At 42.9% G+C, this 144179-nt stretch overlaps 1 protein-coding gene across 1 annotated transcript; it reads left to right on the top strand.

The window, feature by feature from the left end:
* The first annotated feature begins 28911 nt into the window (after nucleotides 1-28911).
* On the top strand, nucleotides 28912-132150 carry RAMP3 (receptor activity modifying protein 3). The gene is given in 5 exon segments (XM_074945265.1): nucleotides 28912-29088; nucleotides 29091-29231; nucleotides 60628-60657; nucleotides 69190-69322; nucleotides 128433-132150. Coding segments are annotated over 5 exon segments (612 nt in total). The 5' UTR covers nucleotides 28912-29036; the 3' UTR covers nucleotides 128689-132150.
* Nucleotides 132151-144179: the final 12029 nt, after the last annotated feature.

Genomic DNA, 144179 nt, shown 5'->3' with positions numbered 1-144179 from the left:
ATAGAAGTAAGAAATGGAAAAGACCCAGTCATTCATGTAGGTCATCTTCCATATCTGTGCAGGATTGTTCCCTAAACTATGTTCTTCAGTATTTTGTTCAGTCTATTTTTAAATGTCTGAACAGATGAGGGTCTCACCCATTTCCCTTTAGAAGATTATTCAACAGCTTTATAGATCCCACTGTTATGATTTCTTCCTGATACTCAACCTTTAATGTTCTTAATTTTATCTCATTAATGCTATTTATATGCCGTACTTCCAAAAATGTCCTTCTTTTCTAGTGAGCTTAAGTGTTGCCTCTTCAAACCTTAGCCTATATTCAAGATTTTAGTTTTCCTTTTAGTATTCATTTTCTTTTAATCTTGTATGTTTTCTCATCTAATATTTGTCTGTCTTTCAGCCTGTCTGTTTAGGGCACTGTCTCTGTTAATTATGATTGATTTGAACAATCGTTTTACCTCAGCAAACTTAATTGTTGTCTCTAATGCCTTTATCTTTATTGTACCAAAGACAAATGCAGCCTACTTAGCAATCCAGCTGGTCTCTTATCTGTATTAGTATTTGTAGTTGAAACTACTGTCTGTTCCTTCTATGTCAGCTAGGAAAATATTTGGAAAAAAATATTTCCCCTTTCCTAGTCAGTATCATTTAAGCATGTTGTAATTTTACATTCTCTCATAGGATGGACACACCATTCAAAAAAACCAAAACCCAGCACAATATGGTGGTGGTGGGGGGGGGAAGAATTGGAATAATTCTTTCCTAGATCTTTTTGCTGCAGCCTCTGAATCCCCCTGTGGTGGTATCGCTCACAAGCTATGCTGTGTTGGACAGGGTCAGTACTTGGACAAAGGAATGTAGGTTCAGAAGGATGTGGTGTTGATGATTCACTAGTAGGTGAAACTCTTACTTTTCAATCAGTAGTTGAGCCAGTACCCAGAGTGATGCCGAGGATCAGTGTGCTACTGGAAGGGGTCCTCTTTCAAAATGGGTTGCTGAATTTTTATTGAGATGTGAAACCGAGTTCCTGATTACTTGTGATCAGTGGAAATCCTGCCCAAATTCCAACATAGGTAATTATGTTATGCCCATATAACTTCCCCTTGCAGTTTCAGTTGTATTTGGTATTCTTCTTTACTTCCTTCTCCAAATTAGTGGTATTGTTTAGTGAGATTAAACAATTGCTGTATTCCACTATAGTGGAGGCTGGATTTCAGTGGCACAGAAAACAGATCCCCATATATTCTTAACCTACGTTGCAGGAATGTGGATGGAGCTTCATTAGTAAATATTCATATCATGCTTTGAGATCCTTGGATGAAAGGGGCTATGAAAGTGTAAAGTAGGTGGATTGCCTACCCCTGTGTGGGGAGAATAACCCTCCTCCCCAACCTAACAACAACACAGGAGGGAGAAAACTCTTTGATGTTCCCCTCTGTGTGGCATTTCCTCTACATTCTTCTGTTATAGGGTCAGGAGTTCAGTCCTCAGATTCCATGGATCCTGCAAGATCTAGCTTCCTGCTGACAGAGCTTCGTCTGCCAGCAGCTGACTCTGGATTCCCCAGCATAACAGGATTTTACTGTGTACAGGTGGCTCCACACCATAATTCATACATCTTTGGGCTTTGTGAACCCTTGAGGGTCCTCATGGGGTTAGTTATATAGCTTTCTCCACAAGCTGAGCCTTTCCACTCCTGAATAGAGCTTGTTGAAAAACATTTTAATTTTTTTTCATAAAAGCAAAACCCCAAATTTCGGAGAAGAGAGGCCTCTGTCATAGATTATGAACTCCACAGAGAATCCTCTGTAGGATCTGGAGAAGGGGAAAAGGCAGTGTTCTGGGGGCTGCTGACCCTCCCCTTCCACAGAGACCAGAAATACATCCATGTGCAATGGGTCCCCTTCCAGGTGCTGATCTGGAGGAACACCTGGGCCTATATTTTAGTACGATCTTTGCTGAAATCTGTATTTCTCTATAAGTCTGTCAAACTTTGTGGAACTGGCTGAAGCCTCTAAATTTCACATGAACTGGAGCTTCAAAGAGAAGGCAATGAATTCTAGGTTCTGTATATCCTGGGAGAGCACAACATTTAATGAGACTTAGATAGAACAGCTTGCTAGAGCCCAGAATATATTGCAAGATGTGAGAACATGCCCTCATCATGAAGGCATGTCATTAAGATAGAGTTGAGTGCCAGGGGTCATGTTGTTGAAGGTGAAGGAGAAAGCTGAGTGTAGTATAAATACCTAGAGATATATTGATTAGATTGAGCTGGGGAATCTGGTGAGCCTTTTTGGAAATAGAAACTCATCAACAGTTTGGCTAAGGGGCAAGGAGGTATAAGTTATTCATTGGCAAATGGGTGAGTCCAAGGGAACATATCCTTTGTTGGTAGCACACATGTTGATGGGACAGGAAATAGGCATAAGCCATACCAACTTAGACTCCCTCTATATCTTAGAATCATAGAATACCAGGGTTGGAAGGGACCTCAGGAGGTCATCTAGTCCAACCCCCTGCTCAAAGCAGGACCAATCCCCAATTTTTGCCCCAGATCCCAAATGGCCCCCTCAAGGATTGAACTCACAACCCTGGGTTTAGCAGGCCAGTGCACAAACCACTGAGAGTAGCTTCAGATACTTTCTGAGTCAGAATTTGTCTGAAAAGAATGTATGATCAGATCTGGTTGAGCCGGAATGATAGAAGGTGCAGACAAGTAGAAAGGGAGACCTTTCAGTGTTCGGATTGGCATTTGGATGTATTCAAAGCTTTTTTCATCATTCGTAGTTTCCCTGTTTTTTTTTTTTAAACATTTCCTGCATTTTAAACAACAGCAGGATCTGCCTGATTTTTCTCTGTTTCATGTTGTGTACAGCTGGTACATTTTAGTTTGATCACTTGTTTGATCTCCCTGACTCACCACCTTTCTCTCTGCATATGTCTACGCTGCAATAAAAAACCCTTAGCACTGACTCTCAAAGCTCAGGTCAGCTGACTCAGGTTCATTATGCTCTGGTTGCGGTGCTATAAAACTGCCATGGAGCCCAGCCTCTGAGACCTTCCCACCTTGTGGGAACTCAGAGCCCAGGCTCCAGTGGAGTCTGAATGTCTACACTGCTGTTTTATAGCCCTGCAGCCTGAGCCTCATGAGCCAGAGTCCGCTAACCCAGGCCAGCCTTGGCTATGCTGCGGGTCTTTTATTGCAGTGTAGACACAGGCTCAATGACAATCATCAGTATGGCTTTTCCCCCACCCCCTTCAAATAATAGAGAATAGAAGATGGCTTTCAGCCAACTCTAACTTCACACTCTTCACTCATCAGCTTTTCCACCTAGTGCATGCTCTCTGCATAGTCCTTGTACTCCTGTGAAGCTGTAATTTGAACACAGATTCTCTGGCTTTTCACTTCAGAAGCAATGATGTGCTGTTAACTAGCAGACAGTCTGTCACCTCTGAAGTGCTCATTTCACCCTGAGACCAGGAGCGGTGAAAGCTTCTTAAAAGTGGGGGGGACCACTGATGCCCAAACCGTGGTCCTGCCCTTGCACTGCCCCTTCTCCCTGAGGCCCCACTCCTGGCTGCCTCTTCCCCCTCCTCCCCCAGACCCTGCCCCCGCTTGCTCCTCTCTGCCCCTTCTCCCCCTTCGCTTGCCCTTAAGGCCAGTAAAAAGAAGGAGGGCATAGCCCTCCCACTTTTAAAAGTGGTGGGGCCATGGCCTCCTGGCCCCTGCATGAGACTATGCCCTTTCTGGAAACTGATTTCCTGCAAGAGAAAGTAAATCCAGCTTCCCCATCCCCATGCTTAATTTATTTGCCCCCCAGTACAGTGTTTGTTACTTTTGAAAGAAAAGTACATGAGATGCTCCTTTGTGGTCTGGGATACCACTGCAACACTACAAAAACAACCTGCTGCATCACCTGAGGGTTAGTGCCCTTGTGAATTTGTATTGCGAAAAAACTACAGATTATTCCACTCTGGAACCAATGTTATGATACTGTGTGCAGTAATATCGCAAGCATGAAGAGGAGTGCCATTGCCCTACCAGGACAGGGATGGGTTAAAGATGTGGATTGCATGAAACAGGAACCAGTCTCCATTTTTTTTTTTTTACCCCCAACTTAAACTTTTTTTTTTTTTTTAGAATTGAGATATTTTGGTTACTTCTAAAGTACAGTTTTGCTCCAAGAAATGATGGTGGAAATGGCCCTGTAGGGTTCTGCTTCAATGGTTTTTAGATTAAATGTAATCAAATGACGACTGATTTTTTTCTAATGGCTCTGCCAGTGACCTGCCGTGTGATCTTGTGCCAATCACTTCACATCTCTGTTCCCTGTTTGTTTTGACTGTTTAGGACTTTAAGCATTTCAGGGTAGGGATTGTTTCTTATTGTAGGAACTGAGATTCAAGCTGAGGTTTTATTTCTCATTGGTTATCCCCAATAAGATATTCTATAGGCCCAAGTATGCCCTTGATTTTTATATTTTGCCCTTACCAGAGCCTCTTACCCCTTACTGATGGGAACCTAGTTAACAATTTTAATGCCTAAAGAGGGGCTGCTCTCATATTTCAGACCTAAATGGAAGGTGCAAGCAACTGAAATCTCACAACAGCCTGTTTTTGTGAGAGTTCAGGCCCAGTTTTACAGGTTTGAATAGGCATCCTTACTTCTGAGTGTTCATTCTAGCTGAACCTCCAAACTATTCAAGGGTCACTCATTCTTGTTCAGTAATTGCATCTTGCTTTGGCCCAATTCATCTTTGATGGGTTGTATGACATTTTTCCACTATAGAGGAGATGAAGAGCTAACTTCATTTGCCCTTGACATAACGAACCCTCCAAATAAAATGAGATGCGTGCATCTGATGAAGTGGGTATTCACTCACGAAAGCTTATGCTCCAATACGTCTGTTAGTCTATAAGGTGCCACAGGACTCATTGCTGCTTTTACAGATCCAGACTAACACGGCTACCCCTCTGATACTTGACAAGATGATCATGTAGAGATTGTGTGTAATATCTGTTTAAATGCTGAAATACTTAGGATTTTGTTTCAATATTGTGACTACCTTTTGTATTCTTTTTCATGAACACATTTTAGTGAAGTTTAAACACATTCAATATCAGTTCTTGCACTTCACAATTCATTTTATGTTCCTGATGTGGTGGCTGAAAGAGATGGGAAAAATTTATTCTATCCCAGCTACTCCCAAAATTGATAGCTACTACCAGTGAAGCAGAGATGACTTGAAATGAGGTGTGTTTTATGCAAATAGGAGAAAGGAGAATAGTTTAATCTGCTCACCTAGGCAACAAATAGTGATTGATTTTTGTATATTTATAGTATAAAGTGCTGCTCATCCTGAAGGATACTGAAGTGTTTTACAAATACAAAGAGGTAGGTAGATTTTCTAGACAATTGATATCAAAACTGTGATTCACAGAACACTTGGAGGTGGTCTTTGGGGAGCTGGCTGGTCACTAGGCACTGACTTTCCTCCTTGTTTCCAGCTGCTAATTCACAAGATGTAGTATGAGGAAATTAACATTTTTATTTTTTCATATTAACTGCAACAGAGCTGTTATGTGGTCTTGATGGAGGGGATGGAGATGGTCTGCGCAAGCTGGAATATGTAAGACACTCAGATGTGGCCCATGCCATGAAAATCTTTGAGAAGCCCTGCATAGGATAATATATTTGATTTAATTGGTGCTTAGATCCTATATTAAGGGGGTGCCTTAGAAATTCCTGGAACAACAGAAATTTTGACGATTGTATCCTTTAAATAGTCCCTACGGGGCACAGGACCTATTTTATCAGTCTTCTCTTAGAGGCAGACAGGTCTGCTCTGGATTTCAGACGTCTCCAAGAGATGACTCCAAGCAAATAGAGATCTACATTATTAATGTCCTGGTAGAAGGCCGAATCACTTTCACCATTAATACAGTGGCTTTTATGAGTGCCTGCCATTCACATTTTTGATATGGATTTGACCTGAGGTAAGTAAAATGAATGGGGTGTAGGCAGGACCAGCTCCAGGCACCAGTGTTCCAAGCAGGGGCTTGGGGCGGCAGTTAGAAAGGGGCGGCAGTGTTTCCGTGGTGCCGGCAATTCGGCGGCAGCTCCTCTCTTCCGCCACCTGCAGCAGCAAATTGGCGGCAGCTTCTCCCTTTTGCCGTCTGCGGCGGCAGTTTTTTTTTCACTGCTTGGGGTGGCAAAAACTGTAGAGCTGGCCCTGGGTGTAGGCTCTAGTATCAGTGATGGAGGTCATCACAGTCTGAGTCTGACCAATGCTGGTATAGTTTTTCAGTCCTATGCCATTGCTCTTGTGCAGGCTTAAAAAAATAAATAACCTGAGAGCAGCTGAACTCTGCAGAGTGGGTAGACAGCCTGATGATTCTGGTCAGTGTTTGATCAAAACCCACTGATGATTACTCACTTTGGGGAGTGTCCCCTTCATTGATGTTGAGATCTGCAGAAGTCAAAGATTCTGTTTACTACCCAGCTATTTTGACTTCCTGCTGCTGCGTATCCAACTCCCTTAGGCGGCTGAAAAGGAGGCAGCTTCTCCTATGTCTCGTCTTCCCTACAGCACGTGTCCTAACCTGAACAGCCTCATACTTTAGGGAGTTTTAAATATAGAGCTGAATTTTGCAGTTTGGAGCCAGTAAAACCCTGGATCCAAACATGAACTTCAGCGAAAGTTTGTATCTGTATCTCACTTTGTAATTGAGTTCCATCTCTGCTGTATAAGGCATGTGACATTGTTTCTGGTCCAAGATCATGGCCCCCAACTCTGTGTACATAGTGGAGAGAGTGACATTGAACCAAGAAAAGGGAGGCCTAGGAAGCAGCTTGTGAGACTGTGTATGTGGAGGTGGGTGATAGACAATTCTGTGATATATTGTGGCTGAGTCACAGATTTTAGTAATCTGATTTTTTTTTTGCAAAATTTCCCATCACTAACTTCCCTGAATTAAAAAAGCAACATGAATCAAAATCATTGCACACCAAAAGGACTCACGTTCCAAATTTTTACAACCATTTCTAATAAAGTTTATTAAGCATCATTAGCTCATTTTAAAAAAAAACAAGTAAAACGTTTAGATGTTCAAGAGTGGGTTTGAAAGACAAATGAGAAGCCAGGGAATTGTATAGTCCTAGTGAGTAGCTGCTGTGTAACTAGTTCAAAGACCACTTCAACTTAATGAAATTTTACTCTGACTACCCTGCACTAACGTTTGATAAAAATGTACCAAATTACTTTGCAGCAAAATAAAATTAAAAGGACAAAAAAAAGTCAAAGCTCTGAGATCACTGAAAGAACACTCTCTATATACATGAAGCATATTGTACTAAGTGAGGGGAAGAATTTTTACTGTGGTTTCCATTAACCCCATAAATGTGTTTCCTAGATGAGAAATATATTAGCTCAAGTACTCAGGAATGCTCATTTCAGAGGAAAAGAAGCCACATCCACAATAACGAGAGCAAGAGCTTTTTTTTCTCCCTTGGACCATTTTGACATTACACCCCATAATGCTTTATGGGAATATGCTTATGAATGTATATATGACAAAACTGGAGTATGTCTTATGCTACATATACCATGTAACATATCTCTGTAAAGGTTATGATCTACTGAATATATTCATCCTATTTGTATGCATGTGTCATTTTTGTACTCGAAGTTATGAATATTGGCTGTGTACTTGCTTGATTTTAAGTAACCTTAGTAAAGCATTTGGTCAGCTTCTTGAGAAAGGGATGTGCAAGTTAAGTGCCCAATCAAGAAACACTTAATGGACAATGGATCTTGGAAGGCTCCAATCCACATAAGAAGTCTACTTGAGGACTTTCAAGATAGCATGTGAACTGTGGCTGCTACCGGTAAGTTCTGAGTCATGCATGGACATGTCTTGCCCGTGTGACTCCAAAATTCCATCTTGGAGCTGGAATTCTACACGGGAAGGGGTATCCACCCACAAGAGAGTCTATTTATAACCCCTGGGAGACCCCTCCATTTTGTCTTCAGCTGGCTCAAGAGATAGCCTCTCCACCCCCAAGGATACCTGAAAGAAACTGGAACAAAGGACAGTAACTATAGGGGGTATGAGTGATTGCTGGACCCAGACTAGAAGGAGACTAGTCTGTAAAAGAAGCTTACTGGAACATCTCTGAGTGTGATATTTTATCTTATTCAGTTTCTTCCTGTATTAGGCATAGACTTGCATGTTTTATTGTTTGGTAATTTACTTTGTTCTGTCTGTTACTACTTGGAACCACTTAAATCCTACTTTCTGTATTTAATAAAATAACTTTTTACTTATTATTTAATCCAGAGTATGTATTAATACTTTGGGGGGGGGGAACAGCTGTGCATCTCTCTCTGTTACAGAGGGCGAGCAATTTGCGTTTACCCTGTATAAGCTTTATACAGGGTAAAATGGATTTATTTGGGGTTTGGACCTCATTGGGAGTTGGACATCTGAGTGTTAAAGACAGGAACACTTCTTAAACTGCTTTCAATTAAGCCTGCAGTTTGTGGGATGTGGTTCAGACCTGGGTCTGGGTTTGCAGCAGGCTACGGTGTCTGGCTCAAACCAGGCAGGGCACTGAAGTCCCAAGCTGCCAGGGCAAGAAAGCAGGGGCAGAAGTAGTCTCAACACATCAGTTGGCAGTTCCCAAGGGGTTTTCTGTGATATAACCCATCACAACCATATCACATTAACAATGGGGAGAAAAATCAACCATCCCCCTACAGTTGAAGGAGTGACTCAGCTTCCCAAGTTGATTTTTTTGGGGGGGGAAGGGGGTGTCAAATATTTATACCACTGCTGGCATTTAGCTACATCTTAAAGGTTATACCATGACCTTTGCATATATGGTATTTAACTCAGATTTTCAAGTATTTTATGATTGAGCCAGATACTTTTCTGTCTGTATTAAAGATAATTTGCAAAGGAAAAATGAGCTTTGACTCCTTTTGTTACTTTATGATGCATAAAAAAGCCATAAAAATGTTGACTTTTTAAAAAGTGTGCATAATGTTTACCTTAAATACCTGTCTTGTCTACTCTGAAGATTTTATGGATGGTGACGAACTGGTAGGATTTCCTTTCTGGCTTTGAAGGAAGTTAAACATAATTGAGAGGACCACAGATTAGTGCTCAGAGCTCTTTAAAACTTTTTTGTTCACACTTATTTGACTAAAACACTTTGGAGGAAAGCTCTGTCTTTTTTTAAAGATTAAAAGCTCTCCTACCCCTGTAATCAGGACTGAGAAAGCTGCTAATCTGTATTACTGAGGCCTCTGTCCTCTTGAAACATCAGAGATGGCCAGACTTTGACAATAAATTAATCACGAAGTAGGAACATCTTTTCCCCCCTTCTATCCTCTAGGAAAAGAAAAAGCCCTTCTGAGTCATCTGTCCATCATAAAGAAACAAGAGGGACACAAACCTATTTTTTTTCCTCCTTATTTGAAAATCTGGTGCCACCCACTCGGCCACACTGTGCATTATGGACACCCCATTATGGACTCATCCCAAGAAGGGGAAGGCATTGGATGAGGTGGCAGTAGGTGGGTGGCAGTGATTCTCCATCTGGCAGGTGGGGGGAACATTCTCAGCTTTTCATGAGCTCCAGGGGATGATAGGTGGTAACCACACCTAAGTAGGGCAACAGTGCCTTTCCACTGGCTGCCATACTACAACCTCCTAAGCTCTGCCCCCCACACCTGTATAAGCCCCTGTGGACACTGGTATAGCAGTGGGGGGGTCCCCACCAGGTGAAAACATGGATCCATTTGGCTGTGTGAGCCACCCCACCAATATGGGCCATTAACTGACAGGTAGTTGTGCATCCTGTGCAAAGCGAGGTGGAATGCAGCAGTTGATGCTTCCCCTCCTGTGCCATTTCCCGTTCCGTCTGGGCATAGGTCCGTCTTGGTGTCACACGGCATCCCATATTCTTCAGAGTTGTATGATTATAACACTTATGCATCTGGTACCAGATGCATCTTGCGAAGTGTCATTGGAAAAGTTATGATTAGCTGAATATGATTATCCTATTTGTGTGCATGTATTTTTGTATCTAAATTTATGAATATTGATTATGTATCTGTATTTCAAATGTGGCGACACCCACTAGGCAAAATGCTTCCAGTCTAGACAGCTGGTTGAGAAGGGCCTATTCAAGTTAATGGGCCATTAGGGGAAACAAAAAGCCTTAACAGAAGCTTATTCCCCCACCTGGTGAGCCTTCCTGAGAATGCTCCAGACAGCCTATGGATAATGGCTGCTGTGACTTGGCAAGGCATGCAAGGGCATGTGACCAGACCACATGACACTGAACTTCATTTTGGTACCGTATTTTTCCACAAGCTGGTCTGGGAACTGAGTTTGGAACAAAGGGATCCCACCATATGGAAAAGCTATATAAGGCGGGGAGTGACATCACTTCTGGGCTCACTCCCCACACAACAGAACTCCTGGAAACACCTGAGGAACAAAGACTGAACCGGGGGAAGTGCTGGTCCCAGGCTAAGGGGATTTCTAGCCTGTGCATGGAAACTTGGTGGACTGCCTGTATCATCAGTCAGTGTGAGAAACTGCTAATTCAAACCCTATCAATCTAGTATGAAAGACTTAGTTTGCATTTTTGCTTATTTGCTAGGTAATCCGCTTTGATCTGTTTGCTGTCACTTATAATCACTTAAAATCTATCTTTTTGTTTTATGTTTTATCTAAACCAGTGTGCTCTTAAGTGAATTGTCTAGGGAAAATCTCAGCTTGGTTAACACAAGCTTGTTGTGCATATCTTTCCCACATCGATGAGAAAGTGAACTATATTAATGAGCCCACTTTGTACAGATCCCTGTGTAGGGTAAGATGGTATAATTCTGGGTTTATACTCCAGCAGGGGAGCTGGGAAATTGGCTGTATGTCCTTGAGTGGCTTAGGTAAAGCACTCAGGTAACTCAGTTGGGCATGTAGCGCCACCTGCTGTCATATTGGGTGATAACAGGGCCTGATGAGGCTGGCTGAATCTCCAACAAAGCAGTGTGAGAGCGGCCTGCCCAGGTAGGGGGTTAGAGCCCACAGTGGTTCCCACGGCTCCCTGACTGTACCCTGGGGTGACAACCCATCACACTTGCTCATGCTTCTGTGGAGGACATTACGTTGGTGGCCTTCCCTAGTGGACAACTTCCTCAGTGGATGCCACTACAAACACACAGCTATGGCAACAGTGATCATCCCCACCACCACCCAAAAGCTGTCACCCTATGACTGCACAATACCTCTGATTTTGGGTGTTATGGGGATAGATGAGGCAATATGGCATGCTTGCTGAAGTCTCTAAGAGCCCTGGAATGCTAATGATGGTCTTGATGACACACACTTCTTCACTGCTGGCAGCTGCAAAGTGGTCAAGGCCCACAGCTAGTCTGCAAGGCATCTCATGAAACTTGTCCCTGACCAGATCCTGCCACTTGTGCTTACACCTTGGTAGCATGGCTATCCACCCCAAAGATGACACATTGTTGGCACTATTTCTTCAGACCATTTGCCTTCTGGTGATCTCTTGTCTTCTGCCCTTGGATAACCTTGATGTTTATGATGACCATGCCAACCAACATATCTGCCTTTGCAGTGGACCAATTTATTGGCAGCCTGCTGTGGGCATTCCCCTTGCTATGTGGCTGCCCCTCACTATCTTTGTCACTCCCCTGGGGCATGTGGCTACTATGGCGTCTTTTCACTTGATGTCTCTCATTTGCAGCTACTTGTCTAGCATAACCTACTGCACCTGGTACAGTGTTTCAACTGATGTATGGGTGTGGCTTGTCCCAGCCCTCATGCTGTGTTTGGAGAGGGATGCCTGTCTTGTTGGTGTGATTCCGCATGCCTGTCATGCTGTCTGCAAACCCTCTCAATTGTTACCAGGGATTGCTGTGATTTGCTGGCTGGCCATATGGGCTTCGGTATGTCCTAGCTGTAGTGCTTTTCCATTAGTGCTTGTGGTCAGTGCAGACTTGGCCTCTGCCGTACCTGCCACCGCTGGGGCATTGCTTGTGGGTACCTGTGTAGTGGGGACTGGCAACTGAGTAAGCCAACCTCGGGTAATAGCTATGGGTTCCTGCTGTGGTTCTCTCTATGATCCATAACTCTGTCAGCGCATGCATTTGAGGTCATGTTGGGGTGTGTGCGGGTCAGTGGGAATGACTCCAGGATCAAGACTGGTTTGCCCCTGTGGAACAAGATGCTACTGTATTTCTTCTGGAGCAAGCCATGGCCACTGTGGTGGCCTTTCCACCAGCCACAATCGGAATGTGATCCCTGACAGCTGTGAGCGTACTCACCAAGTTACCAAGTTACAGCTGTGAGTGTACTCACCAAGTTACAGAGGTTTGCTTTGTTGCTCAGTCTATACTGTATGTTGCATGTGCAGGTCCCTGATTTGACTCTCTGTGACAGCGTGTATAGTAGCTGTTGTGAGCAGTCTGATTTTTCTCCATCTCAGTGTGTGGACCTTGTGGCTGTGCAGAAAAGGTTGGGATTTTCATGGAGAAAGGGTATGTGTGCAGTTTGCTGAGAGGGTGGTGGGGAGCTGCACTGTGGGATTGCACAGGTGATGACATGGGTCTTAGTGACCACAAATCTGGTACTGTGCATCCACAGCTCTATTGAGGTGTACGCCGTGCTCTGGGGTTGCTTGACCAGCACCTGTGGTGAGCTAAATCTCATAAAGGGACCGAGGGGGCAAACCTGGAACTTGAGGGAGAGAGCCCAGGCATTGAGGGCTCATAGATTCGTAGAGTCCAAGGCCAGAAGGGACCATTGTGATCATCTAGTCTTACCTCCTATAGAACACAGGCCATAGAACTTTCCTAACATAATTCCTAGAGAATTTCTGTTTTAGAAAAACATCCAATCTTGATTTTAAAATTGTCAGTGATGGAGAATCCACCAAGACCCTTGGTAAATTGTTCCAATGGTTATTTACCATCACTGGTAAAAATTTACACCTTATTTCCAGTCTGAATTTGTCTAGCTTCAACTTCCAGCCATTCGATCGTTTTATACCTTTCTCTTCTGTTAGATTTAATAGACAATTATAACATATGGACTGTAATTATAACGTATGGACTGTAATCAAGTCACTCCTTAACCTTCTCTTTGTTAGGCTAAATAGATTGATTTATTTCAATCTATCAGTATAAGGCATGTTTTCTAATCCTTTAATCATTCTTGTGGCTCTTCTCTGAATCCTCTCCAATTTATCAACATCTTTCTTGAATTATGGACACCAAAAATGGACACAATTCCAGCAGCAGTCGCACCAGTGCCAAATACAAAGGTAATATAACCTCTCTACTCCTATTTGAGAGTCCCCTGTTTATGCATCCAAGGATCATATTAGCCCTTTGGGGCCACAACATTGCTCTGGGAGCTCACATTCAGCTGATTATCCACCAGGATCCTCAAATCTTTTTCAGAGTCACTGCTTCCCAGGATAGTGTCACCCATCCTGTAAGTGTGGCCTACATTCTTTGCTTCCAGATATATACATTCACATTTAGCCATATTAGAATGCATATTTTTTGCTTGGACCCAGCTTACCAAGTGATCCAGATCACTCTGTCTTAGTGACTTGTCCTCTTCATTATTTAATAATCCCCAATTTTCATATTTCTGCCAGCTTTATCAGACTTTGTTTTTTTCCACATCATTGATAAAAATGTTAAATAGTGTAAGGTTCAGAACCAATCCCTGTGAGACCCCACTAGAAACACAAGATTATGATTCCCCATTAACAATTACATTTTGATACCTATTAGTGAGTCAGTTTTTAATCCATTTAATGTGTGCCATGTTAATTTTATATCATTCCAGGTTTTTAGTCAAATGTCACGCTGTATTGAATCAAACACCTTACAGAACTCTATTACATCTACATTATTACCTTTAGCTATCAAACTTGTAATCTTATCAAAAAAGATATCAAGTTAGTTTGACAGGATCTGTTTTCCATAAAACCATGTTGACTGGCATGAATTATGTTGCCCTCCCTTAATTCTTTATGAATCGTATCCTGAGTCAGCTGCTCCATTATCTTTCCTGGGATTGATGTCAGACTGACAGGTCTATATTACCTCGGTCATTCCATTGGTCCTTTTTAAATATTGGCACCACCTAAGCTTTCTTTGAGTCTTCTGGAACTTCCACAGTGTTCCAAGAGCTACTGAAAATTAGCATTAATGGTCTTGGGGCTGTGGCATTTTTTTCTCTTCTGCGATGTATGCATCAGTTCTCTATTTGGGGGACGAGGGGCTCTCCCCTGTCACATGGGTGAATCATTATGCCTGGTTTCACACTGTCTGCAGGGCACTAGGGTAGCCCTGAGCCGTACTCTGTTGTACCGGTTGACGTGAACAGTACGAAGAGGAAAGTAGTAGGAGACATTTGGGCATTTGCTTATGCTGTCACGTGGACTTTGGTCTCCAAGTCTGTCAGGTCAATGACCTTCTGCATTCAGTTCACTCGTAAATTGTTTTAAAAATGAAACACAAAAACTCTATCTTTAAACTGTTTGCACAGCAGAGGGAGCTGAAAGTTAAAGAATGTATACATTCTGTGCTAGTCTGAAAAAGTTCAGGATGTGGGTGGAATAATGCATGAGGCTTTTTCATTCACGCTCTGGGAGATGATGGACATTTATTCCAAACTGTGAAGTGAGTCATAGGATGTAAAGCCTAAGGTGCTAATGCAGTGTAAGTTATAATATGTAAGACAGCAGTGTTGAGTCAACATAGTGCTTGATTGTATTACTTTCAACTAATATTAAAATACCTCTCATCCTTGTGTAATCATATTCACAAATATCACTTAAAAGGACAATTTAAATCAGAGGTTTTTGTATGTATTGAGTGACTTTTTCAATTAAATGTAAAAGTGTTTGTAAAACATCGTGTGAATGTTTCAAAACTCCTTTTTTTTGTGTTTTTTCCTGTGTTGGCTTTTTAAATCTTGGTCTAATACAGTCAACTGTTTGTGCATGTTTTACACATGCAGTTTAGAAGTGTTTTTGAAAATGGGGTAATTCTTGTCTTTTTGGCTACTCAAACAGAGTCTGAAATTCCAGAAACATAAGCGGTAGTTTAATTTGTAATTGCAATTAGACTTTCCCTGGATGAAGAGGAAGATGACATGATCTCTATAGAAATTCAGGTTGTACCTTGTACCCATTTAAAATTAATTGATTTAGTGTAGACCTGTAATCATCTGTCTGGCTTTCCATTTGGGCCTGATCTTGCAGGCTTCAAGATCGGGCCTAGTAGTTACACAATTAAGTTCTATGAAACATCTTCTCCCTACTAGTGTGGTGATCAACTTTCCAATTGTGACTTCATATTTTTAATTCATTTAATTTATTGGGCTTTATTTCATTTCAGACCATCCAGTTACTCTACCTAGTAGGCTGTAGTTTGCTACATTTGTAGCCATTGGACTACAACCAATTAATCAGCCAATATCTCTGAAGGAGACAGAGTCATCAGTACAACACCTGCTTGGCCTGTCTTACTCTTGTCTGTATTATTCATATCCTTGCTCTGTTTTAGAAATCTCAAGAGAATATGATAAAGATAGCTCTGGTGAGTTGGAATTTTTTTACATCTGAAGTTAAAATAGCTGCTTATCTCATCTAATTGAGCTATTCAAAGTTTCTGCTCATTTGTAGGTTATTCACTTCCTTTCCATGTAGAGTTGGATAGTTTTAATGGCTGTAAATTTAACTTGTCATGATCACCCTAGTGACTATAACACAACAAAAAAGATACTACTATATTATCTACTATTGTGGTGTGGATTCACACCCCTGATCAACAGAGTTATATCCATGTTCATTTATTATAGTGTAGACCTGGCCTCAGGAGTATGAAAAATCCACACTCCTGAACACCGTAACAGAAGTATAACCTAGGTAGCATTCATCACTATGTCTTTTTTACAGGTTCCCGTGTCCCATTTAGGGCTTATGTCCTGCCCTCTGTTCCCATTGGTGTCAAGGCTTGGTGCCGTCGGCCATTTTGAATTTTTTTTTAAAATTATTTTTATGTTTGACTAGGGGGAATGTTGTGTGCTTGTGTTTTGATACATTTGGTTGATTGTTTAGAGAAAAAGCTTGAAAGTATAGAGTGAGAGAGCTTAAAGATATATAAAAAAAAGAAAGCTTTGGTAAGGTTTAGAGGGGAAAAAAGGAAAGAGGTTATTAAAGAGAAGAAAGATTGTTTGGTTAGGTTTAGTAAGGAGAGATGATTTTAAAGGCCTAGTTTAGCATGTTATTAAAGAATAAAAAAATTGAAATAAATTTAAAACACTTTTAAAATATCAAGTTAGGTTAAATAAACACATGGCAAAAAAAGGGAATTTTATAAAGTGGAGACTGTTTAGTAAGCAGATGGTAAAAAGTATAAAGGAGGTTAATAGAAAAGCATTTAAAATATTAAATATAAGGGTAGATTAAAAGAGCATTTAAAAAGAGTTAAATAAAAGAGAAACATATAAAGATAGGTTAAAAGAGAACACGGCAAGAAAAGGGAAAAGAAAGCCCCTTTGCAAAGGGCAAAGATAGCACGTGGTTGAGTCAGAGAGAGAGAGATTACTTACCCTTGCGGCCCCTCCTGGGGAAAGAGGGTGCTTCCAAGGGTCAGAACCCCCTCAGACTAATTATCGCCGCCTTTGGATCGGACCAATCAGATGCTGTTCTACAGCTGCGTCATAGAATACATTTCCCTGAACCAATCCTACAGTCCCAAGATTTTTAAACAAGAGGCATCTCCCTCTTCTTCCCCTCCCTACCTCCTCCTTTAATTGCCTTATTCTTATCTAAAAAAACAGACCCCAAGCATCTTTCCCGCCACGTAGCACTTTTACATAGGTGCTTTAATAAAGATTAAAGATTAAAACCATCGCTTTGTGACTGCATGAAGCTCAGAGATAGATTATCTGAAGAGCACCCCCACTCCTAGACTTTCCCCCCATACTTTAGCACTTTCTAAACATGCCATGTTTCATTATATACAGGGTTTTTTTACATTTAACATGAAAATACAACATTGACTGAGATGTAACATAACATGACCTTTTTTAAGGATATTCTTGATGCAGTGAGGCCTATTTGAAGCATGATGTTTGTTTTTTTTTAAAAAGTTTAACATAAAAAGCAGTATTGACTGAGCTGTAACAAAACAAGGCCCTCTTAGGGATATTTTATAGAAGTTTAGTGAACTAAAAAGGCTTAAAATACTAGCCTATCCTTTAAAAAATAGTGTTTTTAAAGTACCAAAACAGCAGCTAGGTAAGAATATGAAAACTGGCATTTGAGGGGAGTTTACATATGTGTTTTAATGACCCCCCCTCCAAAAAAAAATTAACAAAAAAATAAACAAGATTGCTTTGTAAAGTTGGGTTTTATACCAAAAAAAACCCAAGAAAAAATTAGCTTAACCGTTTTTCTCCAGAGATAAGGAGTCTGCTCCCCCCCGAGACTTTTCAAACCCCCCTCCCCCCCCGGTCTAATGTTTTTAAAAATCTAAACCAAGGACAAACAAATTTTAAAAAAAGCCACAGCCACAGGAATCAGGCCATGGGGGTAAGAAAGTTGTCCTGAGTTTTAGGGGGAATGTTGATAACTCTTTTTAGTGAAACAGTTTTGTAGGCAGCCATTCTGTGTTAGTTGTTATGCTTTAGCAAGGGCAAGCGTTTGTCATTTGGAAGCACTTTCCCACTTTATGAGGTATTATCTCCCCCATCCTATGGCCTATCAGAAATATTAACAAAAACAAACTTAAAGGTACTTTGTGGCAGTGCCTGCAAAGCAACAATTACAATTTTGTTGATCATTATCTTGCCTAGAGAATATATTTTTGTTTTTATAAAACACTTTTTTATGGAAACTGTAACCCTAGATGCCGTACAGCATTAAATAATATGAAACAGTAGAGGAGAGACCTGAGACATTGTTGAAATCAGAGGGTTATGATTAAGTCCTAATGCAGAGGGCCTGGGGTGGAAAATGAAAAGGTACAGCCGAAGCGGAAGATGGTATGATTTTAAGAGGGGTTCTGGGGCTGCTTTGCAATGGTCCAGATGCCCCAACAGCCTATGTCCCTCATGCATAAGCACCAGGACTGGATGGGGTGGGTGGGCCTTTGTTAGAGGGACAGGCCGCTCATATACCTCTTCTTGTTGTTGACAAACTGTAACCTAACTGCACGCATACTATGGGGGCAACCTACTTCCTTTTTGACGAACCCCACACCCCTTGAACTCCATAAAAACACGCTTCACACAGTTATTTTCAACTATTTTATTTTATAACACGCCCTGTTTTGTTCCCAAAACATGTTCTAACTGTTAGTGTTTTTTCTTAGCAAGATTTTATAATTTGCTGAACGAAGAAGACGTTCAACATTTCACATTAAACATTTATCTGTCGGTTTGATTTCATTTAAAATGCTATTTGGGTCCTCGGCCTCTGTCACTTTGTCCACCAATTCTGCCCCTAGAGCTAACTGTTCCTGGGTTAAACAGAGGCACTGCAGCGCATCCCAATGTGGTGATGATGATATTTAACACACTCTTCATACACAAACTACTGCTAATTTCTTTAATTTTACAGTTCACATCATCTAAAGACCAGTACATACAGTCATGATGCCTCTGACTGGGGGCATCTATGGCACACCCAGGAAAATCCTCATTTTGTTTCTCTCTCAGGCAGCTCTTGATGATTCCATGCACAGCCTCTCGTACAATTGGATGTATCACGGTTTTACGGTTATGAACTTGCACAGGCTTAATACTGAATTTCTCCCTCAACTTTAGGTAGTACAGGCCTATAGAATAAGCATCCTCCTCTGTTTCAGCATTCCGTTGAACATCTGGTTTTGGGTCTGGGCAAAAACAGATTGGGCCCAATCCACTCGGCGTCGGTGTCCATAGAATCATAGAATATCAGGGTTGGAAGGGACCTCAGGAGGTCATCTAGTCCAACCCCCTGCTCAAAGCAGGACCAATCCCCAATTAAATCATCCCAGCCAGGGCTTTGTCAAGCCTGACCTTAAAAACTTCTAAGGAAGGGGATTCCACCACCTCCCTAGGTAACGCATTCCAGTGTTTCACCACCCTGCTAGTGAAAAAGTTTTTCCTAATATCCAACCTAAACCTCCCCCCCTGCAACTTGAGACCATTACTCCTTGTCCTGTCCTCTTCTACCACTGAGAATAGTCTAGAACCATCCTCTCTGGAACCACCTCTCAGGTAGTTGAAAGCAGCTATCAAATCCCCCCTCATTCTTCTCTTCTGCAGACTAAACAATCCCAGTTCCCTCAGCCTCTCCTCATAAGTCATGTGTTCCAGACCCCTAATCATTTTTGTTGCCCTTTGCTGGACTCTCTCCAATTTATCCACATCCTTCTTGTATTGTGGGGCCCAAAACTGGACACAGTACTCCAGATGAGGCCTCACCAATGTCGAATAGAGGGGGACGATCACGTCCCTCGATCTGCTCGCTATGCCCCTACTTATACATCCCAAAATGCCATTGGCCTTCTTGGCAACAAGGGCACACTGCTGACTCATATCCAGCTTCTCGTCCACTGTCACCCCTAGGTCCTTTTCCGCAGAACTCCTGCCTAGCCATTTGGTCCCTAGTCTGTAGCAGTGCATTGGATTCTTCCGTCCTAAGTGCAGGACCCTGCACTTATCCTTATTGAACCTCATCAGATTTCTTTTGGCCCAATCCTCCAATTTGTCTAGGTCCCTCTGTATCCTATCGCTGCCCTCCAGCGTATCTACCACTCCTCCTAGTTTAGTATCATCCGCAAATTTGCTGAGAGTGCAATCCACACCATCCTCTAGATCATTTATGAAGATATTGAACAAAACCGGCCCCAGGACCGACCCCTGGGGCACTCCACTTGACACCGGCTGCCAACTAGACATGGAGCCATTGATCATCACCCATTGAGCCCGACAATCTAGCCAACTTTCTACCCACCTTATAGTGCATTCATCCAGCCCATACTTCTTTAACTTGCTGACAAGAATACTGTGGGAGACCGTGTCAAAAGCTTTGCTAAAGTCAAGAAACATTACATCCACTGCTTTCCCTTCATCCACAGAACCAGTAATCTCATCATAGAAGGCGATTAGATTAGTCAGGCACGACCTTCCCTTGGTGAATCCATGCTGACTGTTCCTGATCACTTTCCTCTCATCTAAGTGCTTCAGGATTGATTCTTTGAGGACCTGCTCCATGATTTTTCTGGGGACTGAGGTGAGGCTGACTGACCTGTAGTTCCCAGGATCCTCCTTCTTCCCTTTTTTAAAGATTGGCACTACATTAGCCTTTTTCCAGTCATCTGGGACTTCCCCCGTTTGCCACGAGTTTTCAAAGATAATGGCCAAGGGCTTTGCAATCACATCCGCCAATTCCTTTAGCACTCTCGGATGCAACTCGTCCGGCCCCATGGTCCAGAAGCTCCAAGCCCTCTGAAGAACCATCGCTCAGCTGCTGAAAAAATGTACAGTAAGACATACGTGTAAGGCATCTTTGTACTTTTTCATAACATGATTTTAAAACCTTTTACACCATGTATCAAGAGACCCCTTCCATATGCAGCTTTTAAAAACAACAAACGCAATATGTCTCTGGGCAGGCTTGATCCAAAAGGCTCTAGCTAACTGAGCACCAGTGACCGGGTCCCTGCCAAGCCATCCCTTGAACGTTCTTACATAGAACATTCCTGTGCCTCGTCTTCATACAGCCCTTTGTTTGAATTGTTTAGGTTCTCCCACCCTGGGTCCGGAGTCTCAAACAAATCTTGGCCCAGTGGTCTGGCCTTTTGTTTCTCCACTGTGTCGTTCTTGTGGGTACAGACATCATTAGCTATCCCTGTTTCCCCACTCCCATGACCCATCTCAAACACTGTTTGCCACAACTGTGTGTTTGTTTCTTCAGGTCCCATAGCAGCAACCGTATAACGTCTCTTCATGAGAGGCTTGACTGCCGATGTTGGCCAGAGCCTTCTAGGTGCAGCCATCTTTAATCATCAGACCCATTTAAATAGAAGCTCCTCCTTACTTAGGGAGGGAAAGCAACGGCAGTCCTAAACTATTGGCTAAGAGTACCATGCAGACTCAAAATTTCAAAATGGCCGACGGTGCCAAACCTCGACACTAATGGAAACGGGAATGGAGGGCAGGATATAAGCCCTAAATGGGGCGTGGAAACCTGTCAAAAATACATGGTGATAAATGCTATGGAGGTTATGCTACTCACAGCTATGCTGACCAACTCCCAGTGTGGATGTAACTAGGTCAATACAAGAATGTTAATGTTTCTGTTACTGTTACCATTGCTCGGGGAGGTATACCTACACCAACAGAAGCTCCTCCTCCTAGCACACACAAGTTTTTCAAACAGGAAAAAGAAAAAAGGAATTTTATGTGTGATTTGTGTAGCAGTAATGCATAGTGTTGGGGACAGTCTCTTTAGATCATTGTCTGCAAATAAGCTGAAATATTTAGAACTTTGCACAATGTACTGTAAAGGGATTTTATTTTTGTTTAAATATGTCAGGGTAATCTTGTGGCAAATGCTGTGGGAATTGCGACTGTTTTCATCAGTTTGAGTAAAGAGGCGTAAATTGTGCACAAATTGTTGCTTTGGGGCGGTAAAGATTTAGTGATTAAAAAAGAGGATTATTTGTTACAACAGAGTCACAACTGTGTGAATGTAATAGCTAGTTGAAATCACTTTAATGCAGACATGCGTCTTTTTTTCTATTTCTTATTTTAAAAGGAGAAATTTTTTTATATAGATCTGAAACCATTTAAATACACTATGTTGCAGCCCACATTGTGTACCCGAATCACTTTATTTGCACTGGTAATGCCCTTATATTTGCATAGTACTACTTCTTTCTGACCTTTTTTTATGGAAGATTCTCATGAAAGTACTGAACCAGCTTTATCCTGCTTAGTTCACAGCCTAAGACTGTGTCTTTCATGTGTCTAAGAAGGCTAATTTGTCCATTTTCATACAAGTAAATACAGGAACTGATACAAGATCACAGCACAAGGTGGTTTAGTAAAATCTTAGAAGTAGAATGATTCAGAAGCAAGAATGGTTTTACTATCAGGCTGGAAGTCAGAACTCCTGAGTTCAAATTATATTTGGGTAGCCTTTATTTTCTATTCTAGGCTGCTGTGTAGTGTTTGTTTCACCGCAGAGCCAGCTGCATTACAGAAGTCAATAAAATGATCCTTTTATATCCCTTACTGATAGTGCCAAGATGGTGTAATTGAATTGTTAGTAGCTTTTATCCAAAAGTCCTTATATGTAATTACAGAGTATTTTTATTGTTAAAACATTTCCCATCCCACCTCTCCCATTTTCCTCATTGACTTACTTCCTTTTATTCTAACAGACTTCAATCACTCGTGGAACAGTCTGCAAATTTCTCACTGGCATTCCGAAAGGCACTCCAGCAGCCTATCATAACAGCTTTCAATGCATTTTCTGTGTAAAAAGCCCAATGGCTACAGCACATGTGACAGTGAATAAACTCTTTACTATCTTAAACAATTATGAATGAATTTTAGCTTTATTTGGTTGAAGATGAAATATAATTCTGTGTATTTCATTAGGCTATCACTTTGAAAATTAAAACATGATTTATTTTCTGTGCCTGAGCCAAGTTGTTTTTTTTTTTAAGTTAAAGCTTCTGCCTGATGTAGAAAGAGAAGAATAGTCATGTACAACGGGAGGAAAGGATCATGGTGCTTATGACACAAACAAGAGAACAATTTTAGGATGTTTCTTGCTGCAGGAGGAAAAAACAGTGGGAAAGAACTGCAAATCTTAACTGATATGGTCTAGATCTCAGGTGCGTTGTAAATATCCTCTTTATAGCACATAAATAACTCAGATCAGTTGAGTTAAGACTTGTAATAATTAGTATTTCCAGTACACTGTTCATCTGCAATTCTCAAAGCTCTTCACAGTGTTGGGTGGTGTTCCCATTATAGAGTTGAGAAAAGCAAGGCACAGGGAAGATAAGTGATTTGTCCAAAGCCGTACAGTGGTTCAGTAGCAGAGCTGGGGATAGAATCCTGTCTGACTCCCAGTCCCATCCTCTTCTAGACTGTGCTGCCACGTGCTTAGATGAGTACGTCTGGGAGAAATCAGAAGACATTTTCCATGGACGGCCCTTGACTCTGGAATTCACTCCCCCACCCAGTGAAACAAAGATTGCATGTGTTGACTTTCAGGAATGTTGTTTGACTTCTCTGTTTGCCTGGACTCTTCCTCTGAGGTGATTTGAAGAGGAGTAGATGAGGAAGGGGTCAGAGTAGCTGTTTTTAGAGTCTTTACTATCACTGGTGGTTGACCTTTTGTGTGAAAGGATTAATGCATTTGTTTGGTTTGAAAGATTCTTTTTTTCATGTGCCTAGAATGGGACCATTTTTATACACTGGAAAAATTAATATATGACAACTCCTTCCCTTCTTGTTATAGCAACCAAGCTAAGACCTGACCAGTCTCCCAAGTTATTTATTTGTTACAGGAACCTCCAATTGAGACATCCCCTCTCTTCCCCACACATCTGTTCTGTTTTCCTTTGCTGTCAGAACTAAGAAGTTACAGTTGTGAATCCATTTTTACTACCCACAGTTGCTGGCTTTATGATGCCGAGTATCTAAATGTCTCTAACGTTGTTTGCCTCAATCAGTGCTTAATTTGTAATGAAAGAGGTGCTGGGGCTCAAGCAATTTTTTTACATTCATAACTGATGCAGCAAGCCATCTTGGCTATGAACTGCCAAGCCTAGAGGTGCTGGGGCTCAGCCCTGGCAAAAATTAAGCACTGGTCTCAATACACTTCAAAATATCAAAAATAATAAAAATATTTGAGGGGTCGGGTGTGGGGTTTTTTTTGTTTGTTTTTGTTTTTTTTCCAATTTAAGGCCAACATTTTCTGCCTACAGTTAGGCAGCCAGATCATATTTTATCACCTTTGGTAAACTGGCCTATTTTTTCAGAGGTGCCAAGAGTTCACAATCTAACACCACTGAAAATCAAGTCACTTTTATATTTAGATACTTACATTTTGGATTTAGGTGTCAACTTTAGGCATCAAGAATCCACTGAAGTGAGTGAGGCTTTGCACAGGTACAGGGATCTTCTCATATGTTTCTTCTTTCAAGAAAGGAGTCCAAGTTGATTTGAGTGTTTGTGGGTGTTTTCCCAGTCTGTGTCTGTTTCCATCTGGGAATCAAGATATTTACATACAAATCTATCTTCATTTTCTCTCAGCTCAGACCAGATCATAGAGGAGAAAAGAATTTAAGACCGTAGAATTTGTTTTGCTTAAAATTCACATAATCTTTAAATGCATACAAAGTCTTTGAAGAATATCTCTCTTTGGTCATAGTAGTAGTCCATTCATCATTGTGTTTGATATTTTCTCTGGTGAAAAAGACTTGGATAAAACATTTGTATGAAATTATGCAAACAGAGTTCAGAGGAGAACACAGTTTTAATTACCTGTTTATGTCTCGTTTTTTTTAAACTTGTAGAACAAAAAAGGCATGCTTTCAGAAGCATGAAATGGGAACCGAAAGTTTAAAAAGTTCTGTGCAAATTGACCTATTTTAGCTAAAAATAGAGATGAGCTGAACTTAGGCCCAGTCGTCCAGCCCTCAATCCAATGAGTGGCCCAATTAAAATCTATCTTGAAAATGTTAATGTACCTTTGGATACAAAGAAAATCATTTATTGGCACTAGGGTATAGGGAAGTACCCTTCAGTACCAGATGAGACCATCAGTCCATCTAGACTAGAATACTGCTCTGTCAGAGGCGAATAGCAACCCAGCAGCTTCCACAACATGCTAGATATAATCAATTTCTCCCTGACATCCACAGTGGATCAGCTTAACCCTGGGCCCTGAAGCATGATATTTCATTACCTTACCTGGCATAAAAACGAGGAGTCCGGTGGCACCTTAAAGACTAACAGATTTATTTGGGCATAAGCTTTTGTGGGTAAAAAACTCACTTCTTCAGATGCTTATGCCCAAATAAATGTGTTAGTCTTTAAGGTGCCACCGGACTCCTCTTTGTTTTTGTGGATTCAGACTAACACAGCTACCCCTCTGATACTTGTTACCTGCCATAGGTCATGAAGTAAATAAATAAATCCTGCCATTTATTTGACTCGATCTTGTGTTATGTCACAATAGGTCCTTGGAAGTTTGGTACTGGAACTACTACCAAGCTGCTATGCTATTACCATTATTTTATTGAGAAGTAGGACTAAAAGTTAGACTTCCAGAAATGGGATTGGAGCATTTGAAAATGCTGGATGGCTCACACTATGGTGATGTTCTGTCAAGGCAGTACTTCAGGGAACTATAACAAATTGTACTTTTGGGAGTACTGCTATCACATATTGTAGGTGGAGGGGTATGGAGTTATACATGGATAATTGGTATTTGCAAGATCTCTCATATCCTAGTGTAATAGCTTTTTACTGTCATGTTGTTGTTACTGAACCGTAACTGCGCAATATAAACTTCAGTTTTCCTGAAGAGGTAAATTTCATAGAGCTGTTGATGGGCGTGAAACATTATTAGTGAGTGTCAAGGTTCCCTCCCCACTCTGAACTCTTGGGTACAGATGTGGGGACCCGCATGAAAGCCCCCCTAAGCTTATTTCTACCAGCTTAGGTTAAAAACTTCCCCAAGGCACAAATCCTTTGTCCTTGGAGGGTACGCTGCCATCACCAAGTGATTTAGACAAAGAATCAGGGAAAGGACCTGATTTGGAGTTCCTATTCCCCAAAATATCCCCCCAAACCCTTACGTCCGCTTTCCTGGGGAGGCTTGAGAATAATATCCTAACCAATTGGTTACAAAGTGAGCACAGATCAACCCCCCTGGGTTTTAGGACGCTGAAAAAATCAATCCGGTTCTTAAAAGAAGAATTTTATTTTAAAAAAAGGTAAAAGAATCACCTCTGTAAAATCAGGATGGAAGATAATTTTACAGGGTAACAAAAGATTCAAAAACACAGCAGAACTCCCTCTAGGCTTAGTTTCAAAGTTACAAAATACAGGAATAAACCTCCCTCTAGCAAGATAATCTAATGAGCCTTGCCTTACTTTCTTACTCTTTTTGCAATATTGAGACTCATTTTAGGATGGTTTATAGGAGGAGGAGTTGTCTGACCTGATGCGTCTCTGCTTCCCAAGAGAACACACAAACAAAGCCTTTCCTCCCCCCCTCGCCCCCCCCCAGATTTGAAAGTATCTTCTTTCCCGTTGGTCCTTTTGGTCAGGTGCTAACCAGGTTATTTGAGTTTCTTAACCCCTTACAGATAAGGAGGAATTCTAGGCTACGGAGCTGTATGGTTATGACAGTGAGTGTCAGGATGGTAACTGAAAGCCCGTCTATAACTAGTTACATCACATTGAAGGTGCTAATCCTAAAGCCTTTTTGCTCACAAGGTGTTCACAAATACATCTGCTTCTAAGAATTATTCATTTTTGTTCAGTTTGCTGAAAATGTCAGTTTAAGCAGTTAGCCGATGAATTTAAAATAGCTTCACTATCTCCAAGTTAGTGCACCTTCCTCTAAATTTCAGCTATTATTCTGCCATAGGGTTTTATTTGCATTATGGTATTTCAGAAGTAAGCTTAAAATGGGTGGGACCGGGGGAAAGATCTGCTGAATTTTACAAGTTGAAAACAATTACTTTCATAGAAGATATTTGCTATGTGTTTTGTGCAGTGACTTTTCCACTCTGAAGCAGATAAAGGGAATGAACATGTGACCAGAAACACTGGCCACATTATATAAAAACAAAACTTAATTCTTTATTTGAAATGTTTCTTATGCGTTGGCCACATCTCTGTATCCTGTGTCAAAAAATTTTGATAACCAGTATAGTAAGCAGAACATATCTTAAATGCTAGTGTAGATCATGTCCCCTCTAAGTCCCTGGACTGTTAAATATTATGATTTATAAGGGAAAATTAACATCTGCCAAAATCCTAATTTTTAAAAAAAGAAACAATCAATAAACATCATAGGGTAGCAAGCCTGTGCCTATATAGAATTTCATGGTTATCATTATGCATACAGTGGTCACTCAAAACTTCATGTGGATAGTGGGAATAGAACTCAGCTCCTCCTTTAGAAGCAGAAGTGCTAAACACTGCAGCTAAAGCATGATCTCCAATAGCTATTAGTTGTCTAGGGCCTTTGATATTTCACCAGATATGGTTCCATCCAGGAGAAAATAGTGGCATGCACACACTAGCAAGTTCAATACAATATCTTTACAGACTTAATTCCCATAGCTATATTATAGTACTGAAGACTTAAAACCTTTAATGTGATTTGTTTACATTTTCCATTTCTCTCAGCTGGGACAATAAAAATGGGGGAGTCAATTTCACTTTTATTTATAGTCAATTTCACCTTGCCTTACACCTGCAATAAATAGCACCATGCTGCAATGTTTGGACTCTCCAAACACTGCTTTGGCCTCTCCAAATTGTTTTGAAAGGCTGTTTCCCTGGCAGAGTTTCCAATCAATTGAAACATTACACACACATAGTATTCATAAAAATAAACGTATACACAGGCACACACATAACATGCACTATATTATAACATTCGGTTTTATAAAAGTTTATTTTTTAAAAATTCTAAATGGTGTGGTTAATCTGACCTTATCAGTGACAGCGACTTCATGTACTATTGAAATGTAGTTACCTAGCTGCAATCTTTCTGCTTATCTAGAAATACTTTCCTGCTGTGTATGAAACTGAACAGCATACATGGTTTTTAGTTGTCTTGCTAGGTTTCCAGGAAGGCTCTCCTTGTTGCTTTGCCTCCTGGCATTTTTAAATCAGGAAGCTAACTTCAAATTCTTATGGCTCGAGGAAAATAGGGTTTAAATATTGATGAAAATGAGCAATGTATGGTTCCCCCCCTGGACACGGTCATGCAGAGGTGAAATGGCAGCATTAAAACACATCCAGCACTTGCTTAAGGCTACTGGCTGTTCTGTCCTGGAATAGATATTTTGTAAAAGTGTAGCGGCTGCCGATCTATAGGTATTAAATTTTAAATAACACACTGGCATTTGAGATAACTCATGTTGTCCATGAGAAAAGGTATCGAGGAACATATCTCAGCAGAAGTTTAGCTCACGCCAACTATGCGCCGAACAAGATGGTACCTGCCCTAGTCAGCCTATGGGTTAGAGTTGCCAAAGAGAAGAGAGAAAATGCACAAACTTCCCACTTTAAAGGAGAGGTTTGCGACTACAATTTTACTGATCAATGGGCAACCGGGGCCCGCCCCTTTCTGTGTGGAAGGAGGGACTGACGAGAATACGATTACTGCAGGCAGACAGATGGACACACAAGCCGACGGAGAGAGACCCACAGACACAAAGGCACGCTGCAGATGATCACCCAAGGAGCCACACAAAGAGAGCGAGGGGCTCCAGAGGCTCAGATAACACGCGGAGAGACAAGCGCGCACCCCCAGCTCCCTGCTGGTCAGTTTCACTCTCGCCCCAGACAGCTGTGCAGGCAAACGCCTCCGTGGTGGGCCTCCCCCTTTCTCCTCCTTCTCAGAAACCTCCAGCTGCGCGAAACTTCCCATCGGCTGCCCTGGAGGATCCCAGAATAGCCACAACGACATCCTCCTCCTCCTTCCTCCCAGTCCAAAGGCGAGCCGGAGAAAGGGGGAGGACGGAACAAGGCGGGGGAGCGGGGGTGGGCAAAAATGGGAAATGGAAGTTGGAGTTGATTGGTGCTGCTGAGAGGCTGATGATCGCATCTCAGGGTAGGGAGAGGGAGGAGGAGCGGAGCTGGGGGAAAGCTTGCGGGCGCCCACCCACCCCCAGTTGCTGCTGCTGCTGCTTATGCTTTGATGCAAAGGAATGAAGAGGGGTTTCCTGACAGGAAAGCGTGTGGCTGATCCGAGGTGTGTGTGTGCTGGTGGCTGCAGACCTGCCGCCCTCTTTCCTCCCCATGCGGGCGCTTTCCCCCCGAGGCTCTGAGTCCTGGTCGCTCCTACTGCGGGATGGAGACGCATGCTTTCTGGCTAGTGCAACTTTTCCTTTTTGCGCTCTGCGGTAAGTAGCTGGCTTGCAAGCTGATGCTCAGACCATCTCGGGCAAATGATCAGTAAAAGCACCTGGAGAAGTTATTAGCACTCCTAACTTACTAGCATTTATGAGTCTTTGCTGTTCTAGGAAGGTGTTTTGTCTTAAATAACTTAAAGCATTTATTATATTACCCTAGCAACAAAAGTGTTTAACGTACTGGTTTGTGGGTTTCCCTTACAAGATAAAAGGAATCGATTTTTGCCAGGCATCTTTAGCTGAATGTAAATGTGGAAATGTAAACCCTTTCTACACGTCCTGATTCTGCTGGAGAAGCAGAGCCCTTCCAGAAAGGTGATTTCGATAAGGGTGTTTTCTCTCTGGCATGTAATAAAATCATACACAACCTCTCCCTCCCTAACTCCCACCTCGCTTAAATTATTCAGTAACAGTTTGAGTAAGGGAGCCTGAAAAGAAGCCCTTCCCTAAGGCATTAATGAGTTTGTGGCTGTCCTCAAGGAAGATGTGGAGGGTTGTATTTTGTAAGGTTAGTGGCTTTTTAGTGTCATAGGCATTTTTGTGAGACCATATTAGCTGAAGTCTATTTTTAATATACAGCTCCAGCAAATGAGGTGAAAATCAAAAACTAGGGAAAGGCGACTGGGTTATAAAAGAACAGATCGTCTGTTTGGGGAGAGGATTTTTCTAAGAGCAGAAGGAATCTCTTCCTGTGATATCAAGCACTGGGAACAGAACTCTGATAGTATCCCGGTGAGAAAGGAGAAGCTGTCTCCAGCCCTCTCCTTGTTTCCCCACACACACCTTATCAATTAGTTACAGCGTGAGAGATGTGTACATTTCGCCCAGGGTGTTGGTGATACCGTGACAGGCACGGAACCACCTCCTTCTCAGCCATGCCGCAGATGGCTGCTGTAAGAACTAGAGAACAAGAGTGAATAAATGTAAAAATAAGATACCAAATCCTGAAAAGTATTGAGAACTGAATTGGGGTTAGCTTCATTGTGCACCCAGGAACTGTATGGCTTTCTCCCCCTTTCTTCTTGCACTGATATTAACTAAGGGAGCACATTTTTCTGTAAAATAATCATCTTTGCCATGGTAGCTGGCTTCTTGTAGATTTGGCCAATTCCCAAAGTCCTCACTCAGGCACAGGGCTCATTTTCCTTGAATGAGAGCTGCAAGATTGGTAACTTAGGTGTTGACCACCAGCCCAGCATCCCGTAAGCCAATTTTGCCAGGAGATGAGTCAAGAAATACATTACTATATATGCTCACTTTCCAGGAAGAATTAATTAATTAACTTCTGAATTATATTCCTCCTTTTCACACTAGCTTCAGTGTGGGCTCCCTCTCCTCTCTTTGGGAAGCAGGGAATTTTCATGGTCCGGAGGCTGGATGATTCTATTTAGGATTTGCTCAAACAGCTACTTGTAATTGTGCAGATACCTTTCAGATTTTTCTCATTCTTTAACTTCAGTTTACACTATGTTGTTAATCACTGAGATTTCATTTTTTCCCCTTGCAGCTGTCTTTAGGAATTCAAGATTTAAAACCTTACAGTCAAATCCAAAGTTACTGACCGAGTCTTATTCTGATCTTATTTACACCAGTGTGACTCAGGTGATCACAGTGGAGTTACTCTTGATTTACACAGATGTAAGTGAGAGGAGAATCAGGCCCAGAGTATTTAAAAGGGTATTCCAAGTACTTTATAGGGGATAAAACCTTGCGAGACCAGAAGTTAGAGATCTTTACATGAAAAGGCCTCTAAATAAGAGGAACATCTGGTTCTGACAATTTTCAGAAATGACAGCCCTCTCATAACATTTTTTGCTTTTAAAAAAAGTAAAGTGTTCATTTTGGTGGCTTTTTCTCTCAACATTGTTTGAAACCTACCTTATGCAGTCAAATGTTTTGTACATTTCCATTTAAAATGCATTTCAGAATACACACTTTCCTGACACCTAATGGTTGATTTCTTCCCGGCTGAACACAGAAAAAGAATCAGTTATTTTTGAGTATGAGAAACTTCCAGCATTAGACTTTGCGATGACTCTCACAAGTGAAATATGTTTCTTAAGGATTTATTCCCAGACTGAGGACTACTCTTCCTGTACCTCCAACAATTACACACAGTTCTCACCAGAGACACTAATAGGTATAGTCCCAGACTAGAGTTTCTTGCCTAGGCCAGTTGCTCACCTAAACGAATGTCACTGAAGAACTGATTTTCATGGTGGTCTACAATGGATTGCTTTTGGTCAGAAGCGAAGGAATGGATTTTGCATGAACAACAAAGATCTAAATGGAACCAAACTAATTCCCTGATTTAAAACAAACTTTTTATGATTACTAAAAAATTCACAATGTGGAATCTGACTATTTAAAATATTACTCAATAATTGTTGTAAGTGTAAGCCAACTACAGTTTGCACTGATTCTTCTGACGGCAAGTAATACAAACATGGTTCCTAGAATCAGTGATTCCCTAGGGATATTGACTTTAATTGAACACTTTGAACCATGGTTGTTCCTCCTTGTTTTTAGTTCTATATGATCCAGTTTAAACACTGACTGACCCTTATGCCCTTTCTCTTTCAGTCAAATGTTGTTATGGTTGATCAGTCAATGCTCCCGTTGAATTACTCAAAGTGTATATTTTGAGAGCCTGTTCTGCACATCTATTTATCTTAGTTAATTTACATGGCACCCATTACCTTAGTATATGAATGCCTCACAGTCTTTAATGTATTTTCATCACAACATCCCTGTGAGGCAGGGAAATGCTATTATCTCCATTTTTTTTTACAGATGGGGAACAGAGAAGCTAAGTGACTTGCCCAATGTTACACATGGAGTCAGTGGTGGAGCAGGGATTTGAGTGAACAGCAATTTAACAGTCCAGTAGCATACTTTACAAGAGTAATTGTTCTGGCATCCTTTTCCAAACATTTCCCCCTCCATCCTGTAAAGATGGTTGCTTATTAGTAGTGCTGTGTCTATAGGTAAGGATGAAAGGTGCTATATAAGTGTAAGAAGTTATCATTTAAAGTGAAACTTCATATTTTTTTTAATTGTACAGGCATCTGTCTCAGCAAAACATGTTAAAGTAGAAACGTGATAACTATCATGATCTTTAGCACTTTAATGCCCAGATCTCTAAACATTCTACAAAGTTGTAAAGTATCATTACCACTATATTTTACAGCTGGGGAACTGTAGCACAGAGAAGCTAAGTATTTTACCAGAGTTGCCCAGCAAATCAGTGTCAGATCTGAAAACTGAATATGGCTCCCCGCTCCCACTCTTGTATCTCATGCTCTGGACTACAAATCCACACTGATAATTATCACTAGAGATTTATAAGAAGGACCCGATCCTGCAAGGTACTTACATGGAGTTGAACTTGAGGGGACTCTGTATTTACAAAAGGCACGCAAGATTGGATTCTAGTGAGAAAGAGAAACAGATAAATGATTTTTAAAAAAATTGATTAAATTTGAAAAAAAGTTCCATATCATCTTACTGATGAATCTGGTCCACAGTTTTGTGGCTGAAAGGGTTGGGATGAAGGAAGTGTAAATCAGCGTGGGAATGACATTGAATACAATAGATCAGGTGTCAGTCAGTTAGACATAAGTATGAGTCTGTGTGTACTCTTAAAATGGGAACATCTCATTTTGAAACAGACCAGACCAGCTTAGCAATACACTACTCTGCCAAAGCGCTGCTCTTGTTTGTTAGGCATCCTGCATGTTTTCAAACAGCAATCAACAGGAAATATAATTAACGGACGCTATTGCCATCACTTTTGAAGCAAAGCAGACAAATGCTGATGCAGCCTGTGCTTCCAAGTTGCTGTTAGATCCTGGCACAGCTCCACCATACTTCACCGTTTCCATCGTCCTTTCTCCCCCTCTTCCCCTCCCCCCATAACCTGAAGATTTCTGAGATCTACCCAGACCCCAGTGTACCAACTCGGACTCGGTACAGTTAAGGTTTCTGGAAAAAATGTACTGTGTTCATGAGAGAATGTACATGGATGTGCTGTGGGTGGCAGCAGAGAGCATCAAATATTCGATCAAAACCATGCTGGTCCCAGAAGTCAAGAAGAATGACACCTACAAGATTAGACGTACATTCCAGATTAAAGATAGGAAATAGAGGGACACACACAAATTGGCAGACTGATTCTGATCCCATTACACTGATGCAATTCCATTGAATTCAGTGGAGTTACTCCTGATTTACACCAGTTTAAGTAAGACCAGCACTTGGTCTTACTCTTTTTTTTTTTTTTACATGGGAATGAAACGGTCTCATAGTGTGTGATTTAAATATATATATATATATGTTGTGTATACACACACACACACAATTTTATAAGGATATTATTGTGGATGAGTTCCTGGTGTAGGATGGCATGTCCTCAGTAAAAAGTGCACTAGCTGTGGTGGTTCTGCTTTTTAAGCCATATTTCTTTCTTGTACCATCAAATTGTTATTTGTTTGAGATGCTGTTTCTTTCCACCACCTCAGTGCTGATTACACAGCTTATTCACTGTTTGCCCTAATTGCAAGTAAATCAAATTCCACCTACTTCCACCAAAAATAAGAAAGGAAAAAAAAAAAGAAACTGTGCAAAGGGGTCAGTGAAAAACTTCGCTTGCTAACTACCATTTGTGATCAATCTGTGGCTTTGTTTACTTCTCACATCTCTCTCTCTCGTAGCAGACTACCTTCCCCCATAGTGCTTGTCCACATGCACGTTTCCACTGTAATAATGACACAAGTCTTAATTCACACTTTTGGTGGAAGTCTGTGCGTGGACACTTTCTGATTTAAAAATAAGAGTCCTATTTCAATAAAAAACAAAATTGAAATAGGGTACTTATTCCAAAATACAATTTAATTTTGAAATAAGAGTGTCCATACAGACTGGCACTGAAATAAAAAGGTTGTTATTTTGGCGCAAATTTATATGTAGGCCAGCCCTAAGAAAGCTATATAACTAGCCCCAGAAAAGAGGTGGGAATGAGGGAGAGATCTTGATTTTAGCATGACTTTTGACATACTCCTCACATTCTCATAAACAAACTAGGAAAATGTGGTCTAGATGAAATTAATAAAAGGTGATTGCAAATCTGGTTGAAAAGCTATATTCAAAGTGTCGTTATCAATGGATCACTGTCAGACTGAGGGATGAGTCTAGTGGGGTCCTGTAGGGGTCTGTCCAGGGTCTGGTATCTTCAATGTTTTCATTAATGACTTGGATAATGGAATGGAGCGTATGCTTATAAAATTTGCAGACGACACCAAGCTGGGAGGAGTTGCAAGCACTTTGGAGGACGGGATTAGAATTCAAAATGACCTTGACAAGTTGGAGAATCGATCTGAAATCAACAAGATGCAATTCAATAAAGACAAGTGCAAAGTACCACACTTTGGAAGGAAAAATCAAATGCACAGCTACAAAATAGGGGATAACTGGGTAGTTGGTAGTACTGTTGGAAAGGCTCTGGGGTTACAGTGAACCACACACTGAGTATGAGTTAACAGTGTGATGCAGTTGTGAAAGGCTTATATCATTCTGGGGTGTATTAACAGGAATGTTGTTTGTAAGACACGGGAGGTAGTTGTCCCTCTCCACTCAGCACTGGTGAAGCCTCAGCTGGAGTACTGTGTCCAGTCTGAGCACCACAATTTAGGAAGGATGTAGACAAATTGGAGAGAGTCCAGGGGAGATCAACAAAAATGATAAAAGGTTCAGAAAACCTGATCTATGAGGAAAGGTTGAAAAACCTGGGCATGCTTAGTCTTGAGAAAAGAAGACTGAAGGTTTGTCTACGCTGCAATTAGACACCCATGGCTGGCCTATGCCAGCTGGCTCAGGTTGTGGGACTGTTTCATTGCAGTGTAGATTTCCAGGCTTGGCCTGCAGCCTGAGATCTGGGATCCTCCCACCTCACAGTGTCCTAGAGCCTGACTCTAGCCCAAGCCTACAAATCTACGCTGCAGTTAAAATGCCCCTCAGCCTGAGCCTCGTGAGCCCAAGTCAGCTGGCATGGGTCAACTGCGGGCTTTTAACCTAAGGGAAACCTGATAACAGTTTTCAAATATGTTAAGTGCTGTTACAAAGAGAATGGTGATCAGTTGTTCTCTATGTCCACTGAATGTAGGACAAGAAGTAATTGGCTTAATGTGCAGCAAGGGAGATTGAGGTTAGATATTAGGAAAAACTTTCTAACTACAAGGGTAGTTAAGCTCTGGAATAGGCTTCTAAGGGAAGCTGTGGAATCCCCATCACTGGAGGTTGTTAAGAGCAGGTTGGACAAACACCTCTCACAGATGGTCTAAATATACTTGGTCCTGCCTCAGCACAGGGGGCTGGACTAGATGACCTCTTGAGGTCCCTTCCAGCTCTACAGTTGTATGAGTCAATAGGAAAAGTTAATCTGAGCCAACAAAAGGTTTCCTAAAACTTTACAGGACTGCTCTAAGATAATATCTTGACTTAATGTCTTCCCTGAAACTAATCCAGAAAGTACCAGGGAGAAGTTTGTTCTTCCCTGAAGTGAATTTCAAATGTGTGAGAGCTGTTACAAATGGTTCAACGGCCAGAGAGGAAGACAGCCTCTGTCTTGAGAACAGCTTGACCTGATCTCATTGGTGTCCCTTAGTAATGGCCTTCATTTCTGATGGGAATTCAGAGCTATGTTTGCCAAATTCTCTGTGACATTTTTTTGCATCCTCTTGTCTGTTGAAGGCTACATGTTTAAGGATCTATCCTTTTATTTTCTGTATTTTCTCTACTTTATCTTAAAGTAAAGGGTATCATGTTCTCAGTGTGTTGCCCACCTGTTTTCAGTTCTGGAGAAGCGGTGACTGGGAAAAGGGGATTAATTGCCAAGTTGCTGGTCTGAGCATATTGAGAACTGCTGGATTAGTTGACAAGCAGTGATGCTGGAACAGTTTTTATAGGGGGAGTGCTGAAGGAGGAAACCATGGATTGTTGTTACTACTTCAAGCCACAGGGTGTGGCAGCAGCCCTAGTTCCAGCATCCATGCAGACAAGCCCTCCAGAAATTCTCCTGGCATGGTCTAAGGGCAAGCAAGGCACCAAAAGGACCATGGACAAAGTCCCTGATCCTTCAGCCTTTAAAATCTTTGGCTAAGTCTTTATGGGATTGGGCACAAGAGAGCAAGAACAGAGAAGCTGTTGACATGCATGCACATACACAGCCCCAATTCTGTCTTTTGCCGAGTGGCAGAGTTGTGCACTAGGGAGTTTTTTGAAGGCTGGGAGGAAGAAATTCCCCCGAGTGGGCAGTGCAGCAGTAGGAGTTTGCTGCTTCACAGCCAGTCCTACATTCTGAGGGCTGAAGTAGTATTTGCAGCTTCTGCCTGCCCTCCGCTGGGGCAGGGGGATGGCCTTTTGTTCTGTTCGTCTCTCAGCCCTATCACCAAATCTCTGCTGCTTGGCAGTGCACAGGGAGCTTCTGTGGAGCAGGTGTCTGGTTAGCACACAGGGAGAGCAACCCCAGCGTGGGCCCCTGCCCTGCTCCCTGAGCAGTAGAACCACTCCACTTTTGCTGCTAACAGAGCTCTTCATGTCACAGGAGAGATGTGGCCAGATGTTCCCTATATTGTATTATTAGATTACTGGATTTAATAGCATAAATGTGCACATTCATATAACTGCATCCTTAATATTAATGCAGTATTAGGCCTGCACAGTTATAAAAAACAAACTGGGAAATAGAAGTTAAAATTCTTACAGCAACATTAACTCTGTCACATGGCACATGCGTAACCTCACCTATTCCTGTTTTACTGTTAAATGAGCAGCCTAATATAGTGTTGTTAAATATATACCATAAAACAGGAATGCTCAAACTCCCATTTATGCCATAGACTTTGTGTGACCTTGGGCAAGTCACTTAGGCCCAGATCCACAAAGGTATTTAGGCTCCTAACTTTGACTGATTGCAATGGGAGTTAGGAGTCTAAACATTTTTCAGGATCTGGGTCTTAGTCTCTCTGTGTCTCAGTTTCCCATCTGTAAAATGGGAACAGTAGTACTTTATCTACCTCACAGGGTGGTGCGAGGATAAAGACATTAAAAACTGTGAAGAGCTTTGAGATCTACTGATGGAAAGTGGGGGATAAGAGTTAGGTATTATTATTGTTAAACTTAAGAAGTAGTGTACCACACTGAATATTCAAACCCACCTGGCATTCCAACTTCATTTTGATCAGCAGACCTAGAAGGGATTTTTATTCTGATAAATCAACCTGCATCCCATCTGACTGGCGTGCATCTCACCAATGCTACATGTTCCCACAGTGTGAAAACTGCTGCCACAGAATACACACTAATGAGCAATGGAGCAGAGTGAATCTTGCTGGAGGAACCTCGGGCCTGATTCTCTTTCACCCACGTCAGAGTAAATCAGAAATAGTTCTATCAAAGCCAATGCAGTTATACCCACATGTAAGTGATGTGAGAGGAGAATCAGGCCCCTTAAAACATTTGAATTTCCTGGCTTTCTTTATTTTAGTTCAGTGATTTGAATGTCATATGAATGTAGTTTTTTGTTGTTTGCATTTGATTTTAAGAGTGGAAGAACATTCCTGTGCTTAATCAATAACATTACCTTTTCAAGGCTGGGATTTCCAAAGTGGTCTAAGGGCATGCAGTGCCCTTATGGCTCTGATGCAGGACTGGGATGTTGTAAAAGAGTTTGGGTCTTCTGCTTAAGATCTTAGCTGTTGCCTACTGAGCAAGCTTAGATGTGGGATTGTTTTTCCACCCAACCGCTTTGTACTTTATCACCAAACCAATTTGTTTTAAAAACTTGTTTGTAGACATAGGCCCAGATTTGTAGGTGTGGCTCCACTCAGTCCTTCAGTGCATAACTGACTAAGGAAACTAGTGCCCAGAGTTTTAAAGCTATTTAAGTGTCTAGCTCCTGTTGAAATAAATGGGAGTTAGGTGCCTAAATACCTTTAAAGTTGGGCCCTAAGTCTCACTTTCAAAAGTGACTTAAGTACTGAGGAGTTCTTAAGTCTCATTGAAAGTCAATTAGATTTATGCTCCTAAGTGTTTAGGATGCCTTTGAAAAAAAGACTTAGGCTCCAAGTCAATTAGGCATTGCAATGCAGAGCACAGCAACACCTAAATACCTTTAAAACTCGGGGGCATGCTCCAGAATGGACACTTCCCCGGGGATGGGGTGGTTATTCCACCACTTGCAGTTTTTAAGTCAAGACTGGATGTTTTCCTAAAAGTTCTGCTCTAGCTCAGACAGCTGTAATGGCCTTGATGCAGGAATTACTGGGTGAAGTTCTATGGCAGAGGTGGGCAAACTACAGCCCGCGGGCCACATCTGGCCCGCGCGTCCGTCCTGTCCAGCCCCTGAGCTCCTGGCCCGGGAGGTTCACCCCCAGACTCTCCCCTGCTGTTCCCCCTCTCCCCCGCAGCCTCAGCTCACTGTGCTGCCGGCGCAATGCTCTGGGTGGTGGAGCAGCAAGCTCCAGGCAGCTGCAGAGCCGCGGCCTGACCCGGTGCTCTGTGCTGCGCAGCGCGGCTGCCTGTCCTGGTGCAAACGCGCCGCCAGCCACCGGTGCTCCAGGCAGTGCGGTAAGGAGGCAGGGAGCGGGTGTGTGTGTGGGGGTTTGCATAGAGGGCAGGGGAGTTCGGGGGGTTGGTCAGGGGCCGGGGGTGTGCATAGGGGTTTTGGCGGTCAGAGGGTGGGGAACAGGGGGGTTGAATGGGAGCAGAGGTCCCTGAGGGAGGCAGTCAGGAAGTGGGGGGGTTGGATGGGGCGGAGGGTCTGGGGGTGGTCAGGGGACAGAGAGCGGGGGGGAATAGATGGGGCTGGGGTCCCTGGGGGGCCGTCAGGGAACGGGGGGGGGTTGGATGGGGCACAAGTCCCAGGGTAGCCATCAGGGGGTGAGAAGTGTGGGGGGCAGGTCAGATAGGGGGTGGGGATCGGACCATGCCTGGCTGTTTGGGGAGGCACAGCCTCCCCTAACCATCCCGCCACACAATTTCAGAAACCTGTTGCGGCCCTTAGGCCAAAAAGTTTGCCTGCCCCTGTTCTATGGCCTGTGTTATCTAGGAGGTCAGACTAAACCATCATAATGGTCCTTTCTGGCCTTAAAATCTGAGACTCCATATGCTTTCAAAGCTCAGCCATTTTCAGTTCTGTATAGGAAAAATGGTTGATTCATTTTTGGGGAAGGATGGAGAAGTTCCCCTGCTTCTTATTCTCCAGCTTCATATAACTCAACAATGGCTAAAAGGGCTTCCTTCAAACTTTCACCAAAAAAATTGCCTTTTGTCTGAGATCAAGCATAGAAAATGTCAGTCCAAGAAGAACACTTTGGGGCAAGTGAAAGCACAGAGATTACAGATACTGATTTGCAGCCTTAATTATAGCATTTGTACCAAACATATCTTGCATTGTGAAGAGAGATGATAAACACCTGTCTCAGAGTGTGTCAACACTTCCGTTTTAAATCGTATTTGCCAAGCTGAAACTTCTTTGCATTCAATCAAGTGACCAGAGAGCTTACGGATTAATCCTTTTTCAAAGCAGTCAAGGCTAGAGTAAAGTGCATGCTATTAGTGCTGTCGATAAAGAATTATGAAAAGTCTCCTGCAAAAATGCAGGGAGTTTGGCTACCTTAAACTAAGCAGTCAGTTCCAACCCTGTTATCTGTGGCCCAGCTGTAAAATAGAAGTTCTAAGCCTAGGTGGGAATAACATAGGTATACAATTAGTTCTGATGCTTTTTTGAAAAACAAAACATACTTTTGCTTTTGATTTCTGACTTCTATACAAACATATATTGTTCTAGTACAACCAGACACAAAGCTTCTTTTAAAATCTGAGATTTCGTAGACATTTTAACTATTTAATCTACACTAGTGCCCTATGAGAGTTTGAGAAAAAATGTTTGAAGATGGTTTGGATATTGTATAAAATGAAGTTGCTGTGCAGTAATTATGGTGCTTGATGATACTGCTTTGGATCAAGGGATCACTACCTTTGAGCTCAAAGGAGAAGCCATCTCAAAGCCTGTCCTTGAGAGCAAACTCACTTCTGTTTTCCAGCCTGATCTTTAGGAGCTGGAATATAAGGCATTGGGGACTCTTGTACGCTTTCACTGAGTTTGGATTACTTCCAGGGATCCAGGGGAAGAACTGTGTTTCTTGTTTTCCCATATAGTGTTTTCTTTTTTTGTTTCCCATGCATGTTCATTGGCTTCCCCCCTAACACAGCCCTTGTTTCCCACAGTTTACAGTGTGGCTGCAGATCATCTTCAAATAGAACATCTTTTTGTGCTTGGCCTGGGTGGTGTTGTACATGTTACCTTCCTTCTGATTTTTTTCTTAATAACATGTTGAGATAAAATATAGCAGAAAGGTAAATTGACAAAAGCAAAGAAAGCCACAGTTTAAAGGTGAAACACAGACTGTCATCTTGTTCCTGTCGGTATAACTTAAGGGCTAGAAGATGTTTATGGAACACTTAACTGTGAATGGCCTTGGTTTTATTATTTTCAGTCATATCTGTAATAAATCTGCAGTGTAGTTCTTATGCATGAAGATAAGAAGGGGGTGTAGAGAAAAAAAGTGACAAGATTAACCCTCCATCTAATGTCTCTTTGTCCTGTAGTGTTGTCTTCACCACTGAAATTTTTAAAATGAACTGGTGGTATTTTGTGAAACAGGAAGATCAAAGAAAATATAGAGCTTTGAACCTTTGCCTCCTCTAAAAAGGACCATCACAACTTTCCCTTCGTGGGGAAACTCAATTCCATTAGCCCCAGTTCTGCCCTTAGTTGGACATATGTAAATTTCACTGAAGTTAATGAGTGACACCAGTGTAACGGAATTGGGCTCTGTCATTTGGGCTCAAGTCATTTCATATACATGGGTTCTCTTTTGTGCAAATGAGAATTGTTGCAAAAACACCCGCCCCCAATGTCACTTTAGTATGTTAGAGAGACAAGGTGAGTGAGATAATAGCTTTTATTGCACTAGCTTCTGTTGGTGAGAGAGACAAGCTTTTGAGCTTACACAGAGCTCTTCCCTTGGGGCAGGGACCTATTACTTTATTTATTTATGGAGTGCAATGCATACCTACCGTATGATGCTATATAAATAACAATATGTGCCAAGGTCTGGGATCTGGTTGCTACTTTGTAACTGCCATGGTGAAAGTACTGTTCTGTCATAAAAAGTCTTATGTGCTCATATGTGACCTGACAACCTGGAATTCAGGACAGAACGCTTGGGCAGTTTCAAGAACCTCAGGCACAATTATTCTCTTATGGTACATATGGACTTTACTGCGAAATTGACTTTGATGAAATCACATCAACATTAGGACATTTAACCGGTTACTGGTTAGCTGCATGAACAGGCTGCAAGAAGAGCACAAATAAACTGGGGGTGGGCGAGGTAATCAGGGTGGTAATCTTGTTGCAAGGGAAAAACAACATTTCCCTGATCTCCTGTGATATCAGGATCTTGATTTAAAGGTTCTGCTTCTCAAGGGAAAAAGAAGTTTTAAACATCTTTAAGTATCCCGTGCTATAAACACTTCCTCAGGAGGGAGTGTGCTGTGACCCTCATGTGTGAAACTTACGTGGGTCACTTCCCCTTCCCAAGGCTTAAAAAAATATAAGCTCATTTGGCTCTCCCATGCAGTTCCTGTGATTAAAGTCCTTATTTGCCTTGAGGGACTCATACTGTACTTGCCATTTACAGGTGAATAGATGTTGAATTAAGCCAGTATTGGGCTGACCTTTATATTTCCGTATTATAAGTACACTTTATGCCACATCACCTTTGCTTTAGTTTTTTCATGCTTCTTTGGCTAAAGACTACGTAGCATCACACATGCTAAAAATATTTGCTTCCTGTGGTGCATTGTAGATTGGTAGGCTAAGAGTCATATATTATCCTAGAGTCCCATGATCATCTTCCATTGCAATCTGTGGACTGAAGGCATAAGCTCCATAGGAATAATTTAGATAGCTGACATTTTTTGTACTCCACCTCAGCTGTTACCTTTTTTTTTTTTTTTTTTTGCATGCACCTTAACCATAATGTTGCACAGCCACACCTCACATACACCTTTTAGATAGAGATGTTCGTCGCTATAACACACTTCATTTGGACAGAAACTGTTTCTTTGAGACAGAGGGAGCTGTGATCTAGTGGTCCTGGCGCAGAACTGGGTGTTAGAAATGCTTTATCGCAAACCTGATACTGACTTCCCTCTGTGGTCTTGTGTAAATCACTGAACATACTCTGCTTTCGTTTCCCTGCTTGTAAAATGGGAACAACAAAAAAAAATACTTCACAAGGATGTGATGATGTATAAGTTCAAATGCTTGGAAAATAAAATATCCAAAACATTATGGTGTCTTTTCAAACCCTTGGCTTTTGCCCCTTTATTGGTATGGGCCGAGTATAACAATCATGCCCACTTAACCCTTTTGCTGCTGGCATCTACCATAGCAGGACATGGCAACCTGTAATGCCCTTGCTGTTAACAGCTCACTGAGGACTTTAGCAACTGGATATTACACAGATTGGTGTTCTATAAAGGCCCGTGAAAAGATTTACTATGTAGATATGGGAGCACATATGGCAAAATGCATCTCCATCTTAGGCAGCACTGAAATGGTTAAAGGAGTAGCACTTAAAATAATCAACTTTTAGTGCTCCAGTCACAAAAACAAAACAGAAAATTTAACTGGTAAAGGAAGGTTGTTAAGATTGCCAGAAAATGTAACTATCCAGTGACTTTTTGATGTTTTTGTCAAACTATATTTTATAAATTAGCAGAGCCATCCTAAAAATAAAGGTCTCTTAAAGAAATGAATCTCTTAAAGAACAGTTTTGGTGTAAAACTGGATGGACAGGAATGGTGTCCCTAGCCTCTGTTGCCAGAAGCTGGGAATGAGCGACAGGGGATGGATCACTTGATGATTACCTGTTCTGTTCATTCCCTCTGGGGCACCTGGCATTGGCCACTGTCGAAAGTCAAGATACTAGGCTAGGTGGATCTTTGGTCTGACCCAGCAAGCCGTTCTTATGTTATGTTCTAAAAATTAAACATCCAGGCATACTCTTGAAAAATTGTGCAGAATATACTAGGGATGAAATCATCAGAGCTCTATAGAAGCTACACTAAAAACCCATATAATGTAATAGAAAATAATCTCTTTCTACAGTTTTTTAAACTGTCCTTTAAAATTCTGTAGCTGAAATAGAATTTTGCATGGGATGGTCCAAAAAGCCTATAGGAATGTCCTCATTTTAATTAAATTCTATAGAACTTTTCCATAAGGTGCATGTGCACTCAAGAATTAGTGTTTGTAGTTCAGTGGCACTTAAAGATCCCAATCAGGACCAGGACTCTGTTGTTCAAGGCAACACATGAACATAGAGAGAAACACCTATATGGCCTTAAAGTTGAATTGAACAGCTTATGATGAGCCAAGTTAAGATTTAACGTTTCTCCCACAACACAACCACTTGCAGATTACAGCGCTCTGCAGACAGCTGCAGGGTATGCCAAGGTAACATCAGCGGGGATAGGATCAGGCCCATTATGTTGTAGGAGAAACATGGATCATTGGTCTGTGGTCTTGTGTGGTAAGCAAAGGAGGAAATAATCCCCCCCCCCATTTTATTTGAAATTATAATTATCTGTATTTTTAAAGTGCATACACATATTTTCTGCTAAGGAAAAATTCATCCCAGTGCAAAGAGCTTGTTTAAGGTTCTCCATACTATTTTGTACCCTTAATGGGTGATTCTTGTGTATCACACAAGGGGCCTGCATGCAGATGTGAATTCAACAATTAGCAATTTAGGAGTGAATCATAGAATATCAGGGTTGGAAGGGACCTCAGAAGGTCATCTAGTCCAACCACCTGCTCAAAGCAGGATCAATCCCCAATTTTTGCCCCAGATCCCTGAATGGCCCCCTCAAGGATTGAACTCACAACCCAAGCTTTAGCAGGCCAGTGCTCAAACCACTGAGCTATCCCTCCTCTCTGTGTTTGTAAGGCTTTTCTGTTTGCCTTTTAACAGGTTTACATTGGATCATCTTTTGACTAGCTTAATTCTCTGCAATTCTGCACTGCTAAACTTGGATTGATGCAGACCTCTTGGAGAGAGCACCATAGACTCCCTGCATGTGGTGCTGGGAGTCACCCAAAAGCAGTTCCAGATTCTACGAGCTCAGTTAGACTTTTGAAACAAAGGGATTTTTTTTCTTTATGGAACAGTGTTCCTCTGGGAAGAATTTGAGCTATGGTTCCCAGGAGGGTAAAAATCTACTTGAGAACTAATCTGTATAATTGTTTGTGTCATCCATTTAAGAATGTGAAGTGAGTTTACTTCATGCAAATGATACTGATATTAAATAATTAGTTTCTCTGCCAGCTACAGATTAGTTGTTGTGAAGACTGTCACTTTATATTTCTTTTAGATGAATTAATTCTTACAGAATTTGAATAAGACAAAAAAGTTATGATGGAATCATAATTTAACATCTCTGGTTAAGTTTTTGTTGCTGAGTAGGGGATTTAGATGCACAGCTCCCATGATAAAATAGAAATGTTGTGTCTATAACTTACTAGTCACCTTTGAAAGTCTCTGCTTGGAACAGTAACAGTGGGTAGAGCCCTGCATGGATACCAAATTTATATTCGCAGATGCAGATATCCGCGGCTATAAAGCGGATAGCCGAGGAGCTGCAGGGCTTTACCAGGAATGGCAACAGCGAAAGCAGCTGCACATCTGGTCACTGCTCGCAGAAGCCAGCACCCCACACAAGCAACTCCTCCAGCATTGCTGTACTGCCCCCAGCCCTGCCCAATGGGGTGGGCACCAGGCTCAGCGGCTTGCACGCTCCTGGACTAGCATGACCAGGGACAGCTGTTGCTGAGCCCAGGGTTGGATTAATCTTTTGTGGGCCCGGCGCCAAACTTATTTGTGGGCCCCCATGGAGGGAATGGAGCATGGCACATGGAGGTCAGTCCCCAGAGCGAGGGGCCAGCCAAGGGCAATGCGACATGGCATGGCAGGGGCAGCCCTGCTCCGCCCAGCCCAGTGCAAGGGCACTATTTACAAACCAGCAGTTGCCAGACACATAGTGGCCCACCCGTCCCTGTGCTGCCAGCGTGCCCCTTCCCCTCAGGGGGCAGGCCCATGCCGCGCCACACAGCCCCCCACCCAATATCCTCCCGACTCCCTATGGCCAGAGCCCCCCCCGCCCCACTATGCCCAGTGGCCCCCCCAGCTCCCTCCCACAAATACATAGCTCCGTGCACAATACCCACCCCTGCCTAGCACCCCCCTTCCCATAACCACACCACAACTTCCCAGCACCCCCCACACAACCCCCACTCCCTAATGCCCCAACATACACATCTTCCCTGCCCCCTCACAGCCCAGCACCCCCACTGCAAGAAACCCACTCCCCCATGCCCTCCCTCCCAGCCGCACTCACGTGCCCTGCTGGGAGGTAACTGTGTCTGCCAGGCTGAGCGGCAGTGCAACCAGAGCTGGTCCCGGGGCGGGGAATCGCTCTGGTCCCTCGGGAGTGGTGTGATCAGCCAGGCCAGGGCCTGCCCTGGCCAGGCTCCCTCAAGACGCACTTCCCTTGGAGGGACCCAGCCAAGCTCCCTGCACTGTCCCCTTCCCCCCGCCACACTCTGGCTGAGACTGGCCAGGCTTCTGCACCAGTCCCAGGCAGCTCAGCTCCGGGGAGACAGGTGGGGCCCTACAGGTGGTGGGAAGCAGAGACTGCCTGGAGCCAGAAGTGCGCTGGGGTTCGGTCAGGGGGCAGAGAGGAGTGGGGGGAGGGGGGGCGAGGAGGCAGCTGGCGGGCAGGCCAAGAGGAGCAAGTGGTGGACGGGAGGACCCAGAGGGGTCTCGGGGCACAGTGCAAGCGGAGCAGGCCAGGGCCCCTTCTGAGCATGGGCCCGGCTCCATGGAGCCACTGGAGCCATTGTAAACCTGGGACTGGCTGAGCCTGGCGCCCACCCCATTGGGTGGGGTTGGGGGCAGTACAGCCACACCAAAGGACCTGCCTGCGTGTGTGGGGTGCTGGCTCCTGCGAGTGGTAGCCGGACATGTGGCAGCTTTCACTGCTGCCATTCCTGGTGGAGCCCTGCAGCTCCTTGGATATCTGCTTTATATCTGTGGGTATCCGCATCCACGGATATAAATTTGGTATCCATGCAGTGGTCTAACAGTGGGGATGTCTACACTGTAGTAAAAAACCTGAGGCACTGAATATCAGAGTCTGGGGCTTGGGCTGCAGGGCTAAAAATTGCAGTGTTGATATTCAGGCTCAGACTGGAGCCTGGGCTTTGAAACCCACTTCCCTTGTGGGGTTTCAAAACCTGGGATCCAGCCTGAGCCTGAACATCTGTACTGTAATTTTTAGCCCTGCAGACAAAGCCCTGCGACCCCGAGTCAGCTGATCTGGCCTGCTGTGTCTGTGTCAAAGGTCTTTTATTCCAGGGTAGATGAAACTGTTTTACTTACTGGGTACAAGTTAAAAAGCAGAAAATCTATCTCAGAGACTTTTGGGAATACATAGTGGTTATTCAGAAATTGTCAAGTATTTATATATTGCCAGCAGCAAGTTAAGTGCTTTACAAATAAGTGGGAGGACAGTGTTTCTGGCACAGTTGAAGTAAGATTTCAAAATAATTGGCATGCTTCTTGGGAGTCTCAGAAAGGGTTGGGAAGTTCTGAACTGACAGGGAGACTTGAGCAACTAGTAACTGTAGCTCACGAAAGCTTATGCTCAAATAAATTGGTTAGTCTCTAAGGTGCCACGAGTACTCCTTTTCTTTTGAGTAACATTAGTAGTATTCCTTGTTGAGATGCACTGATGGATGGATAAGAGAAGTTTGAATTACTCCATCTTCTGCTTTACCGGCTCTGTGGAAGGAGAATGCCAGTGCCCAGGGTTGTTAACTTGCCTAAATTCCCTTACCAATTCAAAAACCAGACAATGATATTTCAGACTCTGACATAATATAGCACTGCATTGCACTGTTAGTTCCAAATATTAAAATACATCACTTAGTACTTGTTTTTCATACCACCTCTACAGGAACAAAAATTGATTGGGGGAAGTAAATAAAAGAGCCAGGTAGTAGGGCAAGGGTCAAAGCAAAATGGTTTTTCATTTAAACCTGGATCTCCACTAAATTCTTCGTAGGTTTGTTTGTCTTTCTGTCTTTCTTTCTTTCTTCCCAGATTTTGGCTTAGCCAAAATAGTAAATTGGTAACACCATCTCTGGCTGCATTCTTTGCATGTGGCCTACAAACAATTAATACTAACTCACTTCCCCGCTCTGTGCCTCAGTTTCCCTGTTTGTAAAATGGGGATAAATGATGGTGACCTTCTTTGTAAAACATTTTGAACTCTACCAATGAAAGGGCTACACAGAAGATAGGTATTATTATTATTTATTACTACTATTATTAAAAAAATACAAAGCAGATTGGGGATATAGCCGAGTTCCCTCCAAACTCCCACTTTTAGTGAGCACAAACCACTCACTGTGGGAAATATGTGATCCTTCTTTAAAGTGCTGACCCTAAGGAGAGTCTGCTTACATACGGCTGGGAGGTAATGAGAAGTGAGTGCTCCTCTGAGCAGCCTCTGAACCTGTGCTGGGAGTAACCCACCCAGAACCGAAGCCGCTGTCTAGCTTGGATGTAGTAGGGGCAGTATACAGCAGGAGTGAGGGGACCTCCTCTAGAGCACAAGTTCACTACACCTGTCCTTATAGATTTATTTAACCTTTTCCCTTTTGTCCCTGTTCACTCTCTGATGTAGGATTTCCCCTCCCCGCCACGAAACTATTTTAAATTGTGCCTGTGATATTTCTTTCATGCGCTATATTTATTACAGCTTCTGTTTGTTTCCGACTTCCTTCCTTTGTGTTGTGTTCCTTCCATTGCCCAGATTTCTGAGCTTCATTTGCCTCATTTCCTTTGCTGCTTTCACAGTACATTATGATTGTTCTCTCTCTGTCTTTTCTATTTCTCAGTAGTCTGCTCCTCTTTATAAAGGACAAACATATAATGGACAATTAGTACCAATGAGAACAAAAGATGACTTTCTGAACCATGCACAGGCACTTATAATTTGGGTTATTAAAATTATTGGAGGTGGGAGGCAACCTTTTTGTTCTCATAATGTCATTTTTCCTCCCAGTACTGTAACCTTCATACATGTCAAAAATAAGGACGTTTTATATTAATTTTCTCTTTGAGGGTAGGCTGCCTTATAACCGCCTCTCCTACTCCACACCCATGCACCAGATATATTTTCTTATCTTATTTAGCACACAGGGACTTAGTACAGGCTCCGTTTTTCAAAGTTGAGGTGGATGCAGTGGCACACGTTCACTTGTACCCACCTATTTTTCGGTGGAAATACCCAATGTATGCACAAATGTCAGGCATATAGACAGGTAAACGGCCCACTGGCTACCTTTGCCTCCCTCCCCCTTACCTCTGTTGCTTTCATCTTAATTTAGACTCGAATCCTTCAATGATATCCACACAGTAGACCCCCCAAGACTTCCAATGTTGCACCATGCATGCAATGGTTTCTGCCTCCTCAGAACAACTTCCCGGTCTGAGGCCTCAGAGTATAAGTTCTTCAGGGTGGTGACTTCGCACTCTTGTAAATAATTTGCAGGCTAGTGATGTATTGGGCCCAAAGTTGAAGCTACCATCAGGCCCTGTGACCTCATAAGATTTTGTAAAGTGCCATACTCCTCTATGGTGCTCCTTTTAGGTGCTGCTAATCATAACGATCAACTGAACCATGAGTGTCATTTCTAGTTGCTTCTGTGATGGAAAATTCAATCTTCAGTCAAATCTTTGACTCTTTGATTCTCAGCTCTAATTCTAAGACACCGCTCACTCTTCCACAGAGTTGTCCACTCTCCAAAGGCCTGTGAGGAAGTTGGTGCTGGTGTCAGACCACGGTGACATTTCAAACAGAAACATTTGATTGTAACTTTTATAAGAATCCCGTAACATGGCTTGTGTGACCCACTGCTGACCTGTTTGCCTAACACCCAAAACCCATGCTAGAACCTGCTCTGCTCACCAGTGCTATGTGCGGCCAACCTTTCAGCAGAGAAAGAGTGATGGAAATACAGCCCTGGCATTCCAACCAGTCATGTACAAAATGGACACTTAACACCATACTTAACTCCTCCCCCCATACTCATGCTGAATATTACTTCTGAGTGTTACACTGACTGTATGCCTGTGCCAACTACAGTCATCAATGATTGTACTGGAATATAATGTAAGAACACATCCAAGGGAAGTAAGCTCAGGCATTAGTGAAATTCTAGCCCTGCTACTAGGAATTACTGTAGTGCAAAGTTTTTGTAACAGAAACTGAAGCCAGGTGAAACTAGCTTGGCTTTGGGTTTTATTATGAACCTTCCAATTTGGGCCAGATTCCCAAGTTTTTCAGGAAAACTGGTTCACATTTCATGCAAAACAATTTAAAGTTTAGGCAGAAGTAAGAGAACTTAGTTAGACATTGTGGGCAATGCTCTTTGATATTGTTACACTGTAAACATGAATTCCCAGACCAAACGGTTTTAGTACCAACGCTGGGGTTTTCCAGTAAAGGAAATTCTGAATTCTTATGAAGACTTGAGAAGGTGGTGGTTTCTATTTAAGCTCCAGCAAGCTACCTGCATGTGGGCTTTCCCATGTTGCCTGGACTTTTAGGTGAGAGTTCTGATTGCAGGAAGGTTGAGTTTAATTCATTTTTAGTGAACTATGACTGGTTTCTCATTGCTTCAGCCCCTTCAGGTTGCATGTTGACTCTTGTGAGGTCATCCATTTTCTCTCCCTACTAAGCTAGAGTCACAATCTCCCTGATCAAGATTTTCCAGAGTGACTAGTGATTTTTGGGTGCCTGGGTTTTTGGGTGCCCCACTTCAGACAGTTTGGGACTGATTTTCAGAGGGTGTATGCTCAGCTTTTTCTGAAAATAAGGGCCCTTTAAAGAATTCTTAATTTGGACACCCTTAATCATGAGTGACTTTTGAACATCATGGCTGTTGTACTGAGCTGTCTCATGCTGAGCTTGATCTATGTTACAAAAAAGTTATTTTAAAAAGCACTTTATCCTCTAAGGTGAGCAAGAACTGGATTTTCAAATTAATCTACTTAAAGTAAAAAATTAAATGAATTCTATGACAATGACAGCTGTGAAAGCTGAAGTTCTTGGTATGGGCGCAGAACAGGTACAACGTAGGTGGCAGCAGGACAAGCTTGGCAGTGCTTCCCCACTCCTAACCTGGAGAGATCTACAGATGGGAACTTAGCCTTCATGGTCTGTTCTCTGCTGATGGTGCAGATGATGCCAGTTGCTAATGTTTCTGTGATGTGATTGCGAACACATGTGTAGTAGGAACAGCACCCACCCCACATAGGCTATCAAACAGCTGAGCAGTGATTGAATATTGGTTACTACTGACCTGACTAGAACCAGGCACCTGGACATGAGCAAACTGTTGAAATTCTCAGCTGTGAGTGAGTACATGAGGACACAATTGTTCGTAGCCTGGGAAAGATTTTTTTCCTCTAGCTGTTCCAAGCAAACCTTCTAGTACAGCTGAGATGCAAGCAGATGCTTTGAAGACCAGTCTAGCTGTTGCTGTGTAATGACATGTTTCGAAAAACTAGATCACATTGTACAACTTTTGAACTCCTCTGGGAAGGGGAAGAAAGGCTTTACTCTAGGATCAGCTGAGACACTCTGCTCAACACTAAGCCACAGTTCCCTTAAAATAAATGGGAAGCATTTTAGAGAGTGCCTGAAGCTAGATTGTTTTACTGTCGATTCCCCCACCCAGTATACCTTCCACTGCTTATTCCTCCTCCTCAGATGTTCTTTAACCAGCTGCTGGTGTAACCCAGGCCACAGCATGGGGTGGTGCGAAATAGGTCTGAAAGGGCATTCGCAGTGGTGCAAAGTGCCTGAAACCCAGGTGTACTGGAGGGAGGGCTGGCCTTAAGACATCCAGTGCAGCTCAGAAAGTGGGCTGCGGTGCCTGGGGAGAAGATGTTCCCGGAGCTCCCAGGAAATCCATTAATTCAGGCATCCACTGGGTAGCCACTGCCTGTGGGGTGTCTGTGGAGTCCAGTCACGATATAAAGCTTTGTTTTCCTTGGCAGAACTCTCACTGTGGGCAGAGGTATAACACTGCTGTCTCTCCTCCTAAGATGATTCTCTCTGGACACAGCCCCTGGCACAGAGGGCTGCAGGGTGAATTTTGTTCAATATCTGGGTGTTTGTATTTTCCCATCATATTTGATTCATTTATAAATTAAGCCAAGATGCACCAGGGCAAATCCTCAGCTGGTGAAAATGATCATAACTCAATTGAAGCCAATTGGACCATGACAATTTACATCAGCTGAGGATCTGCTGCATTCAAAAATCCCTTCTGAAAATTTTTGTATTGTTCTAATTTTTTAATCAAAATGTTGACCAGTACTCAATTCAAACATCTTACAGAAGTCTAAGAATATTACATCAGCACTATTATTATTATTATCAACCAAACTTGTAATCCAACATAAAAAGATATCAAGTTAGTTTGACAGGATCTATTTTCCATAAACCCATGTTGCTTGGCATTAATTATATTACCCCCCTTCAATTCTTTATTAATTTAGTCCCGTGTCAGCTGCACCATTATCTTTCTCAAGATCAATGTCAGACTAACAGACTTATAATTACCTGGATCATCCCATTTATCCCTTTTACCTATTGGCTCAAAATTAGCTTTCTTCCAGTCTCCTGGAACTTTACCAGTGTTCCAACACTTATTGAAAATCAACATCAGTGGGTCCTCAGCCAGGTCCTTTAAAACTCTTGGGTGCAAGTTATTCAGACCTGTTGATTTAAAAAATTCTAACTTTAGTAGTCGGTGTTTAATATCTTCTGGAGATACTAGTGGAATAAAAAGAGTGTTATATTATATGACTACATCATCTATATTTTCCCCAATACAGAACAAAAATATTTATTGAACACTTCTGCCTTTTCTGCATTATTATAGATAGTCACATATGTGGAAAAAGCTGTAGAGCATGAATTAGACTCTTCAGCCATCTTAAGTCTCATCAGTGACTTTCCCTCTGTTAGACATCATCCTTGTATTGAGGGATAGCTGATGATGATTGATAATTCTACCATTTCCAATTGGTAATGGAGCAATACCATTGCTAGGATTCTTTATCTGCTTAATATACTTTAAAAACTTGGTCTTATTGTCCTTAACTCTGCTAGCCTTAGATTTCTCCTTGTGTCCCTTTGCTTCCCTTATCAATTTTCTACAGCTTCTGATTTATATTTACTACTATTAACTTCTCCTTTCTTCCATTTGTTATTTATTGTTTTTAATTTTTTTATAGTTGCCTTCACTTCCCCTTTAAACCAGGTTGGTTAAAAAAACTAGAAGGATATACAGTTAATATTGTTGTTTGCAGTGTTGTAGCCAAGTGGGTCCCAGGACCACATCCTGAAAGAAATCTTTCCTCAACCCCCACTTCAACTCAAAGTGGCACTAGACCCTGCCAGAACAACAGATGCAAAACCTGCTGACATATCTCCATAACACACTATGATGATCAATACAACCCATAACACACCTTTCAAGATCCATGGCTCCTACACATGTGGTGTACTTTGTCCAGTTCACTAAGTGCCCCAATAACAACTATGTGGGCGAAACCAGACTATCACCATACTCTTGAATTAACTCACAGGCAAAATGACAAAAGACAGAAACACCCCATCATCCATGGGCAAACACTTTTCACAAAACCATCACTTCATATCTGACCTCTCAGTCCTTGTCCTCAAAGGAAACCTGCACAACACCTTCAAAAGACAAGCCTAGGAACTTAAATTTATAACTTTACTAGACACTAAAAATCATGGTCTTAATAAAGACAGTGGATTGATGGCTTATTACAATAACCTGTAACCCACTAACTCCTCTTTTCATGTCCTATGATTGGAAAGGTGTTAATAGGCCACTTCACCTTGAATGGTCTCTGAGAATATGCATTGACTACTTATGCTAAACAATCTGTTCCACGTTGTATTTAGTTGTGACACTCTGAGTACCTTTCCCAGACCTGAAGAAGGGTGCTGTGTAGCTCAAAAGCTTGTCTATTTCATCAACAGAAGTTGGTCCAATACAAGATATTACCTCGACCACTCGTCTCTATAAAATTAATATGGCACACATTAAATGGATTAAAAGCTGGCTAACTGATGGGTCTCATCATGTAACTGTAAATGCAGAATCATATCTAATGGGTGTGTTTCTAGAACCTTATGTTATTTAACATATTTATCAATGACCTGGAAGAAAAGAAAATCATCACTGATAAAGTTTGCAGACACAAAAATTAGCGGAGTGGTAAATAATGAAGAGGACAGGTCACTGGTACAGAGTGATCTGGATTGCTTGGTAAGCTGGACCCAAGCAAACAATATGCTTTTAAATATGACTAAATGTAAATGTATAATCTGGGAACAAAGAATGTAGGCCATATTTACAGGTTGGGTGATGCTTTCCTGGGAAGCAGTGGCTCTGAAAAAGATTTGTGGGTCCTGGTGGATAATCAGCTGAACATGAGCTCCTAGTGTGATGCTGTGACCCCAAAGGACTAATGTGATCCCTGGATGCATAAACAGGGGATTCTAAAGCTGAGTGAAGAGGTTATTTTACCTCTGTATTTGGCAGTGGTGTGACTGCTGCTGGAATACTGTGTCTAGCTCTGGGATCCACAATTCAAGAAGGATGTTGATAAATTGGAGAGGGTTCACAGAAGAGCCATGAGATTGATTAAAAGATTAGAAAACATGCCTTATAGCAGGGGTGGGGAAACTTTTTGGCCCGAGGTCCACATCTGGGAATATAAATTGTATGGCGGGCCATGAATGCTCACAAAATTGGGGTTGCAGTGAGGGAGGGGGTGAGGGCTCTGGTTGGGGGTGTGGGCTCCGGGATGGGGCCAGAAATGAGGCATTCAGGGTGTGGGAGGGGGCTCCGGGCTGGGGTGGGGGGGGTGGAGTGTGGGATGGGGGTGAGGGCTCTGGCTGGGGATGCGGGCTCTGGGGTGGGGTTGGGGATGAGAGGTTTGGGGTCCAGGAGGGTGCTCCAGGCTGGGATTGAGGGGTTTGGAGGGCAGGAGGGGAGGCTCAGGGGTGTAGGCTCCGGGCAGCGCTTACCTCAAGTGGCTCGCAGAAGTAGCAGCATCTCCCTTCTTCAGCTCCTATGCCAAGGCATGGCCAAGTGGTTCTGCGCGCTGCCCCATCTGCAGGCAATGCCCCTGCAGCTTTCACTAGCTGCAGTTCCCGGCCAATGGGAGCTGAGGGGGTGACCCCCGACCCTGCTCCCCGGATGGAGCACCGGAGGGGGCTCATGCCACTGCTTCCAGGAGCCGGGTGGAGCAGCTTCCGACCCTGCTCCCCAGCTGGAGCGAGGCAAGCCCCAGACCTGGCTCCCTAGTGGGAGCTCGAGGACCAGATTAAAATGGCTGTCGGGCCGGCCCGTGGGCCATAGTTTGCCCACCCCTGCCTTATAGTGATGGACTTAAGGAGCTCAATCTATTTAGCTTAACAGAGAGAAGGTTAAGGGATGACTTGATTACAGTCTATAAGTAGCTATATGGGGAACAAATATTTAATATGGGCTCTTCAGTCTAACAGAGAAAGGTATAAGCTGGTCCAATGGCTGGAAATTGAAGCTAGAAAAATTCATGAAATGAGGTGTAAATTTTTAAAGGTCAGAGTAATTAATTAGTGGAACAATTTACCAAGAGTTGTGGTGGATTCTCCATCACTGACCATTTTAAAATCCAGATTGGATGTTTTTCTAAAGGATACTGTTAAGGCATGTTCCCCACCCTGGCACTTTGAGTGCAGAAGGTGGAGACCTGCAAGGATTCTAAAAATTAATACTGGCCACTCCAGGCTTATATTAAACTCCCAAGGTTACAGCTTTCTCTGACCTTGGATGGGTAGATGTTGCCACCACCCAAGTACAAAACCCCTTTGAGAACTCAGGAAGGTGCACTTGGGAATTCCTTCCTGTGGGGTACCCTCAAGCCCTTTCACCTGCCCTCCAGGGAAGAGCTGAGAAAGAAAAACAAAGGAAATCAGCTGTTGCCACCAGCTAATTAAATAACACGTGCACAAACCTCTTAGGACACAAAATCCAATCCTGTTCTTAAAAAAGGTAAATTTTATTAAAAACAAAAAGAAAGAAAATACATTTGGAAACTCAGGCTATTGCTAGATTTAAAAAAAAACACTTAGAAGAATTAAGTATCAAGAATAACCTTCTTGAGGTCCAGCTTAAAGGTTACAAGCAAAACAAAAGCATTTGGGGTTAGCACAGGGGAGTCCACAAGCCATAAAAATATACACCTAATAGTGTCTTCCTAATCATAGAATCTCAGGGTTGGAAGGGACCTCAGGAGATCATCTAGTCCAACCCCCTGCTCAAAGCAGGACCAATCCCCAATTTTTGCCCCAGATCCCTAAATGGCCCCCTCAAGGATTGAACTCACAACCCTGGATTTAGCAGGCCAATGCTCAAACCACTGAGCATTGGCCCTTTTGGTCAGGTGCCCACTCCCTTCCTTTTACCTATGCATCTCAGGGAGACTTTTTAACCCTTTACAGGTAAAGCAAGTAGAGAACAGCTACTAAGAGGGATTTTATAGCTAACTGGCTGGTTGGTTGTCCATAAAAGGGAGCTACCTCCCCTTTTCATTTATCACAGATACGTTCTAAGAATCATTTTGGGGTAGAGTCCCATGGCCTGTGTTATACAGGAGGTCAGACTAGATGATCACAATGGTCCCTGCTGGCCTTGAAATCTAAGAACTGAATCTATGTACTTTTAAGTAAGAGGATAGATAACTAAATTTTATATATTGAATACTAAATGCTCAAGAGATAAATTTAATGTTTAATGACAAAAATTTAAATATACAGCATGCTGCATACCTACTTGTTTCTGTAAGGCCAGTCTTCTTAGCATTTAGCATTAAGATAATATGTGGGTAATGGTATATTACGTATATTGTAGAGGGGTACAGAATTTTGTAACACTGTATCATAGCTTATGTCTTACGAATCACAAATAGCTCTTGGCCTGTAACCATGTCACTTGAAACTGTAATCCTGCTTGCTTTTACAAACTACATGGTTCCAGGCCAGTACTTGGATAGGACAGCACCAGGGAAGCTATGGGTTCTTTGGGAATGGCAGATCGTGATTTAGTAGGTGTCATTTTCACCTGTAATGCAACATTGATCCAGCACCCCAGCATGCTCTTAAGGGGAAATCATTGGGGGTGGATTGCTGTCTTTAAAAAGAAAAAGAAAACAAAGGTCTTCATTAAACATCCATAGTCACTTTTTGTAAGAGTAGAGATATTAATCTCCCTATCCCGTCCAAATACCAATTTGGGTAATTATATTCTGTCTACCTGACGTCCATCTTTAGTTTCAACTGAGTAAAATATTCACCTCTAGTCTTATACTAGTTTTGTTGTGCAGTATTACACTGCTAGGTTTCAGTCCAGCTGTAGCTGCATTTCAGTAGTGAATAAAGGGATCTCGTTGGTTTCTAAAGTTCACTTGTGTGTAGAATATGTTTGTATCAGTGCTTGTCAAATGCTTTGGAATTTTTTGGGAATTAAAGTGGAATAAATATAAGAAGTTATGGCAATATATTAAAACTTCTGTGATAACAGAAGAATAGGGAAATAAAATTGCTTCTGTCCTTCAGTTAATGAGAAATGGGATTGAAGAGAAAGTGATTTTTTGGAGTGGCAAAGACAAATTTTGAAGACTAATGTAGATACACCACAGGACACACTATACAGGGTATTACAATGCTACCATTATTGAGGAAAGAACTGCATACACAAGCCAGATAAAACAAGAGGCACGTCACACATCCTTTGGGAAATATGTAATTCTCTAAAATCATTGAGTCTTGACAGAAATTGCAGCTTCCTGAAGAAATATTTAGGCAAGAGGGAAATATCAGAATAACATTCTCTCTTATGAACTTTCAAAAGGTATGAAGGTCATTACTGAAAAGTGTTTTGGGGCACCTTTAGTAGAGATTGACATTAGAGTGTCCAAATGCTATTTTAAATTTATATGGCAATTGAGGTACTATACAAATAATACTGTGGGGGAAAAAGCCAGTACATAATAAAACCATACTCCCATGAAGGAGTTCTAGTAATAGCATAAATTGTAAGAATGAACCATGAGCAATATGTCAATGTCACCAGGACCCAGCGATTATAGCCTCACTTTCATGATTATAGGGCAAAAATTCTCCTCTTGTGATCCACCCTGTTAATTTCTATATTGCCCTAGATCCCAGTGTAAAACTCATGTCGACATCAGTAGGAATTCTGTGTACAAGATCAGAGTGCAGTGTGTGCAATAAAAGTCCATGGTGCAGCTCTGAGAATAGGATTTCATTCTGGGGGTATGCCTTCCCTGCCAGAAAGATGTGTTTTTACCGTGGGATAACCAATGTGCATTAGCTGCCCTGCTGTAAAATCCTAGTAAAGATAAGGCATTCTAGTAGTTTTACTATGAGGTAAATAGGCAAGGTCAGCCATGGGGTGGGGAGGTAGGATCTAGTGTTGACCTCACCTACATCATTGTAAAAACTTCAGTGCTTTGTCTCCACTAGGATTTTACAGTAGGATGCACATCACTCATCCCACAGTAAAAACACACCTTTTTTTTTGGCAGTGAAAACAAAGCCTTGATGCATATGATTTTTAAATGTGTGGTAATAAAAGAACACTTGTTTCTTTATTGCTTATTACTTTCTCCTGTCTCCCCTGTCATTTTTCTTTTACAACACCTCAGCATCTCCAAACCTGCCTGTGATCAGATTTCCCACATCATTTGCTAGAGAAGGGGAAAAAATCCTCAATTAGATGTGTGCTATGCAACTGTGGGGTGATTGATTGATTACCTCCTGGCCAGAGGGGGTGGAACTAGGTGATAATCCATTAGATACCTGGGCCTTATAAGGAATCTAAGGGAGCTCAGTAGAGGGGGAGATTGTAGAGGAGTCAGGATTCTTCTTCAGGGAGCAAGAGAAGCTCTTGTAAGGAAAGTCCTGAGGGAGGACTGTGAAAGAAGTGAGGGGATCTTAACATAGCCCTACCGAGGGGCAGAAGGCCCTTTCTGTTGATGGCTGATTTGAGCTTGTGATGTTGGACTTTTGATATCTCAGGAGGGAATGAGACTGGAGAATTGTCTTGGCTAGAGGACTGGGCCACAGAGCACAGACAAAGGATGAGCCTATGCAGCACAGAGGAAATCGCTAAAGGGGGCACTGGAGCTGCAGATCAGTGCCAATACTGACTCCTGATGCAAAGAGATGCTATGACCATCAGTAGAGATGGTTATGCTGCCACTTCCCACTCCCTCTGTCCTGTTGCTTTAGCCCCATCATCAGTTCCAAACTAATTGACCCCTTAGCCTCCAACTTCTGTCCTGCTTACTGGTAACCACTGTAGCTTCTGTCTGCATATGTAGAAAATAAAACTTTAGTGGCATCTGTGATTAAACCAGCAGCCAGTTGGTGTGTTCAATCTTAACCTCTTTTTTTCAACGATCGGTTCAATTAAGAATGTTTATGAATGTATCTTCATGATCATTTACTAGTGAAATACTACAGGATCTTTCAACACTTTAACTACACTTTTCTTTAGTTATATGTATTATCTAAATTAATTTAATAGTCAATTAATTAGTAGGATTTTTTAAGGTGGAATACTGGACTCAGCCCTTCCTAAAAGAATGGCATGATGTTGAATCACAAGAAAATTGTCAATCATGTCTCTTATTTTGGTCTCCTGGTTAAATCTTTGTCCTGAGAGGCATACATGATGTTTCTAAGTCAATCAAGAGTGAACCTCAAGAGGTTTGGGGTTTTACATGAACATTTCTAGACCCTTTTTTGGTTGAGAATAGGCACAAAAACAATCTATCTTGTGAGACTTCCCATATTACTTTGTTTTGGTGAGGTCAAAAATGCTATTAAAGCTCCCTTTCATTTGACTGATGGTCTTGTGTTTAAAACATGAGACTGAGAGCCAGGAGCTATGTTCCATTGCTGGCTTTGCCACAGTCCTCCTGTATGACACCGGGAAAGTCACTTAACCTCTCTATGCTTGGGTTATCCCACATGTAAAATGTGGATAAATTCTTACCTCCTTTACCTATTCTTTCTTATGGTTAGCTAAGTTCTGACTTACCTTGCAATGGTAATGTGAGGAATACCTCACTCATGACTGCTAAATACTTGGAGATCTTTGATAGAAATTTATAAAGAAGTGTAATGTAAGATTTCCAGAGGAAATCAGGAATTGTAGGGGTGAACTTGTGGTTGTACATCAAAACTTTGGTTGCTTGGGAGTGGATAGTTTTATCCACCCCAGAAAATGTTTACTTAATCTCATAACACAGTTGCCTGCAATTGATAAAGCACATTTTAAAATGTAGATTTAAAAAAGTTGGTGGGGAATCCACTATGTTTACCATTACATTGCCTGACTTGAAAAATATGTACTGCTTTTACAAAATATATACAACTCTTAGGATGTGTACTGGAAGCTCACATCCTTATGCTATCAAAGCATCCTGATACTTGCATTCCTGTTCTGCAGAATTCTAGTAAATTCTTGTCCAGTAGAAGTTTGTACTTGATCATAAGAAAAGTTTATTCCATAGTAGGGCTGAATTCTTCTTAGATATAGGTGCACAACAATTCTTATTGAATGGACTGGAGGTTGGGCATGTATTAACAAAGGTAGAATTTGTATCTATGCAATTTGAGCTATATTCAGACCTCCCACACTGTGCAATCCATCTGACTTCTGTGGTGTTGCACAGGGAGGAAATGAGAGCAGAAAATAGCCACTTGCATGAAGTTACTCACTTAGTTTCCTAAAAAGCCTGTGTGATTTGTGTAGATTAAAAGACAGATAAAAGGGGATTCTTTTTAAATAAATGTTGAGCAAATGTTAATCTTCCCCTCCCACTTCTAATAAAAATAAACCCTTATGACAGTACTTAGGGCATGTAGTGACTTGGAATGTTCTGTTGAATCATTAACTGTGGTCAAGATTACTTATGTATTATATCTAATACTACACAAATTTTCATCATGCTGGAATAAAACCAAGAAATTCTAATCAATCTCTTCTTTTTTCCCCTTCTAGTTAATGGTCTAATGACACTTGGATTAACAGGTGAGCTTTTTAAAGTTCTAAAACTCAAACATATATTACTTTTTTGTTAATGAAAGCCCTTTAAAAAATGCACGCACAAAACCACAACGTAAGTAGGTTCAGCTAGTCAACTCTAGACATTTTTGTCCATTAGAAGTTTGCTTTTAATTTGGAATATATCTGCGGGTTTGTCAACATGTCCTAGTCTTTAACCAGTCTAGATAGTGATGGGAAAACTTTAAAATGCAATTTGGGTCTGATTTATCTAAGAAACTTACATATCAAAAACCTGTGGTCAAGGAATCAGATTGAAATAACTGTGTGATCAGATTCTTTCATGAGTTGTGTCCCTTTAGTTTTAGAAGATATGAGCTCATCAGGATCTATTCAATTTTTCTTCAAATCACACATGTAAAAAAAAAAAATCTCTGAACAAACCCAACCAAAAAATCCAAGTCTACAAAAAAGAAAAATTGAACTTGCTCACACAGCCCACTTAGGCATCTGAGTAAATAGATAGATTTTTTTATTGTGTCCTGAAAATCAACAAATTTAGGTTTTATCAGATCAAAAAATGAATTGCCTTTCAAGTTAGACTCCCCCGCAACTTAGAATACCCTGCCTGTAGCGCTCTGCCACCCACAGATTTAGTGAACACATCACTGCTGATCTCCGGTTGTCAGACACATATTGTCACATCACTTTTTGAATTTGCTCAGGGCTAGTGTTCATCAACATTAGCAAAATTCTGATGCACAATTTACCACCAGTGCTACTCCACAGATGGCTGGAAAAGTGGAAATACTAGTATAGACAGGGCTCAGGCATTTGTTACCACCATTTTGTCTAACCCTGATCAGAGCAGAATTATACGACAGAGTAAAAATCCTAAAATCAGCTTCACAGCTTCTACAATAACTACTACCAGTGATAAATTATGGGTTTGAATTTTTCTAATGCAGAAAAAGCCTTAGGTCTGGTCTACACTAGGAGTTGAGGTCGAATTTAGCAGCGTTAAATTGATTTAACCCTGCACCCGTCCACACGATGAAGCCCTTTTTTCTGACTTAAAGGGCTTTTAAAATCGATTTCTTTACTTCCCCCCGACAAGGGGATTAGTGCTGAAATCAGCCTTGCCGGGTCGAATTTGGGGTAGTGTGTCGCAATTAGTATTGGCCTCTGGGAGCTATCCCAGAGTGCTCCATTGTGACCGCTCTGGACAGCGCTCTCAACTCAGATGCACTGGTCAGGTACACAGGAAAAGGCCTGCGAACTTTTGAATCTCATTTCCTGTTTGGCCAGCGTGGCGAGCTGCAGGTGAGTGCAGAGCTCATCAGCAGAGGTGACCATGATGGAGTCCCAGATTCGCAAAAGAGCTCCAGCATGGACCGAACGGGAGGTACGGGATCTGATCGCTGTATGGGGAGAGGAATCCGTGCTCTCAGAACTCCATTCCAGTTTTTGAAATGCCAAAACATTTGTCAGAATCTCCCAGGGCATGAAGGACAGAGGACATAACAGGGACCCAAAGCAGTGCCGCATGAAACTTAAGGAGCTGAGGCAAGCCTACCAGAAAACCAGAGTGGCAAACGGCCGCTCCGGGTCAGAGCCCCAAACATGCTGCTTCTATGATGAGCTGCATGCCATTTTAGGAGGTTCAGCGACCACCACCTCAACCGCATGCTTTGAGTCCTTCAATGGAGAGGGAGGCAACACGGAAGCAGGTTTTGGGGATGAGGAAAATGATGATGAGGAGGCTGAAAATAGTTCACAGCAAGCAAGCAGAGAAACCGGTTTTCCCGACAGCCAGGAGCTGTTTCTCACCCTGAACCTGGAGCCAGTACCCCCCGAACCCACCCAAGGCTGCCTCCCAGACCCGCCAGGTGGAGAAGGGACCTCTGGTGAGTGTACCTTTTTAAATAGTATACATGGTTTAAAATCAAGCGTGTTTAATGATTAATTTGCCCTGGCATTCATGGCCAGTACAGCTACTGGAAAAGTCTGTTAACGTGTCTGGGGATGGAGCGGAAATCCTCCAGGGACATCTCCATAAAGCTCTCCTGGATGTATTCCCAAAGCCTTTGCAAAAGATTTGTGGGGAGGGCAGCCTTATTCCGTCCACCATGGTAGGACACTTTACCACGCCAGGCCAGTAGCATGTAGTGGGGAATCATTGCAGAACAAAGCATTGCAGCGTATGTTTGCTGGTGTTCAAACAACATCCGTTCTTTATCTCTCTGTGTTTTCCTCAGGAGAGTGATATCATTCATGGTCACCTGGTTGAAATAGGGTGCTTTTCTTAAGGGGACATTCAGAGGTGCCTGTTCCTGCTGGGCTGTTTGCCTGTGGCTGAACAGAAATGTACCCTGCTGTTAGCCACACAGTGGGGGAGAGAGGAGGGGTTAGCCACGCAGTAGGGAGAGGCAAAATGTGACCTTGTAACGAAAGCACATGTGCTATGTATGTAATGTTAACAGCAAGGTTTACCGTGAAAGAGTGTACCCATTGTTCTATAAAATGTGTCTTTTAAAATACCACTGTCCCCTTTTTTTTCTTCACCAGCTGCATGTGTTTCAAGGATCACAGGATCTTCTCCTTCCCAGAGGCTAGCGAAGATTAGAAGGCAGAAAAAAACACAGTTGCGATGAAATGTTCTCTGACCTCATGCTGTCCTCCCACACTGACAGAGCACAGACGAATGTGTGGAGGCAGACAATGTCAGAGTGCAGGAAAGCACAACATGAATGCAAGGAGAGGTGGAGGGCTGAAGAGAGTAAGTGGCGGGCTGAAGATGATAGGTGGCGGCAGCGTGATCACAGGAGGCAGGATTCAATGCTCAGGCTGCTGGAGGATCAAACTAATATGCTCCAGCATATGTTTGAGCTGCAGGAAAGGCAGCTGGAGCACAGACCGCTCCTACAGCCCCTGTGTAACCAACTGCCCTCCTCTCCAAGTTCCATAGCCTCCTCACCCAGACACACATGAATGCGGTGTAGGGGGGGGCCCTCTGGCCACCCAGCCACTCCACCCCGGAGTATTGCCCAAGCAACAGAAGGCTGGCATTCAATAAGTTTTAAATTTTTTAAGCTTTAAAGTGCAGTGTGGCCTTGTCCTTCCCTCCTCCCCCACCCCTCCCAGGCTACCTTGGCAGTTATCTCTCTATTTGTGTGCTGAATTAATAAAGAATGCATGAATGTGAAGCAACAATGACTTTATTGCCTCTGAAAGCGGTGATTGAAGGGTGGGAGGGGAGGGTGGTTAGCTTACAGGGAAGTAGAGTGAACCAAGGCGGGGGAGGGTTTCATCAAGGAGAAACAAACAGAACTTTCACACCGTAGCCTGGCCAGTCATGAAACTGGTTTTCAAAGCTTCTCTGATGTGCAGCGCGCCCTTCTGTGCTCTTCTAACCATCCTGGTGTCTGGCTGCATGTAACCAGCAGCCAGACGATTTGCCTCAACCTCCCACCCCGCCATAAATGTCTCCCCCTTACTCTCACAGATATTGTGGAGCTCACAGCAAGCAGTAATAACAATGGGAATATTGGTTTCTCTGAGGTCTAAGCGAGTCAGTAAACTGCGCCAGCACATTTTAAAATGTCCAAATGCACATTCTACCACCATTCTGCACTTGCTCAGCCTGTAGTTGAACAGCTCCTGACTACTGTCCAGGCTGCCTGTGTACGGCTTCATGAGCCATGGCATTAAGGGGTAGGCTGGGTCCCCAAGGATAACTATAGGCACTTCAACATCCCCAACGGTTATTTTCTGGTCTGGGAAGAAAGTCCCTTTCTGCAGCTTTTGAAACAGACCAGAGTTCCTGAAGATGTGAGCGTCATGCACCTTTCCCGGCCATCTCACGTTGATGTTGGTGAAATGTCCCTTGTGATCCACCAGTGCTTGCAGCACTATTGAAAAGTACCCCTTGCAGTTTATGTACTCGCTGGCTTGGTGCTCCGGTGCCAAGAGAGGGATATGGGTTCCATCTATGACCCCACCACAGTTAGGGAATCCCATTGCAGCAAAGCCATCCACTATGACCTGCACATTTCCCAGGGTCACTACTCTTGATATCAGCAGATCTTTGATTGCTTTGGCTACTTGCATCACAGCAAGCCCCACAGTAGATTTACCCACTCCAAATTGCTTCCCGACTGACTGGTAGCTGTCTGGCATTGCAAGCTTCCACAGGGCTATTACCATTCGCTTCTCAACTGTGAAGGCTGCTCTCATCTTGGTATTCTGGTGCTTCAGGGCAGGGGAAAGCAAGTCACAAAGTTCCATGAAAGTGCCCTTATGCATGCGAAAGTTTCGCAGCCACTGGGAATCGTCCCAGATCTGCAATGCTATGTGGTCCCACCAGTCTGTGCTTGTTTCCTGGACCCAGAATCGGCATTTCATGGCATGAACCTGCCCCATTAGCACCATGATGCCCACGTTGCCAGGGCCTGTGCTTTTGAGAGAAGTCTGTGTCCATGTCCTCATCACTCTCATCACCGTGCTGACATCGCCTACTCGCTTGGTTTCGCTTTGGCAGGTTCTGGTGCTGCATATACTGAATGATAATGTGCGTGGTGTTTAATGTGCTCATAATTGCCAAAGTGATCTGAGCGGGCTCCATGCTTGCCGTGGTATGGCGTCTGCATGGAAAAAAGGCGCGGAACGATTGTCTGCCATTGTTCTGACAGAGGGAGGGGCAACTGACAACATGGCTTACAGGGTTGGTTTACAGGGAATTAAAATCAACAAAGGGGATGGCTTTACATCAAGGAGAAACAAAAACAACTGTTACACAGAATGGCCCCCTCAAGGATTGAGCTCAAAACCATGGGTTTAGGAGGCCAATGCTCAAGCCATTGAGCTATCCCTCTCCCCGCTATTCCAGGCAGGACTGAATCTCCATTAAACTTTTCAAGGTGCTCCTGACAGACCTCACGGAAACGATTGTTGGCTGTTGATTTCACGGAGGGAGAGAGGGACGGGGGAGCAAATGAATACAAAACAAATCTGGTCTATTTCTTGTTTTGATCCACTCCATCTATCTTTTACATCTTCGGCTGGCAGCAGACAGTGCAGTAGGACTGCTAGCCATCCTCATCTCCTGGCTGCTCGGCAGAAGATGGTGCAATAGGACTACTAGCCATCCTCATCTCCTGGCTGCTCACCAGAAGGTGGTGCAATAGGACAGTTGGCAGGACTAAAGAGAATAACATGGTCAAATCACTCCTATTTATGTCCCTGTGCCCATGTCTGCTCAGGCGCTCCTGACCGACCTCACCGAGGCGGCCAAGAGCACCTAGGACATGATGACAATGGTTATCAGGCCTATTGCACCATCTGCTGCCAGAAGGCAATGAGCTGCTACTGTGTAGCAATGCAGTACCACGTCTGCCAGCACCCAGGAAACGTATGGTGACGGTGAGCAGAGCGGGCTCCATGCTTGCCGTGGTATGGTATCTGCACAGGTAACCCAGGAAAAAAAGGCGCAAAATGATTGTCTGCCGTTGCTTTCACAGAGGGAGAGAGGGATGGGGGGCCTGATGCCATGTACCCAGAACCACCCGCAACAATGTTTTTTGCCTCACTAGGCATTGGGATCTCAACCCAGAATTCCAATGGGCGGCGGAGACTGCGGGAACTGTAGGATAGCTATCCACAGTGCAACGCTGCGGAAGTCAACGCTAGCCTCGGTACTGTGAAAGCACTCCACCGAGTTAATGCACTGAGAGTATTTTGTGTGGGGACACACACAATCGACTATATAAAAACGATTTCTAAAAAGACTTCTATAAATTCGACCTAATTTCGTAGTGTAGACATACCCTTAGCCTCAGCAATCTTTCTTTGATAACTGAAGGTGGTGAAAGAAGTAGGATAGGAACTACAGTGCTTTTGCTGTTTTAAAGTGCTTGGAAAGCAATGCAGTGCTGTGAGAAAATGTAACGCTACCATCTTGGCTGAGACACTTGGGACTGAACAAGGAACCTCCAGAGCTAAAAAGATGAGCTGCTACAACCTGAGCTAAAGAACCAATATCTCTAGCTGTCACTGTAAGAAACACCTATCATCTATGCCGTGGTATGGCGTAACACACACCAGTGGGTTACACAAATGTACTTTGCATTCTCAGTGAAGATATTCCTTTTTGTAATTAAGTTCAGCCCCATCTTAGCTGAAATCAATCTGTTTACCTGACTCTAAGCTATATGCATTCTGTTACAGACGGATCCATGATCAAAGTCCCAACAACTGCAGACTCCAATACCCATGCCATTCTCATTTAGTAATGTTCCTATCTGACACAGCATCTAAGACTGTAATACAGGGTTGTTTTTTTTAATTGAAAAAGCACCTGGACTTGGTGGTAAAACATCCTTAGTGACAGGCCCAGATTGTTAACATTTGCTGTTGTTATAGCAAATGTTAACTGAAATAACTTGTAGGTGAAAGAGAGATGAAAAATCCAAACTAGTGGCAACTTTAAAGAAGCTCCTGGTTAAGTAGCAGTAAAGAGTTTTTCCACAGAGGAAAGCAGGACTGCAGGTTCTCTGAAATAATAGACAATGCATCTCTCTGGAGCAAGGTGGCAAGTTCTTCCTAGCACTGACAGGAGCCTATTCCTGAAATGTAACTCAATAATAAAGAGAAAGCAAAGGTTTCCTCCCTTTCCTGTGATGTAAACTGGGTCCAAATAATAGTTCTCCTTTTTCTGGCTGCAGAAGGAAAAAGGCACAAGTGTGAAAGTCTTCCACTTCCTGATCTACAGATCAGATCCAAATAGAAATCCTCTTTTCTGTGGTGTAAGTAGGACAACACAGTCTCTTCTCAGGACTGTGACTTCTGACTTTCCTCCAACAACTGGCCAGCCCTTTCCTTGGGCTTCTTTCATACAAATAAACTGGGTCTTGTTACACAAGTCCTACCTGCGTCCACTTGCCAGTCGCATAGGGCTCTCTCTGTCTGATTCCATGCTCCTGCAGAACTGTCGGCCTTGGCTCTTACTGGGTAGCCCCAGCCAACCTGCCTTCTAGGCCTCCTGGGACCTTGACAGCTAGTAAACCCCTGTCTTCAGTCAGAGACTTGTCTAATGCTCTGAAGGCCTTGGCATTTCGAACTCCTGAGATTCTACAGGGTGGAAGTGCTCTCATAGGTAATAGCCTATTTACAGATCACAGTCCTAAACAGTGCCAGCCCAAAGGTGTTTTAGAACTAGCCAAAAGTGTAAGCCCAGGTTAACTATTTTCTTTTCTGCATGGCTATGTGCTTATAACACCAGTGCCAACTACTGCTAGCCAATCCCTCTAAGCCAGTCCCATGAAGAGAAGAGTCTTCTACCCCACCCTAGATCTGCTTCTACCCAGTCTTTTATTGGTGACAATTGATTTTAAAGTCCTTTGTAGATGAGATGTGCAAACATTCCTGGTATTAAAAATATTATTTTATAGCTACAGCAAAACAGTTAGTTTAATGTGTTAAAGCTTGCCAAATGCTTTCCTAATCTATACTCTGACCCAAAACAAATCTGTGTGGTCAATCACTCCATTTTGTCTTCACTAATAAGGCTTAGAAATACTATACGATTGTAAATGCAACAGGATAGTTCCCTCGATGCTGGGCTCCTAAAAATGAGGCAATATATGGTAACGTGGTTCAGTTGGCTACCTCTAGCCCAGAAGGACATACATGAGTTCAAATCCCACACCAGGATTTAGGCTCACATTCAGTGATGTTACTGCACTTAGTTATTATTTATTACTTTTTGTATTTAATTATTCCAACGATTCTACACAAGTGGGTGGGGAAGGGAGTGTATTGCACTATTTAAAGTTGTTGTATTTCCAGATGTGGCTTTACTGTCCATCTCTAGCAGCAGCTGGAAACTGCAGCTCTCACTTTTCCAAGACACAAATCCAAGTGTCATAGACAAAATTCTTCCTCTCAGTAAAAAAAGTTTCTAATTCTTTGGGTTTTGTGAATTAACATGAGCATCGTCCCTGCTGTCTTTGTCTGCCAGTCACTGTAGTTCTAATCTATTCCTTAATAAAATAGTTTGACATATCTAGAGTTTTAAAGGCTTGACATATAAAAACATTTTCTATTTTAACTGTAATATCTATTGCATTATAAATAAACTAAGAAGGATTTTTTTTGGATACAGCATAGGACTTTTAGCCAGAACACCTGGATTCTATTCCTGGTTCTAGCACAGACTTTTTATGTGACCTGAGGCAATTCATAATGCTCTAAATTCAGTTGTAGTATAAGTGGTTCCCAATTCCCATCGACTTCAATGGGAACTACAACATCTTACACCAGATCTGAATTTGGTCCTAAATTTCTTTGTGCCCATTTTCCTCATTTACAAAATGGAATAAATAACTCAAAGTGGTGGTATGTGACGTTAAATTCATCAATGCCTGTAAAGTCCTCTGAGGTGCTTGAGTAGAAGGGGTGATACCTTGTAAGTGCAAAGAGCTGTGCAGAAAATAATTCCACATTCATGTTCCTACTATCTTCAGTGTCTTGGGATTTAAAATACTATCTGACTTGTTCTAGGTGCACGTCAAAAAGTGATCGTCTGCAATGAATCGCTCATGTTAGAAAAGTTGCCCAGATGCGGAAAATCCTTTGAAGAGATGATGAAGAAAGTGGACTCTAAAAAATGGTGCAACCTAACGGAATTTATCACGTAAGTTTCATGCTTTTGTCTTTATTATTTATCACTTAAGGGTGTCAACCTTTCAAAAAGTCAATTGCATCAAGGGTCAGGAACATCTCTATAACTACCAAGGATGTGGTGATTCCCCACTAGAATCAATTTGGACACCAGTTTGTTTATTTTGTTGGATTCAAACTCACAAATCTGGGGCCAAATCCTGCAAAATTTGATGGGAGTATGGAGGCAAAACTTGTACTGAAGTCAAAAGAAAATATTAATGACACTTTGAAGTTAATTGGAGTTCTGCCTGAGTAAAAACTGCTGGATTTGGCTCTTTTTTATTGCAGCAACAAAGAAGTATGAAGAGTGGCTACATAAACTGGCAGCTCCATTACCATTCTCATCTGCTTCAATCTACCTCACACCACTCCTTCTGGTTATCTGAGATTTATATTCAGCACTTAATGGATACATTATCTAGTACCTGCTGAAAGCAGATGTACCACATCTTTAATATTTATAAATTACTTATGTTCCAGATAAAGTTTCTAACACTGAAACCCATGTACTTGATTCTCTATTGCATAGGGCTAAACTTTGGCTACCCTGCCCCAGGAGCAGCCCAGGAAACTGACTGGACACAGATTTACAATCTACCTTATAGTTTCTCCCTGTTCATGGGGTGTGTGTGTGTGTATGGAAATGTAGCCCGCACCAGCTATGTGGTGAGGGTTGTGAGTGTGCGAAGATGGCTTAAAGCCACACAAAGGTAAAATGAGGCACAGTCTCTGACTTGAAGAGCACCTACTCTAAAATATATTAATAGAGGTTAATCAATAGGCTGCTTGTTGTTGATATTCATTTAACATACGTCAACTGTCTTACTGTATCTATAGTGAATCCAGAGTTCAACACATTTAAGGCAAATGTTCTCTAAATCCATAGTTTTCTCATTAAGTTACTAATGCAAGGTATATTTTCAAATACAGCTACTTCATTCTCTTTATTGACAGCAATATTTCATGCTGTCATTTGTTTGTGTAGCCCCTGCCCCAAGGTGGGGCTCAAGCCTTCTTCCTGGTGCCTGCTGCTGGGCGTGGCTTCTCCCCTGTTGGGTCCTGGGTTTGTTTTCCTATGCCTGGTGTCTCCACCCAGTGTGACCCATCACTGTGCCTGAGACACAGGGGGTGATGTCCTTTGGAAGGAGGTGTGTTCGTGTAATGTTGAACATGGTCCAGTTTTGGGCCCCACACTACAAGAAGGATGTGGAAAAATTGGAAAGAGTCCAGCGGAGGGCAACAAAAATTAATAGGGGTCTGGAACACATGACTTATGAGGAGAGGCTGAGGGAACTGGGATTGTTTAGTCTGCGGAAGAGAAGAATGAGGGGGGATTTGATAGCTGCTTTCAACTACCTGAAAGGGGGTTCCAAAGAGGATGGATCTAGACTGTTCTCAGTGGTAGCAGATGACATAACAAGGAGTGATGGTCTCAAGTTGCAGCTGGGGAGGTTTAGGCTGGATATTAGGAAAAACTTTTTCACTAGGAGGGTGGTGAAACACTGGAATGCATTACCTAGGGAGGTGGTTGAATCTCCTTCCTTAGAACTTTGTAAGGTCAGTCTTGACAAAGCCCTGGCTGGGATGATTTAGTTGGGGATTGGTCCTGCTTTGAGCAGGGGGTTGGACTAGATGACCTCCTGAGGTCCCTTCCAACCCTGATATTCTATGATTCTATGGTTTTCAGAAGGGCCAGCTATCCACAAAGCCAGTTGAAATGGATGGGAGCTGTCGGGGTTCAGCACCTCTGAAAATCAGATTCAGGTGAACTAGTTCCAGCAAAGTAAGAATTAAACAGGAATGAACATTTTCCCCCAGCTCTGAGACCAATTTAAATTTCCCCGTACTCTGGCTTTCTGGCCACTTATGGCAGCATATTCTTTTCTCAAATGGTCTCTGATTCACTCCCCCGCCCTATGACAAGTCATCTGTGGGGCTTGGAGAGACCAGCATGGTTCTTTCCCCTGCCTCTCTGGTCACCAGTAGATAAGCTATCTGATGAAATGCAGCTTGTCTTCTGTGCCCTACTGCAGCAGCTTGCCAAGTGACACTTTGGGGCTTCCCGGGCATTTGTATCCTGACCCACACTGAAACCTCAAAGCGAGTTAAAATGTCATGTGATCTGGCAGCCAGGGGCAGCTCTACCAATTTTGCCGCCTCAAGCAGTTGCCGCTGAATTGCCGTTGCGGGACATGGACTGCCGCCCCATTCCCAGTGCCGCCCTAAGCACCTGCTTGGAAAGCTGGTGCCTGGAGCCGGCCCTGCTGGCAGCATATTAATCACCTAGATACCATCTTCTGTTAGTCCTTGGCTTTGCACGCACAGGGTCATTCTAAAGATCACTTTTTAAAATACAGACATTCCTTCAACTCTTAGGGCATGGGTGAAATCACTGCGGGGGGGGGGGGAGGGGTAAGAGGGAACATGCTTCTCCCACTCAACTTCTTATGCTCTTGTTTATGTCCCAGAAGCGTGTAAAATTAATGCATTCCACTGCTGGCCCCAACCAGTTTTTTCTAATGTAGTTGCTCTCCTGTCCTAAGACCAAATCCATATAGTTGGACTAGGCACTGGGGACATGTGTGGGAAGTGGATGGAGCAGGAGGAGGAATCGACTTGCTCCAGGCTGTGGAATGACTGCAAAAGGGCTCCATGGAGCCTACTCCCATCTAGTACCTGGAGTAGCCTGCACAGCCCTATGTGATCCCTTTTCAGCAGCAAGAGGAATCAACAAAGAAGCAGAGTTTCTGGCGCCACTCCTCCCGTCTATGTATGTCCTACCCACACATTCTCCTAGGGCGAAGTAGGGCGTCACTCTAAACTGGGCTATATGGTATGCAAGGGGGATGCACACCCCCTGTACCATTCACTTAGTCCAGAGCCGCCTCCTCCTTTCCCCTCAGTGCAGCAGAATCTCTCACTGGTTTTGCTGTTGTGGGACCTTGGTAGCGATGGAGGCGAGGGCTGGGTTTCTCACTTAATGAAGAAACTTGTTTCTCTAACCCCAGAGGCCCATACGTGTTGTATTTGGAGGGCTGCATTTGATACATGTTAGCAGTGTGACCAGCATTGCCAACTGGATGTCCAATTATCCCTAAACTATGTTGACACTTGAAAATGATGGATCTGGATAGCTTTCTTCTCTAGGACTAGGCAGTAGACATGCTTGCATGGAGGAGCTGAGAGCCTGGTGAGTTCTGATGACTTGTTGTTTGACTTCCCTACGCTCTCTCCACCCCCTTCCAACTCTCAGCTTTTTATACTATGAGTATAAAACTAAATGCTGTGTGCCCAGACTAAAAATAAGCTTTCATTCTGTGACAACTGCACAGTTGGATGGCTGCACTATATTTTCTGCTCATCTGAAAGATTTAAAAATAGGAAAAAGGAAGAGAAAAATAAAGGAATAAGCATTCCACTGAGTTGGCATTTATTCTGAAAAATGTTGAGGATGTGAAACTCTTTAAGTGCTCTTTTGCCTGAGGAAGCCAAACCTGTGGAAGCTGTGAAATAGCAAGTCTTTTCAGTGGAGAGGCAGAGGGCAATAAGTTGCTTGTAAGGCAATAGAAGAAACTGTGATTTTAATTTAGTTGTCCTTCCCCCATTAAATAGGCAGGAAGAAAAGTATCTTAAATACACAGAGGAATCCTTGTCTCCTTCCAAGGCAAGTTTGGGAGAATGTACCTTTATGGTGTAACCTTGGGTATGTCCTTGAGATTCAGATTCTGTCATATGGACAAGTGTTGAAAAGATATGATACTGGGCAGTCTGACACATTGGAGATCTTGGTCTTTTCTTGTTCCCATCACTATAATGAGAAGTTAGCTTAGTTTGCCGCGATCACAGTATGGGTATCATTGTTACGGATTAGTGTGTTTTGCAACTTTGAGCATAAAACTTCAAGTTCTGGAGGTTAAGCATTGCCATTAATATAGCTAATGCACTTTTGCAAGGAAGTATCTGTTTTGATTTATATCTTAATTGCACAATTTCTAATTAAGGTCTCTTCTGAACTGAGATATTGCAGAGATGTTTAGCACTTTGCAGTAATACCCATTTTATCATAAGGGTATACTTGGCATACTACAAAAAGCAACAAATTAAGGGTGAATTCATGCACTTGATGGATCTATTTCCTTCTCTAACATTTTCCTCTCCGTACATGGGTAGCAATCTCATTGACACCCCCGTGGGAGAAATGTACGAATGCAAAAAACATAGTGTTGGAATCAAGATCCTGACATATTTTTGTAAAAAGGAATTTAAAATAAGCCGTGGAGCAATAATTTAACATTTTAACTCAGACAGGTCATTTTTTCATCTTTAAAGAGACACTGTCATTCTGCCCCTCCCCCCAAGGGTATGATCTGCATTATAACTATGTTATGGTCCGCTGGGGAAAATAAACTACTTTGAATCAGATTCTGATAACCTCATGTTGACTAATATCTTAAATTAATGGGACTACTTGCAGAACTAAATACTATTCAACATGAGTAAAGGGATCAGAATCTGGCACTGTTTATGCAGGATCAACAGGCGTCCTTTGCTGACTTTGCTAGAGCTGTTAAAATATTTCTGAGAGAGATTTTAGAAGGCACCAAGGAGACTCAGGCTTCCAATTCTCATTAACTTTCAGTAGGCAGTGGGTGTTTAATTGCCATAGAAAACCTCTTCTCCTATCACATCATAAATCTTTCCAATATCAGATCAATTATGTTTGTGTACAAAGATTAATTTTGTCTGACAAGCCATCCTTGCTGAACAGCTATATTCATTTTACCTGAATATACAACACAGTGGGAGAAAAGTATCAATCTTTTCCAATGTAAAATGATACAATATGCAGGGAGGAATTATACTGTAAAAAAACTTTCTAAGAAAGAATTTCAAATATGAGCAACAGAAAGACAAAGGGGAAAAACTCTTTAAAAACGTATTGGATGGATAAAATATTTATTGGCAATTTCTGGTGAAGACTGAATACTCTCCTTAAAGCAAATTCAGTGTCAGCTTTAGCAATTTAACCTGTAGTCAGAGGAATTACACGATGCTTTGACCTCACTTCATAGGGTATGAAAAAAACACCATTTTTTTCATACCCTCTGAAAAAATTGGGTAAGCTATAAATTAAATGTTGTCCCCTCTCTAGCTCATCAGACAGAAAAGCCTTGGATAATGAGAAAGTTATGATAGTCAATTTTTTATTTGGAGTGAAGATACATAGGATAAACGTGTGAAGAAATGTCATTTTTGGTGATGGTCTCTTTTAGCTCAAATGTTTTGCTGCTAAGCCTGCAATATATAGTGAAGCCTGATTTCAGATCTCCGCTCTAATGGTAAAAATGAGTCATGGCACAGCAATCAATGGAATGAAACTAATGTAAATCGAATGTCAGAGGAGACTCTTTTTTTGTAGGCATGTTGAAAAGAGTAGAGCAATTGCTGTATTGCACATTCCATAACAACAAACCTTTGCTGGTAAGAATGGCCCCGAGCTTGCAAAATTTGGATCCCTATCAAAAGTTTGAGGGTGTTTGTATCTGGGGTTCTGATTTTGGCCCACCTTTGTTGGCTTGTGAAGTAATTTTGTGTCTTCATGGTACATAGTTATGCACAGTGTTGTGACAAGGTGACATAGCAATTATTACATTTACTGTTTGTCCAAAATGTCACAAAGCAGATTAGAGTGGCTTTAATTTGCTTTATCTTAATTATGATCCTAAGTCTTCTGTTAACCTCTAATATTTGGCTGCTTCACTTACAGTAAGCTTTACTTTTAACCTCCAATCTGACTTTGTCTTAGAAAGAAAGAAAAACATTATTGTCAACTGGCTTTAAATATACAACTTGCTTGACAGATGCTTCGAAGACTGAGACAGATTTGACCAAAAATAGCAGAATGGTTTTATCATAAAAAACACACCTTGACAAGTTTAATAATCAGTTTGTTTTCCTATGTATCCTTGTAGATATGGTAACTGTCACTTATATAACCTTTTAACTCCTAGCAGATAACCAGCTAGTCTGAACTCTTCTGTTGATCTCCTTTGAAACTGAGCAATAACAACAACTGCATAGCATTGCAATACATAGAGTAACAGTTTAACACAAAGCTGGGGTTTGTAGCACCATCTACTGATTTGAAGTATTAGCCGTACTAATCATCACAACTTGCAGTGCTAGAAAGAATCTCTTCACTGATGGATTGTGTTATGGTGACCACAAGTCCCTTAGAACACTCAATGCTCAATGCTCCTAACCTAAAATAGAACTAGATATTCAATTTGTGGAGGGCATTGGACATATTATGAATATGATATTTATACTGTATTTTTCCTATTTAGATTTTGTACTAATTTATATTTGATGTACAAAATCAATTGTAAATGTACATGTGATGAGTCTGTAAATATGTATATGCATATACATCTGTGTATGTACACATAAATTTTTCTGGAGGTAGGAATGTATTCTACATATTCTAGAATACCCATTGGTATTTACAGGGTAATATTTGACTTAAAATATATTTGTATTTAGAGACATTTAGACTACATTAGATAATATAGGTGGGGGGAGGGCAAGATGGAACTGAAGCCATCAGGGATCTGAGCATGTCCACCTGGGCTTGTTTTAAGTCTGTTAATTATTTTTGTTTTCTGTTATAAATATACTTTGGAAGACACATGATATTTAACTATAGATATTTTTATATAGCTGACACTCTTAGAGTCTCAATTGAAGGCATAAATTCATTAAAAACTAACCAGTACCTAATATATATATATAGACCATATTCTAGAGATGTGGTTTTACAGTATCAACAGGGAAATATGTATCTTTAGTATAAGGTTATATATCTTAATATAACTTTTAAAACTTTGCCATGAATTATCAAAGCCCTGGTCTACACTACGAGTTTAGGGTCGAATTTAGCAGCATTAGGTCAATTTAACCTTGCACCCGTCCACACGATCAAGCCTGTTTTGTTGACTTAAAGGGCTCTTAAAATCGATTTCTGTACTCCCCAACGGCAAGGGGGTTAGTGCTAAATTCTACCTCGCTGGGTCGAATTTGGGGTAGTGTGGACGCAATTTGACGGGATTGGCCTCTGGGAGCTATCCCAGAGTGCTCCATTGTGACCGCTCTGGACAGCATTCTCAACTCAGATGCACTGGCCAGGTAGACAGGAAAAGCGCTGGGAACTTCTGAATTTCATTTCCTGTTTGGCCAGCGTGGCGAGCTGATCAGCATAGGTGACCATGGAGTCCCAGAATCGCAAAAGAGCTCCAGCATGGACTGAATGGGAGGTACTGGATCTGATTGCTGTATGGGGAGAAAAATCCATGCAGGCAGAACTCTATTCCAAAAGACGAAATGCCAATATATTTGCCAAAATCTCCAAGGGCATGATGGACAGAGGCTACAACAGGGACACACAGCAGTGCCGCGTGAAAGTTAAGGAGCTGAGGCAAGCCTACCAAAATACAAAGGATGCAAATGGTCGCTCTGGGTCGGAGCCCCAGACATGCCGCTTCTTTGATGAGCTGAATGCAATTCTAGGGGGGGCCCCTACCACTATCCCATCCCTGTCCGTGGACTCCTGCAAGCGGGGAGTCTCACTCAACAGGGATGAGGATTTTATGGATGAGGAAGATGATGAGGAGGAGGAGGTTAAGGATAGCGCATAGCAGGCAAGCGGAGAATCCCTTCTTCCTGACAGCCAGGAATTTTCATCACTCTGGAGCCAATACCCTCCCAACCCTCCCAAGGCGGGTCCCGGACCATGAAGCCGGAGAAGGCACCTTTGGTGAGTGTACCTTTGTAAATATAATACAGGGTTTAAAAGCAAGTGTGTTAAATGATTAATTTGCCCTGAAGACTTGGGAGGCATTTGCGGCCAGTATAGCTACTGGAAAAGACTGTTAACATGTCTGGGGATGGAGCGGAAATCCTCCAGGGACATCTCCATGAAGCTCTCCTGGAGGTACTCTAAAAGCCTTTGCCACGCGGTGCGGGGAGGCCCATTCATGCTGAGCTGTTCGCGTTTGGCTGAGGGGGATCTTCCCTGATACTAACCACGCGGTGGTGGTGGTGGTGGTGGTGGTGGTGGTGGTGGTGGTGTCGGGGGTGGGTGGGTGGGTGGGGGAAGCACATGTGCTATGTAATGTGAATCGCTTGATTCAGTGTGAAATAGTCTTCCCTTTGTTCTCTAAAATGTATCTTTTTAAATACTACTCTCCCTTTTTTCCTCCCGCAGCTGCAAACGTTTCTATGCTTCTCCTATCATCTTCGTCCCAGAGGCTAGCGCAGATTAGAAGGCAAAAAAAGGGCACTCACAATGACATGTTCTCAGAGCTCATGCAGTACTCCCGCACTGAAAGAGCTCAGCAGAATGCATGGAGGCAAAAAATGGCAGAGTCCAGGAAAGCGTTAAATGAACGCAATGAGAGGAGGAAGGAGCACGCTGAGAGGAGGCAGGATGCAATGCTGAGCCTAATGGGGGAGCAAACTGACATGCTCAGGTGTCTGGTGGAGCTGCAGGAAAGGCAGGAAGAGCACAGACTGCTGATGCAGCCCCTGTATAACCGCCTGCCTTCCTCCCCAAGTTCCATATCCTCCTCACCCAGACACCCAAGAATGCAGGGTTGGGAGGCTACAGGCACCCAGCCACTCCACCCCAGAGGGTTGCCCAAGCAACAGAAGGCTGGCATTCAATAAGTTTTGAAATGTAGTGTGGCCTTGTCCTTCCCTCCTCCCCTCATCCACCACCCCACCCAATGCTTCCCTCCTCACCCACCCCTCCTGGGCTACCTTGCGAGTTTCCCCCCTATTTGTGTGATGAATTAATAAAGAATGAATGATTTTGAAACAATAATGATTTTATTGCCTCTGAAAGCGGTGATCGAAGGTGGGAGGTCAGTTGGCTTACAGGGAAGTAGAATCAACCAAGGGGGCAGGTTTTCATCAAGGAGAAACAAACAGAACTTTCACACTGTAGCCTGGCCAGTCATGAAACTGGTTTTCAAAGCTTCTCTGATGCGCAGCGCCCCCTTCTGTGCTCTTCTAACCGCCCTGGTGTCTGGCTGCGTTTAACCAGCGGCCAGAAGATTTGCCTCAACCTCCCACCCCGCCATAAACGTCTCCCCCTTACTTTCACAGATATTGTGGAGCACACAGCAAGCAGTAATAACAATGGGAATATTGGTTTTGCTGAGGTCTAACCAAGTCAGTAAACTGTGCCAGTGAGCTTTTAAACATCTATATGCACATTCTACCACCATTCTGCACTTGCTCAGCCTATAGTTGAACTGCTCCTGACTACTGTCCAGGGTGCCTGTGTATGGCTTCATGAACCAGGGCATTAAGGGATAGGCTGGGTCCCCAAGGGTAACTATAGACATTTCAACATCCCCAATGGTAATTTTCTGGTCTGGGAAGTAAGTTCCCTCCTGCAGCTGTTCAAACAGACCAGAGTTCCTGAAGATGCGAGCGTCATGCACCTTTCCTGGCCATCCCACGTTGATGTCAGTGAAATGTCCCTTGTGATCCACTAGTGCTTGCAGCACCATTGAAAAGTACCCCTTGTGGTTTATGTACTGGCTGCCAAGGTGGTCTTGTCCCAAGATAGGGATATGTGTTCCGTCTATCACCCCACCGCAGTTAGGGAACCCCATTGCAGCAAAGCCATCCACTATGACCTGCACATTTCCCACAGTCGCTACTCTTGATAGTAGCAGCTCAGTGATTGTGTTGGCTACTTGGATCACAGCAGCCCCCACGGTAGATTTACCCACTCCAAATTAATTCCCGACTGACCGGCAGCTGTCTGGTGTTGCAAGCTTTCAGAGGGCTATTGCCAGTCGCTTCTCAACTGTGAGGACTCTTCTCATCTTGGTATTCTTGCACTTCAGGGCAGGGGAAAGCAAGTCAAAGTTCTATGATAGTGCTCTTACGCATGCGAAAGTTTCGCAGCCACTGGGAATTGTCCCAGACCTGCAACACTATGCGGTCCCACCAGTCTGTGCTTGTTTCCCGGACCCGGAATCGGCCTTCCACAGCATGAACCTACCCCATTAGCACCATGATGTCCAAATTGCCAGGGCCCATGCTTTGAGAGAAGTCTGTGTCCATGCCCTCATCACTATCATGATTGCGCTGTTGTCGCCTCCTCGCCTGCTTTTGCAGGTTCTGCACATACTGCAGGATAATGCGTGAGGTGTTTACAATGCTCACAACAGCAGCGGTGAGCTGAGTGGGCTCCATGTTTGCCGTGGTATAGTGTCTGCAGGAGAGCAGGAGAGGAGAGTTGCAGTGGAAATGGTGGATGACGACAGTTAGCTGTCAGCAGTTAGCTGACAGCAGTATGGCGTCTGCATGGAAAAAAGGCGCAAAACGATTGTCTGCCATTGCTTTCACAGAGGGAGGGGCGACTGATGACATGTACCCAAAACTACCCGTGACAATGTTTTTGTCCCATCAGGCATTGGGAGCTCAACCCAGAATTCCAATGGGCAGCGGGGACTGCGGGAACTGTGGGGTAGGTACCCACAGTGCAACGCTCCGGAAGTCGATGCTAGCCACGGTACTGTGGACGCACTCTGCCGACTTAATGCGCTTAGTGGGGACACACACAATCGACTGTATAAAGTCGCTTCCTAAAAATCGACTTCTATAAATTCGACCTAATGTCGTAGTGTAGACATACCCTAAGAGTATGCTCCTGGAATGTGAGGGGACTTAACCTTCCAAAAGAATTAAAATCCTGAGATACCTCAATTAAAAAAATTATCTAGTAGCTTTATTGCAGGAAACTGATCTAGGAGAAATAGATACCCACAGAATCAAGAAGAGGTGGATAGGTATTGAGTATCATTTATCATTAAATTCTAAGAGCAGAGGCATATCCATCTCAATTCATAAAATCATAACTTTTCAATGTATACAGTTTTGGTCTGAACCTGAAGGAAGCTATGTTCTTCTTGAAGACGGTTTCAACTTAAAAAAGTTAATTTGAGGAAGCATTAACAATCCAAGTGGAGGTAATACTAAATTTTTCAAAGACACTACAGACATTCTTTCTAACTAAAAAGACATTCCTGTAATAATGGGAGGCAACTGGAATACTACACTAGAAGACATCTGGACTATCCAATTACATGAGACCCACCTCTCAAAGCACAATAGGCCAATCATCACTATTAATGAATAAACTTGATTTAAAAAGTATCTGGAGACTGAGACACCCCAAGGAGCATGACTATACATATTTCTCTGCAGTACATTCATCTTAATCCAGAATTGACTTTTTTCTTGTGTCTTCAGAACTGATTCCAGCATGCCTAGAAGCAGCTATTGATAATATATTAATTTCAGATCATGCTCCAATTCTACTTAGCATCAATGCTGGTTACATATCATTAAAAAGTTCTCGGTGAAAGCTGTTACAAAATGATGCAAAGTTTTTTTCCATAGTTCATTTGGTCACCTCTAATTTCGTACAAGAAAATAAGCACTCAGTTACCTCAGATACCCTACTTTGGGAAACTCTGAAAGCTACTGTAAGGGGTGAATGCATAAAGTATACCTCCCAAAAAAAGAGACAGACTCAAGTTACTAGACTCTTAGGACAATGAAATAGATCAGTTGCAGAGAAAGCCTAAGACTGAACCAAATAATGAAAACCTACGTTCTGTAATCAATGCCAAATATAAATATAATGAATGCTTTTCCAGCCATGTGGAATTTGCACTCAATGGGGTCAAACAAAGATATTATGCATGGGGAGATAACGCAGGTAAACTACTTGCAGAAGACTTAAGATGGAATTAGCCAACAACAATATTTCTTCCTTAGTGAAAGAAGATGGGAGTACCATCCTTGAACCAACAAATATCAATTTAAATAATCAATTTAAGCATTTATATCAAACTTTATATAAATTAGACAATCAATTTGACTCTAATAAATTTGATCATTTCATTGAAGGCCTACTTTTTAATACCTTCACTTCAGAACAAGTGTTGTTTATGGACAAAGCTGTCACAACACGAGAGATTAAACAGGATATAAAAATATGAATTCCAGCTAGGCCCCTGAGATGGATGGCTTTCCGGCACATTTCTGCAACACATTTTGTAATCAGCTATCTTCTATTCTTTCAAAGGTCTTCACTGAAACATTCCAAAAAGGAACAATGTCTTGTAAGAGGAGAACTGATTTAATTACTTTAATATTAAAGAACAAAGATGGCTGCTACCGTAGCAACTTCCGCCCCATATCTCTGTTGAATACGGATTGCAAAATAAATGCAAAAATTTTAGCGAGACAACTGAACACCATGATTCCATCAATTATACACACAGATCAGTTTTGTTTCATTAAAGGAAAATTGGCTGCTAATAATATGAGAAAAATCACTCACTTGATCCGGCAAGCTCAGATGTCAGATATTCCTTCCACAGCCTTATCTCTAGATACACAGAAAGCCTTTGATAGGGTTGAATGACCCTAATGGCTGCCCTAAAAATTTGGCTTTGGACCAATATTCCTGAACTGGGTCAGTGTATTATACAACTCTCCCCTCGCTTCAGTATCAACTAATGGAATTATTTCTCCCACATTTCAACTAGAAACAGGGACACACCAGGGATGTCCCCTCCTGGCCCTCCTTTTTAAGGTTCCTCTTGAACCACTGGCAATGTACATACGTTGGCATGAATCCACTGAAGGTGAGACTCTAAACAGGAAAGAATACAAAATCAGTTTAGTAGCTGATGCCATTTTTGTACGATTGAAGAATCAATCCCATCTCCTTCTATCCTTACTGGGGAGACTAGAAATAGCCAGAATGAATATCTGCCCAATTGTGACTCATATCATTAGCCTGTTGCCTTTCAAGGTTTCTCTCTTGCTCTTTGGTCAAATAAATAGGCTTATCATGCCATTTATATGGGATAAAAAACAGCCTCTCTTGTCACACAAGACCCTTAAAAATCATGGGGTTGCCAGATTTGCATCTATATTATCTCGCATTCCAAATGCTTCCTATTGCAAGGTGGTTCCTTTCCAGTAGCTCTGTATACACATCAGCCTGGTTTGAGATTGAAAAAACTTAGTTATGCCAATTGGTTCCCTCTCTTCTTTTATATACCCACAACCTTAAGGAAAAATCCAATCTTTGCATCTACATGTGACATCCTGCAATGTGTTAAGATGATTACAGCAGCCAATCTTACTAATTCTCTTCTTGTACCACTAGGGGATAACCCCTACCTCAGGATCATGGCAAACTCCACACTTAAGATAGTTTGGATAGAAAAGGGATTAACAAAAAATAAAGATACAATACAAGACGACAGACTGGCCTCGTTCAATTTTATGTGCAACAAATATGAGCTACCGCAATCTCACAGTTCCTTCTTTCAGCAGCTATGCTCAAGGATTCATGCAAGGATAGTGGACAATTATTCTGTTTCAACTCTCTCACCTCCAGAAGAGCATGTTAAGAAACATGGAAACAAAAGTCATTTTGTAGGAATTACTTATAGGTGGCTTAATGCTTCGCATTACCCTCCCAATCTCAGTCTCAAAGAAAAATGGGAAAGAGGACTTAGCCTTACTATCACAACAGAAACCTGGGGCGATATCCTGCTTAATATGAAATATACTTCAAATTCCTTATCCTTGCGATTCTTCCAGAACAAGGTAATAAATAGGTATTACTGGACTCCAGAATATTTGTTGAAGGCTAGGTTGGGAACACATAGTGAATGCTGGAAATGCAAACAGCCCCATGCCAACCTTTCATACATCCTCTATACCTGTCAAAAATGCATGTGTTCCGGAACACCATATTCTCTCAACAACATTGTGTTGCTATTTTTTTTCTTCTCCAGCCTTATATATGTTATGGGTGCTGGATGTGTTGGTATTACCAGTTAAGAAATGGATTGCTGTAACTATTTTAGTGGCCAAAAGAGTTATTTTGAGAAAATGGAAATCTGCAATTCCTCCCTCATACACAGACTGGCTTAGTGAGCTCTCTACTACTGCGTTAGTGGAAACAATGACTCTGTGTAATAGAAATAGTTGGAAAAAATATGAAGACGTCTGGTCACACATGAAACTATTGCATGCTTTTGCAGTTTAGTAGATATTAGTCCCCAGCACTCATAAGTTATGTTCTCACTTATTTATCTATTTAGTCACTTCAACAATTGATGGACCTCTACAGGTTCAGAGTTTTGCTTGTTTGGTTGGTTTTTGCTTTTTGTTTTTTTCCAGGTTTTACAAATAGTGAACACTGAATTTTGTTATTTATATGGTATTTCCATCTTGTGCATGGATAACTATGTTTTGTTTCATTGTGTTTATATTTTATATAAAACAATACAAATAAAGTTTATAAAAGAAGAAAATGCTTTATGTATGCATGTCTTGTTGGCTGGCAGCTATGATAGGAGCAAAGATGCATTTGTGTACATGGCATGCCATTTGTAACAGTTTCAATAATAGCCATAAAAAAGGAATTTATAAAAGGCTTTGCTAAATTAGAAGTCTATATTTAGCAGCTGATATAATCAATATTGCTGTATTACTGTCAGCCTTGGCCACTGGTTCATCCTGGACTGCATACCTCTAAGAACAAAGATGTTTGGAAGTTTATGAATAAGCTGGTATTTTCCAAGCCTGTCTTACCTCAGCACAGGTGGCTGTGATCGTCTCTACTGCTGTCATTCCCAGAAGTACTCATGCTAAGGTGGAATTTTTGAGACTGATGTGGACCCTATCGACATGGAAGATATTTTAGTGACATCTGTCATTAGTCGGATATCACCACTGCAGACTGTGAGAGCCTAAAATGGAAAAGCCTGCTATCGGGTATTTTTTATAGTAATCTTAATATAGTTTATAGTACCTTCTTTCTCAGGGGTGCATCCAATAACGCCATGCAGTGACAACACTTCAGAAGAAAATCTTCTGAAATGAACATACATCACAGTGTGAGCTAAGTAGCTTCTCTAGTGCTGCATTGATATAATTGCTGGAAGAATCACTTATCAAAGGTGTCTATAGGATCAAAACCATTGTGGTGCTCACTGCAGTTCATAGGGAAGCTATGGTGGGAAATACCTTTATTGTCCACTGACCACAAAAACCCAGAGGTGTTTTTGTGGTCAGTGGACAGTAAAGGTATTTCCCACCATACTACTTAGCTCATGCTGTGATGTATGTTCATTTCCGAAGATGTTTTTCTACTCTCCTCTGCCTATTAAGGATTTCCATACATACTGATCACAGATCATATGAATACTGTAAGATGTCCAGTCAGCAGCTTTTCTTTCTCTTTCTCTTAATATACTTGGGTAACATTTTTATATGTCTTATCATGCCGATAAAATTATATAATTGAGTTCCCATATGTGTTTGTGTGGTTGGGGTTTGCCATTTGAAGAGTGCAGTCCAAGGCCAGGTTCTCATTGTATCAGATAGAATGGGAGCTTGCTTTCTAGCAGCAGTCACTAAATGCAGTAATTGGTAATAATAATTCAAGGGACAGAAAATAGTACTGAGGTGTAATTCCCAATGTTTCAGTCCAATAACCAGTTCTTCAGGGAAGATATCAGCTCTGCTAACTTTTTATTGCTATTGGATTGAAATATAGGAATGTAGGATTTGGTTGTGATCTTTTGTCTCTTGATTTAATCATGTATTATATATTTCAGTGCAAGGTATAATTCTCTATCAGTTATTTCTAGCCTGGGCTGCTATTGCAAAAGTCATCTTGCAAGCATAAGAGCACATACCAGTTACCCAAAGGAAATATCATTTTGGGTTATGTCAGCCAGTCAATTACAATAGATCTGAAGGCTGAGGGTAAAATTATATTTGTTGCAGACAGGGAAGCAGAAAGACACCATGCCAGAGTATGGTGAAATGCAGAGGCTGCAACTTTATTAAAATATTAGCCAATTATCCCCAAACTACCTGCCAGGGCCATTTCAGGGCAGAATTTAATTGGGTGCCACTGGCCCTGGGTGGTAGTTTAATGGGTATGAAACAATGTTCCCTCTACACCCCTAGACCTGCTTGGGGACCCTGCAAGAAGCTAGAGTCCCAACCCATTGTCCTCATGACACCAGAGAAATGAGATGAGCCCCACACTATGCAAGACATGGAGGCATACCCCCCTCACCATGCAGGCCCTGTGCCCAAGCAGCGCATTGGGTTACTTGGACCTCACATCAAACCATTTCTTAGTCCACCAGCTGCACTGGAACCCATCAAAATTGTGATAAATGTACTGTAAATCCCTAGACCAGACCTCTGGTGCTGGATGGAAGATGACAGTCATTTGTCAATTTGCCATATAGCAAAACCCATCCAGAACCCAGTTAAAATGTGGCAATCAGCCTAGCACTATGGCTTCTTAAGAGATCCAGTATGCCCAGTACAGGTGGGAGAGGGTGGAGCAGAAACAAAAGCCAAATTGCAGAGGGCAGAAACCACCTCTCCTTCCTCACTCTGCTGGTGTGAGCCAATCAGCTTGTCTGCCCTAATCCCAATAATTTAATAACAGCAGGAGCAGGTGGGGGAGGGGGAAAGAGAGAACTGGCTCAGAGTTTAAAAAGTTAGAGCCAAGCCACTTGCTCCTCCCTGCCCCTGAGGAGGAAGGAGGGACCAACAGAAGTTCCCCCAACCCATCACTCCTGGGCCCACCAATTATACACGCCAATTAATGAGTGAGCCTTGGTGTGTATTACACCAGCAATCTGGTGAAGGAGTATGTATATTGAAAAGAAATGGTTTTTCCATTTTAGAAAACATTTTTCTTTGGTGTGATCAAAATTCATCCTACGAAATCGGTTCCAAATAACGTCCTACAAATCTGGTGTCTGATCCAGAACAGCTGGCCACAGAAAGTTGTAAATTACACCTTACTAAACTCCCTATGCTCCAGAGTTTTTCTCCTTGACCAAGGGTAGGTTATGTTACTGCTACCCCATCCTCTGTAGTATCTGTCAGGTTGGGACAGCTTTACTTCACACTTGGTTTGTATAAGAATTCTTCCATTTGGAGCCACTGAGGGAGACACTTAATTAGTACGTTCCTTGTCCACCCTTGTCATTCCTCCTTTTTTGCCAGATCCCACTTATGGTGTGGCCTCTGGCACTTTTTAAGACTGCAGTGTATTGGGCTACTGCAATCTCATGTCCCATGAAAATTTAAGCTGGGGAGATAAGGAGTGAATGGTAACGGAGACTGTAGTATCATCAGTCCATGCGCTCACTTGTACATATCATGTCTCTGGATCTTCACTGGGACAGATGATGTAGAATCTTCATCTCTCTATAGAATTAAACTGCATTTAGGGCCCTTGCTACCTGCAGAATGGGCAGGATATTGCCTTTAGCCTGGTATTGTTATGAAGACAATATTCCTACAAGTGTATGTGTAAGACTGATTCACATCACAGTAATTGTAAAGCTAATGGGGTTATTTTTCACTATGATTTGGTCCAAGGTTTTGTGCTTACTCCAGTAAATCACCTTATTTTCTATGTAGTCTCAGTTTAAACTCCCCAGAGCACTTTACATCAAAATAAATTACACATGGAGAAACAAGTTAGGCTAAATAAAAGCAAAGATAAGTAAATTAAATTTGAAAACTGTGGAGGAAATCTGCCCTTATCCTGCACTGATCTAGAAAAATTCACAAAGCAGAGGATCCAGCAGGGGAAAGTAAAAGCTCCAAACAGTGTGGTCCAGACAAATGCTGTTTTCAGAAGTCTATGGGAAACAGAATAGAATAATCTTCCTGGGACACATGGGATCAGTGTTATTTAAACAGCCTGGGGAAGAGGGGAAAACTATGGGGTGAATCTTGAGCAGAGAGCAGCTATAGTGAAATACAAATACAGAGAGTTTCTCTGGGGGAAAAAAGGGAGCAGAGAGGAAAAAGACTGAATTAAATATATACTGTATATGGCATAACCCACTTTGTCTGCTTGGTTTCTGGTGGGATAGAGATGGTTCTTCTGTCACTGATTAGGGCTGTCAAGTGATTAATCACACTGTTAATAATAGAATACCATTTATTTAAATATTTTTGGATGTTTTCTACATTTTCAAATATATTGATTTCAATTACAATGCAGAATACAAAGTGTAGAGTGCTCACTTTATGTTTATTTTTTATTACAAATAATTTCACAGTAAAAAACAAAAGAAATAGTATTTTTCAATTCACCTAATACAAGCACTGTAGTGCAATCTCTTTATCATGAAAGTTGAACTTACAAATGTAAAATTATGTACAAAAACCCCCTGCATTCAGAAATAAAACAATGTAAAACTTTAGAGCCTACAAGTCCACTCAGTCCTACTTCAGCCAATTGCTCAGTCAAACAAATTTGTTTACATTTGCAGGAGATAATGCTGCCCACTTCTTGTTTACAATGTCACCAGAAAGTGAGAACAGGCGTTTGCATGGCACTCTTATAGCCGGTGTCGCAAGATATTTACATGCCACATGTGATAAAGATTCATATGTCCCTTTATGCTTCAATCACCATTCCAGAGGACATGTGTCCATGCTGATGATGGGTTCTGCTTGATAACGATCCAAAGCAAAGCTGACCGATGCATGTTCATCATATGAGTCAAATGCCACCAGCAGAAGGTTGATTTTCTTTTTTGGTGGTTTGGGGTCTGTAGTTTCCATATCTGAGTGTTGCTCTTTTAAGATTTCTGAAAGCATGCTCCACACCTTATCCCTCTCAGATTTTTGAAGGCATTTCAGATTCTTAAACCTTGGGTCAAGTGCTGTAGCTATTTTTAGAAATTTCACGTTGGTATCTTGTTTGTGTTTTGTCAAATCTGCTGTGAAAGTGTTCTTAAAACGAACATATGCTGGGTCATCAACCGAGACTGCTATAACAAGAAATATATGGCAGATTGCAGGTAAAACAGAACAGGAGACATACATAGCATATTTGGCACATAAATACCTTGCAATGCCAGCTACAAATGTGCCATGCAAATGCCTGTTCTCACTTTCAGGTGACATTGTAAATAAGAAGCAGGCCGCAGTATCTACTATAAATGTAAACAAACTTGTTTGTCTTAGTGATTGGCTGAACAAGAAGTAAGACAGAATAGATCTGTAGGCTCTAAAGTTTTAGATTGTTTTGTTTTTTAGTACAGTTATGTAACAAAAAAAATCTACATTTGTAAATTACACTTTCATGATAAAGAGATTGCACTCCAGTACTTGTATGAGGTGAATTTAAAAATACTATTTCTTTTGTTTATCATTTTTACAGTGCAAATATTTGTAATAAAAATAATAATATAAAGTGAGCACCGTGTACTTTGTATTCTGTGTTGTAATAGAAATCAATATATTTGAAAATGTAGAAAAACATCCAAAATATTTAATACATTTCAATTGATATTCTATTGTTTAACAGTGCGCTTAATCACAATTAATTTTTTTAATCACAATTAATTTTTCTGAGTTAATCGTGTGAGTCAACTAGTGATTAATTGGCAGCCCTATCACTGATACATAGCAGAGATTCCCTTTCACTAGAAAAACTATGTGGTCCATTTTTATTGAATTCCCTTAATTGATTGACCTTACACAACAAGGGAGCCCTCAGTAAGTCTGTAAATCTAAAATGTGTTTGAAAGGTTTGCATAACCCTGAACTCTACTGGATTGCCCCATTCTTTGAATAAACTATTCAAATGCTTACAGGCAATTACTGGAACTTCAGAGTTAATGGGTTGTCAAGTCAGAAGCCAGTGAAGATCAGATAGAAGTGGGAAAATGTAATTAAATTATTTAGTCCGTGTTATAATTGGAGCTGGAGAATTTAAATACATAAGATGATTTAAGCTGCTGAAAGTATCAGGTATGCTGTGGGACAAAATGCAACTCCAATGCTACCTGATGTGCCTTTGAGAGGGGAAAAAAGGGTTAATAAGGCCACTAAATGTAAATGCCATGCATGAGTTAAGCTTGCATTCAGCAGTTGAAAGGAATCAAGAGTTGGAAAAAATAGCAGCCACCAAAGAATCAGAATAGTTGAATTATTATTTGTATGACAGTAGTGTGAGAATATTGTAGTCCAATTGTGGTCCTATAAGTGGTAGCTGCTGTTCAAACACATCTTAGAGAATATCTCTGCCCCTAACTTACTGTCTAAGTTAAAGGGCTAAATAAAACCAATTAATGACCCATATTTTCCAACCCTGAGAAGTGAACACATGTCAAATATGGAAATAGTCATTAAAATGATAATAGGGACCATCATGAAGTGCCCCATAAAAAAAAGAGTTCTGAATCCAAAATACAAGTTTTATTAATTTTAGCTTAACTTTAACTTCAGCTATGCACATGAATAACTAAAGTTATTAACATGCATAGCTAAAGCCAGATTTGATCTAATCATTTGGACAAAACCTGAAGTTTTTGCTCAATTTTAAAGTCAAGTGGAGTTTTGCTGGTGTCAAAACTAAGTAAGAATTTAGCATCTGGCTTATAATTGGTTCAGTTTATTAAAAAATGACTAATTTTCAGAGGAACATGGTTGACTATGAAGTAAAGGAAAAAGATAACATAAAATTAACAGAAAAACTAAGCATGCAGAACTACAATGTGACCTAAGATAAGCTCTTATTTTTGCTTTCAAAAAATTATATATCCATGGTCCTTTTAGTGAAGCTGTTGGCTAATTGGCCTTGTTGGCTGAGTGAGCATGGCAGAGAGCTCTTCAGCTCAAGACATTGGCTTTTGGCTATGCCTTTTTATCTCCTCCATTGACTACTTCAGGAAGTCTGACCTAGATGCTGGCCTGTGAGCGCATCCAGCTGTTGGTTTTACTACATCTGTGAAAGGGTGGCAAAGAGTACAAATTTCAGATATGACCACCAGCTTCATTCTTTGGCCAAGGTGTGACACAGTTTCATGTGTAGCGAGTTATTCCCCTTAATTACATATTTAACAGCCAAAAAATGTTGGCTTTATTCTAACAACCTGCAAATTCAATTTTGGAATGTTACTACATAAGCTGCAGCTGGTTTTGTATCAGATTTGCTCCTACGGAAGACAATAACAAAACAACATCAGGCATGTTATAGGATCACGTGCTTAATGAAGGCTTCAAATTTTTTTTTGGAGGGCTCCTGGTACAATGTAAAACATTTGTTACTGAGTGACTTGCACACTGTGCTTTTGTACCTACAGTAGTATAGAGCAAAGGGACTCACACTCATCACCTAGTGCGTATGTTTGAACAGTGCTGGTGCTAGCCTATTGGGGGCCCTAAGCAGGAATATTTTTTGGGTTCCCCCAACACATACTAATAATTAATAGGGCATTTGCTTAGTCTGCTTATGCCTAGAACCACTGCGAATATCTATAGGTATAGCAATACACATACATCTGTTATCGGTATGCTAAATCTTAGATAAAGTTCTGGTAAAAATGTCGCAAATCAGGAACCACGGCAATGTGACTGAAGCGCACTGCAGTAGTATTCTTAACCATGTTAGTGTCCATTAGGTGGATGTTCAGAAAGGTTGCATATTATTGTAGCTCCATATATGTCCAGTACATTTACAGTGAAATGTTTGATGCTCGGGTATTAACAATTTAGGGACTGCCGTGGTGCTGGCATCTCCCCTCATTTTAGTAGGCTGGTACTCTTCTGGTGGTCTGTGTAATGTTGAGCGCACACAGGCAGGATGCAAGGAGCAAGAGGGCAGAAGTGGTTGCACCAGAAATAAATGCTTTAGTAACATCCTTGGGAGGACACAGATAGACAGCACTACTTCCAGGGGTGTTGTGAGACCAACAGGGTTAACCTTGTAAGTGCCAAGACTGATGCTGAATTAGGGAATTACAGTTCTAACTCTGTGAATCCACCAACTGATCTTTGTGTCAGTATCAGGACTGATCAGCTCCTCCCTCCTGACCACCCATGTAGCTTACACGCTGCTTTCTCAAGCTAAAGTTTAAATGTTGATCCCTCACCCTGTGTCCTCGCTTCTTCCCGCCTTCTCTTTACAAGTGTCAATACTCATGGACATTTTATATTAAAAAATCCTCATGAAAATCCTGGAGGCCATTACAGCAATTACAAAAGCAGAGTGGTACTAATTACCACCAAGTACCTATTACTTTCCTTTTGCAACATATGCATTTGTTTTCCAAAGTGAAGAAAAGCAGTTTATAAATCAGTTAGGCAAGGGCAACAATAATAATTGATTAATCATCATCATTATTTTATTATAAAAGTGAGTTTAGTGTTGGAGCAGTCATGCTCACACCATGCTGGCTGCTGACAACACCCAATTCTTTATCACAAAAGGCATTCTGCAAGACCGTCTTTGCAATCTGTAATTTAAAAATTAAAAATAAAGGATCCCTCACCAGATCTTAATTCTGTGCTTTGAAATGACCCAAAGTTCAATCTGTGAATACATAAGCCCCCGGCACTGTATGGAACAGGCCATTCTAACTCAGAAATAAATGTGGAGTCATTTTTAAAGTGCAGCTGTACTCTGAAAAGGGACTATATGAAAATTACATTGTGGAGTTCCATTTTTATTTTTCTCAATTATTTCCACATAAAATGTGCTTAGCTTACAAGCAATGTTCCCTCTAATTTTTAACAGGCCATGGGCGCAAAAAATTTCTTCTGTGCCGCCGCCGAAGCAAAAAAAAAAGAATAAAAGAGCCGCCACCAAAGCTGGAGTGTGCGCGGTGTTTCGCCGTGTGCACGGGGTTTAAGAGCTGTGCGCGCGTGCACACGCGCACAGCTTAGAGGGAACAGTGTTTACAAGTAAGAATATTTTTTCGCCTCTAACTGCTGGCCCAACAATGTCAAACTAATTTCTTTATTTCTAAATGTCAAACTAACTTCTTTATTTCTCCCGTGTGAGGATTCCTTCTTGCCTATGTAGACAGGAAATAAAGCATGTTTTTGCTTTCATCCTGGTAGAGACCGAGGCTGAAATATGGTTCCTTAACATGGTTATGATTTATTTCTGTCTGCATAGGCAAAAGGAAAATGTGCTGTAATACAATTGAACCATGACTGCAATATTGGACAAATGGTTTCAATAGTCTAAGTGGATATAGGAATCTGGGTAGGCAGGAGAATTTTTTGTAAACTGGAATTGCAAACTGACCCGGTTTCCATGCAAGCATACTGATTTTGACAGGTCTGTTCCACAGCTTGCAAATGAATTATGCAGGTAGCTAGATTCCCGAGTTCCTTTTGGGGGTGTAGCAATGCCATGTATTAGTGACGCTTTATGTTGATATGATGTTTTCAAATTGTGATGCAACATCTGGAGGTGACCATGGGACTCTGGCTAGTTATCCTTTCTGTTACTCTGCATAATTCTCCACCCATTGAGGGGCCCCATAGAATATTTGGTTTTATTTAAATTTTAGAAGGTGTCATGGTTCTTGGGGTACACAGGACTGTGAGTCATCTGGTTCCCCCCCCCTTCATTGAGAGGGACTATTGCTTGTGGTTGCTGAGCGTTAGCTCCCTACCACCACCTGCCTATCAGCTGCTCAAGACCTCCCCTCCAGCTGGGCCAGCCCTACCTTTGCCTTGCAGTTAACAAGAGGTGCACCCCAATTCCTGAGATCTCTTGAGTATTTGTCTGTGATATCCAGCCCCTGACATTGGCAAATCCCAGAAATCCCAGATCCTGTGCACCTAAGAAAGAGTGCACCCCAGTTTTACCTTAAATCACTGCTTTCATATAATGCACAGCACTTGTAAGCATTTATAATAAACCATAAGAACATTTATTTAAGAGAGAATAGAGGTTCCACTAGAAACAAGAGAGAGTGATGGAAACAAATGGTTCCCATATAAAACAAAATCATAAATCATGAAGTAGGCTCTACACTTATAGTTAATAGTTACCTTTCCAACCAATAAAGAGCTTCCTTGCCTTGTCTGCCTCCTCCCACCCCCCCAAATTTCAGTCTGTTGCAGAACTAGCTGGCTTTCCAGGAACCAGGATCCAATCTTTCACGAAACACCCCCACTCAGCAAGGTGTCGCCTTAGCGAATAGATGCAGAATGTCTGTCTCCACCTTCTGATATAATGAATCAGTTTTTGTCTTTATTCACAGGCAGGGCAATCCCCTATCTGTTATAACGTTCCTTTTTAACCTCCAAGTGGTTTTGATTGTTTGCAGTTGACTTTGATGGTTTTCCATTGACTGTTCTGGATTGGGGCAAGGGTAGACAACTAAACCTTGCATTTACATCACCAGCTAATCAAGGAGGGGATGACAACTCCATCCCACTTGAATGGGCCATCACCGAGACATATGATTCTCTGATGACTAACTTCTACTTGAAGACCATAAGGCCTAATTTTCAATTTAGTTACATTATTCCTTAAATAATACTCCTACATACATCTTGCAATGATTAGGAGTATCGATAAGTTATAAGTTTTCAGTAGAGACATCACATGCTGCTCTTTATGGATAAAAACCATGAAAGTTTTGTATCAGGTGTAGTGAGTTTGTCAGGTCTGAGACAGGAGTTGCTTGTAAAGAACAGTGAACTGTTTGTCAGTTGGCACCAGTGGCTGCCTCTCTGTCACAGAAGGCTAGATCTGAAAAAAGTTGGATACATTGTAATCTTCTGTACGAGTATCTGTCATGAAAAGGGAATCCATATTTTATATTTCCATATGGTGAATCGTGTAAGCATGTAAAAGTCCTAAAACCTATTACTAATATTGTCAAATCAGTAAATTTATATGTCAATGCATTCCTAAGTCCAGTCCACTGCTGTAACTTGACAAGATGTAGAAGACAGCAACACACTTATTGAACCACTTATTTTATAATGTGGTTCAAGAACTGTCATTGTTCTGACATATTCATTTCAGAAGCTTCATGAAACCTGAAGAGCAGTTTGTATATAAACTCTGAGCCTGTTGCTCAGTTCAGCAGCATGTTGTAGACCTAGCCTCAGCATAAACTAGCTAAACCTTACTACAGTTTTTCATCTTTCTCTAATTTGCATGCTTCTCAGCTTCAAACACAGAGCAACCTGGAGATTCCTCTTTACAAAACTTCTTTGGGATCATTATATGGGCTACGTGAACAGTCGGAGCAGAAATACAAGTTCTTGTGGTCCAGCCATTCTAGTGTTGGACTTCCAGGAGCTCAGATTTGGCAGACATGCTGTAGCCTCAGCCCACGAGAGCCTGCACTCAGGGAAACCATCCCCAAGGAATGGGGAGAAGGAAATGTGATTGGAACACCCTCTTCCCCTTCAGGGTAAGTGTGGCTCTCATCAGAGCACAGGAGACTTCAGGTCTGGCATTGCAATGTGATGGTGATTGCATTTTGCCAACAGTCATTTTCTTGATCCTGCTCAGCTTGGCTTCACCAAACTTTGTGGGGTATCATCCCTCTCACAGAAGAATTAACAAGAGGGAGCAGAAAGAAAGTTCACTGAGGTTCTACCTGCCGAGATTTCTTCAAATCATTAGAACAGATTACCCCTGTCCTCCTCACCCCCAGTATGAGCAGAAGGGTAGAGTTGGGTCCCCAGATACCTCCAGCTCTGCTGCTGACTACAAGAAAAATCTCCAGTCTGAACACTGAGCTCTCCATCACAACTCACCAAAAGCTCATCTCTCTTTAATATGAATTTTCAACTGTTCAATGCTCTTTTCAGCTAATCTTGGAATTTGTTGCATTCCTTCGTTATGAACAAGTGATTACAGAAAAGAAATTGAAATATGACACTTGTACCATATATCACTGAAAGAGCGTCAGTGAAAAAAAAGAGATCATGTTGGGTATGAGACCTCCCTCCATGGTAGTGAAGTCAAGGCTGGACAAGGCCACTCTTTCTGTTTACCTGATTTTAGCCAAGACAACTGTTGGAGGCAAGCGAGTAGGCATCAGAGGCTGGTGTCTGTAAACTGGACTCCTGCCTGCTTGTGGCAGAATCAGTACACCAGTGGTATCTTCAGGTGCTCCTCTTTTTTACAAAGCTTGGCCATCCCATTGGGGAACAGAAAGCATGTGATCTTTTTGCAGACAGTTCACAAGGAGAAGAACCCAATCCAATGAATAAAATAATTTGCAACAAATAATTTAACCAGCTCTAACCACTGATTCAGAGAAGCACTTTTTGAATAAGTTATTGGAAAGGCATACCAGCTGACAGTCCAATGATTCATGAGACTTAAGTGGTTTATGCGAAAGGCAAGGCTGATTTTGTTATGGCGAGTCAATCAAAGAAAAGGATCGTTAAGGAACAAAGTATTAAAGACTATGTTATAAGGGCAACTTGATTTTCTTGTTTGAAAATCTTTTAACTGGTAACATTTCACATTACAGTTTGTGTAGACTTGTAGCTGTTATGCAAACTAGCTCGCATACCTGGCATATTGTAAAAGCAGTAAAAATATTTAAGAAAATAAATCTTTGTTATGAAATGAATACTTGAGACACACTTGTGATCTAGTTTTGTTCTGTCTGGAAGACGTAGTTCCTGCATTATTGTGCTGTAAATCAATCAGCAACAAATATATTATAACCCAAATTAGCTGTGCAAAGGCATAGAGAACTGAGTTTTATTTCAGGCTATATGAGGTGTTAACTGTTGGCAGCACAACAAAGTAGGAGTTGTTAGTACTTATTTGTTCAACGTTCAGTGCCTTGTTTAAATGATAAGAGTTTACTATATAATGATAACTTTAAAATGATTTTATGTGGTTAATTGACAAAACTCCTAGTTACCATTGCAACACAGTGTATAGTTCTGTGAGAAAGTAAGTTCCTCACAATGAAATGCACTGTGATGCAGCCACTGCTCACAATTCTTAAGAGATTGCTTGATTTCTCCAATATATTGTGTAAAAATATATATTGTTGGCTGCATAGAAGAGGTTGTGGACAATTTATAAAAGAAATTAAATAGTTACTTTTAGAAATAAACTGACATCCAAAAACTGAAACCAGTTTTGTAAAATTACAGACTGTTTTTAAGGTAAGAGTTGAAAGTGGAAGTGAAGAGGAGGGCTCCAAACGCTAAATGAATAGCTTGTATGAAGCGTAGTTGTAGTTGGTCCCAGGATACTAGAGAGTCAAGGAAGGTGGGGGTGAGGCAATATAGTTTAGAAGTTGGTCCAATAAAAGATATGACCTCAGCCACCTTGTCTCTCTAAATGAATAGCTTGAGAATTAAAAAAATACTGGTTTCCATGTTCAAGAATCTGTGGCTTGTTTTTCTAGATGTACACCTATCAATGTTTTTCTACTGCATACATTTCATTGGCTGTGGACAGACTGCAAAGAGGAGCATTTTATACTATTTAAAGAAAGCATCATTTTATAACATTCAAAAGGGTGGATTTTGAAAGGGGAAGGATGGTGTTGTGGGATTAAGAAGATCACAGAGCTGGTGAGACATTGAGTTAGTCATTGATCCTGATTTTTGTCCAGGGAAATAAATTAATAGGCAGAGAGCTGGTGAGATGTTATATGATAAATGTATCACGCAGTCACAGAGTCAGTAGTTTATCACATTTATACTTTACTACATGGATGTTCCCATCACATTTGTGAGGCTTATGAGTATGCCTACACTATGGAGACTACACAGGCTTAGCTACATTGGCGAAGCTATAGCCACATAACCCCATCGTGTAAACGCAATCTCGATGGTAGTTACATTGACGGAAGCATTCTTCCATTGACATAGCTGTGTCTATACGGGTCAAGGATGAGGTTTTTCATACCCCCTCACCAAAGCATTTATGTCAATTTAATGTTTAAGTGTAGCTCAAGCCTTAATGTATGTGCATGTGTGCATATATATAATATGTACATAGGGCTTTGGGATTCTTCAGGCTGAGAGATATTGTATGTGTGTAAGATATATTTTGTTATAAAAGATGGTCCAAAAATAAGTGTCTGTGTCTTAGGCGAATACAGATGAGTGTGCTTCTGGTTCTCTGAGTGAATGATCTACTTTCAGGAAGGTTTAGATGTACATATTCATGGTGGAATTGAGGTAACTTTGGTTTTTACATCATCTGAATAGGAATTAGATAAGGATCAAAAGCAAAAAAAAAATTACTGGACTGATCAGTGATTAAAAATTACCAAAAACATTATTGGTCTCTTAAGTAACCTTCATGTCTATCGCAAATGAGCATGCAGAATGGGTAGGAGACTACAACCAGTTTGGGCAGAAGTAGCCAAAGCAGGGACTGCTGCTTGGGAGAGAATGGGGCTCAACACCCCTCTCCATAGAATCCTCTTGGACCCAGAATGGGTCCTGTACTGATTGGCAGTTTACTTCAACCCTCCCCCTCTTTCTCAATCTCTTCACCTCCATGTCTCTCCCCTTACCCTCATCTCTCCTTCCCTATTCCCATCACCCCCCATTCTCTTCAATGTCCCCTCCTCTTTCCCTTTAGCTAATCCTCTGCTAACTAAACCAACTTATATATCGTCTATAGCTATAGCTAATGGGGCTAACGTGCTGTTTGCTGCCATCACATTGCTCACTTTGCTTGTGAGTTCTGCCCATTCTCCCACCTGGTGTCTGTCTTGTCTATTCAGATTGTGGGCTCTTCTGGGCAGGGACTGTTTTGTTCTGTGTTTGTGCTGTACCTAGCACAATGGGGTCCGGGTTCATGACTTGAGTTCCTAGGCACTATGGTAATACAAATAAGAATAAATAATAACTACTGGCTCCTCCGCCTGCTTCAGCTCCTCTGCACTGAGCTCCAGAGGTGTCAGATCCGAACAGAGCAGCCACTCAGCACAGCAGGGTATCAGTGCAGGAGATAAGGGAATGCATCTCTACTTCACTGAGTGGGGAAAATGGGTGATGCATATTCTTGGGTCTGGAATGAATTGGAAGGGGGAGAAGAGGTGATGAGGAAAGTGGGGAGATAGTTAATAATGCTTAATACTACCCCAATCAACTATTTACATAAAGAGAGACTAAGTGGGTGAGGTCATATCTTTTGCTGGACCAACATCAGGTCAGACGTGAAGAAGAGCTCTGTGTATTTCAAAAGCGTGTCTGTTTCGCCAACAGAAGTTGGCCAGTAAACGATATTACCTCATCTGCCTTGTCTCTCTGATATCCTGGGACCAACACGACTACAACAACTTTATTTACATACAGTAGAACCTCAGAGTTATGAACACCACAGTAATGGAGGTTGTTAGTAACTGAAATGTTCGTAAATCAGAACAAAACATTATAGAATCATAGAATATCAGGGTTGGAAGGGACCTCTGGAGGTCATCTAGTCCAACCTCCTGCTCAAAGCAGGACCAATTCCCAACTAAATCATCCCAGCCAGGGCTTTGTCAAGCCTGACCTTAAAAACCTCAAAGGAAGGAGATTCCACCACCCTAGGTAACGCATTCCAGTGCTTCACCACCCTCCTAGTGAAAAAGTTTTTCCTAATATCCACCCTAACCTCCCCCACTGCAACTTGAGACCATTACTCCTTATTCTGTCATCTGCTACCACTGAGAACAGTCTAGATCCATCCTCTTTGGAACCTCCTTTCAGGTAGTTGAAAGCAGCTATCAAATCCCCCCTCATTCTTCTCTTCCGCAGACTAAACAATCCCAGTTCCCTCAGCCTCTCCTCATAAGTCATGTGTTCCAGTCCCCTAATCATTTTTGTTTTCCTCAGCTGGAAGCTTTCCAATTTTTTCACATCCTTCTTGTAGTGTGGGGCCCAAAACTGGACACAATACTCCAGATGAGGCCTCACCAATGTCAAATAGAGGGGAACGATCACGTCCCTTGATCTGCTGGCAATGTCCCTACATATACATCCCAAAATGCCATTGGCCTTCTTGGCAACATGGGCACACTGTTGACTCATATCCAGCTTCTCATCTACTGTAACCCCTAGGTCCTTTTCTGCAGAACTGCTGCCTAGTCATTCGGTCCCTAGTCTGTAGCGGTGCATGGGATTCTTCTGTCCTAAGTGCAGGACTCTGCACTTGTCCTTGTTGAGCCTCATCAGATTTCTTTTGGCCCAATCCTCTAATTTGTCTAGGGCCCTCTGTATCCTATCCCTATCCAGCGTATCTACCTCTCCTTCCAGTCATCTGCAAACTTGCTGAGGGTGCAATCCACGCCATCCTCCAGATCATTAATGAAGACATTGAACAAAACCGACCCCAGGACCGACCCTTGGGGCACTCCGCTTAATACCAGCTGCCAACTAGACATGGAGCCACTGATCACTACCCGTTGAGCCCGACTATCGAACCAGCTTTCTATCCATCTCATAGTCCATTCATCCAGCCCATACTTCTTTAACTTGCTGGCAAGAATACTGTGGGATACCGTGTCAAAAGCTTTGCTAAAGTCAAGCAATAACATGTCCACTGCTTTCCCCTCAACCACAGAGCCAGTTATCTCATCATAGAAGGCAATTAGATTAGTCAGGCATGACTTGCCCTTGGTGAATCCATGCTGACTGTTCCTGATCACTTTCCTCTCCTCTAAGTGCTTCAGAATTGATTCCTTGAGGACCTGCTCCATAATTTTTCCAGGGACTGAGGTGAGACTGACTGGCCTGTCGTTCCCCGGATCCTCCTTCTTCCCTTTTTAAAAGATGGGCACTACATTAGCCTTTTTCTAGTTGTCTAGGACCTCCCCCGATCGCCATGAGTTTTCAAAGATAATGGCCAATGGCTCTGCAATCACATCCGCCAACTCCTTTAGCGCTCTCGGATACAGTGCATCCGGCCCCATGGACTTGTGCACATCCAGCTTTTCTAAATAGTCCCGAACCACTTCTTTCTCCACAGAGGGCTGGTCACCTCCTCCCCATGCTGTGCTGCCCAATGCAGTAGTCTGGGAGCTGACCTTGTTCGTGAAGACAGAGGCAAAAAAAGCATTGAGTACATTAGCTTTTTCCACATCCTCTGTCACTAGATTGCCTCCTTCATTCAGTAAGGGGCCCACACTTTCCTTGACTTTCTTCTTGTTGCTAACATACCTGAAGAAACCCTTCTTGTTACTCTTAACATCTCTTGCTATCTGCAACTCCAGGTGTGATTTGGCCTTCCTGATTTCACTCCTGCATGCCTGAGCAATATTTTTATACTCCTCCCTGGTCACTTGTCCAATCTTCTACTTCTTGTAAGCTTCTTTTTTGTGTTTAAGATCAGCAAGGATTCCACTGTTAAGCCAAGCTGGTCGCCTGCCATATTTACTATTCTTTCTTCACATCGGGATGGTTTGTGCCTGTAACCTCAATAAGGATTCTTTAAAATACAGCCAGCTCTCCTGGACTCCTTTCCTCCTCATGTATGGTTGTTCTTTTAAAAGTTTACAGCTGAACATTGACTTAATACTGCTTTGAAACTTTACTATATAGAAGAAAAATGCTGCTTTTAACCATCTTAATTTAAATGAAACAAGCACAGACCCAGTTTCCTTATCTTGTTAAATCTTTTTTTAAACTTTCTCTTTATTTTTTTTAGTAGTTTACATTTAACACAGTACTGTACTGTACAGTATTTGCTTTTTTTTTTGGTCTCTGCTGCCTGTTTGCATACTTCCGGTTTCAAATGAGGTGTGTGGTTGACCGGTCAGTTCGTAACTCTGAGGTTCTACTGTATATATATACAGATCTCCTGTGTAGAGCACTCTCGTAACAGTGGGTTGGGGGGATATCCATATTATGCAAAGTATATGGCTCACAGCTTCAAAACACCTTTGCAAACCTAACATACATTTGAAAAACTAAGCACTTTTTTCCATATTCAGCTGTTCCCCCATCTGATTTTCATAATATCCTTTAAACCCCTTTTCTGTAACAATCCTGTTCCTCTAATCCTGAATTTTGCAAGCAGATATTGCACTTTTTCCTGTTTATGAATTGTCCCTGAGCAGGCTGCAATTTTTAGGAATTTGTTTGTTATTCAAAAATGTAAGGATTTGGTATGAACAAATTTCAGTTGTGATATAATATTCAAGTTGTATGTTTGGTCATCTATTCTCAAATTGCATTATTTCTGTTCCCTGATTGTATGACCAAATTCATATAAATAACAACCTCTGTCTCCCCAAAATTAATTAAATGTTGTGATTAAATTAATTCTGGCTACACACCTGAAATTCAGTTGCTATGTACAATCAAACAAAACCTACCTCCTAGAATACTCACAAAAAGAAAATAAGAAAGACATTTTTGGCCAGTTTTATTTAGAAGCTCTGGAACTGTTTGTGGATGATTTTTTTCTCTCTGTTCACCAGCTCCAGTGGAGATATTTCTCAAAGCATACACCTGGCTGACCCGTAATTTATGTTCCACAGATGGATATCTTCACTCAGTTTCTCCATTGTTTTCAGTGACAAAACTTTACAGCATCATTTCTTAAAGTGTGTGTGATACTCTGGACTAAGTGAAGTCTAATAACAGCCATGTCCCCAGCAGATGACACTTTAATGTCTTTTTTTTAAAAATGGGATCTGAAAATGTATATTTGTGGATGATAACTAAAATGAGTGCAGAGATGCATTTATTAATCACTGGCTCCCACCCCTTCTTTTCCTCCCTCTGTGTTGTTGCTTCTGGGTCAGATCAATGACTCAGTTCACTGGTGCCTTTAGGGTTGGAGTTCCAGCTATGCAGTACTGATCTGGATCTAAGCCAAACTCTCTCTGCTTGACTGTCAGTTCTGCCAATATTATCCAAATAGAAAGACAACGTGTAGAGTTGCAGAGGTGATATGGAAAACATCTGAGAAATGACAGACTCAGTCAGAGCAGTCATTAAGGGTGGAGTACAAATCCCCATCCCCCTTGCAGCTTTCCCACAGATGTTATAGGATTAGATTAAAGCCAGTTGAATTTAGATTTTTTTTTAGGGGGACTGTTGTTTTTTTAGTATTACAGCTGAAAATGAATCTTTTCAAGAAAGATAGCCAACAGTCTCAACAGAAATGGAAGATAACAACTGGCGTGCAAAAATGGCACATTTTCACAAAAACAGGCGGTAATTTTGTTCCAGGATGTGTGAGTACGCTTACGTGTGAATCCTCAAACGTGAACGGGTGCAGAGACCGAAGAAAACACATGGCTGTATTTTAGAAGCACATTCATTTCTTTTCCATGAGAAACACGTATCGGTGACCTGAATCAAATCCTTCTGCTGATTGACTGGAGGGACAGAAGCTTTTCTTAGTCATGGGCCCACATTTTCAGAAATGTGAAGCTTGGTTTATTTGGGTCGAAAGAAGTGTATAAATTCCACATTGCTGGGGAAGGGGCTAGAAAGGCTCTGAGGGAGGAGGTTACGCCACCTCTCCACCCCTGCAAATCATGCATGGTAAGAAGGAGGCTTTTAAAAAGGAGGAACATGCAGTCAACAAGTGGGGGGGAAGGACAGCCAAAGCTGGAAGCTGTGGAAGTGGATCCTGAAGCAGCAGGGAGAACTCCCATGCTGGAGACCTCCAGCAAACTCCCAGGGTAAGCCGACAGAGAGAGCCTGATTCAGCTACCCAGCCACAAGGACTCCTGTAAAACTGCTACATAAGCTTCCCCAAAGTAAAAGTGGGTATTGCTGGCCTTTTTCTCTTGACTTGGCCCTGAGAAGAGTTTATTCTTAGCCACATTGGAACATTTGCTTCCCTTTTGATCCCTCTCCCCCTCCCCATGGTAAAGAAATATAAGAAGGCTCAGAAGGGGCGGAGCTTACAGCAAGGGCTAAGAGATAGGGACCTGAGCTGGGTCCACCCAAGGTTGATAACTGGGCTTGTCTAGAGGCTTCAACCAGGTGGGGGAAGCTCCTAAGGGGACTTTTTAGAGGCAGGTAATTAATTATTCACGCTGATTTCTGGTCACTTCATTTTGCTTGATGTTTATGCTCCTGTGGGCAAGGAGAGAGAATATAACATTGAAGGCCTGAAAGCTCTTTCAGCAAACTACCTGGCATATGATGGTTTGATAGCAGGGATATTTTTAATTTTGCAGCTGATGACGGGACTGACAGAAATCATTAAGAACTTTACCTATTATGTTTTAACCAGCTGTCTTCTGCTTGGCAAGTCAGTTGAGGTGTAGAGGAGTTTTAAATCTCTGATGAGACAATATACTTGGTGGTGGATAGCAGTACTAGTTGTTTTCCTTTAGCAAGGCTGGATGGGCATTATGTCTTAAAAAAAATCCCATAAATATATTGCACTGTCCCTGATGGGTTCCCTGATCATAGTCTGCCTACTGTATTTTATTTTGTCCTCCATCCATAAACATTGTCTGTACTGGCACATTAAATATTAAACTTTATATATAGTTTATTGGACCGTTTTAACTCTTTTTGTGGAGAAGGGACCAAATCCACGTACTTCTCTGAGGTGATGGTGGTGGTGGGGGATAAGGTTCACTTTAATATATATTTGTTAGCAACAAATAGAACAGGTATCACTGAGCCCACACCCAAGCATGGAAGAGTTAAGGAGGGGTGTCAAACTCATTTCATATGATGGGCCTAAATTGATATCCTGACCCTTGGCATGGGACACATTTAGCAAAAGTTATTAAAATAGAAATAGATAAAGATAAACCAGGCTGGTAATTACTTACATTTATTTTAGATTTTAGTGACTGCTTCTGCTGCTCCCTGATACTTGGCATCTCTTAGCTAGAACCAATGCATCAACATTTGAGCAAGTGACTAGGCTGAGGCTATCCTGAGTATCGAGTTCAGGTGTGTGTCACTTAGTTGAGAACATAGTTTAGATTTGTTGATATTCATGATGGAGAAAACTTGTTCACATGTGTATGTGTTCCCAAACATGGAAGGAATTCTTGATGCAAAGGACTTCAGTTTGGGATAATATTATCCTAGGATCGATAAAACTCGGGAACACCAATACTAAAAAATTTGCCCCAGAATGTCACACTGCAGTTCAATAAATTCCATTTGGAGCTTCTCTGGTACATCACGCAGACTGACAGAAAATGGTGTGCTGAAAATTGTAAACTCAGGTTCCTGAAGTCAGAGAATTGTTCTTAAAATTGCTTTCTCAGTTCATCAGTTTTTCCCAGGTCCCTTTATATGATATCATCAAACTGAGTCCAACAGTGTTATACAGTGATTTCAAGATGGGAACATGTGCCAAGTTATGCTGGGAAAGTTGCTTCTCCCACAGCTGAAACTTAATTTCAGATGTTGTCATATATTCTGTTACTGCTTGGTTGAACACCTGCATCCTTGTGTTGAGCGAGTTCAACTGCTCTGTAATATCTTCCATAAAAGCAAATTCTTGAAGCCATTGTCTGGTACTGAAGTGACATCTTTCTCTTTCTGATCCATGAAATGTTGGATCTCACCACACAATTCAAAAAAGTGCTTCAACGCAACTCCCTGGCTTAGCCACCGAACTTCAGTGTGGTACAGCGGTTCTTGATGAATGCCACTTTTTCCCGACAGCTGACTGAACTGGTGGTAGTAGAGACCCCAGCTCAAATAAAATTCACAGTTTTAACATGAGTCATTTTTAAAGAGAAGCTTCTCAATGTAAAATGCAGTGAAAACTGCCAAACTGCTGGTTTATGTTTGGTAGTTTGCAATTTGGCCTTCAATTTTATCACAATTCCAGCTTTTTTGCCCTCCATTGAGGGTGGCCAGGCTCACAGCTCTTTCCAATCTACATCCAGTTTGTTCAGAGCTTCCACCAAGTTGTTGAAGAGGTCAGTTGCTGTTGTATTTGCTGTTGTGTCTTTCATCAGCACCAATTCTACTAGCACCTTTGCTATGCATATGTTCTCATCAGCTCCATGAACGAACGCCGCTAGCTGAGACATGTCACTTACATCTGGGCTTTCATCAATAACAGCTGAAAAAAGCAGCAAGGGACTTTGCTTTTTCCTGGAGTTGACTGTTCAAATTCTCAGCTAAATCATTGATTCTTTCAGTAATTGTGTTTCTTGAGAGGCTGATGTTTGCAAAAACTTGCCACTTATCTGGATACACAATTTTTGCAGCTTTTAGCATACAGTTTCTCAAAAATTCTCCTTCAGATACTAGTTATGATGACACAGATATTTCATGGACAGTCACACAGCTCACTTTAACCGCAGCATCACTTATATGATGAGTATTAATAAGCACTGATTGATTTAAAAGATTATGCTAAATTCAGTGCATTTATCTTTGTGTAATTTTCCTGTGTACTTATCGCATTTCTCACCACGGCTTGCTTCATCTTGTCTTTGAATGCGGCATTCTTTTACCACAGCTACCTGTGGGTTTTCCATTCACGTCCACACAGAAATATGAAATTCTCCATTTCTCTTGAAACCCAGCACACTCTTGATCTAACTTTCTCTTCTTGGATAAAGACACGGTAGCCACTTGTCACAAGCTGAATAAAAAACCTGAAGGAAGGGAAGCGTAGAAGCCAGGGTATCACTGCTTGCTTTCTGTCTGTCTGTCTGTCAGCCACAATAGACATTCATCCTTTGACTTACTTAAAGTTTCCTTTTCTCTGACTTGCTAGGTTGGTATCTGCTTTCCAGCTGCCAGGTGAGTGTTCTTCACTGCCATTTTCCCTCATGTGGATCCATTCAAGCGTCTGCCAGACTTATGTCTCTCTAGTGCACCTGCAACACAACTAAGTGATTCTACACCTGTATGCGAGGTTTTGCTGGATTGCTGCACTGGAATCTGGACTACGGGGGTGAGATCTGTAGAGCACACCAGTGTGCTGCACTCTAACTCTTGCATGTGGACCCTGCTGGCACGCACTAAATGTTCCTTAGTGCACATTGACATGGTCTTGTTTGAAACAGGACTGTATCCGTGCACACTAGCAGGGTCTACATGGGGAAGTTAGAGTGAACCACAGTAGGGCAACTCTACAAATCACACACTCATAGGGTGGAGTCTGGATTCATGTAGACAAGCCAAAAGATCTGACAGCCCTGAGCTAGAGAGAATTAAATAATAGAGACAGAAAAGGCACTTGACCAGTGCCGGAAGTATAAGAAATGGATCTTCATGGAGTTGGATTGCAAGACCCAAGGTGCTCTTGTTAAAGGTCAGTATTAAGGAGGTTGAAGCATCCACTCAATATTTCTTGGGGCCAGAAAAGAAACATGCAGAGTAGAAGATAACTAGCCATGTGACAATTGCACCTTTGGAATCAGGGTTAAGTGAACCTGTGAGGATCCAGATGTTAGCACTCAGAGCACTTGGACTTGAACTCTGCAGAGGCACACATCAGTCTAAATCTAGCAGTATCTTGAGGATCTCAGCTTTGCAAGCAGAAGGACTTGAAGAGGATTGAGCTCTTCAGAAACTGACAGCAGCCCTTTGTGAGCTGACTACCAAAGCCTCTCCTGGCACTGGTGGCTTTTCTGCAGAGCTTTATAAGGCATTTTTGGTCTTCTCTGGGATGTGATTTAATGCTGGTCTGCATGAAAAGCAACAAGGAGAGACAGTTGCCTCTCTCCCTTGTTGCCAAGAGGGATAGCTCATTTGTTGATCCCACCCCACACCCCAAAGAAGGTATCAGTGAGCTGACAAACAGGAAACCCCTATGGCTGCTCTGATTGTAAAAAACTTTCCCCAAAGCCCTAGGAAATAGACTGAAAAAATTTATTAGCTCAGAAGTGCACCTTGATCAGACCTCTTGCATCCCCAACAGGCCTGTTTTGTCTTTTAAACTTCTTCAGGGATATTAATCATTGTTTGAAGCCAAGTGTTTTATCCCTGCCCACAGTAGAAGGGGTTCAAGGGCTAATAGATCTTGTAAGCAGAGTCGGTGCTTTCTAGCTGCTGTCTCTGCAGAGGCTAATTTAATTGGAAAACACTTTTACTATGGATGGTTGGCATTCACTTTTCTCTGGCAGGTGGGGAGAGGACTGGTGTTAGGTTTTGATCCAGGGCTTTTTATGTTAAACCTTGATAGATTTGGTGGTGATGCATTATCTGTTCTACATGAAAGTGTATTCAGTGCTTGGCGACTTTTGAAGGTTAGGAGACAGAACAGGCTTCTGCAGTTACTAGGGCTACTTGTAGGACCTCTTTCCGATAACTCTGTTCTAGCTGTTGACAGCTCTAATTCCAGGAGTCTGATCTTCTGTTTCCTTAAAGCAGGTATAACAAAATTGTAGCACATGATAGATTTAAAAAGTGTTAATTGGATCATAGCTGATTCCCTTGCTGCCAGGCTGCAAATTAATTCTGTTCACTGTTTATCAAAGATTTTGTTAGTGATAACATCTGCCCTTCCCAGAGACAGCAAAGAGGAATTAGAACATTGTTTCTTAGCGATAATTGTCCCTGAGAAATTTTTCTTTTTCTCATAAACAAGATCCTTTGTTGATCAGTTTACTTACAAAACAGTTTATTTCCAATAATCTTTATAAATTATCTTTGGCATTAAGCACCTGTTTAGCATAGTGGCAGAGACTATGCTCAGATGCTTCAAACCTGAGCTCTGGCAGTTATTCATTTCACTGACACGAGGGGAAAATATTGACATTGCACTGTCCCTTTTCTAAGACACCCTGACACTGTGTACTTATACTGTCTATCCAACACCTTCAGGGACCCCTGGGATTGTCTAGTCATCCATTCCTGGTTGTGGATGTGGATGTAAGTGACATGATTTATGCTCCATGACAACATTCCTCTCTCTGAGAATCCTCACCTCATCTTCAGGTGGTATTTTCATTCTCCACTGACCAGCAAGCACCCCAAGTTCACTCCTTGGTGTCCTCCATGCTATCAGCTCAGTGATATGCTCTCTTGCTGTATCCTTTTTGCAAAATGTGCTGATATCCTTGATGTGACACAGCAAATCAAGTCAGAATTCAACCCTTATTTTTTTAACATATTCACCATAGAGCATATTCATTCCTTAATTTATACTTCAGTTTTTGCTGTTTGGTATTGAGTTCCGTAAAGTGTTTTGGGATAGCTCGCATCAAGTACTCCATGCAAGTTAAATGTAGATTGTTATTATTTATTTGTATTATCATATTTATGAGGAGCCAAGACTCATGGACAGGTCATGTGGTAGGTGCTGTACAAACACAGAACAAAAAAGATGGTCCCTGCCTCAAAGAGCTTACAATCAAAGTATAAAACACGAGACAACAGGTAGAGACAGATGGAAGAATATAAGGAAACAATGAGACAATATTGATTAGCATGATACACTCTTGTATGAAAACACTAGCCATCATCTAATGAACTTACAATGGAATTTAGGCCAGAATTCTTTGGATACCTAAGTGCATGCTTAACCTCAAGTACTGACTTCAATAACACAACTCACATGCATAAATTATAGCCCATGAGTGCTTGCAGGGTCAGGGCCTTTGCCAGAGCCGGATTTAGGTGCAGGCAACTGCCTGGGGCACTGGGCTTGGGTGCTAGGGCAGGTATTCAAAAGTTTAACAAATGGACGGGGCAGCACTGAATATGCTCCTCACCTGGGGCACCATTTGGTCTAGGGATGGCCCTGGCTTTTGTAGTGAACAAACGCACATCTTAAGTTACAGTGTCCTTTGACAACAGATGGCAGCTGTTTTTAACACTTATTTTGTATTATCATGAGCAATTAAAATTTTGTTTTCTGAGAGGTAATACCACAAGACGTCTTTACATTGTCTGAGATGATCAGGTCCCTTGCTGACCTGATTCTGTCACTCCTTTACAGCCCCCAAAACTCTACTTCTTCATAATCCTTCAGTGACTGTGTCTAAATGGCTGCCTAACACTATTCTTAAATATAAAAAGCCACATTGGAAAAAAGGGCACTGGACTGCAAGTGTAAAATACATATGCACAGATAACAGGTAATTGGTATAATACCTGTAAAATATAGTTGGGTGCAATTTGCAAAACAGGCTTGTGTATATAAATACCTGCTTATGTACGTGTAACTGGAAATGTTACTTCTGCAACATAGCCATCTGTTTTTGCATTTAGCCGAGAAAGACAAAGCAAGGCAAACAGGGAAAAATATGACAAGTGTATGAGTTAGTTCATATTTGGGTAGGGTGTTTGAGAAGTCAAAGTCAGCAGCTGCATTGCAATCTTTATGTAGAATGTTTTCCTTTTAGAGATAGCATTCTGTGCAGTTAGCACATTCACAAATTAGCCAGGAAGGAAAACATATATATTGGAACAATAAGAACTCGACATTTAGCCTTCATGCACATTGTTCGGGTTCCCTCGGTTTTGTTGTATCTGACCCTGCTGATCAGGAGATGTCGTCAACAAATATGTCAGACCCCTTTTCCTCCTGTTGTTAATTTTCATTTACTTTCAGCTGTGCTGGTATGCAAGAAGCAATGAGACAACAGATGTCCTTGTAACAATGCAGCTTATTAATACTGGGCCAATGCTGCTAAGGCATTCCTCAGGGTTTCAGTAGTGTTGCTTTGAATACATTTGGAAGAGGATGAGACTGACAAAGCACTGCATCAGCCGTCCTGGTATTGCAGCAGTCCTGCTTACTCAGTCTTCAGAAGAATGAAAATGGAATGAAAGAATGAAATAAATATTTTACCAATAAGTTGTGGTGACTTCTAGTGACTTCTAGGATCCTAGTAGTGCAGCCAAGTGGAAACTTTCCTCTAGCTCATGTAGTTGTGTTACTGATTCAAACTGCAGTAGGAGCAGACGTCTCAGTCTGAAATCTATCAAATTAAAGAGACTATGTTTAAAACTGTTCAGTGGGCCATAAATGTGGACTCCTGATATATATTCATTACATATCTTTCACAAAGCTGTCCAGCCTTGATCTGAGGACATCAAGAGATGGAGGATCCACCACCTCCCTTGGTAGTTTGTTCCAGCAGTTAACCACCGCCACTGTTAAAAATGTGTGCCTCATTCCCAATTTAAATTTCTCTGGTTTTAACTTCTAGCGATTGGTTCTTGTTATATCTTTCTCCACTAGATTAAAGAGCCCTTCAGTACTTAGTATTTCTTCCCTGTGAAGGTATTTATACACTGTAATCAAATCACCCTGATAGTGTGATTTGCTTTATTAATACATATACCAGTCCTGAAATGAGATGGTCAAACAGCATGCAGGGCTATCCCTTCTTCCAGGAATTTCAGCCCAACAGCAATGCCTAAAGAATAGACTCTAATCAGAACCCAAGGCAGAGAGCAACCTCTCTTGCTGCTCACATAACTCCCTTTCTCCACTGAAGCTGCATCCACACAAATCTTACATAACCTAAAACTAACACAGCACAACATGTCTTCCCAACAGTCAAAACTTGCTTCTGCACAAAGAAAAAGGAAGTGGAAGACTAGTGCAACGTAGTGATGCCTATTTGAAATGTTATATATCACATGCTCGAACACATCAGCAAAATGTGAATAGTTGGATAAATGTGGTTCCTTTCAAACATGGAAGAATGTATCATCTCACAAGCAAGTTAGGTATTTAACTAAAAGACCTACCCTCAATTTATTAAGGAGAGTTGTTCCTTTTGGTACATCAGGCTTCATCCTGTCATATGTAAAGAAGGAGAGAATGTCTCATGACACCACTCCATGGTCACAGAAATGTGATGTGAGAAGCTAGACTTTCCACTCACCACGATAACAGTAACGCTAGAATAGATATCTTTCATCAGTAATGGTTTTCAAGCCCCAGCTTCCTTTTGTGTGTGCCTGGGAGTGTGTTTCCTGAGCATAAATTGAAAGTTTCCTCCCATTTTTCTGAAGAGGTGATGCACACTGACCGGCCTCCATCTAAATAAAAACGTTAATACCCCACATATACAGAAATCACGAACACTTCCTCAGGTGTGACTGAATTCAGAGGTCTGGTGTATTGTTCATTTGAATTATTTCTTTCCCAGCTCATTTCCTTATTGCAGACCATACATTTTTCCAGACCTCAAAATAAAAAATTTTTTACAAGACGCTGCTGGGGAGGGGAGAAAGAGACTAGATATGAAAACTGAGTTCTAAATAGTTGTGGCAGGATCACTAATTGTTAAATTCGCTTTATCTGGTTGCCTTTACTGCCTTCTTTTTGATGGATCTAGAAATCATGATTTCAAATCATCAAAATGCCCAAGGATTATTGAATATACATTTATTTTTGTAGGCTTTTCCCATTTTTTTTTGACCATGGCAAAAAACAGGTACCATAGAAATTAGAGAGTCATTTCAGCAGAGAGTCTTGGATGCTATTTTTCATATAATTATTTACAACTTTCACTGTATAGGATAGGTACATGATGTTTAACCCATGATGCTGTGGGGAGTTTTGGGAGGTCACCAGTCTTCCAGCTGGAGTTGTGCAAAACTTACAATGAAACATAAAATTCACTCCAGTTTTTCAACCTATTCATTGAGTTTGGGCTGGGTTTTGTGTGAGCCTAGGTTGACTTCTGGTTTGGGGTGAAAAACACATCAAACTTGATAAATTTGCATGGGGTAGGACTAGGAACAAGGCAATCTTTGGTGGTTTCATTTGAGCTTTGTTTCAAGTTTCTGAGTTAGTTCAGCTGAGTGTGTGAACATTCTCAGACATAAATGAATTTGAACAAACTCTCTTTGGACGGAATCCACCAATCCCCCTCTTCATCTTAACACAAGACAAATACAGAGCAGCCTCCTCTATCTCAAACAGCAGGTAATACTGAAAAGTCATGATTTCAGCTTTTATGTAACACACGATTGATAAGGGCTTACAGATGCTTTCTCTTTTAAAATCTTAACTGCTCATGTTGAAAGATAATTTGTCTTACATAATGAGAGAGCTCAGCTGTCGCTGTAATTAAGAATGAGAGAATCTGAATAGGTGCAGATTCAAGGTTTAGCCACAATGTTTGGTGGAGTGTGAACCTAATATGATGGTGTTTATAAGCTCTTTAGGACTAGGGTCCTGTCTGCCTCTGTGTTTTGAATCATGCCAAGCACCCTGATGGGGTTAATGCATAAATAATAAATATGCTAGCTCAGTACAGCCTTCATTCTGGGGCTGGGTTCAGGTGGTAGCAGGAGAGAGCCCCAGCCTCAGAAGTGGGCAGCTTACTTCTCCTTCCTGTGTTCTAGGGATGGCTTCTCTTTGTAGCTTGTCCTCTCTTGCCACTCATGCTCTTTGGATGGACATCTAGAGGCTGGCTTAGCTGGACTGGCATCATGAGACAACGATACATGATATTCTGATTTAATTTAGCACATTACAAACGATGGTTCAAATGGGTTCATGTTTTCTTTTGCTCAAATGTGCAGATTCGAGTTTCAGTTGACCATCTTGTTGCATCTGATCATATTGCCAGGGCTGACTCCCGCATACTTGATGGTGACTAATTCTGTTTTAATACATGGGGCATCACTTAGCTACCTAGTCCTGGGGAATGATTTGTCTTTTTTTTTGTGTTTAAGAACCTGGATAGATATATTTCAATCTATTACTACTTCTTTTATGGCCTGGATTATTCACTGATGCCTCTGGATGAAAAGTTTAGATGAGGCTCTCTAATTTGCCATGGACTCACCATGGGCAAAATTTCCCCCCTGGTATGTACGGCAGATGTGGCAGGAAGATGACAGGTGTGCAGGGAGTCTTTCACTTTGCCCTCCAGCTCATCCATGCAGAAACAGAACCAAACCTAGATATGGCAGTTCCATGGCCAGCTGACGCCCCTGGAAGTTATAGGGCTTGGTGGTTCGGAACTCCCAGTTCCCTGAAAACATTCTGCTTTCTGGCAGCAGGTACTGGGGGAGTGCACAGTTCTCCTTTTTGAAGAGACTGTAAGGAGAGCTGCTGAGTGTACTGCTTCCAGGCCTCTTCTCCTTTCTGCCTGAGCTGTTTGACCCTGCATAGGCAGAATGGCTCAATAAGCCTCACATTGAAAACCACCACTCTGCTCCCACATCCCCATCCAGCTCCAGAGCAATGGTAGAATTTAACCCTAACTAAGGATACTTTTGAAAGTGCTCAGCTGTATCTGTCAGTGAGGTCTCTGTGCTCTGTTTTGGAGACCTTACTACAACGTGCATATCTGCTTCCACATGAAGAAGAATGTTCTGTTTCGTTCAGAGTTCTGAATGGGCCATAGAATTGGGATAAAGGTGAATTTTTTTCATTCTCATTTTATTGTCTTATTTAAGAGGTGATCCAATAGCAGAAACAGCCTGACATATTTAACTAGGCTGGGATTTCTAGTGGGAGTTTGACACCTAATTCCTTAGGCTCTTTTTTTAAAAGCCACCCCCTTACTTAGCCTTAGTGTTGCCTAGTGGATAAAGCACTAGACTGGGACTCAAGAAACATGGATTCTAGTCTGCTGGTTGACCTTGGGCAAATTGCTTCACCTCTCTCTGCCTCAGTTTTTCCATCTGTAAAAAGGGGTAATGATACTAACCTGTTGCTTTGAGATCTATGGATAGTAAGTGCTCTATAAGAGCTAGACATTATTAGTATTTTATTATTTATGTTTTATTTTACTAACATACAAACATCAGTAATAATATTAACTATTGAAATGGTGCGTATAAAGGTGATGATCTCAAATACCATTCACGTGTCTTTACATAATATATTTCCCCAGTCTCTGTTTAGGAAACAATGATTTTGTTTTAACTAAGACGACATTTGAAACTGGGAGTCTTCAAAAGCTATTGAGTCCCCACTGCTGTTTTTATTTATTTCTTCTTCCTTTGGTAGTGTCTGGTCTGTCCCGCACTGCAAGGATGCTTAGATGTGTGGGTTGTTAAGTACAGATTTTTGGTGAAGCAATGCAGAAACTAATCTGAATTCATGCCTTTTATAGCAAAAGCACTCAGATCCCACAGTGATAAATTGGAGCGGGTTCAGAGAACAGCCACCACAAGAACAATTAAAGGATTAGAAAACGTGCCTTATACTGATTGAGCTCCTTAAATCTATCTATTTATTTTAACAAAGAGAAGGTTAAGCGATGACTTGACTGCAGTCTCAAGGTACCTACACGGGGAACAAATATTTAGTATTGTGCTCTTCAGTCTAGCAGAGAAAGGAATAACAATCCAATGGCTGGAAGCTGATGCTAGACAAATTCACACTGGAAGTAAGGCATACGCTCTCAAGAGTGAGTAATTAACCATTGGAACAATTTACAAGGGTCATGGTGGAGTCTCCATCAGTGGCAATTTTTAAATCAAGAGTGAATGTTTTACTAAAGAATATGCTTTATGAATTATTTTTGGGAAATTCTATGACCTGTGCTATAAAGGAGGTCAGATGAGAAAATCACAATGGTTCCTTCTGGCCTTGGAATCTATGAATGACGAGCATAGTATAAAACAGTTTTTCCAGGTACAGTCAGGTAAAATTCAACTATTTGCCTTGGGTACTTATATGACCCCCAACACTGCAGTATTTGAGTACCACACAGCCTTTAATGGGTTTATGTTCACTATACCCCTTTGGTAGGGGTAGGGAAGTATTATCCCCATTTTACAGATGGGGAACTGTGGCACAAAGAGATTTGGGGCCAGATTTTCTAAGGTATTTAGGTGACTAAAGATGCAGATAGGTGCCTAATGGGATTTTCTGAAGCACATAGGTGTCTCTCATAAATTTCAGTGGTAGTTAGGCACCTAGGTGCTTTTGCATCTGCTTATCTGCATATTCAGTCCCTAAAATACATTTAAGCATCTGACGTTAAGTGATTTGCCCACTAAGTCTGTGGGGGAACCCATATCACACAGGGAGTCTGTGGTGGAGTCTACATATCCCAATTTTGTCCAGGGAAATAAATTAATAGGCAGAGAGCCGGTGAGATGGTATATGATAAATGTATCATGCAGTCACAGAGTCAGTAGTTTATCACATTTGTACTTTACCACATGGATGTTCCCATCACATTTGTGAAGCTTATGAGTATGCCTACACTATGGAGACTACACAGGCTTAGCTACATTGGCAAAGCTATACCCACATAACCCCATAGTGTAAATGCAATCTCAATGGTAGCTACATTGATGGAAGCATTCTTCCATTGACATAGCTGTGTCTATACAGGTCAAGGATGTGGTTTTTCATACTCCCTCACCAAAGCATTTATGTCAATTTAATGTTTAAGTGTAGCTCAAGCCTTAATGTATGTGCATGTGTGCATATATATAATATGTACATAGGGCTTTGGGATTCTTCAGGCTGAGAGATATTGTATGTGTGTAAGATATATTTTGTTATAAAAGATGGTCCAAAAATAAGTGTCTGTGTCTTAGGCGAATACAGATGAGTGTGCTTCTGGTTCTCTGAGTGAATGATCTACTTTCAGGAAGGCTTAGATGTTGGTGGGTAGGCAAGGGGGTGACTAGAACAGACAGAAATGGCTGTGCAAAAGTAGTTTGGTGTTTGCATTCAGTTCCCAATAGACAATCGCAGAGGCCCTGCCACAATAGCAGCTAATTGGTAGCCTCAGCAGAGAGGATAAATTGAATAAGCCACGGAATTTGAACCATCCCTATCCCTAGAAGTGTTACATCAGGGTTAGAGTTGGGGAACAGAAGTGGGCAGTGTGGGGGGCAAGTTTGTAGGGCCACTGCCCATGCTGTTCTGTACATAAATAGGGGACTCCATTATTTAGGGTTGCCAATCATGCAGCTAATGCAAGCATTGTGTGGTACACAATCTAAACAAACAACCCCAACGAACAACCCCCAAGCAATCCATCTGCAGGGGGGCTCCAAGAAAAAGGAACAGAATCGCTGCCATTCTGATTGGCTAACGTATTTTTAATTTAATTTAGTTCTAATTAATCCTCGTCCTTCCCTCTGCCTCTCTCCTTCCCTTCTCAGCCGTCCTCACATTTTCTGTGAAATTTTCTGGTCAGGGTTCAGGAATTTGAACTCTTTTTCTATTCTCAAACTTTAGTCTGTTTTAAATGACTCTGCTTTCTTTCAACATTCAGCTGAGTAACATCTCCCCTCTCAGTGCCATATTTTCAGTGCTCTGTCAAATGTTAGTATTACCGTAATATTGGCCCGTAAAGGACCAGAACAGACTTTGTTAAATAGTACCAAATGCAGTCCTCAAACCTATTTTCAGTCTTACATGTTAAGTTCTTTCTAAATTCAAATAGCGGGGTGGCTGCTGTGTGCCAGAGTATATTTGATTACAAATGATCTTGGTTAAAAACAAACAAAAAGCGTTAGTATGCCTCAGAACTTTAAATAGGCTTGAAACAGAAACTTAATTGCAATCTCAACTAAGGGTTGACTAGTGGCTGCTCTGTCATCAAAAATGGTGTTTCAGCTGAACTTTCAAAAGGCTGTGGTAGGAAAGTGAACACAGGTGGTCTACAAGCAAATTATGATTTAATTCTGCTGTATTTAAAGCATTGATTCCCGAGAAGTCATGACTTAAAACTAACATCAGACAAACCCTGTCTTTTCCTTATGTTGGCATAGGGCATGTGGAAGCTGAAATGTCTTGTTGCAGGGAAATTTTTATTTACCCTGTTTTAGCAGTGAAAGACATCTATAGTGTTTATGTTTAATCAGCCACACGAGTAACCCATGTTGACACAGTGTGGCTCTTATTTCCCTCTTGTGGCAGGACCACGTATACAGATTTATGAATCTGCAGATGTCTCTAAACTCATGGTTCTGGGCCTTTAGCTCAAGCAGTTCAAGATGCTGATTTTAGATCCAGGTGTCATGGCTCTGGTCCCCACAGATAACTTGACCAGGAGCACTGTTACATAAAGTAACTATAAAGAAATATGTAAAAATATATTGATTCAAGGCACCCACTAGTCAGTTAAAGTAGTTTTTCTCTATAAATTAAGATTCAATTGCCCTGGGAAGCCAGACGATTTTTCTCTGCTTATTTAAATTAAAAATACTTCCTGATCTTTGAAAATATTAATTTTAGGATACATAGAGGTGAACTGGACACAACTATTTGTTCTAGAACTTTCCAAGACAGGAAATATATGTCTCCTTTTTGTTGAAAGATACGCATTGCCACTATTTTAATTTTGAAATAGGTGTAGTTTAGAAGCCTGACATATCATGGGTAATATATATAATAAATTAGGGAGATATTTGTCTTATCATGGACATTTCTAATACAAATAGTGTGTTCAGTGAACCTCTGTGTATCCTAAAATTAATGTTTTCAAATATCAGGAAGTATTTTTAATTTAAATAAACTAGAAAAAAACCCTATCATCTGGCTTCCCAAGGTCACAGAATCTTAATTTATAGTTTTTAAAAAAAGTCTTCGTTTTCCCCATCAGGTTATGGCATAATTAGGGAGAAGGGTATAAAGCTTTCCAAATTCTTTCATTGACTAGCGTGTGCCTTTAAACAGTATATTTTTATATATATCTTTCTTGATGCATTTTTTCTCCTAAAAACTAATCCCAGATTCTTTTTTATGAAGTAGCTCAACCCACTCCCTTGCTTTGGATTATTTGTGCCCCTGCAGAATTCATGAGAAAGCTTTGTATCTTGTGATAAAGAAACAGTTTGCATAATAATTTAGAAAATAATAGCTTCAAACTAGATCAAGATATTGCCTCTGAAGCTTTTGAGGCAGTGTCATGGAGTCACCGGGCGATGCTCTGGAAATACTCCCTACAAAGCCAGTCAGGTCTCTGGGGGAGTCTCCTCTCTCTGAGCATACTGTCTCCAAGGCAAGAAGCTCACACAGCTTCGACCTTCCTGGGTCTGACCTCAGAGCATTCAGCATCCCCTTCCACACTGTGTGCTTCCTGCAGCGAGTCCGCCCGGGCAGGGCTCCTGGGGAAGCCAGAGGACTCTGCCTCCCAACTCCGCAGTCAGATGTGAGACTCAGCCAGCTGCTAAAACACAAGGTTTATTAGTCTACAGGAACATAATGTAGGACAGAATTTGTTACCACAGAAATCAGTGTCTTTCAGCCAAGTCCATCTTTGGGGGAGGGGAGCCCCTGAACCCCAAGCCAGCTGAGCCTGACTTGCTTTCAGCTGCCTGGCCCCTGCCCTGCCTGTTGCTCCTCCTCTGGCCTTTGTCTCACTTCCCAGGCCAAGAGTCACCTGGTCGCATCCCCCTCATGGGTCTCAGATTATGAAGGAGTGGCTATAGCATCCATGCAGACAGCTGGAGCAACCCCCACAAAGGTCACACATGCTTATTTCCACCACCTAGACATTGGTGCAATACACAGGGAAACGGAGGCACACACAGCATTCATGTCAAACGGTAAGACTCACATAGGCTCACATACAACATAACAAGGGAAAATCCCCACTTCATCACAGCCAGTCTCATCATAAAGAAAGGAAGAGGAGTGCACCTGTAGCACTGCAATGTTATAACCCCTGACTTGGCTCCAAGAAACAAAGCAAGCCCTTGATTTGGAAGGCAAGGGGATGGGACTGACTAGCTATGCTTAGCATTCCAGGCCATCACAAGTATTTTTGTACGTTCTTTTCTTTGTACATTTTGTTGGAAAGAAATAATGTTATGTCACCAAGGGCTACACTGTGCCATGAAAGTATGGGACTGAGTGGTGGGTGGTATGGAACTGCAGTGCCACAGAGAGGTGGCCTGGGCATAAGTTACTGGAAAGTCCTGGCCAGTATTGCTCCTGTATCACTCCTTAGGTTGATGCAGCTTGCTTACTCCTCGGCAGCCATCCAGTTCATCCCTGCCCTAATTTGGAAGGCAAGTGCCAGTCAGGGTGCTAGCCAGGAACAGACCTGTATTCAGGGGAATTCAAGGGTGCAGACGGCGTTTACACACCCACAAAGGGTCCGGCCATAATCTGGCCCCAAAATGACAGATGACCAAGAGTATATCTATAGTGTAGCACATGCAGAGGTAGCCTTGGTCTACACTTAATTCAATTGACCGAGCTGTGAAAAATTTCTTGCCCCAGTGCCGTAGTTAGGTTGATGTATCCCCCATTGTAGATGCAGCTAGGCCGGAAAAATTCTTCCATTGGCCTAGCCTCTCAGAGAGGTGACTAGCTCCAGCAATGGGAAAAAACCTTCTGTCGATGCATGAAGTGTCTATGGTTCAGCGGCACAACTGCGGCACGGTCGTGGCTGTAATGAAAACATACCTGTAGTGTAAACTCCCAAGCTGCCTGAGCAGTGTGCCTCACCTACAGGAACCATATTTTGTGTGGAAAGGACAGGTCAGTCTTCCATTCCACCTCTGGTGTTCTCTGCTACAACTACCAACCAGAGTGCTAATTAGTTACAATTGTGATGTAGACATGTGCCCATAGGTGCTGGAATGAGGACTGCTGGGGGTGCTGCCTAGCTTGAAGTGTCCCTAGCTTGAAGTGAATTCCATTATATACAGGGTTTACAATTTCGTTGAATGGCTCTCAGCATCCATACTATAAAAATTGTTCCAGCACCCCTGTGTCTACTACTATAGGAACTTACCTGAGACAACCAACTCATTTCACACAGGTCAGTGAATAGCCATATATCTGATGGTAATGACTGGGGCTAGTGGTCTGTCAGGGTAAGTGATAGGAAAAAGAGAGGGAGAGTTCTTCAGGGGAGAAAAAGGCAATTGTAATGAATTTATATAAAAGAAAGTGAATTTATGAGCAGTCTCATTTAAATCAAAATAGCCTTTCTTTCGATAAACTGTTCAGACACTTTAATAGCCTCTAAAAGTTTAAACCACTTAAACCTGGCACACTCTTTTAATAAACATTGTTATTTGCAAGGTATTATCAACCTCCTGGCATCACGGAATTCAATTTTGTACCCAAAATAACTCAGCCTTGGCAGTTCTGCTGGGGATAGAGTGGTGGCGGCTCGTCCAATACATACTGCTTCTCTGCCTCAACTGCAAAGGCAGCAGCTCTGTAGACATGGCTCTTAAGCCAAATAATCTTCTGTGGGCCAGATTCTGATCTTCCTGGCAGGATTGGGGCCCTGCCACATGAAAACACTGAAGGAGGTGTGTAACTTTATTGACCTCAGGAATCCCACTGATGTCAGGGATGCCCAAAGACTGATCAAATGCTGTGATATAAGTATGTACAGCATGATCTATCAAAACAAGACATGCCATTGTGATGGACTTTAAATGGTCTACAATGTTAAAAGGTTATTAGATGGTTTTTAAACATTTTTTATTAGGCAAAAAGGAATGTTTTGATTCAAATAATACAACCTGTAATTTCCCCTTTTTCATGACCTACTCACTTCTTTTCATATCATTTACCAAGTCACACTGCTAGCTCCAATCATTCATTACCATCTGATGGTGGTGATAACTCTCATGGGACCGTTTGTGCATAACTATGCACATACTTAAGTGTTTGCAGGATTGGGGCCTGCATCTGTTTACACTGATGCAATACCTTTTACTTCTAGTTTATTTACTCCTGATTTTCACCAGTGTGTAAGGAGGTGAGAATTAGATCCTGCAATGTGTTTTTTGGAGGGTTTTTTGGGTCAAAAACCTGATAAATCATGGAATCAGTGACCTCCCACAACCACATGACATACCACTGGCCCTAGTAAATATTCTGAATCTCCTCCGACCTAGTCCAAATCTAAACATGTGATCCCTACTTGACAGGTGGTGTTTAATAGTGATAATCACCAGGATACAGCTCAGGCAGGTTTGAATGCAAAATCCAGGGGCTAGTAAATGCTGATGTTTTAATGCAATCCCTCCACTGCTAAATTATCTTTTATACCATGATACTTAACTTGTATCAAACATTTTTCTTCCTGATTCTACCCTTTGCTGAATATAGGCGCTTCTGTTGTTCAATAGACATTGGGCACTTGGTATCAGAGATGTTGCATAAATGAAGAGCTGCGCTTTATATTTACATATTCCCCTATATCTTTAGGTATCTGACAACAGTTTGGTACTAAATTTTGTATATTAAGATTCTCAGTTAGGTTTAGTCAACCACTTTTCATTCTCTAGCAGTCTGTTCAGGTGTAAATATCTCAAAAGGAGACCAAGTGTATTTATGGTTTTCAGACCCGAGTGTGTAAATCTGTCATAATGTCATCCATAATTTAATGTAGTAACAGTCAACTATAATGTATGATTGTCTCATTAACCTGGCTGTTTTTCACTTTCATGTTAATTTCCTTCCCTGTGCTTTGTGGAGTTTTATTTTCTTCTGGCTGAATTCTGTGTCCATGATACATAACGGAAGATATGATTCAATTAGGGAAGTACAGTCTAATAATAATACCTCACTTCTTATATAGCACTTTTTAATGTTAGCGCTCAAAGTGCTTTTAAAAGGAGGTCAGTATTATTATCCTTGTTTTACAGATGGGGAAACTGAGGCACAGGCAGGGAAGTGACTTGCCCAAGTTCCTGCAGCAGGTGATCTGGATTTGTGTATGAGGTTGCTCCTTTTGACCAAAGGGAATCACTTTATCTTTGGTGGTATTTAAGTGAAGGAGGGTGACATGCAGTCACAAGTTCACTTAGTTAAATGTTCATATGAAAGAAGTAGAGAAGCGTTCCACATTTTTACAGTGTCTGCTTTGTCCAATATAGCTGTGGAATTGTAAAACAGAAAATTAAACTTTCCTTGTGTCGTGATGGGGAAACCTAAGGAGATAATCAACTGAAAGGTTGGATCCTTAATTTAAAGTTTTATCTAAACTATTCACACCCTTTAATTCTGCAACATTTGGCTAGGAATCACACAAGAAGAAGCTTTCTTGTGAGTTTTTTTGGTATTTCCTGCTTCCACTACAGTGGAAATAACATAAGACCAGCCTTTCTCATGGTACGATATTTATAATTATTATTATTTCAGTACTTCTGGTTTTAGTTCTGGCAGGGACGTGCAAAAATGAAAGAATAAAAATTAAGACTTTTATCTGAATATTGTTTTGAAGGGAAGCTGTTATTTTTTTCAGACTGGTTTAGCAATTCCTATTATTGGGTAAATGGCTTGAAACATGTGAACTTTTTTCTTCTGACAACCACAAGTTTTTTCTTGAAGGCAAGTTGAAAACATTGTGCTAGATATTTGTTATATAGTTGTGTTTCTAATTTGAATTCATTTCTAGCTTGAATTCATGTTAAATGAAAAGGCACACGGTTGGCCAAATTCATTCCTGATGTAATTCCACTGAAGCAAATAGAGTTGCAATAGGGATAAATTTGTACTATGTCACCTGATTACCTGATTTGAAACCCACTTTTAGTTATGTGACTATGTGAGGATGACATTTCTAGGTTGGAGCTGTGTTTTCTGGGATGGAGACTCATGTATTTGATTAACATATACTGTTAGTTGAGAGGCATGAAGTGTTTAGATTAATTAAGAAAATTGGTACACAGATGTCAGTGCTGTAACTAGAATTTCAAGCAGCTGTTTTTAGAGGTGCAGGTAGCCATGGTTGGGGTGATTATAGCTCATCTATTGCCCTCGGGATGTAATGCTTAGTGTGGCCCATGACTAGGACCGGCTCTAGGCACCAGCAAAGTAAGCACATGCTTGGGGTGGCACAATTCCAGGGGCGGCATTCTGGTCACCCTTTTTTTTTTGCTTGGGCAGTTGCGCTCTCAGAGCTTTGGGTGGCAAATTTTTTGCGTGGGGTGGCAAAAAACCTAGAGCCGGCCCTGCCCATGACTAGGACTCCAAAGTTCTACAATACTAGTACTACTTATCTATAAACTGAAGGTTAGCTGAATGAGGAAGCTTGTCCACTCTGAGGAATACAAAGAAGGGATTTCATTTCTCTGTTAATTTAAGAGTGCTACATGAGAGACTTCGGAACAACAAAAGAAGAGACTGTCTCTAGAAAATCCATTCCAAGACTTAGAGTAAACCCAGAGAATGCTGGGACAGGACTTTGGGAGTTTATTCATTCTGTAATGTGTGAATACTCAGAGTGGAAATATGATCAATAAGCTCAAGGTTTATGTACCTTGCTATCCAATTTCAGAGCCTTGATTTAAAGAACTCTCAGGGAGCTGAGGGCATAACATAACGATGAAGCTAATTGTATATAAGGTAGATTGTGACATTGTGGTGAAAGTTTTCTTAAAATACGTTACCCAGGTAAGGCAAAGCACTTTCTTACGCTTCTTGCAAAGTGTCTGAGTTCATAGGTGTATAGTCAAACAGTAAGTCCATAGTCACAAATATGGGAAGACGCCACAGAGTTAGCTAACTGCATGCATGCTGCATGTGTGATAGAATATTATTGGATTTCTCTGCTAGTTTGTTCAGTAGTTCCAACAAACAAATTTGTGGATTTGTCTGATGTGGCTTGACACATAACACTGTACATGACACATCCTCATCTTCTGTTCCTTCGCATGGAGGTTCCTGAGAACACTTATCAGGACAAATGCACATTTCTGCACCAGTGAATATAAATTAAACAGTAATCTGAGACTGCATGTATGAATATTCATTAAAATTTCACCACAGGCAAAAAAAATCACTGAAAATTCATGTTTTCACGTCTTTCAAAAAATTAACCATATTGCAGTTGTGGTCTGTATTATTCTTTGTTTTCTGGAAAGCCTCAAGTCCAGAAAAAGAAAAGCTATTTGTGCTCTTAAAACAATATAATTGTTTTGCAAATATGGCAAATGTTTGAGAACTTGCAATTTATTCCAAGGAGGAATTTGGCGATTTTTGTTGCTGTGAAAAGCTGTTTGCTAGCATATATTGGTAATAATTTCAAATGTGACAAAATATGCAGTTTCTCATGAAAGCATACACAAGTATTTAGGTTAATGGAGCATTACTCACAGACACAGTTCTCAGGTAGTTCAGATTTTTCGTTATGTTCAGTCTCACAACTATGTGTTGCAAAAGCAGTTATAATGTAGGTAAAACATTAATATTTTAAGGCATGAGGTGTTAAGTAAATGTTCTGCAGAATTCTGCTTACGATAACATGTGTGGGTGTGGATTGGCTTTTAGGGATTCAGTCTTTTGAACACACTATACCAAACCTAATTATTTTTATCTTACTATTTGGGAGAACTTAGCAGCTGTTTAGTTCAATTTCTTTGGACTGTATTAGACTTCAAATACAAAAGCAGTGGGTCAATTTTTGCTGAAATCAGCCAACACTAGTGGAAAAAGTCCTACAGAACTTATAAAAGAATGATAACTTTTCTATAGAATTTGTAAGCCATCCTGTAGAATTTGATTGTAGGAATATAGTACTTAGATTTATAGAATAATTTATATTCACTATACATACCCATTCCTGCACACCTCCATTATTATTAAGTACTATTGTCTATTAGGGGGCAGTGCATAGCCCAATGGATACTGCTTGGGGCCCCGGTCCTTCTAGCTATTTAGCCACCTTTCTGCCTTATTAAAAACCTAAATCCTCCATTAAGTTGCCATTGACATTTTCAAAACCATCTCTCAGCTGCTGCCTAATTCCATAGGTGCCTAAGTCCCCAAGGTGCCTAAATTTAAACTTGTTGGCATTTGTAAAGCCACCTAAGTGCTGTGATTGCCCTGCTGCTAACAAGCAATTCAGAGCCTTTTCTCAAGCCAAAGCCCTGGAAGCCCCAAAGTGGAGTCTCAGACTAGGCGGGGGAACAGTAGTCCTGCTAACGGGACCTGATCCCATAGGTGGGCTCTACAACTGCCTAAGCCTGATACCTGTCAGACTTCATGGCAGGAGGGAAGAATGCAGGTCATCAATATGTGGGGCTTGGGGAGCACAGCTCCTGCACAGAATACACATGGGAGCACAGGGAAACATAGGGCCAGAGTCAGAGAGCAAGAGACATGGTTTTGGCTGCTTGGACATAGGCTAACTAAGCAGCTGACCTGGCTTAGGCACCCAGCTCCATGAGAGGGTTTGTGGCTGAAGATCCCAAGCAGAGGGAAGCACCTATCTCTGGTTCATCAGCCTGGCACACTAGGCTGGCCCCTTAGGGTATGTCTACGCTGCGTCCAGCCCAGAGTGACGGGCTTGGGTTAGCGGGGCTCGCACTAGTGCTCTAAAAACTGCTGGGTAGACAGCACTTTGGAGTTGCAGCTCAGGCTGGAGCTTGGGCTCTAGGGCCAATCACTGTCCCCAGTCTGCAGAGCTTGAACTACACCTTCAAATGCTATCTACACCACAATTCTTAGAGCTCCAAAATGCTGTGTAGACATACGCTTTGGCACCCAAGCCCCTCTCTTCACCCCATTCCTCTCCTTGCTCTTTCAGTCCCTGCTATCTGCGGTGGCTCACAGCTCAGCTTGCTGGCTTCAAAGGCTGCCTTCCTTATGTGCTTAACTCTCCCCATGCATTGTCTGAACAGCCTGGGCCTAACTCAGGGCTGATGATTCCACTAGGCAGTGGGGCACTGAGTGGAGCATCACCTCAGTACTTTAAGGACCTGAGACCACGCTTCTATTCCTGGCTCTGTTACTGGCCTGCTGGGTGGCCTCAGGCAAGTCACTTAACCTCACGGCGCCTCAACTTCCTCATTTGTAAAATGGGGATAATGATCCTGTCCTCTTTTAAGTGCTTTTAGATATAAGCACTATACAAAATTATTATTATGATCTCCACGATTTTGGAGTAATTTCTCTAGAAGCATCCTTACTATCCGTGGATATCTATTTCATTTCTGTAGCATACTAAATTTCTATAGAATCCTATTGGTTTCATCCCTATTCAATTATCTACAATTTTCCATTAGGGATTCTATTGTTTAGAAGGTGCACTGAAGCGTAGTCAGACAGGGGAAACAACTGAGTTGTTGTATTATTCTTCTAGTCCTTTGGGAATGTCTCTTCCATATACAGCTAGTCCTCTTTAGATTCTAATTTAGTCTAGGACATAAAGGATGGAAGCTATTGGAATGTTTGAAGAAGGTCACTATTAAAATAATTAGAGGATATTATTTGTCTTTTATTTTTAACTTCTTTACTGTTAGTGCCCTGCTGCTCTCAACCATCACAAAAGCTTCCTTTTTTCTTCTTAAAATGGTTGTATACTCTACTCAGCGGTTCTCAAACTTCATTGCACCATGACCCCCTTCCGACAACAAAAATTACGACATGATCCTGGTCGAGCCCTGCTGGTGTGTGTGTGTGTGTGTGTGTGTGTGTAGGGGGGGGGCAGAGCCCTGCTGCCCCAGACTCAAGCCGTCAGGCTTCAGCTAGCCCCGGGCCCCAGCGTGTCTAATTCTGGCCCTGTCAACCCCATTAAAATGGGGTTGTGACCCACTTTGGTGTCCCAACCCACAGTTTGAGAACCACTGCCTACACTCTCATGCTAGTGGTGATGTGCCAGGGCATCTGGGTGTGGTCTTACACTGGCCCTTAAATGACCTGGTGTTTGCATAGGAAGCTACAGGCAGTGATTTAGAAACTGTGCCAGCTCCAGTAGGAAGGGGAAGGGGTAGGGACTTTGACCTGTGCCTTTTTACAAAGCTGCTGTTTTCTCCTATGCACATGATGTTAAGAAGATAGCCATAGACCTTATCCATGTAGTGTTCTGCCCCTACATGGCAATGTCAATCCTTATACAATGGAGTACAATCCTTGACCCCAATGCTGAGTGGTTCACTTCCACTACTGCACAACCCGGGATTGAGTCACCATCAGTTGCCAGGGGCGTTATTTTCCTATTGCAGGAAATGTGTCATTCAAAGGCAATTACTGTACTCATGTATTGGGTGGAGGCAGGGGCTCACCGACAATAGTGCAGCATGCTGTCCCTGAAGGCATCAGGTAGCCTCTCATTCCCTTTGAAATAGTTCTACTAAGTCACACATCATTGAAGGGAACATTGCAAAGTACAACAGACAATAATTCCTTCCTTCCCCTCTCTATATGCTGTCCAGACACAATTCAACTTCTTAATTTCCTCTTACCTCTGGCCACGCTACCCCTTTTCAAATCACGTTGGCTCACGATCCCATCACAACAATCTTTCCAAATATTCAATTTAGTGTTTCCTTGCTCTTAGCATAGCCTGGACTCATAAATACAAACTCTGGTTACTTTTGAACATTAGGTGCATCTTTTTGTGTGCTCTACAGTGCTGAAATTAAGTGCTCTGTGCTACTGGGTGTAGCAGATCTCTCTTAAGGGTGTAGACAGGCATTAGAGTCTAACTTTGATGCGGGACAGGTTAAGATTAAAAAAAAGAATGCTTTATTTAATTTTTATTTGCCCATTTTCTGATTATTGCATCCATGCACAGCAGGACTGAAATTATTATTCAGCGGTTCATGATCTCATGCTGGGACTGCACTTGGCCTCAGCCTCCTGCCCAACAACAGACGATGCACGAATTATTTATAATTCACTCACAGTTTGTTGCCGTTGCCACATTAGATTTTTATGGGCATTGTTGATACCTCTGCCAAGGGAACTGCATTCTAATTCTACGTGAGTTAAAATGAGAGGATGAACTACAGGCCACATTAAAATCACTGGGAGCTTTGCCATTGGCTCCAGTGGAGCCAGGATTTTATTCAGCCTGTTTTAGAAGCCTGACCAGAGGACTAGGAGTTAGGAATAGAGTATTCTCAACTCTGCCTCTGACTCATTGTGGCAAGGTGCGTGTGGTCTCTCTGATATCCTGGGAACAACGTGGCTACAACTACACTGCATCTGACTCAGTGTGTCATCTCTGGCAAGTCGCACACTGCTTGCTTTTCCAAGGTGCTGAACACCCAGAGATTCAATTCATTTCCTTCAGCAGAAATATCTACACTGTAGGTACAACCATATACATTAGACGTGATAACCGTCGTCAATTCTACTAAAACCCATATAAATCAAATGAAAAACACCATGAGGTTGAACAGATTGGCAGACAAAGATCCTATACAAAGGCAATGTCAAAAACACTTTATTGCAAATGCCAATATGTTGTCCAAAATTACTATTTGATAAACCATGTCTTAGAACAAAAAAACCTGGAATTCCAAAAGGTTTTTTATCTGGTGAGAAAACCAGGGAGAAGATCTATTTACAGCCCATCTGAAATATCTAAAAAAACCCCCAAATTACAGCAGACTAATTTTTTTTTGAAGAGAAACAAAATAATTTTTTATTCAGACATATTTCGATTGTCTTCTCTCTCTAGGTATTATGACAACTTCAGCCTCTGCACAGAACGGGAAGCCAGCGCCGCGAGATGCTTTTGGCCAAATCGACTCGCACAGGGCTTCATCATTGGAATTCATAAACAGTTCTTTTCAAACTGTACATCAGAAAAAGTCCCCTGGGAAGATCCACCGGATGAAATTCTCATAACTCTGATCTTAATCCCAGTATTGCTGATGGTTGCCATGACATCTCTAGTGGTGTGGTGCAGTAAGAGAAGTGACATTCTAGTGTAAGACATGTCTCCTGGCTTTTCTCATCCCATTCCTCTCTCTCTCTCTCTCTCTCTTTTTTTTTTGCATAAAGAAAAGAAGAATCAGAAATATCAGATCTGCAGTGTTCTAACCTGTCAGGTACTACGGGAGGAAACTGCCCTGTATTCAGAAAAGTGTTCTGCCTCTACCGAAAGTCAGTGCTTCTGTACTGCAGGTTTTCAATGTTGCTTATGCAAAGACACTTTCCAACCCCTCAAAACTGATAATCACAGCTAATGTGTAATGGAATTCACATTTAATTCTGGATAATGGGAGACTTATGATGGCAAGTGAATCTGCTAACTTCGGCAGAGGTAAAGTTTCTTACCCAAAGTTAAAGCTTGTGAATAAGCTTAGTTTTCCAGTATGTGTGTGTGTATATATACACAATGAGTGATTCATTTGTAATATTGACAATGGGGATCTTTTGAAATTTTTTTTGCTGGACACTTGAGGTTTTCATTTGTGAACCTTGTGACTTGAATGGAAGTTCGTCACCAAAGGAACTTAACATGGATGTTGCTGAGGGACACTCTTGGTGGTGAATAAAAACCACACACTATCAAGGACTGGAAGTATTGTCTTGGTAAGAAACAATTCATATGGCCAGTGGATTATCCTTGTGGAGAAGAGACTGTGCTAGGTTAAGTAGTTTTTAAAATGTCCTTAAAGATGACTTCTTAGAGCTTGCTGACTTGAGAACACACTCCAGGAAAGATGCAGGCTTTTCCCCAGAGGTGGAAAATGAGAGGAAATGGGTTGACCATGAATTTACCAAGGGCTGGTGAAGGAACTGTCATATGCCAGACCCATCATTTTATTTTTTTAATTATTATTCTTACGTTGATGAGTGTATTCACTATGTGCTCCTCATTTTCACTGCACCCTGAATCTTTTGTGCAAGTGATGTCTTGTAAATAAAAATAGATAAGAAGCTATGTTAATTGAGGTGCCTTTCAGTGTTTGAATACTTCATTTTTCATCACTTACAGAATGTGGAAACTTATGTTGTTAACAGCAAGGCAGTTTGAATGATGCTTGGAATTGACAGAGGGCAGAGAAATGGAAACGGATTCCATTCAACAAGTCTATATTCATCATATTCCTCTGTAATGAAATATTTAGATACAGAATGCTCCAAATAAAATAACTTTAGTCCCTATTGTAAACTTTTCTTGTCTGTCACATGAAGTGTCCTGCCAGCCAAATATTTCATTTTTACAAGTGTTCAAGATCTTTTGCTCATGAATATACATTTTCATACCTCACACACTTAAAGTACAGCTAGCTGTGTCTTCCACATGTATTAGTTAGATAGTCTTCTTTAAGATTTTGATCTAATGGTTGGGATGTGGGTCCATGTGAACAAAGTGTTGCTGGGTCTCAACACAGAAGTTCTCCCTATATGAAAATTGCATATATGTGGAAAGTTACAGTATCTATAGCTATATATCTTGGTTTTCACATTCTTGCCCAGTATTTTAACATAATGCAGATATGTTTGCATTCCTATTGGATTACTTATATTGGTAGGAATGACTGGTTAGGTCAGATATTTCCTATGTATATTGTAATAGATGATTCATTCTCTTCTTTGATGCTAAGAAGTTAATATTTGTAAAATGTTTGAAGAAGAAAAGTGATATGCATTAAACATTTATTATATTTAACATAAAGGTAAGAAACAGCTATTAAGGAGCCCGGTATGTTATTGTCATTGTGCATAACCTAGACTGGCCTTGGAAACTACATGATGGTGAAAGTATGTTGTGTTTGGATTACGCCTCCCCAGAGGAGAACTATTATGCTTTTAAACCAAAAATTATCTTTAAATGAACTGGTTTCCAGATTCCATTTGATTATCTTCATTTGTTTTGTTTCACATTTTCCCCATAGTTTAGGGCTAAAACTTTCAAAAAAGTGACCAAGTCCCTTAGGCATTTTTGAAAATTATGCCCTAGATTATATCATTTGAAATGAAACAGAATTGGTACCATCCTATCAGAGAGGTAGGAAAAGAGTATGAAAAAAAATGACGGATTTTTGCTTCTCAGCTAATAATGCTCAAAAAAGACAATTTTGCAGACACAGAAATATCAATTTGCCCTGGATGTGAAACCTGATATAATCCTGCTCAAGATCTCTTGCAAACAGATTAGGACCTTCCACTATTGTTGACAATGAAGTGAGAGCATCTAAAGAAACAAGTGGGAAATGCCATTGGCAGTCAGTCCATCCAAGGCAAGACTGCCAAGAGCCTGCTGAAGCACTTCTAGCCCCCAGAGAAGCAGAGAGCAGGCTGTCCAGCCTCTAGCAACTCCATTATATTAATAAGAAGCAACTGAGATACGTAAATCTTTTGACTTCTCTTACATTAAGCTGGGGAGGGAGAATGTGGGCCATGGTTAGTGAAGGAAACAGTCAGGATGCCTGAGTTCTCACCGTGACTCTACAAGTGATTTGGGGCAAGTCATAAAAAAAAAATCTCTCTTCCACTTCTGTTTAGAGCTTCCTGGGTCCTGTGCCAAGCAACCCTTTTCTGGGTTCAAGGCTATTTTTGATAGTTGCAAATTAATTTTATATTACAACAGAATCTCAGAGGAAAATGGACAGACTAAAAAACCCAAACAAACTCACAGTCCAAAAATCCTGTTTAGAATTGGAGTAGAGTTCACACAGGGGAACACATCGAGAAGAAAAATCAGAAGACAGCGCTAATACCAGAGGAGGAATAGCATCCTTGCTAAGCAGTTTTGAAAAGACAACTAGTACCACTGGTACGAGGAGGCAGACACAGGTGCTTAGGGAACTGCAAACATGTAGGTGCTGAGTAAGCTTAGGCACCTGTAGGGTTCTGTGGCTGTTGAATGGGGGGTTTTGTGAATCCCAGCAGGGTCTGATTCTGGGATGTAGGCCTCTAAAAGTGGCAATTAGGCCCCTAAATCCTTTTGTGCATCTAGCCCTTAATGGGATTTTCAAAAGCAGCTTGGTACCAACTCTCATGATTTTAATAGATGGTAGGTATCCTAGTTCTCCGCAAAATGGCCATAATAGCATTTCCCTACCTCACAGGGGTAAGGTGAGGATAAATAATTAAAGACTGTCAGGTGCTCACATACTGCAGCAATCAGGGTCATGGGTACAATAGGTGCCAGATTGACATAAATTACAAAAAAAAAATCAACGGCAGCTGAATGCAGGGAGAGCTTTTAGAATTGAGTCCATTTGGTGGCATCTTTTCTATTGCATCAGTTGTTTAACAAGAATAGCTGAGCACAACACAGAGTAGTGTAATTAATTGGCAGTAACCTTTTATATTTGCAGCGATACAGTTTTATCACGCTCTACTGCAGGGGTTGGCAACCTTTCAGAAGTGGTGTGCCGCGTCTTCATTTATTCACTTTAATTTAAGGTTCCACGTGCTGGTAATACATTTTAATGTTTTGTAGAAGATTTCTCTCCCTCTAAAAGTCTATATATTATATAACTAAACTATTGTCGTATTGTAAAATAAACAAGGTTTTCAAAATGTTTCAGAAGCTTCATTTAAAATTAAATTAAAATGCTGATCTTACGCCGCCGGCCCGCTCAGCGCGCTGCTGGTCTGGGGTTCCGTTCACCTAGGCCAGCAGTGGGCTGAGCGGGGCCTGCGGCCGGGACCCCGGCTGGCAAGGGGCCGGCAGCCAGAACCCCAGACCGGCAGTGGGCTGTGCGGGGCCGGCAGCCGGGACCCCAGACCGGCAGTGGGCTGAGCGGCTCAGCCTGCTGCTGCTCAGGGGTTCCATCTGCCGGCTCCTGTCAGCCAGAGTCCCAGCTGCTGGACCCACTCAACCCGCTGCAGGTCTGGGGTCCCGGCCCTGCCCACATAGAGTGGGTACCTACCTTCTCCTTGGTTCTGGCCCATTCTCTTCCTCTCTCTTTGCACTGAGCTGAGGGTGGGAGTGCACTGAGCACAGGGCTGGAGGTGAAGGAGCAGGCTGGGGCTGGGGTGCAGGGTCTGGCCAGGAGCTAGAATGAGGGAGAGGGCTCAGGGTTGGGGCAGGAGGTTTGGGTTTGGAGTGCTTACCTGGGCCGCTCCCATTTGGTGCAAGGGGTGCAGGTGGGAATGTGGGGGTGTGTGTGCAGGAGCTCCCGTTGGGAGATGGGGTCACACTCAAAATCTGGCCAGAAATCAGGAGCCCACTTTATAACTTTTAGCCCAGTAGTTAAACCACTAACCTGGCATGTGGGAGACCCACGTTCAATTCCCGCATCTCTGCCAGGGATAGGGGGAGAGGATTTGAGCAAGGATTTCCCACACCTTTCATTTGAGAGCTCCAACCACTGACATATAGGACAGTTAGGTGAGTGGGTAGGGTCTCTCCTGTTGAAGCTGTTCCACTGTGGATAAATGAGAGAGATTAGAGCAGGGGGCAGGACCTAGGGTCTCCCACCTCCCATGTGGGTGCCCTAATCACCAGGCTACAGAATTAGTCACTCTCTCCCTCTTTGGCCCAATAACTGCTCCGCTTTGGATAAATACTTAATAGCCCCCCCCATCAGCATGTCCTATAGCTCAGTGTTTAGAGCATGCTTGAGGGAGACGCTTGTTCAAATCCCCTCTCCACTCTGGCAGACAGGAGGTGATTGAACCTGGGTCTCCTGCATCCCAGATGAACGTTCTAACCGCTGGGCTAAAAATCATAAAGGTGGACACCTCCTCTGATTGTTGTGTGCGGAAAGAGTTAAGTGAGGGGAACACCCCCTGCTCCTCCAGCCATGTTGTGTGGAACTGGGCAGATGCCAAAATCATTCCTGCACGAACCACTTTAGGCACCTAAACCAGCTGACTTCAGGAGATGGGTTCCTGGTTGTGGATCACTTTGAAAAAGAGGCCCTTACATCTGCAGGGAGGCACCTATCTCAGTGAGGGGGCAGGGATTAGCAACACCTCTCTCATCAGCATCTCCTATTGGCTAGCTTAGGTGGTTCCCCACATAGCATGCTGGCTGGATCAAATAGTGGTGTTCTCCAGGGGTGTGTACTGGGACCCTATTCAACATATTCATAAATGATCTGGAAAAAGGGGTAAATGGTGAGGTGGCAAAATTTGCAGATGATACAAAATTACTAAAGATAGTTAAGTCCCAGGCAGACTGTGAAGAGCTACAAAAGGATCTCACAAAACTGGGTAACTGGGCAACAAAATGGTAGATGAAATTCAATGTTGATAAATACAAACATAATCCCAACTATACATTGTGACAAAGTTCCTGCTCTACATTGGTGGGTCTTGCGCTTATTGGCGGATTTGCTCTCCTTATTGCTTCATGGCAGCCCTCAGCTTGGCCATTTTTCAGTCCAGGTTGACTCCTCCTGTGTCTAACCAGGAGCTGGGAGGATTTAGGGGGAACCCGGGCCTGCCCTCTACTCTGGGTGCCAGCCCAGGGCCCTGTGGAATGCAGCTGTCTAGAGTGCCTCCTGGAACAGTTGTGCGACAGCTACAACTCCCTGGGCTACTTCCCCAGGGCCTCTTCCCAACACCTTCTTTGTCCTCACCATAGGACCTTCCTCCTGGGGTCTGATAATGCTTGTACACCTCAGTCCTCCAACAGTCCACGTTCTCACTCTCAGCTCCTCACACGCACCACAAACTGAAATGAGCGCCTCTTTAAACCCAGGTGCCCTAATTAGCCTGCCTTAATTGATTCTAGCAGCTTCTTGATTAGAACACCTGCAGCCAATCAGCCTGTCTGCCTTAATTGTCTCCAGAAGGTTCCTGATTGCTCTGGAACCTTCCCTGTTACCTTACCCAGGGAAAAGGGACCTACTTAGCCTGCTCTCCTGCTGCTGCCCTCTGGCCTGGGCTTTCCTTGCTTTTTGCCCCTGCTTTTGGCTTCCCCCCTGACCGGGCTAGACGCTCTCCCCCTTTCTTTTCTTTTTGTTGTTTTTTTTTTCTTTCTCTGTTGTTGCTAGAGTGCTGGCCGGCTGCCAGCCAGCTGTTAGCCCCCCCACCCTCGCCTGCCCTCGGACGCTGCTGCTGCTCCAGCTGAAACCGCCCCCCGAGAGAGGGGGGGCCTGCCGGCCCGCTTCCCCAGAGGGTGGGAGTGGAAGGACCCAGCCCCCAGACCCAGCTGCTTGCTGTTTGTCTGCGGACCTGTCTCCGGTCAAGAGGACTCTTATCACTTGCTCCGGCATTTCTGGAATGCAAAAAAGAAAGCCCGGAACAGACAGAGAAAAAGCCGTCCACCAGAGGAACACCACCTGGGGAATCTACAAATCGCCGTGGAGGGGGCCTAAGACTGAGTAACTTTCGAACTGTGCTCTCGTGTGGGGGGAGGCCTTGACTGTGTCTTAACTGTGTTTGTAGGGACACAGGAGGTGTGGCACGGAGCTGCCCCCCGATCCATCTGTGTCCTCCCAACCCCCACACTATGATCTTCACCCCCCCACCACTCCACCATCTTTGCTGGCTGTCTAACATCTGCCTCTGGACTCAGCTGCTCACCCTGATTCCACCGCGTGGGCCAGAAGCACCAGCCAACCAAACAGGACTCTCTGGACAAGTGTATGGTGGTTCATGTGCCCCCCCCCCCGAATTGTCCACCCCACAGCTTGTCCCTTTCTACCTGACCCCAACTCCTGTTAATCACCTGCCACCGCCCCCGCTGGGGCATCGGCAATGGAGGGCACCGGGGTGACCTCCGCCGCTGCCATGCCCATCGCCTCCCCAGACTCTAGGGAAGCCCCAGCAGCTGGCGGGAAAGGCCAGGGCAAGAAGGGCTCCGCTAAAACCACCAGGCTCTCCATGGCAGGGGCCACCCTCAGTGCTGCTGCCCCGCCATCGACCATGGCGTCCTCCCCCGCTACCCCCTCCATCAGCTCTGCGGATGTCTCTCCCTCAGCCCCCAGGATGTATGCCTGGGTGGCGGCAGCCCCCCTGCCTGCCGCCTTGTCATCTCTCCCACCCACCGCCTCCACCACAATCAATAGCAGCTGGGGCCCCTTTCCCACCATGACAAGGAAGCATAGTGTCCGATGCCTCCTGGTGCCCGCCTCGCCCCACGTGGAGACCTACGTGCGGGCGTTGGCGAGGGTGGTGGGGCCCTCGGCCATTATGGCAGCCTCCAAAATGTACGGGAAGGTCGTTTTCTTCTTAGCATCGGAGGCTGCTGCCCAGGAAGCAGTGGAGAGGGGCCTGGCTGTGGGGGGGGAGGTGTTTGTCCCCCTAGAGCCGCTAGAGGACCTGGGCGTCCGCCTGGTCCTAACCTCTGTCCCTCCTTTTCTCCCCAGTGCTGCCCTGCTACCCGCCCTTTCCACCCTGGGGAAACCTGTTTCTGTTATCAGCCCTCTCCCGTTGGGCTGCAAGGACCTCACCCTCTGTCACATTTTTTTCTTCCGCCAGCAAGTGCAACTTTTACTGCTGTCGGTGGCACGTGACGGAGTGGTGCTCGAAGGGTCCTTCCTAGTCCCCCACCAGGGGGCCCATTACTGGGTGTACTTTTCCACGGGGGAAGCCCGGTGCTACCTCTGCTGGGTGTTGGGGCATGTCCGGAGGGACTGCCCCTTAGCCAGGCAAGGAGGGGCACCTGGAATCCCCGAGACCTGGCAGGACATTGGCCCCATCATTGCTGACGCCCCTGACCACCCGGTACCCAAACCTGCCCCCCCTCCTCTTCGGACCACCGCTACTCCCACTCAGGCCCAAGGGGCACCTCCTCTACAACGCCCAGACGAGCGGGAGAGCCCCGCCCTCGCTGCTGACAATCTAGCGGGGCCTATGGAGGAGGGTGTGGCAGAGATACCACCATGCATGGGAGAGAGCCTGCCCCAGGGAGAATCCTCCCTCTCTTATGCTGCCCCACCGTTCCCCCCACCAAGTCCCTGAGCCATTGCCTTTACCCCCTGACACGACCCCTGCTAACCAGCCCCCAGATGATGCCATGGAGGGCTGGGCCCTAGTCCAGGGGAAGTGAGGCAAGCGGAAGGCTCGAGCTCAACCTCATCTACCCGAGGCGGAGGCCCCCCGGAAGACCAGGAAGGGGGGCACTGATGCTGAACCTTCCGCTTTGCCCACAAGTGCGTCCCATCCACCGGTGTCAGCCGGGAAAGATGTGGCAGCACCGGAGGGTAGTGTCTCCCCTCCGTGGGAGACCCTCCCCTCCGAGACCCTCGAGGAAGCCCCTTCTGTCCTGACGCTACCTGAAGCCCCCGGGAACTCCGAGGCAACCATCGTGGCGGGTGCCAGTGGGGAGAAACCCAGGGCGGCGGAAAGTGTCCTCTCCTCCATGCTCGAGGAGATTGAGGCCTTAGATCTGACCCCAGTCGCCCAGGGGGGGACGACCTTTTGCCAGCAAATCTCGATCTGGGCGACCTCACTCCACCCCTCTTTTCCCCATGCTCCCTCCCCTTAACTGCTGCTTCTGCTCCCACCTCTGAGGAGCCCCTGGACTCCTCCACCGACCCGGCCGCTGATGGCACCCCGCTGACGACCACTGAGCCTGCTCAGGTGACAGCCGGCGCCACGCGGCCGGGGCACGAGTCGCCAGGGGCACCCCCCGTTGGTGCGGAGCAATCGACTTCCTTCCCGGGCGGGGGCCCTACAGAAGATAATCCACCTCCTGATGCTGTGGCCGCTAAATCCACCAAGAGCGTGCGCCCAGTGTCACTGAGAGCTCCCTCCCCACCCCCTTAACCCTTGAGCCTGATAGGGAGGTGCCACCATCCAGCTGCTTGCCTACCGAAACCGAGAACCTCCCCTCTGCCCCTGCCCCTACCCCTATCCAATTTACCTCCTGCAATGTCATTGCCACCCCCGGGGCTGTCTCCTTCCCTTTCCCAACTGATGACCCCCAGGGAGTGGCCTTTGTGTTCTCCTGCCCCGACCCACTAGGAGCTGCTATTTTCCCCACCGCCCCCTATTGCCCCAGAGCTTGAGGCGGGCCTAGAAGCTCCAAACCATCAGGCACCCCGTCGGAGGTCTGCACCTGCTTATCCGTTTTAGTGGACCACAGGGCTGCACCAAGGGCCCCGTCGGGGAACAACCGGGAAACCGTAACCACCCCCCCATGAGCTGCAAGGAGAGATGCGGAAGTTTTTAGAGGATGTCCTTGGCTCCCGCAACAAGGTACAACTTGCTCTCCAGCGATGGGGGGACTTTTCTCAAATCCTCCGGGCCACAAGGGCCCTCATGGGGGAAGGTAAAGGGACGGGGAAGCAGGATGCCGAGGCCTACTGGCGGGTCCGTGTCTTCCATGACCAATTACTTACCTACGGGATGGGTCACGGACTGCTGCGTGGCCCGCTGGGAGATGCGAGCATCCCTGCCAGTGAGGACCCCCCCGACCCTCCCCATGACACCTCTCACCATCGCAACGTTGAACACCCAGGGTTGTAGGATGGCTCTCCGCAGGTCCCAGTGCTCTCCTTCCTTCGGGAGGGAGGGTACTCTGTGGTTTTCCTGCAGGAAACCCATACGGACCCAACCGCCGAAGACAGTTGACGGCTGGAGTGGGGAGACAGGGTCTACTTTAGCCATGCCACGGTTTGACAGGCTGGAGTGACGACCCTGCTTCTCCCCCGACCTACGGCCCGAGGTGCTAGGGGTCGCCGAGGCCGTGCCAGGTCGCCTGCTGCATCTCCGGGTCTGTATGGAGGGGCTCGTGGTTAACCTCGTTAACGTCTATGCCCTGACATCGGGCCTGGAGCAGCTGCAATTCTACCAGCAGGCGTCCCCCTTCCTCGGCACCTTAGATTCTCACGAGTGCCTGGTCCTGGGAGGGGACTTTAATACCACCCTCGAGGAACAGGACCGCTCGGGGACTAAGCAGAGCCCGGCTGCCGTGGACACCCTCCGGGAGATAGTCGAACATCACTCCCTAGTGGACATCTGGCACGACCACCACCCGGATGACACTTCCATGTTCACCTTTGTCCGGGTGGAAGCCCATCAGTCGAACCACTCCCGGTTGGACCGCATTTATTTATCATGCTTCCATCTCTCATGAGCCCACTCCTCCAGCATTCAGTTGGCCCCATTTTCTGACCATCATCTAGCCACCGTGACAGCCTCCCTCTTTGCGGAGAGGCTGGGGCCGGGGCCAGGGCAGGGGCCAGGGCCGGCCTACTGGCATTTTAACAACAGCCTGTTGGAGGATGAGGGCTTCGTGACATCCTTCCGGGAATTCTGGCTGGCCTGGCGAGGGCAGCGGTGTGCCTTTCCCTCGGCGCGGCGATGGTGAGACCTGGGGAAGGTGCGCGCCAGGCTTTTCTGCCGCGACTGCACCCGGGGCACCAGCCGACGGAGAAATGGGGCGATAGAGCAGTTGGAACAGGAGGTCTTAGAGCTGGAGAGGCGTCTCCAGCCCTGAGGACCCGCTCCTCTGCGGAGTGTGCCGGGAGAAGCGGGAGGAGCTCTGAGCCCTCGAGCACCATCGGACCTGGGGCGCCTTTGTTCGATCCTGCATCCGCCTCCTTCGGGAGATGGATCACGGCTCCCGCTTCTACTATGCCCGGGAGAAAACAAGGGGGGCCAAGAAACACGTCACCTGCCTCCTGGCAGAAGACGGCAGCCCCCTCACGGAACCAGTGGAGATGAGTGGGAGGGCCCGAGCCTTCTACACAAGTCTTTTCTCCCCGGATCTGACCGACCCTGGTGCTTGCAGAGTGCTCTGGGAGGCGCTCCCTACAGTCAGCGCGAGCGACCGAGATCGGCTAGAGTTGCCTCTCACTCTGGCTGAGTTCTCGGAAGCCCTCCGTCGTATCCCACTAATAAGTCTCCAGGCATGGACGGGCTGACTGAGGAGTTCTACTGCATGTTTTGGGACGTCCTCAGCCCAGACCTAGTCACCGTCTGGGCTGAGTCTCTGCAGAGCGGGGTCCTCCCTCTTTCGTGCAAGCACTGCCGAAGAAGGGGGACCTCCACGATTTACGAAATTGGCGTCCCGTCTTGCTCCTCAGCACAGACTACAAAATCGTAGCGAAAGCAATCTCATTGCGGCTAGGGTCTGTGCTGGTGGACGTGATCCACCCAGACCAGACCTACACTGTCCCGGACCGCAGTATCTTTGATAACCTATTTCTGGTTCGGGACCTTTTGGAACTCAGGCCTAGAGACGGTCTGTCGTTCACCCTCCTGTCCCTAGATCAGGAGAAGGCTTTCGATAGGGTGGACCACGGGTACCTCCTGAGCACTCTGTGCGCGTTTGGCTTCGGACCCCAGTTTTTGGGTTTTCTCCGGGTGCTGTACACTTCCGCAGAGTGTCTGGTTAAGCTCAACTGGACTCTGACTGAACTGGTCAACTTCGGGCAAGGAGTACAGCAGGGGTGCCCCCTCTTGGGCCAGCTGTACGCTCTGGAGATCGAGCCCTTCCTCTGTCTCCTCCGCAGGAGGTTGACAGGGTTGGTGCTGCGGGAGCCGGAGCTGTGGCTGGTCCTGTCAGCATACGCCGATGACGTGCTCCTTGTGGTCCAGGACCCGGGCGACTTGGCGCAGGTGGAGGCTTGCCAGGCCATCTATTTGGCAGCCTCCTCCGCCCAGGTCAACTGGGTCAAGAGCTCTGGCTTGGTGGTAGGAAACTGGCAGCAGGCGAGCTCCCTCCCACCCGCACTTCAGACCGTCCGGTGGAGCATGGGTCCGCTGCTCTACCTCGGCGTTTACCTTTCTGCCACACATCCCTCTCCGCCAGAGAACTGGGAAAACTTAGAGGGCGGGGTGATAGAGCGGCTCCAGAAATGGACGGGACTACTCCGATGTCTCTCCCTCCAAGGGAGAGCGCTGGTGCTTAATCAACTAGTCCTGTCCACGCTCTGGTACTGGCTCAACACCCTGGTCCCCGCCCCCGGTTTCCTGACCAACCTCCAGACATCGATTCTGGAGTTCTTTTGGTCAGGAATGCACTGGGCCCCGGTAGGGGTTCTTCATCTACCCCTGAGGGAAGGAGGACAGGGCCTGAAGTGTTTGCATACTCAGGTCCGCGTCTTCCGCCTCCGGGCCCTACAGAGGCTCCTTTATGGTGCAGGCACTTTGGCGTGGAGCATACTGGCGCACGCCATCCTGTGCCACATCCGAGGGCTCCGATATGACCGGCAGCTCTTTTATCTTCATCCAGGAGGTCTTCTGCGAGACCTCTCGGGGCTGCCGGTCTTCTACCAGGACCTCCTCTGGACTTGGAAACTGTTTTTAATGACCAGGTCCGTGGTGGCCACCGAGGGGACAGATCTCCTCGCGGAGCCCCTGCTACACAACACCCAGCTCTGTGTGCAGGTGGCGGAGTCCCGCTTGGTGCACCAGAGCTTGATCCTGGCAGAAGTCACAAGAGTTGGGGACCTCCTGGACTACGACTGGGGAGACTGGCTGGATCCCCTGACGTTCGCTCGGTCTCCAGACCGCGTACCCCCTGGCGCGTACTTCAGGACGTGAAGACCACTTTGCCACCCGCTGCTAGAGCTTACCTCAATTGGGTCCTGCTCGAGGGCACGCCCCGCCCACCCTCTACCCCAGGCCCGCCGGACCTTTTAATTGGACCTCTGCCCCGTAGACCCAATCGACCTCCTCACCCCTTTAAGGTGAGCCGGCTGAATGAACTGCAGCCGGTATGCTTCCAAACCGCACCAAGGAAACATCTATACACGCTCGTGCCCCACACCCTTCACACCCTCACCCTAGTGTCCCGCCCCGACACAAAGTGGCGAGACCTTCTGCCACCTTTGGAGAGTGAGCAGCCCTGGTGGGCCAGCCTATATTCCACCTTGGTTCTGAGGCCCGTCGGGGACATCAGTTGGTGGCTCCTTCATGGAGCTGTGAGCACGGGCACGTACTTGGCGCAGTTCAACCCCATCCCAGATACTTGTCCATTTTACGGTGTGAGGGAAACCCTGGCGCACGTATATTTGGAGTGCGCCAGGCTGCAGCCCCTGTTCCAGCTCCTCACAAATCTTTTATTATGTTTTTGGTCGCATTTTTCCCCTCACCTTTTTATTTATGCACTCCCTATCCGTGGCCTCCTAGTTAACCTCCTCATGGCCCTGGCTAAAATGGCCATCTATAAAACCAGAGAGAGAAGGTTGGCCGATGGAGTTTTCTGTGACTGTGGGGCCATTTTCCGATCCTCGGTCCGTTCACGTATCCGGGCGGAGTTCTTCTGGGTGGCGTCCACCGACTCCCTTGATGCTTTTGAGAAGCGGTGGGCGCTGTCCAAGGCTCTCTGCTCGGTGTCCCCGTCCAGCTCGCTTTGTTTTGACCCTTTGATTGGGGGAGAGAGTAAGGGGCCCCAGCCATTGCTGCTGTGGACACCACCACCTTAGAGGGGTCCTTTCACACGTGGGTGCACGTGCCCCCCCCCCCGGGTTGTCCACCCCACAGCCTGCCCCGTTTGTTGGGTGCTTTCAGAGGAGGGAATTGTTGGTGACACTCGGGCGTGGCGCCAGGTAACTCGAGGGGGTGGCAGATCTTGAGAGTTGATGAAGCCCCCTTGCTCTGGGCCACCAGGTAACTCGGAAGGGTGGAAGACCACGAGAGTCGAGGAAGCCCCCCGCTCTGGGCCCAGGCAAGTTTGAACACTTCCCTCCCCTGAAGCTAATAAGAAAACAATTGTGATTGGTTGCTGTGTTAAACATTGCATATGTTGTTGTTTTGTTTTGTAAGTGTGTTATGCAAATAAAAAAATACCTTTTTTGCTTCAAAAAAAAATTACTCTCCTATAGCCATCTGGTCTGACCCTGTCACAACATATAAAATGATGGGGTCTAAAGTAGCTGTTACCACTCAAGAAAGAGATCTTGGAGTCATTGTGGCTAGTTCTCTGAAAACATCCACTCAGGGTGCAGTGGCAGTCAAAAAAGCGAACTGAATTTTGGGAATCATTAAGAAAGGGATAGATAATGAGACAGAAAATATCATATTGCCACTATGTAAATCTCTAGTATGTCCACATCTTGAACACTGCATGTAGATGTGGTCGGCCCATCTCAAAAAAGATATATATTGGACGTGGAAAAAGTTCAGAAAAGGGCAACAAAAAGGGGTATAGAATGGCTGCCGTATGAGGAGAGATTAATAAAACTGGGACTTTTCAGCTTGGAAAAGAGACGAATAAGGGGGGAATATAATAGAGGTCTATAAAATCATGACTGGTGTGGAGAATGTAAGTAAGGAAGTGTTATTTACTCCTTCTCATAAAACAAGAATTAGAGACCACCAAATGAAATTAATAAGCATCAGGTTTAAAACAAACAAAAGGAAGAATTTTTTCACACAATGTACAGTCAACTTGTGGAACTCCTTGCCAGAGGATGTTGTGAAGGCCAAGACTATAACAGGGTTCAAAAAGAACTAGATAAATTCATGGAGGATAGGTCCATCAATGGCTATTAGCCAGGATGGTGTCCCTAGCCACTGCTTGCCAGAAGCTGGGAATGGGTGATAGGGGATGGATCACTTAATGATTACCTATTCTGTTAATTCCCTCTGGGGCGCCTGGCATTGGCCACTATTAGAAGACAGGATACTGGGCTAGATGGACCTTTGATCTGACCCAGTATGGCTGTTCTTATGTTCTTATTGTAAGATGCCTGTCTCTCCCCATTCATCATACTGAGAGCTTACATGCCTAACTCAGGCTTTGTGGATCGCAGTATTGTTCTTGTGATTTTTCTAGGTACCTTCATGCGGAATGTTGCAATGCTTAAGTGACTAGATGATTTAACTCAAGTGAGCACAGATTTTTTTGCTACACTAAGCATTCACCCTTGGGTGATGTCGATCCCCGGAGCAGAAGGGCAAGTGGGACTGAAGTGATGTATAGATTTTATGCTGGCCCTCTGCACAGAGACGCATTTCAACAATAAAGAGGGGAACTAAAGAGAGGTGTAGTAGAAGGGCAAAGAAGAAGGGAGCTAAAAACACCAACAAGCTCTTTCAACTGTTGAAACATGGATGGCGGTTTTTTGCTTCTGCTTATTCTCTCTGAATTATACCAGATGAAGTAGAGCACATGCACTTTTGCCAGTGAACCAGCGTATGGACCTATTGATTCAACCAGCTAGGCAGACCACGGCAGGATTTGGTTCATTGTTTTCTAGTTGATGCTTGAGACATCATTGTTGCTTGCTACCAGCTGATCATTTTTCAAGCAGAGCTTGGAGATGGAAGATACTGTCTCAGACCACAACCTCTGAGCTGTATGAACTGAGATAACAGCTGGGGCCACTTATATAGGTTTTGTTGGGCCTGATTGGGGCAGTGTAATAGGAAGGCTTAAAATCACCTGTGGGCTGTTTGGTCTCATCTTACAAATATAAAAGCCTCACTTGAGCTGTGCACCTACTGCAATTTGGCAGGTGGGCTGGTACAAGCAGCCTTGTGTGTGAAGGCCCCTCTCCTAACCTAAGTGGAGGAGCTACTGGACCTGGGATTCAAATAATTACAGGGGACAACTAATAAATAACAGGGTCAGGAGTGAGGGTTACAGATACAAAATCAGGGTACTTAGTGC

Source organism: Natator depressus, chromosome 2 (assembly GCF_965152275.1).
Source record: "Natator depressus isolate rNatDep1 chromosome 2, rNatDep2.hap1, whole genome shotgun sequence".
Taxonomy (NCBI): Eukaryota; Metazoa; Chordata; order Testudines; family Cheloniidae; genus Natator; species Natator depressus.
The sequence above is the reverse complement of the archived record's forward strand: the minus strand, read 5'-3'. Positions and strand labels throughout refer to the sequence as shown.